Source organism: Miscanthus floridulus, chromosome 8, assembly GCF_019320115.1.
Source record: "Miscanthus floridulus cultivar M001 chromosome 8, ASM1932011v1, whole genome shotgun sequence".
NCBI classification, from domain to species: domain Eukaryota; kingdom Viridiplantae; phylum Streptophyta; class Magnoliopsida; order Poales; family Poaceae; genus Miscanthus; species Miscanthus floridulus.
This window is the reverse complement of record NC_089587.1, coordinates 23,481,279-23,610,249: the sequence shown is the minus strand read 5'-3', so window position 1 is coordinate 23,610,249 and position 128,971 is coordinate 23,481,279. Positions and strand designations below refer to the sequence as shown.

Sequence of the window (128,971 nt, the reverse complement as noted above, 5' to 3'; positions counted from 1 at the left end):
TTAGGGCAAGTTGATATTTTGATAAGACAACCAAGGTTGATACTCAGTTTGCTACCAACAAGAGAGTCTGCCAAAAGTTTTGGAAGATATTGTCAGAATTTTGGCATTAAAGCAATTGCATGCAAAATCTTTTAATTTTGTACATATTTTGTTTTGGTAAAAATTGACTTTGCAACCAAAAAGACACATTTCAAATTTCTATATCTATACCTAATAATAAAGAGGCAAAATTCCAGCCTATTTTTTTCATCCATCCATTTTTTGTCCATCTCCCTTTAACTACTGGACAATAGAGAGTTTCTTCCGTCCGGACTTATATATATAACCGGTGCTTATACATAGAATAACTCTTGTCTAGCGTGATACGGAGTCCAATTCTAATATATACACAATCTTAAAGTAATATATATCTATCTACCCTACTAATTCATCAATTTTTTCTTTGCTAAACCCACCCAAAAAAAATGTCCCCCCCGCTAAGAAAGCCCCTATCCATCCACCCAGAAAAGTGTACCCAGAAATTCAACACCTTTAAAATAAACAATCCAGATTTAGTCCAAGTCTTCTCTCTCCTTACTCACTTAAATCCAACGGTTAGCATCCAGTGTGTCAACCTCCTCATCCCCCTCATCTCCCACACCCGCGTCAAGCCCCCGCACGCCCACGCTTAGAAGCGCACGGTTCGATCCCTCACGTTGCCTTTTTTCCGTCTAGAGCAACAACGGAAGAAAAAAGAGAGAATTCCCTGTGTGTCATTATAAAAGATCGCAATTCCCTATGTCCCTGAAAAAGTTCAGCAATCTTCAGCGCTACTGCTCCAACTTTTCCATGCCCTCTATGCCACTTCCGTTAGTTTGGCCCCTAACGCCGTCAAACTGTGGATGTGAAAAGACGAAAATAACCTTAAGTCTAAATATGTCATTAATTTTTTTCAGCATCTTAACGACTTCAAATAAAAAACTCAAAACTAGAAAGTTGTAGATCTCGTCGAGATCTATAATTTTTATATAAAAATTATTTTCATTTAATTTTGCAAAAAAAATATGATTTGATATGATTAATATATCTTAGAAAAATTATATTATTTTTTATGGAATTAAATGAAAATAATTTTTATATGAAAATTATAGATCTCGACGAGATCTACAACTTTCTAGTTTTGAGTTTTTTCATTTGAAGTCGTTAAGATGCTCAAAAAAATTAATGACATATTTAGACCTGAGGGTATTTTTATCTTTTCATACCTGCAGTTTGACGGCGTTAGAGCCCAAACTGACGGAAGTGGCATGGAGGGCACAAAAAAGTTAGAGCAGTGGCGCTGAAGACCGCTGAACTTTTCCAAGAACACCCAGGGGCATTGCGATCTTTTATAATGGCAGGCAGGGAATTCCCCCGAGAAAAAACATCACGCGCCGCCGCTCCTGGTTCCCGACACGGCTAGGTGTAAGTGCAATCAAGCTCTATTATGGGTTTTGGCATTGATGACCACCAGATTAGAGGACTAATGAGATTTATCGAGATGACAAGCAGAGAATCAAAAAATGAGGATGACGTACAGGTTGTAGGTGTCCTAATTACAAAAGGTGGCCAGACCTAGCTCAAAGGAAGTTTAAATTCTTTTATGTTTTGAAATTGAGTTTAAGGAAAGCCGTACTATTAAGAGGGATTTTAGGACAGTTGGTCAACTGTTGAACCAGATGCTCAAATTCATAGATTTACATCCTCTCATCTAGTCAAAACAGCCAGCTAAATTTTATATCATCTTACCTGTTTTAGCTAGGGCGACAGTGCTGCCCTGTTAAGAGCGGTAGTGTCGCCCTTAACTGACCATTAGGCTCGAGGGGTATTTATACCCTTAAAGCTCGACCCACAACAGTCATCTTCTTCACTTAGTCATTCTGCTCAAAACAAGACAGAACCAAAGCTTAATTCTCTCCTCCATTGTTGCTCCACCATTCCTTAAGCAAATCCTTGATTCCAACCATCAAAACTTGAGAGAAAATGCAGCAAAACTTGATTGGAGAGCAGATCCACTGATTCCCAAAGTCTAAGAGTATTTGGTTCACATTTAGCCGACGATTCTAGGGTTTGTTACTCTTGGAGCTTGCTCCTAGCCGGCTAGGCATCGCCCTTGCGCTTGCTAACTCGTGTGGCAGCCTTGGGAAGTTTGTAACCTCATTTAAAAGCTAAGAAATCACCTCTCACCTCAAAAGTTCACTCTCTTGATTTGAGAACGAGGGTAAGGCAAGCCTTTATGGCAAGCCCAAGCCTTTTGTGGCTTCCTCAACAACATGGACCTAGGCAAACCTTTATGGTGAGCTGAACCACGGGATAAATCTTGTGTCTTACGTGTTTCATCTTGTTTACTTGCTGTTTTAGCTCATTGCTAGCTGTTATTAGGGTTTAGTTGCTTGATCCACTCTTGTGTGGAGTTTCTGTGGTATTCAATCTTCGAACTGGATCTTGTCTTTCTATTATAGGAGTAAGCAGCTAGTGGGGTTAGGTTTATCTCTGTAAAATCTCAACTGTATTAGATTTATATTCGTAGATCGGCAGTGCCACCCTATAAGGCCGGTAGTGCCGCCCTCTGTTCTAACAGAGTTTTGAGTTGAATTTTTACAGGCCTATTCATCCCCCTCTAGGCCTTCTTTAACTTCCTATAGATCCTACAAGTGATATCAGAGCGAGGTTGCTTCATATATGCTTCATCGCGTGAAGTATGGAAGAAGGAGGAGATTCGAGGACCGTTCGCGATGTAGACGCAAGTGGTGTGCATGTCAAGGATGTCGACAGCAGCAGCGAGCTGTCCATGTCGACAGCAAGTGACGCCACCATCAAAGAAGCCAAGACCATCGATGTCAAAAGAAGAAAGGCAAGAAAAGAAAGAAAAGTCACCAAAATCGCAGCAAGAGAAGCTAGAGAAAAGAAGAAGGAAGAGCAGCGGCTCAAGGAAAAGAAGAAGAGAAAAGAAGCTAGAAGAATCGCAAGAGAGGCAAGAGCCAAGAGAAGAGCAGCAAGAGCTCAAGAGAAAGATAAGAATGAGTATGATGCATCATCTAGTGAGCTCTCTAGTAGCTCGGATGATGGAGATGATGATATGTCATACCATGCTTCAAAAGATAGCAAGAAGGTGAAGAGCAAGGACAAGAAGAAGGATAGCGATGACAAGGGCAGCAACAACAACAAGAAGAAATATATCACCGTATCCTTTAATTACTCTTATTTGTCTAACCATAATAAAAGGTCCTTTATCAATGTACCCGTGGGCAAGTTGCCTCATTTTGATGGGATAAACTTTGCCAAGTGGAAACACTTGATGAGCGTCTATCTTGTAGGTCTTCACCATGGTCTTTGGGAGATTGTAGTGAATGGATTGCAACCACTAGAAGATCCTAAAGCACGAACAAATGAGGAGCTAGCTGCTGTCCATCTCAATGGCCAAGCCACAAGTATTCTTCTTAGTGCCTTGGATAGAAATGAGTACAACCGAGTGATGAATGTCAATGTTGTAAAACAGATTTGGAACACTTTGCATCTAGCACATAAAGGTGTTGATAAAGTGAGAAAAGCAAAGATTGATTTGTTGATGGCTAAACTCAATAGGTTCGTGATTATTGATGGAGAGGGGCCACAAGAGATGTTTGATAGATTGATGATCTTGGTGGGCAAGATTAGAGGCTATGGATGTGATGAGCTTGATGATCACAAAGTGGTGAAGGTTATGTTGGAAGCCTACTCACCAAGAAATAAGACCATAGTTACCTTGATTAGAGATAAGAAGAAGTTTGAGCACTTCACACCTAATGATGTGCTTGGAAGATTGTTGACATTTGACATACAAAGAGAAGAAGCCAATGAGAGGAGAAGACTTGGTGAGTTGCAAGCCAAGCTAGAAGGCATGAAAATCAAGAAAGTAGCTCTCAAGGCAAATAAATCAAGCAATCAAGGCACCTCCAACAAGGCAAAGGGCAGCAAGCAAGCATCAACAAGTCAACCCAAGGAAATCAAGCCAACTCCACAAAATGATGATCCAAGTTCATCCTCAAGTGAAGATGAAGATGATGGGGCTGATTACATGAAGATTGATGACATGGCTTTGTTCATGAAGAACTATCATAAGGGGCTGAAAAAGAATGGGTATAAAATAGTGCAAAGAAGGTTTCCAAACAAGAAAAAGAGAACTTGCTGCAATTGTGGCAGCATGGAGCACTTCATTGCTAAGTGTCCCTATGACAAGAAAGAAAACAAATACAAGAGGGACAACAATGAAGGCAATCATGAACACAAAACAAGATACAAGCAAATGGGAGAGGCACACATTGGGCATGAGTGGGACTCAACTAAGGAGTCAAGTGAAGAACATGTGAAGGTTGCAACCGTGGCCATTCAAAAGCCATCCTCTACACCAAGTCTCTTCAACAACATGTCCGATGATGATGACCACCGCTCCACTCACGTTTGTCTTATGGCAAAGGATGAGAAGGTAAAATGAAGAACCAAATCTCCTCCACCTCCTAGTGACATCTCTAGTAGTGAACTTAGTGATTCTAGTAATGATGATACTAGTGATGTTGAGAAATATGCTAAATTAACTAAAAAGTTAGATCCTAAGACCAAGCTCTTCATCATAAATCTAATGGAGGAATTAGAAAGTATCAAAGCCGAGCTAGTCGATAGAGATGAATATCTTGAGGAAACTGAAAAGATGTATGTTGGCTGCAAGGAAGCTTTTGAGTTAGAGAGAAGTGAGGTGAACTCTTTGAACAAGGCCTTGGCCGAAGAATAAAGAGAACATGCTCTCACAAAGAAGACAAATATTGCACTCAATGATAAGTATTGTGTCTTAGTTGAAAAGCACAACAAACTTGAGAAGCAATATAATCTTCTATGCGAGAGCACCCCACTCCCCTCTAACACAAATAACACTTCTATTCCCTCCACTAGCCAAGGATGTGGAAAATGCTATAATCTTGACTTAAATGTTTATTCCACTAACCTTGCAAACTTAGAGGTTATGAAAAAGGAGATTTCTAGGCTCAATGCTATGTTAGGAAAAAGGTGCATGAAAGGCAAGAAACCTGCTGGTGGCAAAGTTGAAAAACTAAAGAGGCCACAATACAAAGGTGAAAGAAATCCACGCATCAAAGATGGGCTTGGGCACACTCATGGAGGTAAAACCAATGGGAGAAAGGTAATCAATGGATATGAGTGTGTTCAGTTCATGAGCAAAGGGCAGGAAGGTATAGATAGGTCTGCACAGATGGTGTCACAAGGTTAGCCCAGAGCAGCACCGCAGCCTATGGGCGACAGTGCCGCTGTGAAGGGCGGCAGTGCCACCCCCCACAGAAAAGGGAGGACCACCTTCTCCTCCTCTACTCATGTCAAGCCCAAGAAGAAGGTGTTTCATCCTGAGTAGGGTGTCCAGAAACCAAAGAAATCTATCTGGATCACTCCAAATAGATATGCTTATCAACCAAAGGCAAAAGCACCTCAACAATGTTTGAATTCTAACTTTGTTTTGCTGCACAACAGCAAGGGAGAAGTGTTTGCCAAGTTTGTTGGCAATGGTCGAAATGTTTATCATAATGCTTTCATTTGGGTTTCTAAAGTTCTTGTGACTAACATGCAAGACCCCAAGAATATTTGGGGACCTAAAACTAGGAACTAAACTTGTGTTGTAGGCATACTCCTCCGGTGGGTCAAGTTGGGTGCTTGACAGCGGCTGTACAAATCATATGACCGAAGAAAAGAGTATGTTCTCATCATACTCCCCAACTACAAATTCAGATGAGAATATCATATTTGGTGACAATTCAAAAGGGAGTGTGATTAGACTTGGTAAAGTAGCTATTACACTTGATCATTCAATTACAAATGTCTTATATGTTGATTCCTTGAAGTACAATCTGTTGTCCGTTTCTCAATTATGTGAGATGGGCTACAATTGTCTCTTCATGGATAAGGGTGTGGAAGTCTCTAAGAGGGAGAATTCCTCTATTGTCTTTACGGGTCGCCTCAAGAACAAGCTTTACCTAGTTGATTTCAACAAAAGTAAAGCTAAGCTTGAAACCTATTTAGTGGCAAAATCTAGCATGTGTTGGCTATGGCATCGTCGACTAGCTCATGTTGGGATGAGAAACTTGGCCAAACTCCTAAAAGACAACTACATCCTTGGACTAACCAATATTCAGTTTGAGAAAGACAGGATTTGTAGTGCTTGCCAAGCTGGAAAGCAAGTAGGTGTACCTCACCCACCAAAGAGCATCATGACCACCACACAACCATTGGAGTTGATTCACATGGATCTCTTTGGACCGGTCGTCTACCTAAGCATCGGGGGTAACAAATATGGTCTAGTTATTGTTGATAGTTATTCCCGTTTCACTTGGGTGTTCTTTGTTTATGATAAGTCCCAGATGCAAGAGAAAGTCAAGATATTTATGAGAAGGGCACAAAGGGAGTTCAGTCTTCCTATCAAAAAGATAAGAAGTGACAATGGGACCGAATTAAAGAACACTCTAGTTGAAGAGTTTTTTGATGATGAGGGCATTAAGCATGAGTTTTCAACTCCTTACACCTCTCAACAAAATAGTGTAGTAAAGAGGAAAAACCGTACACTTCTTGATATGGCAAGGACAATGCTAGATGAGTACAAGACGTCGGGCCTCTTTTGGAGTGACGCCATCAACACCGCTTGCCATTCCATCAACCGCCTCTACTTACACAAGAAACTCAAGAAGACTTCATATGAGCTTCTAACCGGTAACAAACCAAAGGTGTCATACTTTAGAGTGTTTGGATGCAAGTGCTTTATACTTAACAAAAGACCCAAAACCTCTACATTCACACCTAAAGTTGATGAAGATATTCGTCTTGGTTATGGATCAAATGAGCATGCCTATCGTGTCTTCAACAAAACCATGGGTAGAGTTGAAGTCACGATAGATGTGACATTTGATGAATCTAATGGCTCTCAAATGGAGCAAGTTGATTCAAGTATTGTAGGAAAGGAGGATCCACCATATGAAGCAATCAAGCAAATTGCTATAGGCGACATTAGGCCACAAGAAGATCGAGCCACTAATGATGAGGATCCCCAGAATGTTGCTACACAAATTTCCGCTGACGTACTCCATCGACAAGGGCAGCACTCACCTACTGAAAATCAATAGGGCGCCAGTGCCGCTCCTAAGGGCGACAGTGCCACCCCATCCACCTCAACAGTAGCTACTTCAACTCCTACTCCACCACTTCAAGGGCTCAACTTGGAGCCTATCCTTGAACAAGAAGAGGCTGAGGGTCTAGAAGAAGAACAAGGAGGTGTTGAGCATCCAAGGCTACATCAAACTATACAACAGAATCACCCTGTTGACAACATCCTTAGGAGCATTCGAAAGGGGGTAACGACTCATTCATATTTAGCAAATTTTTATCAATATTACTCATTTGTTTCCTCTTTGGAACCTCTCAAGGTAGAACAAGCACTTGGAGATCCGGATTGGGTCATGGCCATGCAAGAAGAGCTCAACAACTTCGAGAGAAATCAAGTGTGGAACTTGGTGGAAAGGCCCAATACCAATGTCATTGGTACCAAATGGGTCTTCCGCAACAAGCAAGATGAAAATGGCGTGGTGACAAGGAACAAGGCAAGATTGGTGGCCCAAGGCTTCACTCAAGTAGAGAGCTTGGACTTTGAAGAAATATATGCACCGGTGGCAAGACTTGAAGCAATTCGAATGCCTCTAGCCTTTGCTGCCCATCATGACTTCAAGCTGTACCAAATGGATGTTAAGAGTATATTCCTCAACGGCCCAATACAAGAGTTGGTATATGTGGAGCAGCCATTGGGGTTTGAAGATCCCAAGTTCCCCAACCATGTCTATAAACTCCAAAAGGCGCTCTATGGGCTTAAGCAAGCACCAAGAGCATAGTATGAATGCCTTAAGAAATTCTTACTCAAACAAGGTTTTGAAATAGGCAAAGCTGATCCTACACTCTTTACTCACAAAGTTGAAAATGATATATTTGTGTGCCAAATATATGTCGATGACATAATATTTGTTAGTACTAACCATGTGTATTGTGATGAGTTTAGTAGGATCATGACTAAGAGATTTGAGATGTCCATGATGGGTGAGCTGAAGTTCTTCCTTGGATTTCAAATTAAGCAAATGAAGGGACATTCATTAGCCAAACCAAGTACACCCATGATATGCTTAAAAAGTTAGACATGGTGAATGCTAAGCCTATCAAAACTTCCATGCCAACCAATGGACATCTTGATCTAAATGAAGAAGGGAAAGCTGTGGACATCAAGGTATATCGCTCTATGATCGGCTCTCTACTTTACTTATGTGTATCTAGGCTGGACATAATGCTTAGTTTGTGTATGTGTGCTAGATTTCAAGCCAACCCAAAAGAGTGCCATTTAGTGGCTGTTAAAAGAATCTTGAGATATTTAGTACACACTCCTAACCTTGGCTTGTGGTATCCTAAGGGCTCCAAGTTCAATCTACTTGGCTATTCGGATTCCAATTATGCCGGTTGCAAGGTAGATGGAAAAAACACTTCGGGGACATGTCAATTCCTTGGACGGTCCCTAGTGTCTTGGAGTTCAAAGAAGCAAAATTGTGTAGCCCTCTCCACCGCCGAGGCCGAGTATGTTGCAGTCGGTGCATGTTGTGCTCAACTACTTTGGATGAGGCAAACCCTTCGTGATTTCGGATCTCAATTCACCAAAATCCCACTCTTGTGTGACAATGAAAGTGCCATAAAGCTTGTAAACAATCCTGTAAGCCACTCAAGAACCAAACATATAGACATCCGACATCACTTCTTAAGAGACCACGAAATCAAAGGAGGTATCAAAATTCATCATGTGAGCACCGAAAAACAACTAGCCGATATTTTCACTAAGCCTCTTGATGAGTCAAGGTTTTGTGCGCGTAGTGAGCTAAATATACTTGATTCTCGTAACATGGTTTGAAATATGGCACACCTCTGTTTGACAACCTAGCGACATAGGAAAATGATTTAAAAAGATGCTATATTATGTTTCAAAACCATTTCAAAAGGCCAACTAAGTGTCATGACCATTGTCTGTATTATTGATTGCTTACTGGTCATGATATTTAGAGAATATATATCCATATCTGAGGTGAAGAAGGTCATAGAGTTTTAGCATAATCCCTGCAAAATTGGCAGGGCGGCAGTGCCGCTCTTAATGACCGGCAGTGCCGCAATCTAAAAACTGGGCTGTTTTCTGCCAATTTTGGCTGGGTTGTGGGGCCCATTTTCTTCTATATATTTCTTTCTCTGGCCCCCGACTCAACTCTTCCCTTCACTCCCAGCCAACGCCGATGCCCGTGCTCCTCTTCTTCTCTCTTAAGCATGTGCTGCCGCCATTCCTTGTGGCCTGCCACCCTAGCAGTGCCACCCCTGCAGCCAGCCAAGTCTCTTCATCGCTGGTCCCTGCAGGAAGCTCTTGGTCGAGCCCCTTCTCCTCTTTTCCCTCCACTCCAACATTTTGGAAGCAAGGTGAAACCCTAACCCCATTCGATCTATGCAATGTGAAGCTTTTAGTCATGGATTCCTATTTCTAGGGAGAGTATGAAGGGTTTAGAAAGGTTTTTGATGGTTGAATCGGATTGATTTTGAATTTCACCGATTGGATAATTTTGGGGAGAGCGGCAATGCCACCCATGGGACCATTAATGGCACCTCTAGCAGATTCTAACTGCTATACTCAATCTCATAAAATCAATGAAGTTTAGAATGGATCGGATTCATTTAACAAAATTGTTTCTAAAGTTTTTCATATTCAATCTTTCAAATCCATGGCTAGGGTTTCATATATTTTTCGTTTTGACTGTGATTATGAAATTGTGATGATGGCTAGACACTGTTGGAAGTAGGATTTAGCCAGAACGAGAAAGGTGAAAATGAACTAGTGAAGCAACTGAGGGCGGCTGTGCCGGCCTCAGGGGGCGGCAGTGCCTCCCTACTATGCTGATTCCAAATCCAGCAAAGCTTCCTGTGTCATTTTCAAAATTCTTTTTCTTGTTAAAACCTACTTGTAGTTGTCTCTAACTCATCATCTTTTATAGTTTCTTATCAAGTCTCATTTAATTGCATAGATGGGCTGAGGAAAAAGAAAAGTGATGACAACTAAGCAAAAGGTCAAGAGAGGCAGGGGACAGGCAACCTATATTCCTAGTGACAGAAATCTTGATGAAGACCTTGCTGAAGAAGAAAGAATTCAGAGGATTGGAATGCCCATTCATGTGTGGCCTGACTCTCCTCTGCACATTTCAGAGTTTAACAGGAGCTACATGAGAGATAACACTGATGTGTTCAACCTCAATCCTCCCCAAAACAGTGACAATCATAAGGTCATTGATTATTCTATGAGTTGGAAGAAGACTGGTGAAGCTAGAGAGATTGATCCTTACTCCTCTAATAGATCCAATGACATTGATTATAGATTTTGGAATGCTTTCCAATCTGATTTTTATGCCACAGCCATCCTATCCAAGTCAAAGGGCAAGATTAGCAAGATGTAGTATATTGATTTTGGTGACTTGGAGAGCAGAGATGATCATCAGTTTGCTACAGCCATCAAGACCTGTGACCGCTTTGAGATGACGGACATCATAAGTTTTAGGTATGATTAGAATAGGGAGATTCGTGCACGGTTTCATGCCACTTACTATTAGAATAGGGAAGTGGATGAGCTTTATTGGATGACTGATGGGCAATATTATCGCATTGATTTTGTCACCTTGTGTCGTATTCTTGGTTTTGGACACATCCATAGGGGATATGAGAGGATTCATAATGAGCGTCGTCTTGAGCCAATGGAAGTAAGCTTCATGTCGGAGGATCAAAATCTTGCAGTTCCTGATTGGTCAAGGACCAAGCTCAAGAGCTTCTATTACATCATGAACAATCTTTTTAGGATCACTCTTAACCCCAAAGACAATACAACAGATTTGAATGGCTATATCACTAATGTGTTGTCTAGGTTTCCCAGCTGTGAAAAGTTTAATGTTCCAAGATTTATTTGGGTTGAGTTAGCATATGCCTTGGATGATGGGAGGAGATATTTGCCTTATGCTCCTTACCTCATGTTTATGATTGAGAGAGTGACTGGCATGTGGTTCCCTAAGGATTATGAGCACACTGTTTACAAGATCAAAAAGACCCATGGTGGCTTAGGGGGACTTAGCTTAGCTACTCAGCACACTAGTTCTGGAGGACTTGGAGATAGTGGGGCAGCAGGCTTTTACTCTTCTGGAGCTACACATAGAGATATTCCTAAGCTGTCTAGGGCTAGGGAACAAAAGAAGAAGTCAAAGTGGGGGAAGATGAGTGCATAGATGAAGGCAATCTTTACTCATTGTGCATATGCTTCATAGACTGTTTATGAGGATAGAATGGAGAACAGGGAAGTTGTGAGGTATGCTAGGGAGATGGCAGGGCTACCACCACTTCCACTAGTGCAGTCACCATCTTAGTTTCCTAACTTGCCTCGCCTTTCTTCTTCTGATGAGGAGCAGGATCAGCCACATGAGCATCATGGTGAATAGCTAGATGATCATCAGTATGGGCACTCATATGAGCCATTCAGTCAGTACTATGGGTATTCACAAGGGAAACATTTTGAGGAGCCCCCAAGGCAGCAGGACCTTGGTGTAGAGATTCACCCTATAGAGGTCGATCCACAGGTTTAGGCAGCTTTGTTTCGCACATATTCCAGGAGACCGCGTCCTTTGACAGATGAGCCAGGGCCTTCTACGTTAGCTGGGGCTACACCTCCGTGATGATCAGCATGCTTCACTTCACACACCCACATCACCGGACGTGCCCGCGTTGACTCCGACAGTGATGAGTGACTTTTCTTTTTTTTCTTCTCTTTTTGGTACTTGATGCCAAAGGGGGAGAAAAATTAGAGGGGTCAACAGTTTTTCGACGCCTTGTGTTATCTGCTACTGCACCTTATGTTTAGATCCGATGAGAGTAGTTGTTAGGTTGTGAGTTTGAGAGTCGCTCAAAACTCTATTTTATGGAATATGCTACTTTGTGACTTTATTTGCTTCGGATATGGACATGTATTCATGGTTACTGTTTTAGTTTATCATATTCTGAGTTTAGATTGTTTTATATTCATATGATCTGCTATAGGAATCTATTTACTACCTGACTGATATAGTCAGGACAGTAGTGCCGCCCTGTGCTGTATCAGCCAGAGTCTTGTGTGCTTGAACTGATATGACCTCTCATATGCATCACTTTTATTCCTGTGACACTTTATTCAGCACCCCACAGCAGGCATGGATGTAGGGGAAGGTTCCCATCACACCTAAAATGTGAATCATGGTCTTTCATGCCAAAAATCTCAGTTTAGATTTCATATCATTTGTAAGCTCTAATTGGGTTGTCATCAATTACCAAAAAGGAGAGATTGTAAGTGCAATCAAGCTCCATTGTGGGTTTTGGCATTGATGACCACCAAATTAGAGGACTAATGAGATTTATCGAGATGACAAGCAGAGAATCAAAAAATGAGGATGACGTACAGGTTGTAGGTGTCCTAATTACAAAAGGTGGCCAGATCTAGCTCAAAGGAAGTTTACATTCTTTTATGTTTTAAAATTGAGTTTAGGGAAAGCCATAATATTAAGAGGGATTTTAAAATAGTTGGTCAACTGTTGAACCAGATACTCAAATTCATAGATTTACATCCTCTCATCTAGTCAAAACAGCCAGCCAAATTTCATATCATCTTACCTATTTTGGCTAGGGCGACAGTGCCGCCCTGTTAAGAGCGATAGTGCCGCCCTTAACCGACCGTTGGGCTCAATGGGTATTTATACCCTTCAGGCCTAGCCCACAACGGTCATCTTCTTCACTCAGTCATTCTACTCGAAACAAGACAGAACCAAAGCTCACTTCTCTCCTCCATTGTTGCTCCACCATCCCTCAAGCAAATCCTTGATTCCAACCATCAAAACTTGAGAGAAAAGGCAGCAAAACTCGATTAGAGAGCAGATCCACTGATTCCCAAAGTCTAAGAGCATTTGGTTCACGTTTGGCCAGCGGTTCTAGGGTTTGTTACTCTTGGAGCTTGCTCCTAGCCAGCTAGGCATCGCCCTTGCGCTTGCTAACTCGTGTGGCAGCCTTGGAAGGTTTGTAACCTCATTCAAAAGCTAAGAAATCACCTCTCACCTCAAGAGTTCACTCTCTTGATTTGAGAACGAGGGTAAGGCAAGCCTTTGTGGCAAGCCCAAGCCTTTTGTGGCTTCCTCAACAACGTGGACCTAGGCAAACCTTTGTGGTGCGCTGAACCATGGGATAAATCTTGTGTCTTGCATGTTTCATCTTGTTTACTTGCTGTTTTAGCTCATTGCTAGCTGTTGTTAGGGTTTAGTTGCTTGATCCACTCTTGTGTGGAGTTTCTGTGATATTCAGTCTTTGAACTGGATCTTGTCTTTCTATTGCAGGAGTAAGCCGCTAGTGGGGTTAGGTTTATCTTTGTAAAATCTCAACTGTATTAGATTTATATTCGTAGATCGGCAGTGCCGCCCTCTGTTCTAACAGAGTTTTGAGTTAAAATTTTACAGGCCTATTCACCCTCCCTCTAGGCCTTCTTTAACTTCCTGTAGATCCTACACTAGGGTTTCTCGGCCACCGCCATGCAGGATCCAACCACTGATGGCATAGGCATGGACGCGATGGTGATGCGGAAGGGAAGCGGTGGCATGGTGCTCATTTCTCTCTCTTCTCTCCCCTAAATTTCTCCCTCTGCCTCTCTATCCTCAGATGTCTCTCTATCGTCAGAAGATGTGGATCGGACCTTCTCCGATGCCCTCGCGGGCGTCGATGCCGCGAGCGCACTCGCCATGTCGCTCTCCTATGAGGAGGCACTACGCCTCTCATCCAACTCCAGTAGTGATGGGGGCACGCTCTTAGACCTCGGCCTCGATGGGCTCATCGTCTTCGTCAACAAGAACCCTACGTCGTCATGTCCGCTAGGGAAGCGACCGCTGCTCCTCACGTAGATTCTCGGTGGCGGCGGTGGTGGCTCCAAGCCCTATGCCATCGTTTCGCCAGGGAGGCCTACCATGACTGCTTGAGGAGCCTGACGCACAACTCATCATCATCTCAATTCTCAGGCCGCTCAAGGATGCACGGGAAGCCAAAACGCCTGATCTCAAGAAGGCCAAGAAGAAGCGGTTGCCATGCCATACAACACGGAGGACAAGAACGGATTCTTGAAAAAGCTGACACTAAGGTTCAAGGAGCCAGAGGACACCACACTGATCATCTTGACAAGTGAGAACCTCAAATCCTGGTTAATCGCTGCAATGTGCTTGGTCGTTCTGTGTAGATACTTCTAATTGTTCCCCAGTTGGATTCATTAACTCCTTATCACAATTTAATGAACCAATTTTGCTGCATTTCATTCAAAACAACATGCCAAGGAATAGCTATTGTGTTAAATCCTCAGTGTTGTCACTTCTGATTAGTCTATGGTGTTAAATCCTCAGCGTTGTCCATTATAGAATTTGCATATACACGGTTCCAAACCATCTGCATGCATTAAATGTAAGACTGCATGGTATGAACTCTGTAATATATTTGGAATTTGTTTATTTCCGACTCTTATATGGGATGCCATGAGAAAACACCCCAATAGATTATAAGCAATGCTCAAAATTATTTCTAATGCATTTTTAACAATTTTGTGCAGCAGATTTGTGGACCAAGCTATGACCACACTGTCACCCACTGTTTTATATAAATTTATTGAGCTTTGGTTTTTTTCTCATAATATCTGTAATTTTGTAGGCACAGGCACAAAGTAGAGATTATTACAGACTGATAGGTTACCAGGAAGAAAAAGGATAACTCGAGAGCACTAAAAGTTATCTAACATGGGGCAGTTCGGCTGGCAAGAAAACCAGCCAGGTTTCACTGTGCATGGCTAGTTTTCACTGTTCACTCTCTCACAAATTCCTTCTAATTCATCTAGATTCATCCAAATTCCTCCCAACGAATAGGGCCATAGGTCGTTGCATATGTCAAACTGTATGGGGCAATGATTCAGGTGTGTGCACTTCTTTTCTTGTTGTGTGCTTGTTCTATACCTTCATCTATCTGAATTCATGAATTTTCATAAGATATAAGCCTCTATGCAGTAGACTGGCCTATTGCAGTAGGAGTGTAGGACAGAAAGGTGACTCTCCCTAACTTCATTTACAGACAAAAATCAAAGATGTACGTCATCCTCAATTCTCTACCAGCTACTACAGCCACTGCCTGTTCCCTTCACACTTTCCTCATGGTAGGAATCTGCTTCAAGACCTCCTGTTTGTGTGCCATGTGGTTAGTTGGGGTTCTTATGCTCTTCCAGATTGCTGGTTTTGTACTTCATAGGAAATATGGATCACAATTCATGAAAATCCTGGATGTAATAATATCACGGTGCTTTTTACCAGCTTTGAAAGAACAAGGCAACAAGATGCAAGCTGAGGCTGTCAACACAGAATTATCTAAACGACAAAATCTACCTCGAGGAACCAGAAGGGTAGTACCCTAATCTGTTAGTACGACAAAATCTGATAGTCTACTTTTATTGACTATGTTGTCTATCTCTAATCGTTAGCAAATATGCATATTTCCTTAGTTTTTTTCCTTGATGGTAATAGTTGCAGTCCTTGAATTTGATTATTTCAGAGTATATATATCCTGCAAAGATACTGAAACTCAACTTTTGTGAGAGGAAGGAGAACGCTTGGAAAGATTCAGGCTCAGATGAAATTTCTGTAGTGTTTCCTGGTGTTATTTGATGACACTGACCTTCAGGTATGTGTGAAACCCTCAACTCTATCTCTATGTAACAAACAGTCAATTTGGTGCTCAGTCACCAGCAGTGTCCATGTCTTTAGTTCAAGTTCAATGATAATAACTGATTTCTTGGTTGCTTACAGAGCATTCTTAAGAAAACATTTTAAGATGTAAAATTAAGCCTATGGAAATATAAGTTTGAAGAGCAAGATGCTGGAGATGAGGAAACCTTTTGAAGCATACGATATACCCTTCCAGATTTGGAATGTGAGCAAGTTTGCAGCAGAAAACTAGCTATAATAGCTTCTATTCAAATTTGAATTGCAATTAATTCATACTAATGTTGTTCTAGATGTGGGCATTGGAAAGTTAGTGGATGATGTTGCATAGAACACCAAGATATGAGACTTATTTCGGCTATAGATACCACAATGTTAATGTCATTTGTTTGTAAATTTTTGTTTCTTGCGTTAGTTCATTTATTTTTAGTTTTATGATTTATTTTTTTCTAGATGTCACCGTGGCGTGAGCACAGACAATATACTAGTGAATAGCTAGAAATCCTAATCCAAATATATCTCTCCGATCCTAAATCTGAATAGGAAGTTTAGTCGAAATAGAAAAGAAATAATAATCTATGTCTGGCATCAAATCAAATTTTCGTCCAGCCGATAAACAGTATTTTATCCGTGTTCTTTTTTAGTTTCCGTCTCCGTTTCTTCTCTTTCTTTTCCATCGTTCGGATGTGTTTCATAATCCGTACTTCGTACGCCCCGTCTCAAGGATGTGGCAAAGTGCTGCCCCAGTTGTGCCCTGTCTACGCCCCGTCTCTTTTCCATCATTTTTTATTTTTTCTCTTCTAATATGTAACTCTGTTTTTCTTATAAAAAGATAAAATAAAAAATAAACATAGTATTATGAGTCTTTCGAACTTCAACCTATACGCAACAAGGAATATTAGTATCACTATAAGTTATCAATGAAATTTTGATTAAGAATAAATTATTATTATAACATAAATCAGTTGATGGTCTAACTAATCAAACTGTAAATTAAAATCTTTGAGCCGTTTGTCATTCAATCTAATTAAATTAAATGTTTTTCTAAGTTATCCGCATATATCAGTGCAAATCTCCAAGTTGTTCAACTCTTGACAAGGGCTGACATGTGAAAATCGAGAGAGGTCTGGGTCATACTTCGTACCCATCAATAGAGAGACCAAATCTTAACACGAGGACGACTAACCCCTTACCGACTTTAATAAAATATTAAAATCACATATTTTTGTGGATCTTCAAAAGAAGTCATGGAACTTAATATCTAACTTTGTCAACACCTCAATAGTATGAAAACTAAAGTTACGATATAATTACGAGTAAATATATGTTTATGCCTTACAACAAAAAATTGTATCAAGGTTATATTTTAATTCAATATATAATTAATAAGACATTGTCATATTATTGCTAATATTTACTTATATTGAATGTTATGGTCATCATAAATAAAGTACAACTTTTAAATTTTAAGAAAGGATAAAAAATAAATAGATACGTCGTTGATTCCATTAACAAGCTTGTTCGTTTGTGATTGGTGCAACAACCACTGACAACATCAAAAGTAGCACCTGTTGCAGCCGCTGCAGCTATGCAGCAAGCTAAAGCGAACAAGTCGAGGATCTGACATTTCTTTTTTGTCTCCCGTTGCAACGCACCAGTATATTTGCTAGTTAACATAAAATGTTGAATTATTTTGTCAGAAACGTTGAGTTATGTTTTGTATATAGATCGTTGAAGCAAGTTTAAAACAATGTTAAGGCATGTATAGATGTAAAAAAATATAATCTAGCAACATGATTAGCTAAGAATAAAAAAACAGAACATAAAAAGGGCTATAATAATCGGGATAGATGGTCAAATCGGATGTGCAATACTCTCTCCATCTTAAAATTTAAGAGACTATATTTTATTATAAACCAAGCTATCATAAATTTAACTAAATTCATGTAGAAGGGTAATAACATCTACCGTACCAAAGAGGTATATTATGAAAATATATTCCTAACAATTTATTTAATGATGCTCATTTGATATCTTAAAATTATTGTTATCTAATTTGGTCATACTTCATACATATTGTATGACTTAGATAAAACTTAAATCACTTAATTTTATTTTCAAGATGGAGAGAGAGAGAGTATATAAGAGCAACTCCAAGAGCTTCTTTATATCATTTTATATTGATAGAAGTAGAGATTTTGGTGTACAAATCTCTTTCAACAAATTTTTCAGCTAGATCTCCAAATATTCCATTCTTTATTCATGTTTTCTCACTCGTCAAAGATAAAGAGCGATCTCCAGAATGCCGAATAAGATATAGAGAATTTGTTGTAGGATGGAGAGAAAGAAAATGATTTTTATTAGAAGAATGACCCATCAAATCAGGATTTAGAAAGTAGATTTAAGAAAGACGGTTGAAGATGCTCTAACCAAACCATCTTCAGAAAATAAAAACAGGGATCGATGACCAACCTAGGTAGAAGATAAAAAACATGGTAATTGGCATTAGAAGTATTGTCGGTGCAGAAATTGACCAACTAGTAAATATTTGTAGTTTTGTTGTACGTTGTGATCGGAGGTGGCCTAGCGCTCAATAACACAGGATTTATACTGGTTCGGGCAACGTGCCCTACGTCCAGTTGGGGTCGGTCGGTGACTTTATTCCTGAGCCTAGACGCTCAAAGTCTGTAGTGGGGGTACAAACGAGAAGGAGGAAGAAGGGGGGATACAAGAGGTTCGGCTGGCTCTGACCAGAAGGGTCGCGGTCAGAACTAGGTGGTCCTACGGTTGGGAGTGTTGATGTCGATCTAGTGAGTCTAAGCTTGAAGAAGTCAATCTCCCCCTAGTTGGAGGGAGCGCATCCCCTTTTATAGACGAAGGGGATGGCTTTTATAGGTAAGAGGGAGAGAGTACAGATATTTCTAAGCCTTGCTGCCTACGGTGATGAAAACTGGATAATGGTTGAAGCCCTCAATACTGTCGATGTTGCTGTAGGATGTCAGATGTGCACGGAGGGTTGAGCTATCTTCTTTAGGAAGGATGGACGCCGGTACCTGCAAATACTTTTGGATGCCTTTGTGGCATGTGAGGAGCCACGCTATGTTCACCCGGTATGGCAAATCCTAGAGCCCATACCGCGATTGATGTCCAGAGACACGTGGAGGGCTTACCATATGGGAGGTTCTAGCGGTCCCTACAATACTTTGTGTCAGGGTGGCTATAGAGCACTGTTTCATGCAGGGTATGGTCCCTGGTATAGTGATTTTGACTTGTGAGCCATGCCTTGCCTTTCTCCGCACGCCTTCTGGTTCTTTCTGAGCGGGCGTCCCCGGTCGGATGGTCCCCAGTCGGCTCTGGCGTGCCAGTCGAAAAATAGCGATGAGTAGGGTTTTTCTATGAACCTCGGTCAGAGACACGGGGTCAAGGTCAGAGGGGTCCTCAGGTCAGGCTTTCCGAGCGGAGGCCGTGTGAAGGCGGCCGGGGCCTAAAGCTAATGCTTCGATCAGAGAGGCCATTCGGAGTCGGCATGAGCCTGAGGTGCTCCGATCTGTTGAGTTCAGACTCTTGGGCTGGTCTAGAAGAAAAAAGGCCATCCTTCTAGGTCGAGCCTTGGCGTGGAAGCCGGTCCCCGAGGGACCCCGGGTTTATGAACCCGACAGGAGCCCCTGAGCCCTCGGGCGATTCGGACAGAATCGTCTAGGGATTTTTGTCTTGCCGGTGGGTGCGCGCGAGCGCACCCGCGGGTGTAGCCCCCAAGCCCCAGATGGTTCGGGCTAAACCGGCTAGGGGTGTTGTCTCAGCAGGTGTGTATGCGTGTTTTTAGTTTCGAGACAGAATTTTGTTTAACCATGGCGTCATTGTGCAGCCGAGGTGTTTTTAAGCGCGGGGATTGGATTGAGACATAACTTAATGATCCCGGTGTCGGTGCGCATCGAGGTTCGGATGAGGAAGTTTTTAGTTTTGAAACAAGCCCTGGCGTCAGTGCGCGTCATGAACGGAAATAACTTAGTTTTGGATGCAACAGAGTTCGATCTTTGGTGTCGGTGCGCGTCGTGGGATCGGATAAGGTGGAGTCGCAAGTAGCCCTATGTGTCAGTGCTTGCCGTGGACTGAGAGAGTTAGTTTAGTTAGTTCAGGAAGCCGTTACACAAGTTTAGGAGTCACGGTCCTAGGAGCCGTAGCTGGATGTCGCCGATCCTGTTGACATGAGTTCAGGAGTCGCGGTCCCAAGAGCCATAGCCGGATGTCGCCTATCCCATCGATGTGAGTTCAGGAGTCGTGTTCCCAAGAGCCATAGCTGGATGTTGCCTATCCCGTCGATGCGAGTTCAGAGTCGCGGTCCCATGAGCCGTAGTCGGATGTCGCCTATCCCGTCGACACAAGTTTGGAGTCGTGGTCCCATGGCATTTAAGCCCCCAAGCCTTATCGGGCCTTCGTGGGGGTTGTGAGTTGTTTTGCGCTACCCCATATGGTTCCTCACAACCGAAGGGGCTGAGTTTTGTTGCCTATCCCAATCGCTCAGGCTCGAAGACTAGCTCGGTGTGCTCGCTAATGGGTGTGATCGAGTGGAATCCAGGTCCGTTGTTCGTGATGGGGTCGGCATAGCCCTCTTGTGGCATTCCACTACTCCTTTACCTGCAACCGGTAGATGCCTAGGTCGTTCCGCAGAGTGACCCGAGTGGCCTAACAGCCTCCCCTCGATGGGGATTCTGTGGGTCTGTCGAGAGGTTCAGGATTGAACAAGAAGGTTGAGATGACTTGGTTTGCCAAACCGGGCGAAGGCCGCATGGTGCTCATCTATGGTTTTCTCCCCTAGCTCTGTTTGGTTGCTCATGTCGAATGAGGCAAGCCACCACTTCATGGCGCAACACGGAGCGTTCTGGTGCATTTCGCTGCACGTGCGATGCTTAGTTCCCGAGCCCCTAGGCGATTCATGCCCTAACCGTCCGGGGGATTCAGGCATATGGAATGAAATGCGCGTATGGATGTATGAATGTTTTTAAATTGAAATAGAGGGACTTTGATAGTGTTTTACCTTGAAGACTAGAGAGATGGGGTTCGTTGGGCTCCAGTCGGAGACGTCCGTCCGGGACCTACGCTTGTCAATAGTGGGTTAGTCCTCGTGTGAACAGTTTGTATTAATGAACATATGCTTACCTTGATGACCTGAGAGACGAGGTTCGGAGAGCTTCAGTCGAAAATGTCCGACCGGGACCCATGCTTATCATTCGAGACGGAGTCGACATGGCCCGCATGGGGTGCCCCTTCGCTTCCTACCTGTATCTCAGGTGCTTATCCTGAGTGAATCGATTGACTCAGGAGGCCGGTTGATCTATCCTGGGTGAATTGATCGACTTAGGAAGGTCTGGTTGTCTCTTCTGGCATTCAAGTGAAGTTGTCGAGTGGCCATGGTAGTTTTAAATTTGTGGGGGAAGCCCCCGTATAAAACGTTCGTGTACTTAACAGCTATAGTGGTATTTTGTTTTCTATGATAGAGTTATTTCATTCGGGGAAGCTTGTTCCCTTCTGTTCCTTAGTTTTTCCTTAGCATAATTTTGTTTTAAATTTCTTTCTATCTCATACCTGCTCGTTTGTTCCGTAGGTCGCAACTTTGTGAGCCTGGGGCATGGCCTGCGAGGCTCAGCCGGTCATAGCTGTAGGAAAAGGCGGGTGCGATCAGTCGGAATGTTCTAAAGCAAAGTTATGTAAGGTAAAACAAAGGAACAAACTACCCCCTTGTTAGGGTAGGAAGGAATTTCTCCATATAATAGTAAACAAAATAGAGAGGTAGTACTCAATATTTGTATATTTATGGAGCCCCCAAGCGACCCGGGTTGAAAGTGTTCGGGCGGGGGCGCTCTTACAGGAGCATGTGCTTTAACCGAAGGTGTTTAGACCGATTCTAAGGGAAAAAAATGACGTAGCTGTTCAATGTTCCAAGTGTTGTTGAGAACATTGCCGTTGTTGTCCTCTAGTCGGTAGGTGCCCGGTCGGATTACCTCGGTTACCGTATAGGGTCCTTCCCTAGGTAAAGAGAGCTTGTGTTTTTTCTTCATCGATTGGGTCCTTCGTAGCACGAGATCACCAACTTCGAGAATCCTTCCTCTGATCTTCCTTTCATGGTACCTGTGGAGGGTTTGTTGATAGCGGGCAGAGCGAATGATGGTTGTCTCGCAGGCCTCTTTGAGCAGGTCGACTGTGTCTTGTTGAGCCACCGTGGCTTGGTCGCGATCGAAAGCTTTTACTCTCGGTGCGCCGTGGTCGAAGTCGGAGGGCAACACAGCTTCCGCTCCGTAGGCCAGGAAGAAAGGTGTGAATCTCGTGGATCGGTTTGGGGTCATTCTTAGGCTCTAGAGGATTGTTGGGACCTCTAGAACCCACCGCTCGGCGTGTTTGTTGAGTCGGTCGAAGATGCGCGTCTTGAGTCCTTGGAGGATGATGTCGTTGGCGCGTTCGACCTGACCATTAGTTCGTGGATGTCTGACCGAAGCCCAATCGATTTTGATGCCGTATCCATTGCTGAAGTCTTGGAACTTCTTCCCGGTGAAGTTAGTCCTATGGTCAGTGATAATACAGTTAGGAACGCCGAATCGATAGATGATGTCGAGGAAGAATTTGACCGCCTCTTCCGAGCAGAGATTGGTGATGGGCTTGGCCTCTATCCATTTGGTAAACTTGTCGACTGCTATGAGTAGGTGGGTAAAACCGCCTGGACCTTTCTTGAGAGGTCCCACCATGTCGAGGCCTCAGACCATGAATGGCCAGGTGATTGGGATGGTTTGGAGCTCTTGCGCTGGTAAATGGGTTTGTCGACGTAGAACTGACATCCTTCGCACCTATGGACGACCTCCTCTGCATCTTGTAGTGCGGTGGGCTAGTAAAACCCTTGGTGAAAGGTTTTTCTGACCAGGGACCTTGGGGCCGCATGATGCCTGTAGATCCCAGAATGGACCTCGAGGAGGATCTGTTTTCCTCGGCTGGCGGGAACGCACTTCATGAGTACTCCTAACGGACTTTGTTTGTAGAGTTCATTACCAAGCACAATGTAGGTCTTGGCACGTCGAGTGATTCGTCGAGCTTCGGTTCTTTTAGGTGGGAGAACCTCCTCGAGGAGGTAGGCGAGTAGTGGTACCCGCCAATCAGTTTGATCGAGTACCAATACGGCGACGTTCGCGGGTGACGTCATTATAGAGGTACTAGGGTCAGATCCCCCGAGCACTGACTGGCCATCGGGGTGTGTCTGGGTCAGACCTTCCAGGATGCGGGCGGATGGCTCATGGACGTCGTTGACGAAGACTTCGCCTAGGGACGGATCTTGCCTGTTGGCCAGTTTTGCGAGGAAATTAGCGGTGGCGTTGTCCCTTCGAGGGATGTGATGTAGTTTGATTCCCTAGAATTTGTCCTCGAGCTTGCGTACCTCTTGGTAGTATGCTGACATGAGGGGACTTTTGCAGGAGGACTCCTTCATGACTTGATCAACGACTAGTTTCAAGTCACCACGGACGTAGAGTCACGTAGCACCAAGCTCGATGGCGATGCGTAGTCCGCTGATATGGGCCTCATATTCCATGGCATTGTTTGAAGCTAGAAAGTGGAGGCAGATGGCGTAGCAGAGCCTACTCCTGTCTAGGGAAATCAGAACCACTCTAGCCCCCGAGCCGGGTGCCATTATGGATCCGTCGAAGTACATTGTCCAGTACTCGTGGGAGACATCCTGGGTCGGTAGCTGGACCTCCATCCATTCGATGACAAAATCCATGAGAGTCTGAGACTTAATTGCAGTGCAGGGGGTATACCTAATGTCATGGCCCATGAGTTCAAGGGCCCACTTAGAGATTCATCCTGTGGCATCACGGTTGCGGATAATGTCTCCGAGCAGGTATGAAGTGATGACTATGACTTTGTGGTTGGTGAAGTAGTGTAGGAGCTTCCTAGTCGCCATTAGTATGGCGTATAGGAGTTTCTGCACCTGGGGGTACCAGACCTTGGGGTCGGTAAGCACTTCTCCAACGAAGTATATGGGTCGCTGCACTTTGAGCTGGTGTCCTGGTTCCTCCCTCTCTACGACCAGGGCGACGCTCACCACATGGTTACTTGCCGCGACGTAGAGGAGGAGGGGTTCTCCCTGCTTGGGAGCAACAAGGATTGGGGCTGACGTTAGGGATGTTTTGAGGCTTTCGAGAGCCTACTGGGCTTCCTCAGTCCAGACAAAGATGTCCGTCCTTTTGAGGAGTTTGTAGAGCGGCATCCCCTGTTCGCCGAGCCAGGAGATGAAGCGGCTTAAGGCAGACAGGCAACCGGTGAGTCTCTGCATGCCCTTGATGTTGTGTATGGGGCCCATGTTGGAGATGGTCGTGATCTTTTTGGGGTTGGCTTCGATGCCACGCTCGAATACAATGTATCCAAGCAGTTTCCCCTTTGGAACTCCGAAAACACACTTTTCGGGATTCAGCTTGATGTTGAACCTTTGGAGGTTTATGAACATCGTGGCTAAGTTTGTGATTAGGTCGCAAGCTTGAGCCGTTTTGACCACTATGTCATCAACATAGATGGCGATTGTTGGTTTTGGCCGCTTGGCTTGATCGGGCTGGTCGAGCGGGTCGATTTGGTCAGTGAAGCATTGTTGCATGCACCTTTGATAGGTGGCGCCAGCATTCTTCAGGCCAAAAGGCATGGTTACATAGCAGTACAAACCATACGGGGTGATGAATGAGGTTGCGAGCTGATCAGACTCTTTCATCATGATATGGGGATAGCCGGAGTAGGCATCCAGAAAGGAGAGGATTTCAAAATCCGAGGTGGAGTCAATTATCTGGTCTATACGTGGTAATGGGAAATGATCTTTCGGGCACGCTTTGTTAAGTCCAGTATAATCGACGCACATTCTCCACTTCTTGATCTTTTTTCTGACCAAGATGGGATTGGCAAGCCAGTCGGAATGGAAGACCTTTCTAATGAACTCGGCTGCCAGGAGTTTGGCGATTTCCTCGCCTATGGCCCTACGCCTTTCATCGTCGAAGCAACACAGGCATTGTTTGGCAGGTTTAGAGCCTGAGGTAAGACGTAGTGCGTGCTCAGTGACCTCCCGGGGTATCCCTGGCTATGCGAAGACATCACGGTTGTCGCACAAGAAGTCGATGAGCTCGCTTTCCTATTTGGCCGAAAGCTAGGTTCTGACCCGCACTGTCTTGGTTGGGTTGGTGGGATCGATTTCCACCACCTTGGTTTCTTCGAGCGAATGGAAGGCCGACGAGAAAGTTGGTTGGTTATAGTCCGGGGCTGCCGGGACCGATGACTCCCCGAGCCATGGGAGTTTGGACGAGTTGGCAACCACAGTGGCGAGCTCGTAGTGTTCGTGGTCACACGTGAGGGCGTGTGAGAATGCGCTGCTCACAGTGATGACGCCATTTGGTCCTGGCATCTTCAGCTTGAGGTAGGTGTAGTTGGGGATTGCCATGAATCTTGTGTAGCATGGCCACCCCAAGATGGCGTGGTAGGACCCTAGAAAGTCCACCACCTCAAAGGTGAGAACCTTCGAGCGGAAGTTGGTTCAGCTACCGAACATAATGGGCAGATCGATCTGCCCGAGCGGGTTTGCCTGCACTCCTAGGATTACCCCGTGGAAGGGGGAGCCCGCTGGGCGAAGTTCCGATCGGGGGATGCGCATGGCATCGAGGGTGTCGATGTATAGGATGTTGAGGCCGCTGCCGTCGTCCATCAGCACCCTCGTAAGCCGCTTCTTGTAGACGATGGGGTCGATGATGAGCGGATAGCATCCTGGTCTTGCGATGTGGGAGGGATGGTCCCTCTGATCATAGGTGATTGGAGACTCCGGCCAGCTGAGGAAGGAGGGGACGACCATTTCAGCGGCGCATGCCTCCCTATAGCGTACCTTATGCTAGCATTTGGAAAAGATGGTGTCGGACCCACCGAAGATCATGATGCACTCCTCAGGTTTAGGGAAACAGTCTCTATCCTTGCCTGCCATGCCACCCCTCTTGACTGTCGGCTCCTTACCGTCCCCCTCCTTTGGCGCGTCGGCCTATCGGAGGAAACATTTAAGGAGCTCGCACTCCTTGTAGATGTGTTTGACAGGATAGGCGTGATTGGGGCACAGACCATCCATGAGTTTGTTGAAGTGGTCAGGTAGTCCCTGTTGGGGCTGCCTGGGTGCGCGTTCAGCTACGGTGATCAACGCAGTGTCGTCTGACCGGCATCGATCCTTCCTAGTCTTCTTGCCCCTCTGAGTGGAGGGGCCTTCGTCTGGATCCGTACGCTTGGGCTTGCCTTTGTCTCGGCCTCCGCTGAAGACTGCTCCGACCGCCTCCTCGCCAGAGGCATGGTTGGTGGCAACGTCAAGCAAATCGCGGGTGGTGCAGGGTTTTAGGCAGCTAAGCTTGTGGATCAGGGACTTGTAGTTTGTCCCAGAGAGGAAAGCACTGATGACATCTGTGTCGATGACATCAGGGAGGGAGTTACAATGTTGGGAAAACCTGTGGATGTAATCTCATAGGGATTCGCTAGGCTCCTGCTGGCAGCTCTTGAGGTCCTAGGAGTTTCCCAGGCGGACGTACGTCCCCTAGAAATTCCCGACGAAGACCCTCTTGAGGTCTGCCCAGTCACGGATGCTGTCATGTGGAAGAAATTCGAGCCATGCCCGAACATGTTCCCCCACGCAAATGGGAAGATATTGGATGATGAAAAAGTCATCATCCACCCCTTTGGCTCGACAGGCGAGCCGGAAGTCTTCGAGCCAGATGCCTGGGTTCATCTCCTCGGTGTATTTGGTGATGTTGGTGGGAGGCCGGAAACGCTGTGGAAACGGTGCTCTCCGAATGCGCCGGCTGAAGGCCCGTGGCCCCGGGCCCTCAGGGCTGGGGCTCCGGTTATCTGGCCGGCGATCGCGCCTAGGGCGTGTTTCACTGCTTCCCTCGATGGTTCGGCCAAGGTCCGTGTCGTTTGCTACCGTATGGCAGACGTTGTCGCCGTGTCGGGCCCGACGACGGTTGCCAGCGATGCTACGAGCGTCCTGGTGTGGTTGGTGTGGAGCTAGTGCCTGGTTGGACCATGGTGCGGCTGCCGCTCCCCGAGCCGAGCCTGCCGGCTACGACGGCGAGCGAACGGATCGATCCGGCTAGTGCATCCCTGCCCCCCGGTGGGGAGAGAGGGCACGTGTCGGAGTCATGGTGCGGAGCTTTCTGCCTGTTGGATGGCGGTGGCCTCTACTAGAACCTGGAGGTTCTGGTAGACTGCCCGCTCCTGAGGGTCGATGGGCTCGGGAACACCGCGGAGAAGCATTGCTGCAGCAACGATATTCTGGCCGGCCCGAGCGAATTGTGGGACATCGTTCCCCTCGCTCACGATGTCGTGTTGAACCTAATGAATGCTACCTCGGGCGCCACCCGCCAGGCTAGGCGTGTGGGGTGCAACGTGATGTACCGACGGCACCGGTGTAGGCGGCGGCTGACTCTGCCATCGTTGTCATAATTCCTCAGCGTGTGCTTGCGCAGACGCGAGGGCTCCCGCACGCTGGTCCGGAGGGGTGTGAGTTTGCACAGACTCCGTAACCACCGGTGGTTGTCGCGAAGCGTCCGCCATAGCGCACTCCCAGGATGGACAATGGCGGGGTGCCACGTCACCGATGCTTGAACCGTCGCTCTCGCCATCACCATCTGGGAGTTCGTGGGAAATGGCAGGAACAAAGCCCGCCATTCCCACGAACTCGGACGTGAGGGGGGATGGTGCCAGCATCCTTTGGAGCCCCCGAGCGTAGGCGTCGGTGGAGGATGCAAGGCCATAGGGGAACCGATCGTATGGCGCTTGTGGCGTGGGCGGTACATTTTCTCTGAGTGGCTGGTGAGAGATAGTAAAATAAGAGCGAGTAGTATGCATATTACTTACAGCGAGGTTTGAGCAGAGAGTTTGCTCGGAATGAAACGCAGATGACGCGCCGTCGAAGTCGCGCGTCCCGGAGTCGATGGTGGACGTCCCTCCGATGGGTGCTAGGTCGCGAGCCTCCTCACGGAGGTGGAGTACGCCGAGCCAGTCGGCAACGAAGTCTAGGCTCCCAAAGCGGAAGGCCTGGGATGGCTCGAAGACGGGTGGAGCCCGTATCCCGGTGGGTGACAATGCAGGGAACTCCAGCGAGCCGAAGTGAATCGTATCGCCCGAGCCCACCACGACAGGGGTGGTGGAAAAATGGGCCATCCGATTACCAAAAAAGTGTTGAACGTACAACGTGCTCCCCACGGACGGCGCCAACTATCGGTGCAGAAAGTGACCAACTAGTAAATATTTGTAGTTTTGCTGTACGTTGTGATCGGAGGTGGCCTAGCGCTCAATGACACAGGATTTATACTGGTTCGGGCAACGTGCCCTATGTCCAGTTGGGGTCGGTCGGTGACTTTATTCCTGAGCCCAGACGCTCGAAGTCTGTAGTGAGGGTACAAACGAGGAGGAAGAAGGGGGGATACAAGAGGTTCGACTGGCTCCGACCGAAAGGGTCGCGGTCGGAACTGGGTGATCCTACGGTTGGGAGTGTTGATGTCGATCTAGTGAGTCTGAGCTTGAAGAAGTCGATTTCTCGTGGTTGGAGGGAGCGCATCCCATTTTATAGACGAAGGGGATGGCTTTTATAGGTGAGAGGGAGAGAGTACAGATATTTCTAAGCCTTGCTGCCTACGGTGATGAAAACTGGATAATGGTTGAAGCCCTCAATACTGTCGATGTCGCTGTAGGATGTCAGATGTGCATGGGGGGTTGAGCTATCTTCTTCAGGAAGGATAGACGCCGGTACCTGCAAATATTTCTGGATGTCTTTGTGGCATGTGAGGAGCCGCGCTATGTTCACCCGGTATGGCAAATCCTGGAGCCCATACCGCGATCGATGTCCAGAGACACGTGGAGGGCTTACCATATGGGAGGTTCTAGCGGCCCCTACAATACTTTGTGTCAGGATGGCTGCAGAGCACTGTTTCGTGCAGGGTATGGTCCCTGGTACAGTGATTTTGACTTGTGAGACATGCTTTGTCTTTCTCCGCACGCCTTCTGGTTCTTTCCGAGCGGGCGTCCCCGGTCGGATGGTCCCCAGTCGGCTCTGGCGCGCCAGTCGAAGAATAGCGATGAGCAGGGTTTTTCTATGAACCCCGGTCGGAGACACGGGGGCGAGGTCGGAGGGGGTCCTCGGGTCAGGCTTTCCGAGTGGAGGCCGTGTGAAGGCGGCCGGGGCCTGAAGCCAGTGCTCCGATCGGAGAGGCCATTCGGAGTCGGCATGAGCCTGAGGTGCTCCGATCTGTTGAGTTCAGACTCTTGGGCCGGTCCAGAAGAAAAAAAAGGCCGTCCTTCTGGACCGAGCCTTGACGTGGAAGCCGGTCCCCGAGGGACCCTGAGTTTATGAACCCGATAAGTATAGATTTGTCTCACTCCCACCCCAAAAGAACAAAATAGCTCTTGTTCATTCAAACGCCCAGCATCCTGAGTTCCTGACCGGCGATCTCCAAGAAGCTTCTCACTTTGCGTGGTGGTGGATGCTCCCCGGCCCCTCCGTACTTCTGTTGACATCCCATATTTGCTTGCAAGGATCACGAAAGCATTCCCATCCGAGCCACACATCCACAACCACAATGATCGGGACCTCCTGACTCAGCAAAATTTGTCAGCATCAATAATGAAACGGCGGTGAAGAATATTGTGCGAGCGAGAGTAGGCTAGCACTGTTATTTGACCTAGTTAGTTAGCTGACCGGACCCAATAAACATCATTACACGTGTTGTCATCCAGCGGTTCAGGTTGGGCTGGTAGCTAGACATTTTGTCACGGCCCCTCAGATGTTAAAACTGAAAATGTTCCTCGTCTATTCGTAAAAAAAAGTATAATTTTGGAGGTGTGTGCAGCAGTGCAGCACAATGGGTGACACCAAAACCTGTCACGCTCGTAGGATAGGTGCGTGAATAGGACACCACGAGCTTCATTATTTTTGGACCACTGCTTCTTCGTTCTACGGCATCCAGATCAGATGAACGGGACTTGGCTCCACCAAAACCGCATAGTACTTATCGTTGATACTTGATGTACCAGCAGATGATAGTGGCCGCCTCCGTTTTTATTTGGATCCTTTTGAAACACAGAAATTTACAGAAATTCATATAGAAATTTAATAAAAAAAATCAGTTCAATTTTATAGAAAAATACAATAACAGAGAAAAACTTATATAGACTTTGCGTATTAGTGTTGTCAAATTTGTGTGATATACTCCTAACGTATATCTCAAATAAATGGGACGTGCTCTATCCCAAAAGATACTATTCTAGAATTTAAATCAAATAATTTTTTTTAGCCTGACCAAATTTATATAAAATTATATTAAACATTTATATCTCTAAATAGGTTTATTGTAGAAATATATTATATGATTGGGTATCATAGATGTTAGCAGTAGTATGTAGATTTAATTAAATTTGATTTCTGAAAAAATGGTAATCTATATTTCTTTTCTATGGAGGGAATACTTAAACTATGGCGGGTACACCGTTTCCTTTTCTTTTTTTTTTTTATGATGAAAATGACGGCGGGCCGGGCCATACCGTATAGCAGCAAACATCCCATGCCGTCGGCAGCCACCAGTTTTGTCTGCAACCAATTTGTCAACGGCGAACCGACGACACGAAAGACGACACTACCCCAGTAACCCACACGTCTAGGTGGAACGTGCAATGGCTATAGACTGCTCTAGCTGATCTAATCGCTCTAAAACTTCATTATCATTAAAACAACGCGAATTTGCTCTAGTTTTACCGTTGACCAAGAGCAAAAAAATCGCGTTGACTTGTGAACAGTTAAGGGCAAAATCGTAAAGTTAAAAAACGAGGACAAAATCACAATTACACATCAAAATAAGGACAAGAACATAAGAGCCCCTAAAACAAAAGTAGGGTATGACGATACAAGACATGATAAAATATAATAACAGGTGGGCTTGGTTCAATTAGGATGATGTAGTGTAACGAGTTCTAGACCTCAAACTAAATTAAACTACTCTAGTCCGGCTAACACTACTTTTTAATGGAAAAATTCCACATATCATCCCAAGCCGAACCGGAACAAAACGTGTCCATTTTTTCTCTTTATGCACTCATCCATAATTAGCAGACATGCATGAATGCACGTATTGACCCTTCCTTGGAACTTCGTTGCAGTGCATGCACGTTGGATCCCAAAACCAAATTGGTTCAGCCTTAATTGATATGACTAGGCCTTTTGACTAGGCCTTTTGAATATCTGGATCATCACGCACTCATTTTGGTCGAATGCGTCGTATCATTGTTGAAGTGCAGAACATTAAGCAAGCATCGATAATCAATAATTCAAGATATATAGAGAAAAAATAAGATAGTTGATGGCACCTCTTGCTAAAAAGGCAAGGCAGGTAAATATCCCGTGCATGTATTTTCTCCTGCTAGACACTGCTACGAAACTTCAACCGGGATAGCATGATCTCCATTTCTACGACCTGTTTGTGATGCGATGGAGGTTCAAATTTTCAAACAGAAAAAAAAAAACAAATCGTGTGTGTACAGTATTTAGCAGCAAGAGCAATATGTATTCATCAACAAATAGTACTAGGGATAGAAGTAGTAATTTGGGTATTTGTCCAAACCTCGCAGGCCCCACAATGCAGCTAGCAGAAGTAGCGCAGCTAATCAGGCTGACTAGCATTGCCCCTCTTTACAATTTTCTCGTTGACTTATTTCAGGATCTCCTGCTCCGCCTTCCATCACGCCTGAATACGATATTTTAATAGTGTATTACTTATATATATATAAATATATATTTTCTAGTTAATGATATTAATTTGGTGTCATAAATTTCATTGCTATTTTTAAATTTAAAATTTTGACTTAAAATGATGAGTACAAGTCTAGCGGAGGGAGTACAATCTTCACCACAAATGATGAGTTGAATTATAATAGACAACACATGTGTGGCATGCTCTGCCATTTGATTATTGGGACTCCAGCCAATAAAGGAGGTTCAACATGACCTCGGGTCAACAACTTCGCTCTCAAGGAATTTCAACTCATCCATTTTAATATTTTGCTCACACGAAAGAGAGAGAATAGAAAGAGTCATTTTTCGGTTGGGCTAAAAAACAAAGTACGAAGTTATTATTGAGGTCCATTGTGTGGTGTGTGTGGGGAGGGGGGGAAATGATGTGGGGTCTATGATGAAATATTTAGAGTTTAGATTATGATAAAGAAAAGCTATTATTGGGGTCCATTGTGTGTGGGTGAGGGGAAAAAATGATGTGGGATCTATGATGAAATATTAGAGTTAGATTATTAAAGAGTTTGTCTTATATTTGAAGTAGTATTTAAGCGATAAAATATGAGCTTTGGTAGCTGAAGCCTCGGAGATGCCCTCGGTTCGGTCTCAGCAGGCCAGGCCCTCGACTCTGACCGCTGCTCAATCAAGTGGTAATCTAGCCCTGTTGCCTTTGGAGTTTTCTATATTTGTCCATGGGCCCACATGACGCGACTTTGGCGATTCGCCACGTGACACGTCTCTCGCTCACTCGCTCGCTGGATAAATTATTCGCCCGCGCAGCACGCACGCATATACACATCCAGTTCCAGCTCACGCCACGCCTCGCTTTCACCCAGTCCCAGTCAGTCACAGCGCACACCTCCCCTCCCAAGCCCAACCTGCTCTGAGGTCGCAGCTCGGCTCAGCACAGCCAGTGCGCCATGGCCGGCCGCGAGGCAGGCGACTGCGGCGGCGAGGGAGACGGAGAGGAGCCGGCCCGTGAGCTCCCCGACGACATCACGGACGAGATCCTGCTCCGCCTGCCGTCGCGCTCCGCGCTGGCGCGCGCCGCGGCGGCGAGCTGCGCCTTCCGCGCGCGCGTCTCCTCCCCGCGCTTCCTCCGCCGCCACCGCTCGCTGCACCGGGACCCCGGCTCGCTCCTCGGGGTCTTCACCTTCCCCCTCGTCCCCGACGGTGCGCACGGCGGCGGCAGCACGGGCTTCCACCCCGCCGAGCCGCCGCACCCGGCGGCGTCCGCCGCCAGCGCCGTCGCCGCCGCGGCCGACTTCTCCTTCGGGTTCCTCCCGGCCGCAGCGGCGGACCCCTCCGCCGCGGCTGGGTCTGAGGCGACCGCGACGGCCGAGTGGATGGTCCGGGACTACCGCGACGGCCGCTTCCTCCTCGACCGCATGCCGTCGGCCACCGGGAGCACCGTCTTCACCGAGCTCGCCGTCTGCGACCCGCTGTCCCGCCGCTACGTCCTGCTCCCGCCCATCCCGGACGACCTCGCCGACACCGTCCACAGCGTGCTCACCGTCTTCGGCGGCCGCCGCGCGTGCGAGCCCTTCTTCGCGCCCGCCGACGCCGAGACCGCCTGCAGCGCGGACGACGCCGACGCCGACCCGCCTCTCACCGTGTTCTGGACGGCCCGCTCCCCGAGGAAGATGATCGCCTTCGCCTTCTCGTCGCGCGACGGCCGGTGGCGCGCGCTCGAGTCGCCGCACTGCTTCGTCTGGCGCAGGCACCGCTCCCCGTTCAGCTGCCCCATCAGCGCCGTCTGGAACCGCCGCCACTACGCGCACGGTCGCTTCTACTGGGTGGACTGCCTCACCAGCCGCTGGCTCGTGCTCGACGCGCGCACCATGGAGCTCTCCCTCGAGGTCATCCCGTCGCCGGCCGGCTACTGGGAGGAGCACGTCGCCGTCGTGGAGGCCCCGGACGGGAAGCTGGGCGTCTTCGCGCACGGCTTCCACCACCCCGGCGGCAAAGCCAATCTGCACTACTATACGATCGTGCACGACACGGAAGCCGGCGGCAGCGACGCGCGGCGGTGGCAGCTGGAGAAGACGATCCCGCTGCCGTGGCCGTCGGACCACCGCCCTTTCTGCCTCCGGGGCACGGGCAACGGGTGCCTCATCATTGAAGTCTGCGAGGAAAAACCAGTATTCATGACGAGCCACCGCGTCAGGGACGCTGAGCTCTTCAAGATCGACGTCAAGAGTTTCCAGCTCCAGAAGATCTGCCGGGCACGGTGCGCCGGCAGTGCTGCCGGCGAGTGCTGCTGGCCATACTTCGGCTTCCCGCCATCGCTGTCGTTGCCCACTGTGTGAGCACTGAACAGCATGATGTTAATGAAACAAAATTATCTTCAACTTTAGAGCGAGCCTTCAGTTTGTATGGTCTACATGTATAAGCAACACTTGTACTCGTCCAGTTTGTTTACAAATGCAACGCATACATACAGATACAGTTTACAAGTACAAAGCAAACAACAACCTCAACATTTTTCAACTGTATAAACCCCACAAAGCAGTAGACCAATGCCCAAAGGCATAGATTATAGTAGAGCCACGTCACTTGATCTTGATGTTTATTGATTTCAATGGTACCATAGCAATGAGCAAGTACAGCATTGCCGGTTGCTTTCAATGGTACCATAGCAATGAGCAAGTACAACATTGCACCTTCTACACAAAAGATGGCAGCTTGTATGAGGCAAAAGGAACCAACTGCTGTACAGCCTAGATAATCCATAGATCATGCCAGGTGCTCCTAGCTTGCTCTATGTTTTGATATCTTCCACTGCATGTTTGTCGTTCTCTTTGTTCTCTTAAAGGATTGCTCAAGGTCAGCTGAGGACCATCCAGTGAGACCAGAAGATCGCCCACGGCTTGCAGAGGATGATCCTGCGCCACGGAAAGATGGCCCAGGGTCCGCCGAGGATGGTTCAGCCAGACAAGAACGGATACCATACGATGCTGCAGTCGAGCTCACCATACCTGTCACAGCAGGTGCAAAGCTCTCCACAAACATGCCACAAGATATCAAAGTCTCACCAGGTGGCATGTTGATGTATGAAACTGTACCATCCTGAAGATCTACACAGAGGAGTCTCTTCTGGTTGCCAAAGAACATCTTAGTCTTGAGCTGGAAAAATGGGCTTATGCCCACAGGCATCCGAGGAACGATAGTCTGCAAGTGGATCCAGTCTTGACTAGTCAAGTTTGCCACCCAAATATCTGACACTATATTGTTAGATCCATCAGAATGTGTTGACAACAAACGAAGCTTTCCTTCCCCTTCAAATAGTTCCAAATTATGGTTTTTTACAGCATCTGGGATGGCAATTTTTGAGAAACTCTCATCTGTCAGGTTGAGTGTCAGGATTTCTCGACACAAATGGGAGGAAGCCTCGTTAAGAAGTAGCCAATACATGCCATCGTTAACAATGACTGCCTTTGTTGCCTTTAGGAGCTCTGCAGATTCATGTATTGTCCTCCATGTCCTCCATGACAGTGCACCAATAGTGCATATTTCAAATGTCAAGAACCGCACTCGGTGACGGATAGAGACCACCTTGTACTCTTTTGTGGAGGGCACAAATCCAACAAAATATTCAGAGTAAAGAGACTGTAACTTGAGTACTGAATCTGGGAGCCTAAAATGCTTCCTTGTTGTGGGATTCAAGACCTCAGCATCGCCTTTTATATCATAGGCACACACCAAGCCATTGCAGGGGCCTGACATGTTAAACCTACTTGAGAATACAAGCTCCACGCTTCTGAAATTCATTGTGGCAGGATCAAATGTGTACATGTGGACTAGGCCATGATCAAGCGAGGTGAAACAAGCAATGGACTGGTGGAAGCGGCAAGAATTATTCAGGTGACGGTCCACAAAACTAGGTTCTTCAACACAGTCTTGCCAGAACTTGCACACACTGCGGGACTTGATAACATCCCTGCCAGGAAGAAAAGCAAGGATAATCCCTTGGGCGTCTTGAGGAATGAATATTTGAGTTTCCGTTGCTTCATTCTGCTTATCAAGATCATCATTGTTACAGTCCATGCCAAGGATGCAATCTACAATTCTGTCCAAGGTAAAGGTTTGGTCAGTAATCACTATGCAACAAAAAAAAAGCAAGACAGGGCTTGCTGATACAAAATTGTACTGAGATAAAAATATGCCCTTTAGTGTCCAACATAAAAGTTTCCACTAGAGCAATTAACATCATAAGGGTTTGATACTGCTATGTGAATCCATTCGTAAATGGCTGAAAGTAAACGTAGAACACAGATACAGAATCAAATGCGCACCAGCATGTTCTAACTAACATCAAAACCATTATGGATGCACCACTTTGATGAAGTAATAAAGAGTTTTAAACTTCTTCCAGAAATGAATATTGAAGAGCATCTCCAGCAGCTCACCAATAATTCATCCCAATAGGATGGTCTTGATGGTCACCGATACTGCTTTTTTGGAATATTGGGGGAGATGCTCCAGCAGATCACCAATATTCTTCCCCAATACATAGGACCCACATGTCAGATTACAATTTTTTATTTTCTTTCCTCTTTCTCTCCAGCAGGGTGTTTCTTCCCCGCCGCTCCCCACCCCGCTAGCACTTTCCCCGCCCCTCACGCTGCTCTCGGCCGCCGCCCTCCTCCTCCGCTTCGCCGCCACGTCCCGGGGATCCCCGCTCTCCTCCACCCGGCCCTCCTCGCACTCTCTATCCTCCTCTGGCTTGTGGCCCTCTGCATCCTCCCCTCCCTGGGCCACCTCATCCTCGCGGACTCCGCTGGCTCCCTGCTCGCCCGAGCCCTGCACCCGCCCTATCTCCGTCGCCGGCAGACGAGGTGTCGAGGTGGAGGCGTCCTCATTACCAGCAGCGGCGCGGGCAAGGAACAAGTGTTCAGATCCACGAGCCAGCCACATGCACACAATACCGGCGCACACACTTGTCCAAACCCCTACGGCGGCAGTGGTTGCTGAGTAGCTTGGAGGACGGCAACCATGGCGGTCTGGTGTGTGCAGTGTGCAGGGAACAAGAAAAGTGACAGTTATCATGGGGTCCACAGTATTGGGGGGGATGCAACTCCCCCTCTATTTGAGGTGAGCTGTTGGAGCAATGAAATCAACTCATCTCCCCCAATATGACAGGTTTGTGGGGATGAGGGATTGTATTGGGGAGCTGCTGGAGATGCTCTGTACTACAGATGCAAGGCTCTATGAATCACAATAAGATGAGACCCCCAGCCCCCCTACAAAAAAAGGATCATTCATAGAGGAAAACAGTACTGGGCTATCGTGATAGAGATTAAATGATTATGTATCAAAATCAATTAACCTTATTGGTGGAAATAGTAAAAGGTGCACAAGCATATCAAATTCACAAGTTCTAAAAAAAAGGAACATATACGACACTCAAAGCATGGTATGCAACCAACATGCTTTGCCCTCCCTCCCTACCATTTACAATGCACTATTGACCACTCGCATGTTAGATATTAAACCCATCCAACCTTATCTTCAATTTCAGATCACTGGACTACATCAAGGACAAATCAGCATTTTTTTTACACTAAACACCTGTTATTTTAGCTTCCATCAGGTATGCTAGTGTCCATCTCTCAGTGCAGCTTTATTTCACTGTCCATTTCTACTCCAACTTCAAGTTAGCGATGCGATCCCTATATCTGCATAGAAGCAGGAAAGTCCTATGCAAGTTTTCTCCCAACAAAAAAGACTGCAGGGATAACCTTTGCTTCACAAGCTGGTAATAGAGGTTCAAGACTAAGATCAGTTCCATCATCAGGATAACATCTATGCATTTCCAATTCCATTGAGAGATAATTCCTATTCCCCATGATATATGCAGCCACCGGATCTAAACTGTTTACCAACAGATGTAGATTCAACCAGTGGTCTGGCTAAAATGGTGCCAATCATAAAAGGAACAGCACATACAACAAATGGCACAGAGATCTGCCACTTTGTGCTGACAACCGAACTCCATTTCGCATGATATGTCAACATGATCTCGGAGCATCTCCACGGTGAAAAGCAGGGGCGGACCCAGTAAAGGACATGGGTGTACATATATTTTGCAAAGCAATCGAAGTTAGTAGCCGTAATACATGCATATACACTTGTAACTAGATCAGATCCGAATACAAATACTAAGTTAGGGTTTGAGTGGTGCACCGTTTTCGCGCGACAGGAAGGGAAGAGCGAGGGGAGGGCGTACCAGGTGGTGCTCTTCGCCGGCGAAGGGGCCGGAGAAGACCTGGGCACCTGGCCTAGGCGGCAGCGACGGCCGCCCAGGCGTCGCCACGGCCCACGAGAGAGAGCGAGCGAGCGAGCGAGGGAGAACGCTGGGGCGGTGATGGACGAAGAAGGGGAAAAAAAAAGGGTTGCCGCATACAGGCAGAGGCAGCTCGGCCGTGTAGGGCCGGCCTGTGTAACCCTAAAATTTACATCATTTTAAAATAGATGAAAATAAGTTATTTATGTATTTTATGAGCATTTAAATTTAGAAAAATAAAAACCTTTGTTAAAATTAAAAATCAAATATAAGGTCTAGCTTTATGTTTGTGCATACATGCTGATATATTTTTTTATGCTTGGTTTGCTCAAAATTGCAAAGGAATTTGAATTTGAATTTAATTGAATTTGAAAATGTGTTTAAGAAAATAAAAAGGAAATTCTTTCTCTTTTTCTCCCTCTCCGGGGCATATGGCCCAGCTCGGCCTTTTCTTCTCGTCGCAGGCCCAGCTTCACTTTCCTCTCCCGCAGGCCAGCCGGCTCGCTCCTGCTTTCCCCGCTTCCCCGCAGCGGCCCAGCTCCTTCCATGCGCTTCCGCTTGGGCCGGCCTAGCAAGCAGCCACGTCGCTCGCGCCGCTCCTTTCTTCCGCGCGTCTCGCTAACGGGTGGGCTCACTCTGTCAGACGCGTCGTCTTCCTCACGTGTCCGCGCCGGACTCCGCTGAGACCCCGCGCCGCCCCCGACTCCGCCCGTGTGCGTGCGTCCCCACGTCTCCTCGGCCTTAAATACTGACTCCCTGCACCGCGCCGCCTTCGTCCACTCCACGCCACAGTTTTCCGCCATGGTGAGTTCGCCATCGCTTTCTCTGTCTTCCGGTGTCCTCGCTTCGTGCTGTCGTGACCCATAGGCTGATATCTAGTTACGCCGGCGAGCTTCCCGTCTTCGGCCATGGCGCCGCCGCCAGCTCGTCGTCGGTTCGCTCTCTCTCTGGTCTATTCTCAGTCGTCCATCATCGATCCAACGGCCGATATTCACCAGTACCGTTTCGGCCGGTAGTTTTGCAAAAGAACCCCGCACGTTTGTAGATTCGAACCCGCGGTCCAAAGCGTATTCCTAGAATATGTTTTCTCTTCCAAAAAGCGTAGTTTTCGTCTACAGAATAGTTTTCTCTTTCAGAAAGCGTAGATTCTCTCTCTTTGATTCAAAATACGTTTTCTTCTTTTAAAAATGTAGTTTCTTCGGTTTGATACAAAGTACGCTTTCATCTATTTACAGTTTTGTCACTAGTTTTATTTAGGCCATAAAATCTTCGTTTTAACTCCGATTTGATCCGTTCAAGTTGCGTTAGATTCGTAATTGCGTAATCTACATGTTTAAACTACTGTTAAGTATGTTTTCAACTTTTTAAATTTGAGGTTAGATTTAATTTAGTATTTTATTAAAGGAAATCTTATTTAATTTAATTCATAAATTCTTTGTTTTAGCTCTGATTTTTGTGATCTTCGCGTCTGTGTGTTCGTAGTGAAACGTAGATTCATTTTATAAACTTTTCATCTTGATTTTATGCTGTTGGTGTACTGTTCTAATCTATAGTCTTTGTTTGCTATGCATGACTGCTCTGGATGCTTGTATGTTGCTGTGATTATTGAGTATAGATGGTGAGCAATTCGTTGGTGATCAAGAGTACTACTTTGACGAACAGGATCAATAGAAACACTTTGATCAAGGCAAGTATAGCATGGGATCATCCTTATTACCTATTCACTTTAATAATCAATCCATGTTTGCATGTGCCACCTTGATAAGGATTTTCTAGAATTGTACTTATGCCTTGACTCCTATGGGATATGCATTGGGTAGCTTTGCTAGTGCTCAACTAAACCATGATCTTATAATTTGACTAATGGTATATGTAATAAACATTAAAACATGACTTTTATCAACTTGGAAAAGGGGCTGTAGTGTTTAGCTACTTTCTAAATGCTTCAGATTCCTCTCCCTAAGGATTTATCTGTAAGTTATCATCCGGGATTTATAGTACAATTGTAAGGGCCACATGGCTCTAGCTTTAGTTAAGTATGAGGACCTTTTCTAACTTGTTAGTGGTTACCTTTATGGCGCAAGAGGGGCTTGCCGAGATGGGTATATGACAGCCTCTACTCTTATATGTATAGCCGTGAAGGAATTGTGCCATTCGACAGGGGTTCCTATATCTGCTTACCAATTGGAAACCTAGTGACCCTAACTTGTTAGATGAACCTTTGAAAGGATTCATAGTGTACCTTGTCTGCTCACCTTAGAAGTGTTTTGGGAGTTATAAACCCGGACATATATGTATCACAACTTATAGTGAAAGTGCACAACCTCTGCAGAGTGTAAAACTGTTACAACAACTGTGCTCACGGTCACGAGCGGCCTTGGAACCCTTATGAAATAGATGATCACTATTAAGTAATTGTTTTTGTTATATATTACTCATGTTTACATTGATCATGTGTTTTACTTTGAGATTAAAACAACTTGTTGTTACTCTTATGCTAAAACTATGACAACTAAAAGCTAAATGTTGTTAAACCTATGTCAAGCCTTTTGAGCCTCATGAACCCCATGTTACACTTGTTGAGTACGACATGTACTTACGCTTGTTTATTTTCATTATTTGGATAAAAACCCCGGATGGGTAACATATTGCAATGGTAACGACGACTTTCCTGAGGATTACTAGACTTGTGGTCAACCAGTTAATGTCTCTGTGCTATGGAGCTTCTGCGAGAGAGTTATCTTTATACTTCCGCTGTATTCATGTGAAGACTATGTCATATTATTCGTGATGTTATAAACACTTGTGATGATACTATCTATAATTTATCGGCTATATGTGTGTGACTGATCTCTGAACGCACACAAGATTATGCATCCCATTTTATTCTTAAAATCGGATGTGACAGCCTGGCACGTAGAAAGATTGTACCATTACAGCTTCCAGGTGCTAGATATATTCCCTAAAAATACTCCAGGTGCTAGATTTGGAATTTGGACGGTGAAGTAAATCAAAGACTTACGTTTCACAGTTTTATTCAGTTTCACGTGTCTACGGGGCCTGTTTGGCCTACGCCTAAGCGCGCCGAGCCATAGCAGGGGCGGCGCCAAGGCTGCGGCGACAATTTTCCTCGCCACACTTTTTGCAGGGTGTGGTGTTGAAAATGTACTACGGCCCTGTGCTCATGTCGTGGCATGCCGCAAGTCCGGCACCCAACCAAACGGCTGCCGAAACTGTGGCGTGCAATGTGCGGCACAATGCGACCGTGAACCAAATGTGCCCTACATATTTAAATGTTGGTATTATAAAATGAAATATTTTCGTTGAAGTTTCACTCAATTGTCTAACTTGTGAGGAAGAAAAATGTTCTCAATGGAGTTTTAATCAATTTTCGATGCGCCGAGTGCACGCTGCCCATCTCATCTCTCTTTTTCATAATTTATGTGCCATGCCATCATTTTTGCTAGTATGTCACCTCATTAAATATAAACAAAACTAGCATAATATCATTTTATAGCCGATTGTCCTATCTGTTTTATGGGCTATCCTATCTATTCTCTACAACAACAATAATAACTAACTAGACTAGGTGAATTCCCCGCGCGCCGAGTAATGATATTTCATATGAAATACAAAATGACTGACACTATGAGTTTACGTAGTTCAATATATTAATTGAAAATCTGGAATGACCGACTTCATATAAAATTCTACAAATAGTAGTATTTAAAACACATAAGTAAACCCAGCTTAGCAGGGTTCAGGGTTGCAAAGTCGGCCTAGTCGGTTTTGACAGCGTGACAAACTACAGAGCCAAACCCAGCTTAGCCGGGTGCCCATACCAACTTAACTATTTATGTCCGAGCTTATAGGTTGGCTAAGTTTTCCCCATTATGTCCCGTGTTCTCCTAAAGACCCGCCGTTTGGCTATTTATTCAGGTAAACTGTCAATTAAACGAGATGAATGACGGACTAAATGGAAACAACATATCATAGTGTACCATTTATATGGCGTTTAAATGATATGATTAGACGAACAATAGTTTAATTTCACGAGCATATTTACTACTACTTTTAAAGAGTTACATTCCTAGAGGTCATAACTACAAGTAGAAAGATTTTTTTAAAATAAAATAACATGAAAAATATTCATGGAAGTCATAACTACAAGGGGTAAAAATTGGTAACTAAAATCAAATAAGAATATTACTGGACCATATGGAAAAAACTTAAAAGAAAAGTCATGACTACAAGGAGATAAAAATTTGACGAGAGTGGGATTTGAACCCACGCCCTTTCGGACCAGAACCTTAATCTGGCGCCTTAGACCAACTCGGCCATCTCGTCGAGTTGGTAAGGCTGTTCACATGTCTTCCTTTATTAAATAAATCGTTATCCGTTTTCATCGGCTGGGCCGACGCCCATTATCCAGTTGCTCGACCTAGACGCTGCAACAATGGAGTCTGCGTCGCTCACGTCACTCGCCAATCTATTCCCGTGCGCTTCCTCGTCTCCAATGTAATGCCGAACGCCATCTCCTCCACAGTCAAGACGAGAAAAAAAAATGTGTCCAGTTTTTATAATTTCAGTGCTCTCTTGGCCCCGTCCGGGAGTTCTTTGAATCAGATGCAGGTGTCCGTCGCCGTCGGAACCGAAGAAGATCCCGCCGGCACGCCGCAGTAAGGCTTCGTCCCTGAAGGCAACCTGTGCGCTCTCTAGGCGGAGGGCAGTTTCAGAGCTGGCGGTTCTTGGTGCTGTGGCCCTCTCCATGCCGGCGCAAGCAGCAATGTCAGAGCCTGATATTATCAGGTAACGCGGAACGAGTCGTCGCAGCTATACAGATCTTTCCAGTGGTCACGCAATCTGATCTCTTGATTCCGTTTTGAAGTTTTCAGGTACCGGAAGCTGGACAGCGGAGTCATACTCGAAGGTACTGTACTGGTAGCAGTGAGTTGCTGTCAGTCGCACAGTGTTTCAGTTATGTTTCTGATTGCTCATGGACGAACTGCGCTTCTTGATCTGAAGATGTCGTCGATGGGGAGGGGCCTGAGGCACGGGATGGCGATCTGGTGCAGTTCAACTACGTCTGCCGCCGCGCAAACGGTTATTTCGTGCATAGGTGTGTGGAATTCTAATGCCAGAGTTGTTCAGTACATACACTGAAAACGTGTAGCAGTTTCAGTTAGATCGAGTCCAGTTATCTGGTGGCCTCACCGCGTGTTCCCTGTCTGCTGCAAATCAGCACGGTGGACCAGTTCAGCGGTGAGAGCAAGCCGGTGACACTTGCACTTGGCGGAGAAGAGGTTACAAGCTTCACTCCTGAAAATTTTCCCCCACATTCTTCAGGAGTGTAGATACCCTCTAGGTGCACTCAGCTGCAGTTTCTAGTTCTGTGAGTTCGTTTGTTGTGATGTCTAGCTTATGTGCTGTTCAGATGATTCGAGGCTTGAAAGACGTCCTAATTGGGATGAAGGCCGGAGGTAATTTGGATACCAGCTTAGTTCCAGTTGCAGGCAGCATACTAAATTAATTGTTCAGTTTTTTTCCTTAAAATGATGTGAATCTTGATGGTTGACACTGTGGTTTTAGGACTGCCATTTTATTCTAACCTTTTTCATGACTTGTTGTGCACTGTGCAGGCAAGAGGAGGGCTCTGATTCCTCCTGAAGTAGGCTACATCAGTGAGACATTGAAGCCCATACCAGAAGAGGTGCACGATCTCGATGCTGTACTCTTTTATCTAGATTTGATTTGAAGGAACATTAGTACATTACCTGTAAAATGTAGATTTTGCACAATTCTGATGGTTTCTACAGCTGACTTACGATTGCTCTTCGGCTTGTTTTTGGTTCAACTTGTAGTTTGGACCGCGGCGAAGTCTGCTGTCTCATGCCAAGGAGCCACTGGTGTTTGAGGTTCAGCTGCTGAAGATCCTGTGATTCTGCATTTTGCCATCATCATCATCGTCGTCGTCATCTTCCTTGGTCAATGCTAACGGTGCTCCAAGGGAATCACCGAGTTCATTGTAAACATAAATGTTCTCCCTTTAAATTCGAAATCAGTAAATTCAATCAGTGAAATAGTCAAGCAGCAGCCATCCTGCTTTTGTCAAAATATCGTTAACTTCAGACTCAGAACGGTTCTCTCTGAAATGGAGAAGCGGGTCAAAGTTTCTGAATGGTTCTGCACTGAAACGGATACGCGACTCAGAATTTCTTCATGACCATTTGCAAATATGCCATTCACGAACTGCACGTCACTGTTCATGCTTGCAGTTTTTTCCCCTTGTGCAACTCAAAAGAGCGCTTCGAACTCGTAAACCCAAAAGTTTGAAGGAAAAAAGGTGATTTTGAATTGCATTGCTATTTGTATGCGAGATTTTTACTGTTTGCTCTCTGTATCGATCGTGCAATAAGCGGTGTAGTACAGGCAGTAGGAGGGGAAGACCGACTTGCAGAGCAGCACTGGCAATTCCAGTCGGCCGCCGCCGCCGTCAGCGTCAGCGGGAGCTGTCAAAGTGGCGGCTTGGAGGCCGACGAGCCCTCTCACTGGCGAGCCAGAGACAGCGATGCCGCGCACCGTCACGTGCGGAGGGAGGAGGCTGCCGGCCGTGGCGGCTACATACGGAGTAGTCGCCATTGGCGAACCACGAGGACTCGGCGTGGCTGGCGGCCAGCACCCGGCGCCACAGCCTGTGGTCCGGGCGGGACCTCAGCAGCACGCCCACGGCCTTGGCGCCGATGAAGGAGCAGCGCAGGCGCAGCCTCCTGGCGATGGCCTGGCCCTCCGCCGCCAGCCGCGGGTCCGCCTCGGCGTCATCCGCGCCGCCGAACGCGTGCGCCTTGAAGAAGAACCAGTACTCCTCCGGTGGCAGCGGCCGCAGGATGATTGGCTCCGTCGTGCCGAGGTCCACGACGTGCTTGTCGCTGCCAGTCACGATGATCCTGCTCCCTGTCCGGCCGCGCCGCAGGGCCGGCATGATGGCGTCTATGACTTGCTTCTTGCGCGGGTCGACGTTGTCGAACACGGCCAAGAACCTCTCGCCGCGCAGCTTCCGCTCGAGGAGCCTCAGCTGCTCGCCGGAGCCGCCGAGGCTGGTGCCTGCCGTGCTGGCGACACTGAACAGAGAGCGCAGAAGCTGCACGGCCTCGCTGGGTACCGTGAGGCTCATGCAGTGGAAGTCCAGCAGCATGATGAGCGAGAAGTGGCGGCGCACCGCGAGCTCGTCGCAGACGTGCTGCACGAGGGTCGTCTTCCCCAGGCCGGCGCGCCCGATTACTGGAATAACGCCTAGCTCGCCGCCAGCGTCTTCGTCGTGCAGCAAGAAGTCCATGACACGGCGCCTCTCGAGGTGCCTGCCGAACACCTGGCAGTCGGCGTAGATGTTCGTGGCCAGCGGCCGGTGCAGCGCCGGCGGGCAGCACTGCAGCAGCATGATGAACTCGGCAAGATCGCTGGACACGCTCTCCATGTCGGCGAGGACGCCGTCGACCTCGCCACCGCCGCCGCCACCACGGAACAGCGTCCTCCTTGCCGCGATGCGCACGCGCTTGGCGGCGTTGAACGAGCTTGGCGAAAACAAAGACCGGCGCGCCTCGCCCCCGGCATGGCTGTCGTCCTCATCCGTTACCTCGACCGCCTTGCCCCCGGACGCATCGAGGAAGTAGCGCCCTCGGTGCGCGGCGCCAACGAGCTCCGAAAGCCGCGGTCAGAAGCTTCGTCTTGCTCTGGTACTCGTTTAAAAAATGACACGCCGAGACCTCGCCGCCTCTGCCGGCTAGCGCCCAACTGCCGCCGCCTAGACTCGCAAGGCAGATGCTGAGATGCCTAGCTCACCGTCTAGGCGCAAGATGCCACCCGACCGTGTCCGCCTACCACCTGGCCGTTTTTTTTAAGAATTGTTCGAGATCATCAAACTGGTACCAATCAACGCCAGAAAGAATTTTCTTAAATACGCTACTGGGTTATCTCAACTCTGAGCGTCTGATTTTGACTTATGATACCAATCAACCCGACAGCATTCCAGTTTTCAACTCTTTATTCAAAGATCGCCGGCTTAGCCATTAGAAGTGTCCACGGACACCTTGGTAAGACCATTACCATCACTGTTGATGACGAAGGCCTGCTTGTTTTTTCAGGAACCTATTGTTTGTTGTATAAGTTTTTTTTAACGAATAACAATACAAACAACCATACATGTACGCAGACAGGCACACTAAGGGCCTCTTTGGCACGGCTTATACCGGCTTTGGCTTCATCTATTTTGCGCAAATCGAGACACTGTTGCGTGAAGTCGTTTTGTAAGCCGGGGTTAAAATGAACTAGAAGCTGGGAAAAGTCAGTTTTTCTGGCTTCACCGGCTTTGGCTTCACCGGTGAAGCCGTTTTGGATGAGCCGTGCCAAAGGGGCTTAACCCTTACGAATGCACTCTCACTCTAGTCCTATAACACCCTTATGAATGCACTCTCACATTCTACTCCTATAAACACATCTACCATGCCAATGATCGAACCAATAGATCTTGAAATTGATGAAGCCATAATTGTCTCATCATCAACAGGCACGTCGCCAAACACTCAAAAAACAACAATGTCAAATTTCGACAATGCAATGAAGCACTTCTATTTTTTTTTCTTCTAATAAAAATTACGGCAAAGCTTTTGTCGTCCTTTTAAAAAAAATCAACAATTTGACTCCAACATTACTGGTGCTTGACAAAAACTGCAACTTTTCAACTATTTTGGCCCTCAATTCAATTTCATCTAGAAAGAAGTCAATTTAAATCTTGCCAATGTCAAATTTGAAATGCTGAATTTTGGCTTTAAGTGAAATTTGTCAATGCCAATGTAAGCCACATAAAAATACAAGCTAAATTGGGTTTGGCTGCATGGTTGAAGTGAGTGTCCACTTGCTATTAGTTCCTTTTTGGCAAAAGTGAGCACTTTATTAACTCAGTGGCAAGCTTCATTGCATTGTTTCAAGAATGCTACCTAGATAAAATTCAATTTAAATGCATGGCTTCATTCTATTGTTTCATAGATATTTAATTTCATGACCCATTTAGAGTTGGAAACCAAGATAATATTTTTTAATCTATATGAAACTAAATTCTTTTCAGTTTTCTTTAAAATGTCATCATGTTATAAAAATGCTTATGCTATGTGACAACCTATTAAATGCGGATGAACTCAAATGATACTCCAACTGATACTGGCCTTATTATAATTGGAATTAAAGAGATGACATGCACGTAGGTGCTTGCCCCAACCAAACTGCTGAAAGAATAAAGCTAATTCATTTTCTACTTGATTACACCATCTTTTAGCTTGGACGAAACACTGGGCCCTTTCCTCAGCAATGACTAGAGCTAGGACTTGGGCCGTGCCATTTGAGGGTGGGTCATGGCACGGTCTTTTGGCATGACCTGAAGCACGGGGCCGTGCCGGCATGAAACGAACACGAGGGCCGTGCCGTGCCCAAGATCTCGGCACGGCGAGCTACATGACCCGGCCCACATCTTGGGCCGTGCTTGAGCCGGCACGGCACGTAGACACTTCTACAACTATACAATGCAATTTTCTAGCATTTACTATACTACATCTTATCTAATTCTTGAATAGATTATGAAAATAATTAAACTTTCATTACACACAAGATAGTATATTCAGTAGCCGGTTACAAAATAAGTTATTCCGTAGCCACCCCCATTTACGATAATTTTATATACTAATTTATGATAATGTCAATACATATTTACGATAGTTGGGTTACTATAACACATGGGGATATTTACCATAATGTTATAGTAAACCACTTAGTAAGGGATTACTATACTCTCGTAAATTAACATAGTAATTATCATAACTCAAAGTGGCTACAAAATAAATTATTTTGTAGCCTACAGGGTATATATATATATATATTTCATACCACGAGTGAAAAAAGAAAACTAGCAAAGATATTTTGAGAGCCGTGCTTGGGTTGGCATGGCCCGAAGACATGCCGGTGTGCCACTGCTTGGGCCAAAGAAAGATTCACCGTGCCATATCGGCACGGCCCGACGTACCTCCCGTGCCTAGAGGGCATGATCTGAAACGGCACGAAGCACGAGAGGGCCGTGCCAGCATGGCACAGCCCAAGTCCCACCTCTAGCAATGACAAGGCCAATCTCTGGAGTCCTACTTTGGCCATTAAAATTAAAATTAACGTAGATATCTTTAACCATCAAAATATGGAAGCCAGATAATTTTAGTCTTTAGCTAGTTTCCAAAGGTGATTTTTCCTCCATACATATTTTTCTTGTATCTTGTACTAAGATAAATCTTGTCTAATCTCTAAGCATTCATAATGAATTCATTTAAATTAAAAAAAGAAATTGATACCAAAAGTTTTCCAAAAATACAATCTATCCATTGTTGTAACATCCTTGGTGTTACGAGCTTGCTTAGCACCACGATTGAGGTCCGAGAGGAATTAGCCTAACAAGTTTTCGAGTTTTAAATTTATAACACACATGAAATGATAAGCGAATTCTATGTGACTTACTTTTGTGGACTCAAATAAATGCCCAAGTTAACTTACTTAGTGCGTAAAAGTGCTAATGAAAATCCTAACGAGAAAAATGGGATAAGTCGTTTTAATTGTTTGGCATGAAAAATAATTTATATAAATAAAAATAAAATATAACTTGTGTAGTACTTAAGTAAAGATGATGAGCAAGTGGTATAGCTGAAAATGCAACTTTAATTTTTGAAAATAAATGTTGTTAACTAGTGTTCTTGAGAGCTCAAAAATTGAATCTGAAACTAAAAATCAGCCTTTTCGTTGAATCGACAAGAATTGGAACTTATGTTTAAAATGCTATTTTGACGAATTATATTGAGCAAAATAGTAAAATAGTGCTTAAGTATTTTATTCCTATGGTTTAGTATAAAGTATGGGCTATTGCATGTAGTATTTCTTGGTTGAAGTTACTAAGGTATAGACCTCTTAAAAATTATGGCAACAAGTGTTCATGGATGTTAAGTCCAAATTGAACCCTTGTCTTTTCTAAGTCGGAAAAGAGTGTTGGACAATGTTATTTTGGCATTTGAATTCTAACAGAATTTCTTAAACACTAGTTTCATGTTTTGGTACGGTTGGTTGCCTCTAAGCGAGAACTTAGACATGCGGTTGTAGTGGTGTTGGGCGACACATTGTTCTCTTAAAATTTCTCAAACTTTCTTAGAACGTGCTATGACCATGTTGTTGACGCTCTGTTCGTGAACCAGCACTCCAGCGACGAACCTAAGTTGACATCCTTTTATCTCCCTCTTTAGTTGCTCTCGGGTCATGACGATTGCTCCGCTAGCTAGCTGGTAGTGTTGACTTTAGTTTAGTAGGAATGGTTGAACTTCAGTTGACATGATCGACACCCTTTGCTTCGCATTAAAATGCGTGCACGTCACCATTTGCAGTTGTTCGGCCTAGGTCTACAGTCACCACGCGAGTACGCTGCTGCTGCCTGGCCATTCCTGGCTGTGGCCGTTGCCCCGTTGGCCGGCCTCGTCGGCTGTCGGCCGCACGCCAGGCTGTGCCAGCCACGGTCGCCTTCCATAGGGCTAGGCTGAGCTACGGTGCTGCTGCGCGGCTGCCGTGTGGGCACTGCTGGCAAGGCCGTGCACGGGGCCAAGCCGACGCCGCGGCGGTCGCCGTCTGGCCATCGTGGCTCTTGTCTCGTCGCTCAATTCACCTACCCGCCGAGTCACTGCCTGCCTCGGCTGTCTCATAGCGCTGCTATCTCGCCACCACTGCCCTGCCGCCCACACGCCGTTGTCGCCTTGGCGTGCTATGCCTGGCGCTCTTGCTTGTCCCATTTCTGTCGTTATCCCCTCACTAACCGACGCGCCTCTATTACCGTCTCCATGATCATATCCCCATGTGGCTGTGCCCTCGTCATGTCTTGGCCGATCCGCGTTAAGTCGAGGCCGCAGGCCACGACGTTGCAGCAGTAGCGCACCATCCCCTTCTAAATCCCTAGCTCGGGCTCCCAGTTCAATTCCTCATACCGTGAGTAGTATAGGAAGTTAATTAGGCACCCCATCCTCCTCAAGCCCGGCCGAGCACTGCCGATCAACAAATTGATGTTTTGCTCACCACCGGCCGATTTGGGGGTAAGGCTCAAGGGGTTGGTAGCGGTTCAATTGCTCGTATCCTCGAACTCGTCTTTACTCTCTTTATCCGGTGCTTGCACTATTTTAGCCAGGGAACTCATCGGCGACGTGGTGACACATCGGTGACGGGCTCGGAGCACCGCCGCGCGGTGCGGGCACACGTGGCTAGGGTTCTCCTGACCTTCCCCTTCTCAACTAGTTGTGCGGATGGCCTCGTGGTAAGCCCTTTATGCTCCCTCACAATCTCTATCATCTCGTTAGCTCTTAGACTCGTCGGAACAGTCGCACTGCCACCGCGGATAGTCGCTCGCCGCTGTAGCTCGCGCTAGTGCGTCTCTGAGCCCTAACCGCCATCCATTCTCGCATGTTTAGTCATAGATGGTGGTCGGTCTCTTACTTCTATTGTAGTGAGTCTGGTTTGCCCGGCGTAACCGCCTTAGGCCTTCGGCCGCCGCGCCTGTGCGTGCGGGGATCCTATTGATCTCCCCATGGTAAAGGTGAAAATATCCGAGGGTTTGGCTGCAAGATTGCTAACGGTAGGAATAATGCACATAGTAGTCATATTAATCTCTGAAAGCCTAGGGGCTTTTCTGCAAAGCCGCCGCCGCGCGCGGGTCTCCCAGCCTTGGGCCATGTTGGGCCATCGCGACCTCCGTGAGGCCGTGCCCGTGCTGGGTTGCCGGGCCGAATTGATTGCCGCCGGCCCTTTTCCTTTTCTAAGTATTTTTTAAAATAGTTTCTAAGGCAAACTTGTAAATTCAAAATAAATTTGTGTACTTGACCAAAAATTGTGAAACCAATTTTGTTCGGTTCCTAAAATTATGATCTACCTATTAGTGTATTTTGTTCTCATAGTTTCATGGAAATTTCAAGAGTAATCTAATTAATTGGAAGCACTTAATATTGTTAAAATATCAACTTGTAGTAATTATTATGAGGAATTGGTAGTAGTGTTGGCTCTAGAATTTTTACAGAAAATTCCTAACATGTTTAGATGTTCACTGTAATTTTTGTAGCTCCATAATAATTAATTTGCTAGGGTAGCTAAATAAGCCCTAGTTCGAATATATATATTTAATCGATAAAATGCCAAAACATCTTAGGATTGTAGAACTAAAATTTTTTCTAGAAATAAAGCCTTACTTGATGATGTGGATACAAAGCCTAATGCGTTAGTCATTAGAGCTAGCTTGTTAGCTTACGGAGCGTAATCGTATTTTTAGAGTTACGGTTGCCGTTAGTTAATTACGTTTTCTACGTTGCGTCTACGTATATCATAATAGGGACAACGATGGACCGTGGAGTCGACTGGAAAATATGGAGCCTTGGTGATCGTGTCACCCCAATTGAATGCTAATCCTTGGTTATATCTTGCCCAGACAAGCTCCGGTGCATAACCTCTAATATTCTGCACTTTATTTCATGTTGTGCATTAAGTTTTGAGGAGTTAAATGAAACCCACTTGAATATACATATATCCTTATCCCATGAGTCTTACTAGTAAGATAGGATCATGTAGATTGCTATGGTATAGGATCCGGTAGAAGTCGACTGATTACCTGTCACTCGCGAGAGATAGGAAAAGATGTTATTGTTACTATTATCGGGTTATTATCACATGAAATATATATGGTAATAATTGGAGATCGAGCGGAATTGTACTTTGAATCTAGATTCGGTTAGGCAATAGAGCGAGACTCGGATTGTACTTATTCCGCCTATGTCGATTGAGGACTATCTGTTGCTGTGGATGGTAGTCAAATCACAGACTTATTATCCTCAGCACATACTTGCTTATGGGAGCAGAAAGACTTGTTACTCTCTTGTCATAGGTTCTGGCTCTTTCTAGACTAACTTTTAGGGGTGGGTATTAGGTGGAGGTCTAAGCATGATACTGAGACTGTGTCTCAGTTGTTGGGGTCTTGGAGTCCAAGTTTGGACGGGACCTGGACCCTTTGACAGGAGTGAGACGAGTTGGTTCCGTTTGTGCCTGGGGTACAAGCAGAGCATGTGTTTCGGGGTACCCAGCTGGGATACATTGAATCACGAATCGCCATTTCTTCGAGACGGTACTGACTTGGCTATGGTCTAGCATCGTAGTAAGAACTAGAATATGAAAGATGGTAAAATAGTTCTGATTGTTTACCACCTGCTTGAAAATTGCATAGGGACTTACATAGAATGGTTAGTTAATGAACTAATGATGACTGCTAATAAAATTAAATATAAGGATGCATGGTTAATAATGATTCCTGTAGATGCAATAACCCACAAGTCAGATAGCCTTGCATATCATTGGAGACTTTTATTTTCTCATGTCGGATAAGTCTTGCTGAGTACAATCGAGTACTTAGGGTTTGATTCCCCCTATTGCAGGTGACCAGAGGATACATAGAGCTGACTCTTGTGTGTGAAAACATTCTGGTGGGCTCAGAAAGGATTCTTTTCGCGCTACGATCATAGTGTTTATTTATAACCCTTGCTAAAGGTTTTTATAAGAAAAGATATAAAAATCTGCTAGCATCTCTTGTATATACATGTCCACTATGTTAATACTTCACCATATCATTAAATTAATCTTTGTTTCCCCTATAACTCTAATCATATGTTTATTTCCCGCTGCAGGATAAAACTTGTGAACTTGAAATGTATAAAATTGTTTACATGTAAACTGTTTTAATCCCGTTGTTGCATTCAACTTGTTTAAGTACCCTGATGTTGTAATAAAGTGATGTAAGAAATGACTAAGAATGTTGTAAGCTTTATTCTCTCATTTATGATCCGAATGGGAAAATGTGGATTTTCGAGTTCTCCCTTGGGGTGTGCTCGATGGAACGATACGATTTAATGCACTCTCTTGGGTACTTAGTGTCTAATAGAAGATAAATACTCTTGGGAGGGCATTAGATTAGGCGGTTCTGCCACAATTGTAGCTCTATTTAGGCACCGTTCGGTTGATAGGGAATGATGCCCTGGAATGATTCCTACTAGGAATGATAGACTAATTTCTATAAACTTTGATGAGGTGGAACAAATCCTGGGCAGGAATCTTGTTAACCGAACGAGCCCTTAGAGTTATTTGAATGGTTATTCATTTACCTTACTATTTTGTGTTATATTAGGCCAGTAAACCGACCAAAAGGAGCCAATAGACTTCGTGTACATGGAAGATCTCGAAGGCAACACAAACCAGTCACAAAAAAGGCAACACAAACCTTGCATATGCCATGTTCTAAAGATCTTCTCTAAGCTGTCTACTGCTTTGCTTTACTTTGATCACTAGACTAAGTAACTAGGTTTCAAACAAGGCAGTGGCTCAAACATCATGTGATCAACAAAAAGTAAAGTGCTAAATAATATTATAAATAAATAATGGTCACAACTACAAACATTTAAACACTAGAAATAGGAACAAAGAAGACACAAATACCTCCAAATATAGCACCAATATCAGTAAAGCGGTTGGTACAACCAACACTTACAATACTTTGCGAGGACACCATTGACCCCGCATACAACAACAGCTTTACATGGCATCCGAACAGGCCCATAAATTATATTCTTGGAAACATTTGGCACTAGTTTTTGTACTCTTGTGATTTAAAATGGATTTTTATGAGTTTTCAGAGATTAAACCACATTTTTTTTTGAAAAATACATAGAGGCAAACCACCTTTGGTCATTGGCTAAAGGGCTAAATTTGTTCGGTTTCCATAGTTTGTCAATAAAATATAGTTTCTAAGTTTGATGCCAAAATCAGATTTTGGCAATAGATTCAAAACTAAAAACTGCATTTCTTCCTTATTTTAATAATACTACATAGGCTAAAGACCGGGCTCTACCACTAATTAACCTAAAATAACATTGACTATAAAACATGCTATGTGAGGATGGGAGCATCGCGTAGATGGGCCATGTGGCGGACAATGGTTGGCTGAGGTGGTGTGTGAGAAACCAATTATAGATTCAAAGCTTTATTAAACATATTAATCTTTTATACAACTCTGATTTACTTTATAACCATTTGAACCATTGTGTTACTTTGAATTAATTCAGTAAAATGGAATCAACATGCATACAATTTTTATTTTCTAAAATTTATCCTTTATATCTTCCATAAAAGAATTATTTAATGGAATAAGTTTATAATGAAGCCGAAGATGTAACATTTCTCTCATGAAACCAAAAAAGTTCATATTATGGAATATATCACATATACATTTCTAGAATATTTCTTAGTAAAAATATGAAACATTTTTCATGAAAAGTTGTAACTTGGATAGGGGCCATTTTTAAAAGCGTTGGGTGTGTACGATCGAACAAAGTGACGATTCAACTGATAACGAAAAATGTCGAAATAAATAAATATATGACCTCCAGTCAAATCAATATGAGTTTCAAACATGCAAATGACTTGTTTCCTTCCTACTAGTAGTTGGTTTGTTTGAAACTTAATACTCGTACTTCCATACATTGATGAATGATAACTCGAACTAACCACAAAGATTTATTACAAGAAAAAGAGAAACATATAATACAAAATAAAAAAAACGGAATGTGCCTGTACGTCCGGACGTTAGCCTTCATCCGGATGCCCACGTCTGCTTCGCCTTGTGCACAAGCTGTTGCGCCTGCTCGTGCCTTCCGCGTCTGCCCGCCCGTCCCGCGCCTGCTGCTGCGCCTACCGGATGTCCGCGACTCCGTGCACTCGTTGGCCGAGCCTACCCCTACGCTTACTCGACTCAGTGCGCTCGTGGGCCGAGCTCGAACTACGACCGGAGATGGAGGGAAGAGAAGGGAGAGGAGAGGAGTGGGTGAGGCACGCCGTGCGAGGAAGGGGCGAGGTAGGAGGCGAAGACCTGCGACAGGACACCGTCCGCCAGCCACCGGGGCCAATGCAGCATATGCAACACCCGATCTACTTTTAAAACATCCAGATGAAACATCTGCAACATACATATGAAGGAGAAAATTGCATTTTTAACAGCCCAAACAACGTGCTTCATAAAATTAGCGTCCCAAACGCCGTTCGTAAAAATAGCAGCCAAAACATTTGTCTCTGGTAGTTTTGCGAAGCACGTTGTTTGGGCTGTTAAAAATACAATTCTCTCTACATGAAGGCAGATGAAACACTTGGAATATGCGATTGAAACATGCCTGTATAGCTATTTGCAACATATACAACACCAAGATCTACTTTCGAAACATTCAGATAAAACATTTGCAACATATGTCTGAAACACTTAAAACACTTGAAACATAGGCTTGCAACATGCGTATTTTATCATTGCAACATATTTAACATCCAGATCTACTTTTGCAATATTTTAGATGAAAAACTTGGGAAAACACCGAAAACAATTGAAAACATACGCATGCAACATGCGTATATTGTCATTGTAATATATGCAACATCTCATATATACTTTTACAATATTTAGATCAAACACTTAAAACACAGTGCACCGACGGCCATGACCTACTTGGTGAAGAATTGCTGTAGACAACAAGCTTGGGGCATGGAGACGTCGGCCCAGCACCTCCACTTCAAGACGTCAGCCCGTCGGGCCTCTTGCGATTATTCCCGCCTGCTTGCTGCCCAGGCTCGCTCCTGTCGGCAAGGCTTCTCCTCTAGTGCCGCCGCGGCTCGGCTGCAGTCGTCCAGCCCCGTCCGCTCGCTGGAGATGGGGCGCGGCCAGCGATGGGTGCGCGCGCGGCAGGGGCAGAGTGGTACGGCGCGTATGCACAGTGATGCTGCGACAATGACGTGAGTAGGGAGTGGGACAGACGACCTGTGCAAGCATTTCCGATAAAGAAAACGGGCTTGTTCTTTCTCACGAGTGCAGAGTGCTCCTATCCGTAGGCCCGTTGCTTCCTCGGTGGGCCTACTGGGCTGACAGACCCACTGCCGTTTACCTCTCTCGCTCTCTCGTTCACCTCCCAGGCTCCCAGGCTCCCACTGCCGTTTACCTCTCTCGCTCTCTCGTGGCTTCCTGGCGGCGGCTGGGCGAGCGGCGCCGCCCTCTTCGTCGGGCGCTTCACCGGCGACGAGCATCCATCTGGTACGCCCTTCCCGTATCTTCCCTCCCCCCGCTGTGCGAAACCGAGTACCCCAAACCCTAAACCTTAAGCCATGTGTATCCCGGATCTGACGCAGTTATATACATGTGTATTATATACACAGAAACTTAGTTTTTTGCAAAAATATTTATCGGTTGCACATATGTCCACCGATGTCCTGTACTGGATCCTCCCGTGCTCTTGAATAGATGACCTTGAGCAGTTCGCTGTATCTGTTGCTCTCGCTGCATATCGCTGTGCTCCCGTGCAGAATACAGAAAGTTAGAAACTAGGAGATTGGGAAAAGAATGGGAAAATTTTGATACGAAATAGATACATTTCTGGCACAAGTTATTATGCTTTGTATTGGTTTAAATGAAATACCTTAAAAAACTTGTAAAATGGCGACTCCAATCCCGAACGCCACCTAGCAGCGCTGGATTTGTGACTATCTGCAGCTGATCCCATTTAAACTATTATGTTTATACATGCATATATATGTGTGCTTCAAGATGTTTATGGATTCAGGGTGCACTCTGAAAGTTTTTGTTCAAGTCTCATTTAGTATTGATTCTTGTTTGTTATGGTGCAGGTGGAGAATATTGCACTCACATAACTGATATTAGGATGAGTCTCTGTACAATAGCTTGACGACTATGTCTTTCAAAATCATCCTCTGGGAGTCGCCTTTCGGTAATTTGCGCTCATCTATACAGCACTGAGGCTGCAAAGGACACGGGTGCTAAGAAGTACAAGTACCCTGATGTATACGACCCATATGGGCCTATGCCGCCACCGTCAGACAAAGTTGTGGATCTAGCTGACCGCATTGCTGCCCTTCCTCCTGAGGCGATCAAACAGATTGCCCCAGCCCTTCTCTTCAGACTGAACCAAGAGCCGCCACAGGCGATATCTGGCCAGGGTTTCAGTTTTGGTGCTCAGGGTGGTTCTGGGGCCGGTACTGGGAAGGCTGAGGAGAAGAAAGCTGAGAAGACAGTCTTCGATGTCAAGTTGGAGAAATTCGATGCTGCTGCAAAGATCAAGATTATCAAGGAGATCAGAACATTTACGGATTTGGGGCTCAAGGAGGCAAAGGAACTAGTGGAGAAGGCCCCAGTCATTCTGAAGCAATCGCTCACAAAGGAGGAAGCGGAAGCAATCATAGGGAAGATAAAGGCAGCTGGCGGTGTCGCTGTGATGGAGTGAACGAAGGATGATCATCTAGATGCAACACACCTTTTTTTTATTTCCTATTTTTGTTGCCATGATCAGGCATTTGAGATTGCACATTGCAGTGCTTTTATGCCGGTGGAGGAAATATTTAAGCTATGATTGGTAACCAAGGCGAGATGGAAACTAGAAGTTTAGTTGCTATGATATGATGATAGTCATGTCTTCTTCTAGAATAAGCAGTTCTTTGGGCTCTACACAACTTTTCTGGTGGAGTGAATGAATGTGGCCATCAGAGCCAATGCCATGAATTTGGTGCTCTTGTTGTATCTGCTATGACTTAAAAACACTTCGCAGTTGTTGCTTAGATACCCTGATATCTTCTCTATGTCAGTTACATTGCAGTGTAAAAAAAGTTCTAGTGTTGTATTACATCTGGTGTGCTTGGATTGAATTTCCAGTGTCAGAAACTTCGATTCACTTGAAGTGTTCCTTGTTACAAATTTGTAAAGCTGGATAAAATGTCATCCATATCAACAGATAAGTCGATATGATTGCCTTACCCTTCAGATTTCACCCCTATCCTATATGTCACCGCCTCATTCCGTCCTCCATGCCTGGAGGAAGAAACAGAAGTCAGTCCCTTCACCCTGGATGCCATTCCCTCCGCTGTCCTCTTGGATTTCCGGCGGCGCGCCGGTCTTGAAGACGAAGACCGCCTGCGTGCCCGGGCCAGCGAAGAGCCAGTCGTGCACGTCCCAGATGACCTGCACCGGCGCCTGGTCGACGAGCAGCGTCTCGTTGCCCCGGAACTTCCACTGCAGGCTCTTGACGTGCAGCAGCACGAAGCCGTCCACCGTGATCCACATCTCGGGATCCCTGCTGGAGCCCGCGGCGGCGAGCGCGTACTCGATGACGATCTCGTGCTCCTTGCTCCTCCTGGCGTCGAGCCGCGCGCGCGCCGCGAAGCTGCGGCGACCGAAGACGCTCTCCCGGCGGCACACCAGCACGGCGTCCTCCAGCGACGGCCGGGCCTTGGTCCGCTTGTACGCGTCCTTCTTGCAGTCGCCGAGCAGGAGGACGACCTCGTCGTTGCTGACCAGCGCAACATAGTAGCCGCCGGCGGGCTCCGGGCTGCTGCCCGCCCCCGCGAACTTGGCCGAGCGCAGGTCCCAGAACATGTCGACGCGGTCGCCGCCGCCCACGTCCAGCGCCTTGCCGCCCTTCTTGCTCCAGAACGGCCACGGCTTCAGCTCCACCTTGTGGGTGACCGGCCCGTCGCTCTCGCCGGCGCCGGGCCGGTCGATGGAGATGGTGAAGGACTGGTTGATGAGGCTCTTGCTCCAGACGGCGGTGACGAGGCGCGCGGCGCCGTTGATCTTGGCGAGGAACACCGACACCGTGGAGCACTGCGCCGCGGCGGCCACCGACGACGGCGCCCTGCCGGTGGCGGAGTCGTCGCAGGACGTCGCGGCATTGGTGGTGCACCCGACGCGCTCCTCCATCTTGCTGTAAGGCTCGCAGGATTTGGATCGCTTGTGCATGATCAACAAAAATCAACCACCCGAATCGCTACGGATTTAATAATAGGAATGAGATCAACCGCATTGGCATGCGGCGTTCGACCCACGTTCGTCGTCGCGTTCGTCAAGCATGTTGGGAGATAGGATCAAGAACTAGGCTCCTCCATGCTCGCTCGTCATGGGCTGCATGCGTGGGCACGAACAGCATCAATGAATGGGCAATTAGAAAAACAATAAAAGAAAGAAAGAACATGAAATGAATCTACAATCCAAGAAAAGAAAAATGGCTGGACAATTCGACGTGGTGAACATACATTCATGTCCTTTTGCAATCGATTGTGGTGGAGAGTATCTTTTCCAGAACGAGAAAATTCCTGTTTGGGCGCGAGAAAAAAGGTTGACGGAAAGGAAGAAATGACCCGGAAGACAGAACAAGACGGGCACCTCAAATTAGATGTATTTTTTTTTTTCTTGATATAATTTCTACATTTTACAGGTGGGACGATCTTGCCCACTGACTGGACTAGCTCCAATTACGTGCTGCCTAGCTTGTTAGTCGGCTGCTACTATTTATAGCCAGCAGTAGTTTGTAGAGATTTCGAGTTTCGAGGCTTTAGCAAAGAAACATACACGTCATGGTAGCCACATTCTTTTTTTAATCATATACGGTTGCCACATTCACTAAAAAAAATACGGTGATACATGGCGGTTCACTGGTGACCTTATAAGAGATTATCATATAATTCTGTCATCTGTGACGGTTCATTCCAGAGGTAATACCGTCATGTACCGACATAATTCTTGTAGTGATTAGCGTATAATCCTATCGGTGTTTCGGATCATCGGCTAATAAATTTGTATCTGCGCGTTTAGCCCGGATGGTGTGCCCGGAAGACACAAGCACTACTACAGGAATGGTTTTTAGAGCGGCTGGTGAGACTTTGTAGATACGGCTCAGCCGTCTCTACCATACCGTCTCTACAAATCATGCATTTATAGGGGCGGTTCCTAAACCGCCTTTACAAATTGATTTGTAGAGGCGGCTGGTGTTATCAGCCGCCCCTATAATACCTGTTTGTACCGTATATTTTTTGCAAAAAAAATTCAAATTTACAATTCAAATTTGACCAAAACATATATATATATATATATAATTTAAATCTGACCACAAGCATATATAATTCAAATCTGACCAGAACATATATAATTCAAATCTGACCATAAGCATAAGAGCATTATATAAACTACCATTACAAGTCTAATTCACAAGAATATATACAATCCATCATTAAATAGACATAATTCACAAATCTAATTTGTTCCACAAGTCCAAACCGTCCCACAAGATAAGACCAATGTCAAATTCCATACGCATTGTTATCAACGGCCTAGAGCTAGCATTTCAGTCTCACGAAGGTGTTGGTACCGAGAATTTCTACCTAAGTCAAAATCTCGGTTATGGCAGGTGCCTTTGACGTGTATAATCTGGTCCAATATAAAGTTACAAAGGTCGCTGACGAGCTTTAAGAGTTGATCATCCTTGTATGGGTCTCTTTTCATTTCTTTCTCTTCTTTTCACTATAAGAGAACAAGTTTTGGTTTAGTATTTCAGATCATGTGCGAAGTTTTTATACTACGGGTGAAGAGGTTCAAACTTACCCTTAAGGGGTGTCTTCTGTAGGCACCAGTGTTACTTATCATAGAACATACATAGTATTCATAATGTACACTTCCAGGCTTTTGCTTGGGGCTCTATGTGTTTTGCATATGAAAATATTAAGTAATGCTTTTGACAACTATGTAATGGAGTATTAAAGTAAGTTACACTTACCGCACATAGTATTTTTATAGCCAGCCTTTCCTTCTTTACTGGATCATGCCTTCCGTGATATTCATTGACATAGAACCTAAATGCCCTGTTCGAATTATTTTAGCAAATGAAACTTGTTAGTATCCAAAAGTGAACGTTATAAGTATGTATACAAACATATAAGCTAATGCGGATTGTCGATATGTATACGTCTTGAGAATCGATATGAAGTCTTTGTATGTCACCGGGTCCCTATCTATTGAATCAAAGACACATGCCATGCTCCTCCCGACATCGACGCCTATACAAATCCAGTGGTTGTTGCATGAATTTAATCATAGAACTAGATAAACTCTTTTGTATCGAATAAAATATATCGAACAAAGCTTTAAGTATAGAGTTGAACTTACTCAAAGTTGTATGGTAACCATATAGTAGAGTGTTGTTGGAGATTTTTAAAAGTCAGGGCAATGTATGCCAAAACCTTAAGGGACTCTTGCCTTAGTTTCTTCGCATGGATGTCCTCTTTTTTCCGAAGGGTCTTTCTAGCAGCTAGCTCTTTGACATCCAGTTTCCACTGTCTAGGGTAATTAAAATTTGTTTGTGCTTGCTCCTCATATGTTGGCTGTTCATTATGCTCGGGGCATCGGGCTGCACTGTTTGGTGTCCGTGACATTATTTCGCGTTTTGTTATAATAGATGCAAAAAATTGTGCTTTAGGTATGCGAGAAGGTATAAAAAATTAAAAAGGTCTATAAACCAAAGTAGTCCTATAAAACAACAATATATAAAAAATGAGTAGTAGCAGTAGTAGAGGCTTCAAAAACATGTCAATCATCATTTAATCATAAACTTGGAGCATCAAAACATCATAACAAAGAAGAGAGGATAATGTAATGTAGGGACGGCTGGTAATGATACCAAGTTTCTCACAAGTTCTTGATCATCACCTCTTCATATTAAAGATAATTTCTAGAGTTGGACAATTTCATCATTAGCCAAAGAGAGGAGAGAAGAGTTGGACAAAAATAGTCAAAATGCTGCCTACCTAAAAAAGAGCAACTGTTGACAAACATAGAAGTAGTAGGAGAGGAGAGAAGAGTAGTAGAAGTAGTAGGACTAGGCCAAACAAATTAGCTGCTGCATGCTAAAAAACAGTAGCTTTGGTCTCATTATTAGCAGAAAATCGATGAACTAGTGACCATATATATTACTGACCATATAACAGACTAGTACAAGTAGGCCAAAAAAGCAGCAGTGTACTAGTATAAACAAAAGCAGCAGTGTAGTAGAATGCACATAAAATGACATTTCAAATTTACAGTTGCAGTTGCAGTTCCCTCATAATACATGCATATGAACATTGAACACTGAAAGCACAAATATATAATGATCGATTGATGAGCCTTTAATTTGCTTTCCCTTTAATTTATAGGGTGAAAAAAAAAACAATGAGAATTGGTTTCCGAGTGTCGATACTATTAACAATATAAAATAAGAATGTTATATTGATGTTGTAACATCATTCCATTACATGTTTCCTACAGTTAGTACATGTCATGCAGAAGTCAAATATAAAAGATACTAAGCTCTAAAATATCCTATTGTTTAAAAAATATTATTTTGCTTTGAATTTCCAAGCGATAAAGTGCCAAAGAGAGATGAAACCATGCAAGTACAAAATTTTCAATTTATATTTTTCTACACCACAAAATTTTCTGCAAAACACATCAATGGTAGCACATATTTATTCTAATTTGGGTGTAAGCTACTCAATTTACATATTTTCTGCATCACAACGACTCCCAAATTCCTTCGTTGAAAATTTAGTAGCAGACATGCTAAAAGGGTATAAAAAAACTACAATACTAACACGAGTGCCCTTGGTGCTTTCAAGAAAATAAATAGCAATATGTCAAAGAAAACTTTGTTCTACTCAAGAGTTCATCTGTGTGTCGAGACAAAAATAAACAAAAATAGCCAGTGCACCAAAGCTAAACCAGGGGGGCAAACTTTTTTTAACTAATCCCACAACATTTTGGATGCCTCAAAGTGTGCTACTCCAGACAATGACAGTCCTAGTGCATATTTTGCAGCCCAACACAATGTCCCATCATTCTTGCAATTGCTAAAATAAGGGTGATTAGGCATCTATTCTTGTCTTGTGTATCTTAGCATCTTCTTTCCCGGACACATGCTACTTATTGTATTGGCTTTGGCTTAGCTTATCATGATCAGTACTATAACACTAACTGCTGCTGTATCTCTATGGACCATTTGATCTTTGGATATGAGATCTCAAGGAAAGTAGTAGCTAAGCTACCCCAATGCGATAGCAACAGTTCAGTGAGGTAACATGGCACTGTACTTTCCTATTTCACATTCACAGTACATGCTTGAGTTACACCATGACATTATAAAGTTATCTAGGGTACCTTTTTCAGCCACAATAGCAATAAATCAATAAAAACCAGTCCAAACAAATATTATTCATGGCGCATTCCTAAATATTAAACATAGCTTTCTTTGTTTTAAGTGTTTTATCCACATGTAGATAAATAGCATATGCAGGCACAGGTGCATAAGTAGCAACAAGTCATCCAGAAGCATACCACACAATTAGCATCAGCAAGCACAATAAGAATTCAAAATATTCTATCTTTTATCTCTGTACAGCACACAATTGAGAAATGCAGGGCCGGGGAATGGAGAAGGGGTTGGGCTTATCTACAGAAGACGACAGCGATGCGTGGGGGCCGGTAGCCAGAGAAGAGGTCGGAGAGGAGGCGCCATCAGTGGCGGGGACGACTACCAGAGCACATGGCCAGGCGCGCAAGGGCCGGCGAGGTTAAAGAGGAGGCACCGCCGGTGGCAGGGACGACTACCAAAGCGCATGGTCGGACGCGCAAGGGCTAGCAAGGACGGAGGTCGAGGTCCAAAATGGACGGGGCGATGGCAGCCACGCGGCTGTGTGAGCTTTCGTGCAAACCCTAGCCATCGTGGTGGCTGGCCTGGGGAAAGGCGGCGTTTGGCGGACGAAGCGTGGTGGGCGACGAAGGCAGTCATAGGAGGACGGCGGAGGTGAGAGGAAGTGGTGCTAGGGCACGGAGATGGTGGCGGCGGGGGGGGGGGGGGGGGGGGTATTCAGTCGCCTGACGGCGTCTGCAACAAAGAAGAGCGCCCAGACTTAGCCAAATTTTGGCCTCCAAGTGCGCCCTATATTTATACTGGGGACTATTTGTAGGGGCGGTTGGAGAGTGAGCCGCCCCTACAAATATTTTTCAATTTATTTTTATTACTTGTTCTATATATTTATTTTTCTTTATATATAACTGTATATATTTGTTTTTTGATTATTCTATATATATAAATGTATCTATATATACATTTTTTATATAGAAAATATATAATTCTATATTTTGTTCTTTACAAAAAGAATATTTTTAAAAATTAAAAATTTGAAATTTAAAACAACTAAAACAATTTCATCTCCACCAAATGATCTTAAATGAGAATTTTGTAAACATCAAAGTTGTAGAACTCATCAAGATGTACAACTTATATTTTGGTCATCTTTTTATTTGACCAAATTTGAATGGTTCAAATTTTGAATTTCAATAAATGTCAACTTCAAATAAGATTTTGAAACCTTCAATGATTTCAAATAAGAAAGTCATGAACATAAAAGTTGTTGAACACATCACTATCTACAATTTTTATTTTGGTCATCTTTTCATTTGATAAAATTGGAACAATTCAAATTTGGAATTTCAATAAATGGCAACTTCAAACAAGATTTTAAAACCTTAAATGATTTCAACTACAAAAGTCGTGAACATAAAAGTTGTTGAACTCATCATTATCTACAACTTTTATTTTGGTCACTTTTTTATTTGACAAAGTATTAGTAAACATTATTCACAAATTCACATATCACTCATAGTTTCATGAACTATACGAGAAACATATTGATTTGTGAACAATGTTTACTATCACTTTGTCAGATAAAGAAATAACTAAAATAAAAGTTGTAGATCTTGATGAGTTATACATCTCTGGTATTCATCACTTTTTTAGCTAAAATCATTTGGTATTTCAACATTGAAAGGTCCTAATGGCTAGAGGGGGGTGAATAGCCTAATAAAAATTTCTACAACACCACTTAACTAAATGGTTAGACAATTATGAGGCGAAGCGAGTGTTGCGCTAGCCTCCTCAAAATGCAAGCCACCTACCACAATTCTAGTTTAGATAGTGTCAATTCACACAAGAGCAATGACACTACCCTATGTTAGTGTGCTCTCAAAGGCTAACTAAAGAGCCACACCAACCAAGCATGCAAGCTCTCACAACTAGCTACACTAAAGAGCTTGTCAACTAGTTTGCGGTAAAGTAAAGAGAGTGATTAAAAGGGTTATACCGCCGTGTAGATGAATGAACCAATCAATCACGAAGATGAATAACAATGATGACCAATCACCTCGGAATCAATGATGAAGACAATGATTTTTTACCGAGGTTCACTTGCTTGCCGGCAAGCTAGTCCTCGTTGTGGCGATTCACTCACTTGGAGGTTCACGCGCTAATTGGCTTCACACGCCAAACCCTCAATAGGGTGCCGCACAACCAACACAAGATGAGGATCACACAAGCCACGAGCAATCCACTAGAGTACCTTTTGGCGCTCCGCCGGGGAAAGGTCAAGAACCCCTCACAATCACCACGATCGGAGCCGGAGACAATCACCACCTCCGCTCGACGATCCTCGCTGCTCCAAGCCGTCTAGGTGGCGGCAACCACCAAGAGTAACAAGAGAAATCCGCAGCAAAACACGAACACCAAGTGCCTCTAGATGCAATCACTCAAGCAATGCACTTGGATCACTCCCAATCTCACTATGATGATGAATCAATGATGTAGATGAGTGGGAGTCCTTTGGCTAGGCTCACAAGGTTGCTATGTCAATGAAAAATGTGCAAGAGCTGTCCCTTGAGCCGGCCATGGGGCTATAAATAGAGCCCCCATCAAATAGAGCCGTTATACCCCTTCATTGGGCAAAACGCGTTCTGACCGACGCTGGCATCTTTGCGACCAACTCGTTTTCACTTCTAACTTCTTCACCCTTGCTCCAATGAGCCAATCACCAAGAATTTTGCATCCGGCGCAATAGAAAATAGACATTTCATTTTTTCAAAAGCGCCGAATCCCGCCTCGCAAGCTCGGCGGGAGGGAGAGAGGGACCCAAACCCATCTCAACCCTGCACACACCTTGTGCACAAGTGTTAGCATATATTCACAAATATTTTCAAGGATGTTAGCACTCCACTAGACCCTAAATGCATATGCAATGAGTTAGAGCATCTAGTGGCACTTTGATAACCGCATTCCGATACGAGTTTCACCCCTCTTAATAGTACGGCTATCAAACCTAAATGTGATCACACTCTCTAAGTGTCTTGATCACCAAAACAAAATAGCTCCTATGGTTTATACCTTTGCCTTGAGCTTTTTGTTTTTCTCTTTCTTCTCTTCAAGTTTAAGCCCTTGATCATCTCCATGCTATCACCATTGTCATGCTATGATCTTCATTAGCTTCTTCTACTTGAAGTGTGCTACCTATGTCATGATCACTTGATAAACTAGGTTAGCACTTAGGGTTTCATCAATTCACCAAAACCAAACTAGAGCTTTCAAACATCCTGTTAGAACTTGTCATTTTTTTAAATTTGAAAATTTGAATTGCTTAAACTTTGTCAAACGAAAACAATGACCAAATCAACACAGTAACTTGATAGGGCATGATTTTAGAAAATTTTAGGAACAAAATTATCACATTTGGAGTTAGTATGAGGGACAAACACTAGTTACAAATTTACCCAGAGATTAAAAAGAAAAAACATAACTGTTCATGATGATCAATGATGAACAAGTGTGATTTCTCTTTTTAATCTGTGGCTGAAACTTGTAACTTGTTTTTCTTCCTTATACTAACTCCAAATGTGATGGGTTTTTTCTAAAATTTTCTAAAATCATGCTCTATCATTTTAGTCTGGTCATCTATCTTTGTCACTAATTTTAGACAATTCAAATTTTGAATTTTAGAAAATAACAACTTCAAACCTGATTTTTAACCACTAAATGATTTCAGCTATAAAGGTGATGAATATAAAAGTTGTATAACTCGTCAAGATCTCCAACTTTTATTTTGGTCATTTCTTCATTTCATAAAGTGTTAAGTGCTTGTTTTAAGTGTTTCAATAATAGTCCGAACATGTTGCATTAGTAATAAGTGCATGTTTCAAGTGTTTACGTGTTACAACTGTTTTAGTAGTAATAGAGTGGATGTTGCAATAGGTTCATCTAGATGTTGCAAAGGATAGTCTCACACACATATATAAATGTAGTCTCACATACATACATAAATATATAGTCTCATACACATACATAAATATATAGTCTCACACGCATGCATAAATGAAGTCTTAGAAACACACACACTTACACTAACACTCCACGTTCAACAACTAGCTAGCCCGCTGTAACGACTTTTCCCTTAACACCTTTTCATTCCCATGGCAATATGTCTTTGGGTAGGTTCTTTTCAATAACACTGATCTTCTTAGGAAAGTCTGTGAATAACAATATCTCATCGTAGTTATTATAAGCTTTAATATGGCAGAACCGCCCGAAATAGCGTACTTACGGAGGCGCCCGTCTTCCACCAGACACTAAGCACCCCGAAAGCAACTACAGCGAATGGTGTTCGTCGGGCACACCCCAAGAGAGAACCCGAAAGATCCACATTTTTCCCAAGGATCTAATAATAAGAACGAGTTACAACATAAGTCAATTTCATACATTAGAGTTTCTTAGAAAGTACATTATCACAATAACAGATATAGAGTACGAAATGATAAATAGCAGAATATTAAAAGATAACATCTAGCGATAAGATAACGAGGATTTCGTCTGAGCCCACCAGAAGGATCCTCCACACAAGGTACTCCTCAAGCATCACCTGCAACAGGGGTAAATAAACCCTGAGTACATAATATAATCATAAGACTTATCTGACTAGTAGGAATACTTTTCTGACTCCAAGGGATATGCTAGGCTTTATGGTTGCTGGTTCTCTTTTAGCAAAAGCAATACTAATAGTGAGTCCTTATTGATACATTATTATCATCAGCCGTATTAAGTTTTCATCTAGTCAATCTATATAAGCACATGTTCTACTTTCAAGCAAGAGTTGAGCAATCGATGTTGTTCCTTCTCCTTTTTCACTTCCAGTTCTTACTACGATACTAAACCACAGACAAGCCATACCGGATAGCCCGATGATTCATGAATCAATATACCCAGCTAGGTGCCCCGAAGACACACGCCCCGCTTGTACCCCAGGCACAAGCAGGACTAACCCACCACTCTCCTGTCCCGAGTGTCTAGGTCCCCGTCCAAACTTGGACTCCAAGCCCCCGCCCCTGAGTCCTAGACTCAGTGCGGTGCAAGAACCTCCACCACCTCCTCTTCCCATTAGTCGGTCCAGAAAGAGCTGGATCCGTGACAAGAGAGCAGCAAGCCTTTCCTGCGCCCATACCCAAGTATGTGCTCGGGACAATAATCTATGACTTGCCTAGAGTCATATGCAATGACTGGTCCTTAATCGACACAGACAGAGAAAAAGTGTAACCGGGCTATGCACTGTTGGCCACAGGACACAACCCCTCACACCCACCAGTACCAAATCCATATCCCTGCCCGGTCACCATTTTCCTTTTCATTATTTCATCATGATATCATAGTTTAATCACCTATTTGCGAGTAACGGCAGGTTACTCACGCTACCGACATCCTGAGCATATCAACTACTCGACCTGAACTAGTAGGACTCATGGGTAGATATACTTATGCATGTAGTTTCCATAAAATGCCTGTAACATAAATGCATATCATATAAATATATTCAGTGATCATTTAAAAATATGGGTTATGCACCGGGGCTTACCTTGGGCAGGTGCCGGGTCAGAAAGGTCAGTACCAATGGGCTCCTAGGCTCCCTCCTATGCGAAGAGCTCCTCCTCGTACTCCTCGATCACCTCGTCGTACTCTGGCTCATAGATGGGTACGAAGTCTACCTATTCGTGATCTACATGAAATGATGATGCAATGATTAACACTACGGCAACAACAACTCTAAATTCAAAAGTACATCTATTACACTACTAAGTGAGATCTACCCACTAAAGGCTAAGCTACGTATTGTCACCACCAACAAATATTAAACATGGCATCCATTCTTAAAGCAATTACCAATGCTCCTATCCGAACACTAATTTACACTATATGCGGTAAAGCAAAGGTAATAGCCACTCTATCTAACAATTCGTTCTAAGGCTACAAAATTTACCGCAAGCCCATAATATCCTAGTGAACATACTGTAAAATTTCTAAAGCTAAAACTATTACCAATTTGCCACAAGAATTTCTACAAACATTAATCTACATAATGCTAAGTTTTCTAATTAGAATTTATGAGCCTATAATCATAACAGCTAACTGTGAACTAACTACACTAACAGATAGATGGTATTTTTGCGAACCTAACAAAATTAGTTTCACTATTTTTGGACAACCACGCAATTTACTATGATTTATCGAAGTTGGATTCATAACAAAAATAAATAAGCATTTCTATCCTCTGGAAAAAATAAGAAAACCGAATTCTCTACTTCGGCCCACATCGCGCGGCTCGGCCCAGCGCACCATCCCGCCCGCGCGCGACAGCAGGCCACCGCGCGGCCCACGCGGAGGCGCGGCCCAAACGGCCAACGGCCCGTGATGGGGGAGAGCCTGCGCGCGTCGGCAATTATGCATGGGCACCCCCGAAGTCCTAGATAATTTTTGTGAGTGCTAGGGCACTATTTCCTCAGTCTAGGATTTTACAGCTGGACCCTCCCTTTTCTACTTCTTTACCACGACTAAGTCCCTGGCCCTAGGGCACGCACTAGCATGACGGCGCGGACACAGGACGACCACGCCGACAACACCCGAGTCCCCAAGACCTAACTAAGGGGCCGATGAGTACCTCCAAGGTAGCACACGGTGTCTAAAAGTGGTTCGGCGAGTAGGGGCATCGTCCCAGAATCCCTCCCCGGCGGTGAGCCTAGACCTGCAATGGCAGAGGCATTCCCGTAAGCCATAGCAATAATGGAACAACCAAACAGCTAATGAGCTCGAGTAACCACCCACGAAGACCCTTGCGGTGGTGGTCTGGCCAGAGGAAGCCCAAGTAGTGCTGGCCGCGTGCGCACCGATGAGGTGACAGCGCCCGGCGATGGCACGACCATGGCGGTGGTGGCTGGCCTGCTGTGAAGCTATGGCTAAGGTACGCGGGGTGCTCAGGAGGGTACAGCAAAGCTATGGGTGCACTGAATTGCTATGCGGTGCACGGAGTGGTTGGCTTACTGTCGGGGAGTGCCAGTGTGGTCTTATGGACCTGGTGGTGCAGGATTACGAAATTGCGGCCCTATGCAATGGCATACACAACAAGGTGGGGACGAGACGTGGCCAGACACCTAACGAAGCTGAGCCTAAGCCGAATTGGAGTCTACTACTATGATCACGGCAAATTGAGAAGAATCATCCTGGCGGCCAAGGAGACAGCGGAGACAAGGGACCATGGAGTGGCTTGGCTCAGACCTACTGTGGATGTCAACGCAATTACCAGCATGTATGTCTAAGGGGGAGCAGCAGGTCGTGGCTCCATGTGCCAGTCAGCATGGCGCGGTAGCAAGCCGATGAGGCAATGACCTGGCAACGAAGCGGGCAGCGTCCGACAAGGAACACAGCGTGATTGTGATGCCGAGGCAACGGCGGGGCAGGTGATCTATCCGTGCGCGTGCAACCAAGGCGGGTCAAAGGGAGCAGTAGCGGTGTGGCGATGATGGCATGTAGCATGGACCCGGCACGCTCTCGGCCAAGGCAATGCAGAGCAGGGCATGGCATGGCGGTGCATGGTCGGGGTACTGGCACAGCGCGTTAGCCGATGAGGTGACCCACGTGCTCATGAGGACAGCAAGCATCCAAGGCCATAGCACAGGGCCTGCTCGTGTTGTGACATGGCGGCATGAGCAGCCACGGAATCCCTAGCCGATGGCAGGGTAGCAGCGTGGCCGAGGCTGGTAGCAGAGGCAGACGGACCTGGCATGCAATGCTAGAGCCATGCGTGTGCCCGGTGGGACGGTGGAACGCGGTGCGCGCACGAACGCGGCCGGCACGATAGAGCGCTGGCAATGCCAGTAGCATGCCAGGCCAGCGGTGACCGCGCCCAGTGTCAACTCCAATGATGCGCACGCTTTTTAAAGCAAGCAGAAAACTTGTACATGATGCTCCAAAAGCCAAACTAACTATTCGATGCACAAGAGGGTACGTTGGGCTATCTAATGGAGCCAATATATCATACCACATCCTAAGCCGATCGCTCTACAACCATCGCCCAAGGTGGCTTCGTTGACCTAGTTGTAAATCTTCGCGAAACAATGTCGCTCCAAACGATTTCACGTCGAATCCCCATTTCGGCCTATGAACCCACTATCCAACTATCCTTGCCCACGACTAGCTAATCATCGTCATTCACAAAACGTTCTATAGCACTTGGATTTTGACAACCATTCGATCAGAATACTAAATAGTATTATATGAAACATAACCACGGACTCGTGTTTTGCATGACTGTTTCAAGAACCAAACTTTGATTTATAATTCATGCTATACACACATGCACATACTTATGATGCTCGTGAAATGTTTTAGCAAAGCATTACAATGTAACACCAGGGTGTTACATTCAACATCGTCCACGCCATCAACTCCGATAATGTGTTGTTTCTCGGAGGCAACTACGTGCTTTATCTTCTTCTTCGAGGGAGGTTACTTTGTAGGTCAGGCATATAGAAAACTTGTGCGACACGTAAAGCGAGCACCCAAGGGTCATCTTGGTAGCCTAGATTCTTAAGGTCTAGGACTCTCAATCTGATCTCATTTAGTTGGTGTTGTTTGATCCAGCGGCATCAAAATAGGGTCACCGTTATATCCCTTCCATAGTCAAGTTCCCATATCTCTTCAATGATACCAAAGTATTGGATCTTTCGCCCGATTCCATCGAGAGCTTCTATTTGAACACTGCTGTTTTGGTTCACATATTTACTATCCTTTACGTGGGTATAGTACGTGTACCCATTGATGTCATAAGTTTTCTAAGATGCCACTTGTCTTGATGACCCCTCCGCCAACCTACTAATAGCAATAGAGTCTATGGTTTCTCTAGGCGTTATGTTTTGGTCCTTCAACCATGTAGTTAGTCGTTGCTTGTGGTGTTTCATGACCCAATCATTAGAATGACCATTTCTCTTCGCCATAATGATAGCCAAGTGTTCATCAATGTATGGTTGCATTAGTTATGTACTCTGCAAGACACTGTAATGCGCATGACTCACTTCTTTGTAATCATGGTCGATAAACACTTTTCTACCACTGGTGCCCTTCCTAGCTAGCCTACCCTTGTGACAAGAATTGGGTTTACCAATCTCTTTCTGTACTTGTAGGTACTCTTGACAGCACTCAATGACTTCTTCAGTACAATAATCCTCTATCATAGTGCCCTCTGGGTATGCTCAATTATGCACGTATTAGCTTAGAACCAACATGAACCGTTAGTAGGACCACATTTCATGCAAGTAGCAAGGGCCCAATGTCTATATCTGATGAACCATGTGAATCATGAGATGTGGCATTATATCAAAAAAAAGCAGGAGGTAAACACATCTCTAGGTGGTTTTGTGTCTCCACCACAAATTCATGTAGGTCACTCAGCCCTTTCTTGCCAATCGTCTTCTATGATATCTTCGAAAAGAAGTAGCACATGCGGGTGATGGCCATTGTCAAGAACTCTGGCTTTATAGCCCTGATTGTAATAGATAGAAACACTATCAGCATCACATGACAGTCATGAGCCTTGCAGTGTGTATTTGACAAGTCCTTCATCGACACTAACTTTTTCACATTCGCTGAAAACCCAGTTGAGACTTTGACCCCCCTCAGGAAAGTGCATATAGCCCTCTTCTCTTCTGGTGTTAGGTTGAAGCACGCCATGGGTAGAGTGTATTTTCCATTAGCCTCAGGTACCGGGTAAAGTTGTGGCATCATGTTTAGCTGCACCAAGTCTTTCCATGATTTTAGACCATCCTTTGACTTGCCTGTGTCCATCAAGGTAGTAATGAGACTCTCAAAGACATTCTTCTATACGTGCATAGCATCAATGGCATTGGGGACCTCCAAGTCTGGCCAATAAGGCAGATACTGAAAGAAGATCAATTGTTTCTTGAAAAGTATGCCTTCGACAAGAGGTGTGCTTCTATCTTTGTTTGTCCCATCTAGATTCTTCTTTCCATAGATGACGTGTATGTTTTTCACCATTCTGTTATGACGTCTCTTTGGAGGGGGTTCAATCTCTGGGGTGTTGTCATAAAATCTAAAAAAACAATTTGTTGTGGTACTTGTGACTTGTCTTTATCAAGCAAACTAAGCATCCCATCTTCCCTTTGATCTGTCTAGATAAAGCAAACAGCATGGGGTAATCATTGGTAATAACAAATATTATTGCTCTACATATGAAGTCCTTCTTTTAGAACGCATTGTACATCGGCTCCCCATGCCTCCATAGCCTCTCTATTTCTTGCATCAAAAGCTCGAGGAACACGTCTATATCAATGCCTGGTTGTTTAGGGCTAGAAATAAGAATAGTAAGGAGAAGGTACTTTCTCTTCTATCACAACCATGTTGGGATATTGTACATGGTCAAGATCACTAGCCAAGTGCTATGGTCGCTCATCCTCTCATTAAAGGGATTCATTCCATCGGTGCTCAAGCCAAACCGTACATTCCTTGGGTCATCGTTGAATTCTTTGTGCTTCTCATCGATCCTTTGCCACTGACTACAATCAGTCGGGTGTGCAATCTTATCATCATCCACCTTGCACTCATCATCCCACCATGTCATGAGTGCGACTTCTTTAGGGTTTAGGAAGATACGTCTCAAGTGGTTGGTCACTAGCAGGTAACACATTACCAAGGTAGGAATTCTTCTCTGCTTTGCCTCGTTGCCTGATGGAGTGTCCTCTAGAGGTTGAGATTCTTGTACCACCTTTTTTGTGCCCTTCTTATTCCTCTTTTTCCCTATGGAGGCTTCATCCCCACTGTAAAGGTCATTGTTCTTGTATCGGCTGACCCCACACCAGGGACATTTATCCAATGACTTTAACGTTTTGCCACGAAAAGGGATACAGTGGTTGGGGTATGTATGGATTTTTTTTCAACCCCCATTGTCAATGGACTTATGACCTTCTTCACTTGGTATGTGTTGGTGGGAATTGAGTTTGGTTGTGATAGCACCCATGATAGGAGACGTAATAGATCATTGAAACTACAGTCTGACCAGCCGTACTTGGCCTTCAGGATAATTAGCTCAAGCACAAAACGTAGCAATATCCAATGTGTCGGACAACCCTTTTCAACACCATACACAGTCTCCTTCGATGCTTTTGTCACCCTTTCCAAATTTTTTAGACATTTTGGGCTCTTTTGTAAAATCTCTGGTCCAAAGACCTGAATCATTTCCTCCAAATTATCAAAATCATCTTCATCACCAACACGTGCTCCCATCATTATTGGCACCACCTTTGTCGTTACCATCCCAACCATCAGCATCACCACCTTATTCATTGCCAAACTCAGGATCCATTTCATCAAGCTCTTCTGAGTATTGGGACAGATATTCTAGGGTTTCGGCGGCATGTTCTTCATCATCGTCGTCATTACCAACAACCGTTGTTTCACTATAATGAATCCATACTGTGTAGTCCTCAATAAATCCTCGCACAATCAAATGTTCTCTGATGATACTCATATCTATCCATGCCATAAGCTTCTTGCAATCTTTGCAGCGATAAATAATTATATCCTTATTCTCTGTCAACATCGCTGCATGCTTCTCTACGGCTTCAATAAATTTGTCCACCTCTTCACGAAAACTTGCCTTAAACCTTAACGAACCATACATCCAAGACTTCATGTACTCCATCTTTTAAAACACAACAATCAAAGAAAATACATTAAAGGACTACTAATTCAGATATATATATATATATAAAGGAATCAAATTAATAATTAATTACTTGACAATAATTCTATATACTTCAGATATATAAATATAAATATAAATATAAAATAAAATTACATGAAGCATATCAAACACACACCATGGTAGATGGTAATTAACTAATGGCCTATTTATCAATAAACAATTAAAAATATATATTTATTAATTAAAATAAATAATTTCAAAGACAACAATTTACAACAATTAATATTTTACCCACTACCTTTCATGCAAACCCTATTCCAATTTTATGAAACATAAATTTACAAAATTAAAATTTAAAAAACCCTAGATCTAGATCTAAATCTACATGTACATGAAACATACATGAAACTAGGGTGTAATCTCAACTAAAATCAAGCAAGATCGACTAATAAATGGTGTAATATCATTTATCTAACTAATTTACACTAATAGCTTTAAAACTAGAGTCTAATTTGCTTCATACAAAGCTCAAGCACTGTAGAAGAGAGAGAAAAGCAAAACTCTAATTACGATTACTAACCAACCATTAAAACTTCAAATAAAGGCTTGGAATAGCATTTTCTTACCTTATACAACCTCTTCGCCAAAGTATTTGAGATCAAAACCTCCCCCCCCATAGTAGAGCAATTTTTGGGAGGAGCGCAAGGCCTCCCAACCTTTTTTGCTCGGGTTGGAGAGAGTGGCCCAAGGTGGAAGAAGGTGGCTGCTATATATACAATTGGCATTTGTAGGGGCGGCTGGTGATTCAGTCGCCCCTACAAATGGACATAGCAGGGGTGGTTGGTAATAGCCACCCCTACATACCAGCCACCCATATAAATCAACGCATTTGTAGGGGCGGCTCATATTACCAGCCGCTCTTACTGTGCCAATTGTAGGGGCGGCTGCTGTGCTGGAGCTCGAGCACACCACTATAGGGGCTGCTCCAATGCCAGCCGCCCTTAAAAAATCCCCATTGCTACAAACTATTTTTCACATAGTAAAGGATTTATATTGGTTCGGGCGGAATGTCCCTACATCCAGTGTGCTGCTCCTCATGTTACCGGCACTTAGTTTGTAGTAGGGGTTATAAACGGGCGAGAGAGGGAGCAGATCCCAAGTCTCTAGTGGAAGGGTTGAAGAGTGTTAAGAGTTTGTTTAGCCACGTGCTCCTCGTTTCTTCTTGGGGCGTCCCGCTTCCCCTTTTATAGGTGAAGGGGAAGGCGTAGGTTATAGAGAGAAAGAAGAAGAAAAGCGGGAGAGAAGAAGGCCCCCAGGGCCACCGAGTCCTTCTTCTCCTTCATGCGGGTCCTGCCAATGTTGTAGATGGTGATGGGGATGGATCCACGTTGGGCTCCTATTCACCATTGATGCCATGCCCCAACGTCATCAGCTGGCCATGGCATCCCATCCTGTCTCGATGGACGATGTGGTGAACCGATGTGTCTATCAGCGGCCATACAGAGAGTAGGTAGCATAGTGACCATGCACCCATTACTATTGGCGATGTGAACCCTCGGGCATGGCCTAACATGGCCATGGGTCATGTTGAGATGCGTGAGCCACCAAGCCTCCATTTTGTCCGTTGGTAGTGCCTCATGGAGGAGGTAGTCGAGGTAAGGCGACCTCCAGTCGGCTAGAGGGTCGGGCTCTACCGCTAGATCTTTGTCAAGCTCCTTGACTTCAGGGTCGGAAGGAGCCAACGGTCGGTTAGCCCCTGAGCCTAGGGTAGGCGGCTTATCACTAGTCTGTTCTAGCTCCTCATAGTGTACCAAGGGCTTGTACAGATTGTTAGCAAAGATGCCCATCGACACCGGTTCTTGATCGGACTCCATCTTTGCCAGCGCGTCAGCTGCTTCATTGATCCGCCTCAGAATGTGATTGAGCTCAGGACCATCAAACTTATCCTCCAGCTAGTGGACTTCTTGGTAATACACAGCTATCTTGGCATTGTGGTAGTTTGACTCCTTCATGACTTGGTCGATGACCAGCTGGGAGTCACCCTGGACATCAAGCCATCGGATGCCCAATTCAACAGCGATGCGTAGGCCATTGATGAGTGCCTCATATTCAGCCACATTGTTGGAGGTAGGGAAATGGATGCGAACCATGTACCTCATGCATACCCTGAGGGGCAAAACAAAGACCAGCCCCACACCGGCACCTTTCTTCATCAGTGATCCATCAAAGTACATCATCCAGTGCTCTTGGTCAATGACTACGGGTGGCATTTGTATCTTGGTCCATTCTACGATGAAATCGGTCAGCCCTTGGGACTTGATGGCCATCTAAGGGCATATGAAATGCCCTGACCCATTAGCTTGAGTGCCCACTTCGTGATTCTTCCTATGGCATCCCAGTTTTGGACCACCTCGCTGAGAGGGAAGGACATCACGACCATCACCAGGTGTGACTCAAAGTAGTGATGCAACTTCCTCTTGGTGATCAGGACGTTGTACAGGAGTTTCTGGATTTGGGGGTAGCGAGTCTTAGAATCGGACAAGTACTCGCTAACAAAGTACATGGGATGTTGTACTTTGAGGGTGTGTCCCTCTTCTTCCCACTCTACCATCAGGGTGGCGCTGACCACTTGTGTGGTGGCCGCAATGTAGAGTAGGAGCAGTTCCCCATCGGTCGAGGGAACCAGGATCGGGCCCTTCATCAGGAGCTGCTTGACCTTATCAAGCACCTCCTGGGCCCTGGGCATCCACTCAAAATGGTTGGCTTTCTTCAGAAGCCAATAGAGGGGGAGACCTCGTTCGTCGAGGCGAGAGATAAAGTAGCTGAGAGCGGCGAGGCACCTTGTAACTCACCGTACCCCCTTTATGTTCTAAATTTGGCCCATCCTCATGATGGCCGAGATCTTCTCTAGGTTGGCTTCGATGCCATGCTCGGAGACGATAAAACCCAGCAGCATATCCCTTGGGACCTCAAAAATACATTTCTCGGGGTTGAGTTTGATGTCGTTTGCTTGGAGTTTCGTGAAGGTCTGCTCTAGGTCGGCTATGAGCTGGCCAGCCCATTTGGAATTGACCACGACATCGTCCACATAGGCCTCAACGGTTTGCCCGATGAGGTCCCCAAAACACTTGAGCATACAATGCTGATACGTAGCCCCCATGTTTTTTAGACTGAACAACATTGTGTCATAGCAGAATGACCCGAACGGGGTGATGAAAGACGTCGCGGGCTGGTCGGACTCTTTCATCGTGATTTGATGGTACCCGAAGTATGCATCAAGGAAGCAAAGGGTTTCACACCCTGAGGTCAAGTTGACTACCTGTTCTATGCGCGGCAAAGGAAATGGATCCTTTGGACATGCTTTATTGAGACCCGTGTAGTCAACACACATTCTATATTTCCCACTCTTTTTTCTTACAAGAACAGGATTGGCTAACCACTTAGGGCGATACACCTCCTTGATCAATACTGCCACCAAAAGCTTTGCAATCTCCTCACTGATGGACCTATGTTTCTCCTCATCGAAGCAACGCAGGTGCTGCTTCACCAGCTTGGAGCATGGCCTGATTTTTAAGGCATGCTTGGCGACTTCTCTTGGAATGCTTGGTATGTCCGAGGTTCTCCACGCAAAGATGTCTCTATTGGCAAGGAAGAAGTCGACGAGCGTGCTTTCCAATTTGGAGGAAAGCGTGGTGTTGATGCACACAACTTTGCCCTCAGAGCTACTAGGGTCTATGAGGACCTTCGTGGCGCCTTCCATGGGCTCAAAAGACCCAGCCGACCGCTTGGGGTCGAGCGCTTCTTCGACAATCTCCTCCCTAATGGTCGTGAGCTCTTTGGAGGTCACAAACGCCGTGGCGTGTTCACAGCACTTGACCTCAAACTCGTAGGCGCGCTAGAAGGAGGTGCTGACGGTGATGACCCCACGTGGACCCGGCATCTTCAACTTCAGATAGGTGTAGTTGGGGACAACGATGAACTTCACATAGCATGGACGTCCTAGGATGGCGTGGTAGGTCCCATGGAACCTAACCACCTCAAAGGTATGGGTCTCCATCCTGTAATTGGTCGGATTTCTAAAGGTGATAGGCAGATCAATCTGCTCGAGTGGCACGGCTTGCTTTCTAGGCACGATGTCATGGAAAAGGCACCCTGGTTGGCTGAATTCACGACCGGTCAATGCCCATGGAGTTGAGCATCTCAGCGTACATGATGTTGAGTCCACAACCTCCATCCATCAACACCTTGGTGAGCCACTTCGTGCCAACGATCGGGTCGACCACGAGCGGGTATCTTCCCAGCTACAGGATGCTTTCTGGATGATCGGTCTGATCAAAGGTGATGGCAGACTCCAACCATCAGAGAAAGGAAGGTGTGGCCGGCTCGGCTGTATAGATCTTACGGTGTGCAAGCTTCTAGCGACGCTTGGAGTCATAGGATGCCAACCCTCTGAAGATCATGAGGTAGCCATTCGATGTTGGAAAGTCGTCGTCCTTCCCCTTGGCATCTTCTGTCGCTGGCTTGGGCTCCTTCCTTTGCTCCCCCTTGTTGGAGCCACCGGACAGGAACCGCTTCATGAGGGCGCAGTCTTTGTATAGGTGCTTGACAGAGAAGGCATGGTTTAGGCATAGCCCTTCCAGCAGCTTCTTGAAGTGGTCTAGGTACCCTCGGTGGGCTACTAACCCCCCTTGCGGTCGGCAGCGACCATGAGCGAGCCCTTGCGCCGCTTCTTCTTCTTCTTATTAGGGCGGTTGGAGGCGCCTTCACTGCATCCTCGTCCTGCTTCACCTAGCCCTTGGGGCGGTCGAAAATCACTCCAACCGCCTACTCGCTGAGGCATGTCTGGTGGTGATATCGAGGAGCTCCTTGGTTGTTCATGGGCCCTTGCATCCAAGCTTGTTAACTAGGGACTCGCAGGTGGTCCTAGATAGGAAGGCTCCTATAACATCGGCGTCGACGACGTCAGGCAGCTCATTGCACTGCCGGGAGAAGCACCGGATGTACTCACGAAGAGTTTCCTTGGACTTCTATTAACATTTTTTGAGATCCCATAGGTTCTTAGGACGCGCATAGGTGCCCTAGAAGTTTCCTACAAAAACCACCTTTAAGTCCGCCTAACTTTGAATCCGGTTGAGCGAAAGGTGCTCCAACCATGTTTGCGCTGAATCGGCCAGGAACACTAGAAGGTTGCGCATAGTGAAACTATCACTATTCGCTCCACCGGCTTGGTAAGCAAGCTGGTAATCCTCGAGCCATAGTCTGGGGTTCATCTCCCTAGAGTATTTTGAGATGTTGGTCAGCGGTCGGTACCGCGGTGGGAAGGTGATGTTGAGGATGTGTTGGTCGAAGGCCTAAGGCCCCGATAGGTAGGGGCTCCGGCTCCGGTCCTCGCCGCTATCATAGCATCTACCACGATGAGGGTGGTAGCCGTGGCCAACTTCCTCTCTCTCGTTGCTTCGTCCATGCCTAGGGCATCCAGGGTGTTTCGTGCATCACGGTGGAGGCTGAGACGCTCATGCACCAGGGCCATGGTGCGCCCCCCGCCGCCATGTGGCACCTAGTGGATAGACACATCCCTAACATGTCATGCTGAGGGCGCACGCTGATTGGCATCAAGCTCACGTCACCGAGACAGTGAGCTCTTCGCCTGCTGCACCGCCACGCACTCAAGCAGCGTGCGGATCTCTTGATGGGTCTGATGATCCTTGGGTGTTGTGGGTTCTGAAAGCCCTCAGAGCAAGGCCATCGTGGCAGCGATGTTCTGGCTTATTGGGGCAAAGTGTGGGAGGGCTCCATCGTCTTTGATGATCCTCCAGTTCACATCGCAAGCCATGGCACGTGCACGCCCACCATCTCCACGGCCCTCGATCTCTTGCTCAAGCTCCGCGTGCTCCTGCTCCAACTAGAGTCACGCATCCTTGAGGTCCCTATGCTGCGCCCTCAGCTACTCCACTCGTAGGGGAGGTGGGGCCCCTGCATCTCCCTCGACCTCATCGTCAAGGTTGTTTGGTGGGGTAGCCCCTCACTCGTGGATGCTTTCGACATGTCCCTCCGGGGTACCTACCATAAAACATTCTCATGAGGGGTGATGTCTCCCCCTACTAGAGTTAGAGTCAGAGGGTGACTCTGAATCTCCCGTGAGAAGGTCATGGAAAGATTATGTGATGTATTCGGTCATCCCCATGAACTCATCATTCATAGGGGATGGGTGCATGCATTGTGCCACGAGGTGGCCAACGGTCCCATAGCATTGTGTAGACCGAACGAGAACACTATCGGGGCACTCCGAATGAGGTATTCTAGGGAGAGTGGTTCCCCTTCGGCAAGCTGCATCATGATGTTGGTGAACGAGAAGGTGAGGCAGTGTAGGTCCTCCCAGGATGGTCGGGGTCTCAAGAAGGCATCGAGCTGGTGCTCTAGCCTCCTGTAATTAAAGCCGAGGAGCTGGTTGCTCCTAGGGGCATGAGCCTCCAGCGTGTGCAGCTGTAGCTCCTCAAGCGCCTTGATGATTGTGTTAAGGTCGGCGGAGTGGAGAGGCTGGATGGCGGCACAGACCTATGCCAACTCTCCCTCCATCGTGATGATGAAATCTAGGTTCCCGAAGCGCACGTGTGTGCCCAGGATCCAACTGACGCCATGACTAGCCATCCGAGGCCTGATGTGGATGTCGAGACACACAAAAGGCCCCTTCCTAGCGTGCCAACTATCGGTGTTTCGGATCACCGGCTAGTAAATTTGTATCTACGCGTCTGGCCCGGATGATGTGCTCGGAGGACACAAGAGTTTATACTATTTTGGATGGAATGTCCCTACGTCTAGTGTGTTGCTGCTCATATTACTGGCACTTAGTTTGTAGTAGGGGTTACAAATAGGTGAGAGAGGGATCGGATCCTAGGTCTCTAGTGGAAGGGTTGAAGAGTGCTGAGAGTTTGTTTAGCCGTGTGCTCCTCTTTTCTTCTTGGGGCGCCCTGCTTCCCCTTTTATAGGTGATGGGGAAGGCACAGGTTACATAGAGAAAGAAGGAGAAAAGCGAGGGAGAAAAAGGCCTCCAGGGCCACCGGGTCCTTCTTCTCCTTTATGCGGGTCTCATCGATGTTGTAGATGGTGACGGGGATGGCTCCACGTCAGGCCCCTATTCACCACTGGTGCCATGCCCCAGCGTCATCAGCTGGTCGTGGTGTCCCATCCCGTCTCGGCGGACGGCGTGGTGAACCGACGTGCCTGTCAGTGACCGTACGGGGAGTAGGCAGCACAATGACCACGCCCCATCACTGTTGGCGATGTGAACCCTCGGGCATGGCCTGACGTGGCCATGGGTCATGTCGAGACATGCCCACTTCCCTTCCAGTGTCAGAAGTTTGACCACGGGGGCATACCCTCAGACCCATAGTGGTTGGAGGCGGTATGGGTCCCCATCGGGTGAGACGGAGCCCACGCCCTAGGGGTCGGGCGAGACGGAGCTCGTGCCCTCAGGGTCAGGCAAGACGGCTCCCGTACCCTTGGGGTCGGGTGACATGGGCCCCATGCCCTCAGGGTCGGGCGAGGCAAAGCCCATGCCCTCAGGGTCGGATGAGATGGCTCCCATACCCTCGGGGTTGGGCGACACGGGGCTCGTGCCCTCAGGGTCGAGCGAGACAGAGACCGTCCCTTCGGGGTCGATCGAGACTGAAGTACGTCCTTGATTATCTAGGCGAGTCGTCGTCCGTGGTCCTCATATCCCTTCTTTGGGTATGCCTAATACCGATACCCGACAAATCCCTCCTGTCAGAAACAAGCGTTAACGATCCCGCTCCACGGTCGCTAGGGTGTGATTGGTTGGGTGGATTAGGCTTAATCTGGCTTGTGATGCAGATTTGAGATGTTTGGTTGGTTGAGGAACGGTTTGGATCTGACTTGGGAGATGCAGGAGGTGCCCATCGGCCAGGCTCCGGAGAAATGAGATTGAAATCCGTTAAGTTTATTGGCTGTATGACCAACATGGCGCCATGTTAGAGCTTGAACTGTGCAGAATGAGAGAGTGGGGATGTGGGGCAAGAGGCAACCAATCAACTTCTCTCATGGGCTGAGCTACATGCAAGTAGACAACCAATCAAGTGCTTTCGTATCCATCAAGCATGGATGGTTGATGTTGGCCTGGTTGACTGGTTCTAGCCATGCTAGGTTGGAACACGAAACCAATCATGCCCTAGGTCGTGCTATGGCATATCTGTGGCCTTCTCGAACGTGATCCAATGACATCGTGTGGATAGAAGTGGAATAGTCATTCCATCGATGAACGCAAGACTAATAAGAGTATAGGGCAGTGAAATGGGTGAGGATGATGTGGTGGTGGTCAGATTTAAGAGGAGGTCATGCAATGGGTTAAGGTTCAGGCTGCGGGGGCAATGTTGGGATAGGAGAGACCTAAAAGGTGAGGCGATGGGGATTGAAATGGAAGTTTAGGGTTTTGGGATTGTGGAGCGAGAACATAAATCGGTGCCTTCCATGAACTTGGTAGATATAGGATCCGAGTACATCCATCTGTGAATAGCATTACGGGTACGATATAGACCCTACTAATATATATGCCATTAAATTTAATGAAAAATGTCCCTTAAGAATCTAACTGTCAATTTAATGAAATTTTATACTAAAATGTATGGCATCAAAATGACTATTCAATGTAATGAAAAATGTCTTCTAGAACAAGTAAATTAAATGAGTGGCAATATACCAACCTTAAAGTAATAATGTTGGTGATATGCTATCTTCACAATTTGGGAGCCTTGTTGGATAATTCTTTATAAAATTATGCTCTACGATGAAGAAATTAAATTATAGACGCTCTCCATCACGTTCATCTCAATATATTGGAAATAGTGTAAGCTAAGAATTAAATTAGATGCTATACTAACCCTAAAGTAAGTTGTTTTGATGTGCAATCTTCAAAATTTAGGAGCCTCCATAATCAGTTGGTTGCAGGAAACCCTCTAAAAGGAAGAAATATGCTTTCAATCACATTTAGCCAAAGCAATAAGCTAGAATTTAAAGGGTTGATAGTTACCAACTTTAAAACAAGAAGTGATGTGTATCCTTCTAGATTTGGGAGTCTCCATGAACATATTGGTGGAAATTGGCCCCAACAATGGTGAAATAAAGGTGCGGGTTAGAGGTAAAAAGGTGGAGGGAATGACGACTAAAAGGAGGGGAAGGGGTTTTTACTAGCCATTTTCACCTCCGGTTCAATCCTCAAACCGGTGGTGAAAACAATTTTCTCTACCGGTTGGTGAGTAGGTGGCGCACATCAGACATCAAACTGATGGAGTGAAAACAATTTTCACGGAAGGTTTGATGTCCCAATATGCCCCGCTGGCTTTCGAACCGACAGTGAAAATCATCCGCCGGCAGCTAGCCCAGGCGATGAAGATAGTGAAGCAAGGCACAGCTAATCACCGGTGGAAGATTCCGCCGGCAGGGTGGCACAAATGCAATGTGGATGGAGCTATCTATGCAGATGTTGGCCAGGGACTGGACGCACTGACGATGGAGGCTCTTGCCTGCAGAGATGGCTCGCTAGCAGCCCGGGATCGAGGACTTTCAGAGATCATATCTGGAGCCGATCCTGGGGGAGATTAGAGAGCTTAGCTTTAACTTTAATGAATTTATCTTATTGTATGCCAACCGGTCTTGTAACCGAGTAGCCCATTTGTTAGCTAAAGCAAGTCACAAGTGTCATCAGGTTGGGTGAGTGGCATGTAGCCCCAACTTGCATTGATCACTTGTTGACAGAAGATTGTAATCCTGCATCTCCTGAATGAATGAATGAACCGAGGGAGTCTGATTCGAAAAAAAAAACGAACAGGGATCATCTTTGGTTTTGGTCAAACTAGGTGAAAATTGCAAAGAACAAAATTCCCGGTGAAACCATTTGAACTTATATATGTCTATGAGTAATTACCAATATACATGATATTAATTTTAATATTACAACTGATATGCATCATCTAAACTATTTAGAAGTTATCTCTATTACTAATAAAATTATACTAATTTTAGTATAACTAATAATATATAAAGGTAAGTCTGGATTAATTTTAATATGTTCAATCATGAAATACTTTTAGTTTATTTATATATTGATGACATTATTTTTATATAATTTAATTGATTTATTGACAAATATTTTGATGTATTGAAAATACTAACTTTATATATTTTTATATTTTTAATTACTTAAGTATTTATTAATAAACATGTTATTTCTAATGAGTTGTCTATTTACATTTGTTCTATACTCATATGTAAATGGCCACGTGCTTTGATTTTGTTCTACGCACTAAAACTACTGAGATCAAGCAAGTAGGTATCTAAATGTGAATCCGAACGCGAAGTATCTGTTTTGCATGCACATCCGGTAATATCTGTATTCATATTCAATCTCAAATTAAAAATTGGTAAATAGTGCTACATGAAATCCATACTTATTCGGCTATTCCATCTAAATCCACCCCTACCGTCTGTCTTCTGTGCCGGGCTTTGGCTGTGGTGTGCACTTGTGCAGTCAGCAGTGCACTAGTGCAGTGCTTTTGCCTGGCCGGGGTCGTCCGTCTACAGCGGGTGCAACGTGAGATCACGAGGCGAAGAGCCGCGCACCAACATTCCATTCTCATGCTCGTTCCAACATTCTCGACGGATGCCCGCGGCGGCGGGCGGCGCGGCGACCGCAGCGCATGCAGGTACGGTAAGAATGGCTTCATTCCACCCCCAGCCGCGCGCAGCTCCGATCACGTTCAGATGATTGCATTTGGTCAGCTGTTGGACTAGTCTTTTGTCGTCTGCACTTTAACTCTGTGGGCAAAACACACGCGCCAATTATTATCGCATTGGTGAGATTATCGCATCTATTTGTGAGACCCAGTTACACGAGCGCACACATTCATCCTACCTTATAAGCACCTCCGATAAATTTTGAGATTGACGAAGTCACCACAGACGTCTCATTTTCGAGGAGCACGTCGCTTACTATTAAAAAAATAACATCAAGTCAGGACCTAAGCCTGGATGAGCACGTTTTACCCTAGAAATCCAACCAGCTCAGCTACGCTCGGTTAGCGTGATTATTGCGTCTAGCTGGCACGTAAAGCCAAAGCTTCTCGAGAGTTGAGTGAGGGCGACCTGCCCAATGCCGGCGCTGACCGCCGGCCGCACGTACGCCGCAGTCGTCGTGGTCGAGATACCTTTGGCCGTTTGGCGTACTACGTGTTTTCAATTCAAAGAGACAAAGATTACCGCCAAACTGGTAATCTTTTCTCAACAGCTCTTGAATCATAATGCTGACATTTTCGGGAAGCCTGCAGAAGATGAACGGAGACCGACAGCTAAAGCTAGTATCTAGCTAGCGTTCTCACCTCACCGGTCACCACCGGTACGGTGTCGCGAAAGGAACGGCTCTGACAATCCTCCCTCGCCGCCGAACGTTTCTTTGTCTCGCGCGGTGCAGTTCCTTCGCTGATAGCGGCAGCGGCGGCGCGGCATCAATGCTCGCTTGCTTGGTCGTCACTCGTCAATGTACGCGTCCCTGTCGTCAAGTCAAAGTGCGGCGGCGGCCACGGCGGCGCAGTTTTACATAGCGCCAGATCTGACTGACACCGCCGGCGCCCATGATCTACTCCTATACTATGTGCTGGTGGCCTGGGACCCACGCGGCCACGCCGGTACCGGGAGTGGCCGGGAAACGGGAATTGGAGCCGCACCATGCCACCATCACACTGGTCACATCCATTCGTGCGCGCAGGCTCTTGTTTTCCTACACTTTTATTTAGGGTGCGTTTAGATCCAAAAAATTTTTGGATTTTGGCTCACTGTAGCATTTCGTTTGTATTTGGTAATTAGTGTCTAATTATGGACTAATTAGGTTCAAAAGTTTCGTCTCGCGATTTCTCGACCAACTGTGTAATTAGTTTTTTTTTTCGTCTACATTTAGTACTCCATGCATGTGCCGCAAGATTCGATGTGACAGTTACTATGCAAAATTTTTTGGCAACTGAACGGGGCCTTAATCTGGTTGGGTTCGCACGTGCGTCAAGCCGTCAATCAAGTATATTATATAGTTTTGTGGTAGACTAATTTCAGTCGGTTTCATGAGAGTTTCATAAATATTAAATAAGATATAACAATTTAGCAAATATGTTGATATGACATAATATTAATAAAGAGAGATAATCAAAGTCTCATACGAGTAAAATGAGTTTCGTAGGGATAAAAGTAGTCTACATTGTTCTCAACGCATGGAGTTTTCAAAACTGAGACGTCACTAGGATTGGTGTGAGGAAAGTCTCAATGACTCAATGGGGTTTTATGGGAGTATCACGGGCATTAAATTAGTTGGTGTGGCATAGTATGTTATTGATGAAGAGAGAGATTATAAAAGTTTCATGAGATGAATTGCAATTCTCACCAAAGATAGCATGATTAGGAGGAGATGGTCTGGAAGCCCTACTTGCTACTTCTGTAAAGAAAATGAGAATGTACAGCATCATCTTTTTCAATGCAGCACTGCAAAAGCTGTCTGGGCTGTTGTAGCTCATGCTATTGGTGCAAAGAACATTCCTAAATCCCTTAATCAATGCTGGAATTGGTGTGAACTTTGGCTCCCTGCTGGCAGACTTTTTCATACTTTGGGCATTGCAGCTATATGCTGGGTCATTTGGAAAACGCGAAACTCTATCTATTTTGAAGGTAAATCTATGACCAATCCTGCTACGACTGTGTGCTATGCATGTTCGCTTATGAGTTACTGGGCAGGTCTTTTAATGGAGGCTAACAGAGATGCTCTGGTGGCGGGTGTGAACACAATGCTGGCGATAGCGGTGAAACTGATGACCAAGAAAAAGGCGAAGCAAGGGCAGCTCCTGCTGAAGGATGGACAGAATGATGACCAAGACAGGTGAAGCCTGCCTGATGCATATTGATCTGAGAGTGGTTATGGCTCTGTTGATACTTCTGTGATCTCTAGCAAACTACTTTTGTTGCCTGATAGGGTCTTTAGTTGTTAAGGCTCTTTTCTTCTTTATGTTGAACCTTTCAATCTCCTCTGTATATCGTCTCATGCAGACGAATGTGTTCGAGCAGCTATGTTGCCTCGTCTTAACGCTATTAGCTTTTTCTCGGTAAAACTCTCGAATGTTGTATTTCCGTTTATTTCAATGGGAATGGGGAGGTTCCTCGTGTAAAAATAAAATAAAATGAATTTTATGAAGATGAAACTTGTGTACATTGTTTTCAACATATGAGATTCTTGGAAACAATGACATTCAACGTCATTTGGCCAGTCAGCATGTTTAACGTACATAAAACTCATTGAGATTGGTCTTAGAGTCTAGCTTATTCGGTTGGCTGGTTCGTATCGTTGCTGGTTCGTGAAAAAATACTACTGACTAGTTTCCAACTAAAAATTTACAATCGTTTACGATAAGCCACAGCCAAACGAAGAGGTCGTTGGCCCCTATGCCCGAGCGGACAACCTCCCCTCATCGGTCCCAAGCGCACGTCACCTCCATCATTGTCTGTCCATCCTCCGCCTATCCAATCGAGAATCGACATTCTCGCGAGCCTTTCGTCTCCATCTCCTGCCACTAAATCGCCACCGTCCACTGCACTCTAACTCCTCTTCTTTACAAAAATAAAAATTGACACATCTGGTGCCGATTCGTTTAGAAAAATAATACTATATTACTTCACTCATCTATATACTCCCTCTTTTCCTAAAAAAAAATCTATATACTCTCCGTTTCAAACTGTAAGCCATTTTTGACCGACTTACAATTTAGAATGGAGAGAGTATATTATTGTAGTTATTTGCCTTCTTTTTATTTTACGTTGGAAATCAGTGTGCCTACCAGTAATAAATTCTAGTTAACTTCTATTGTCTATTTCAGGATTTATGTATCCGTGAATCCATTATGCTACAATGTAACTTTTTAAGACCAAGGAATGAACACGACCTCAACGACTGCATCAACCAAACATGCACAAAAACCGATTGATTTATTAATATGACAAAATGATTTTTATTTTTATTTTTTAGTTTCGCTTTCTGATGCTTTTGGTGCTAGGCTACAAGCTACCATTCTTCATATACGAGTACACAATTACAAAGTGAGTATTCAGATGTGGATGTTCTTACATCCCTGTAGATATGCACGGCCGCTAGTCTAGATATGGATGGACGTTCTCAATAACATCGAACACCTTACAATTTAAAATTTCAAAGTCTTATTACTTTAGTCTCGCTAGAAGTTTAATTATAAACTCGACCACATCATAAATTGTGAAGATAGTGTACTCCTATAGCACCGGCGCCACATTTGTGGCTAACTATTCTTTCTTTCTTTTTATGCGATGAGGCTAACACAATTCTTTAGTGGTAGGCAATGTCAACAAGGGACTGATGGTAGGATTGCGTGCATGCATATGTTTATAAGGGGTGAGTATATGTTTGTTCTTTTTATACGAGTGCCTGTTGAAGTATAAATGAATTGTTCACCTCTCTTCATCAGCAAGCTTTTGGGTTCAAATTGGTTGGTGCATGCATATCAAAGTCAGAGGTCTCAACTTCAAATTCTGGTAGGCATAATCAAATAAAACAATTATTCCATGCTCCTATTCCACGCCAGAGACGCTTTTGGGTTGAACTGATTGGTGCAGACAATTTAATAGTATCGGGTTGAACCGGTTGGTGCATGCAACTTAATAGTGTCCATGTCTATAATGTTTTGGGAACTGGTTGGTGCATCCAACTCAATAGTAGTGGTGCATGCAACTCAATAGTGTCCATGTCTATAATGTTTTGGGTTGAACTGGTTGGTGCATCCTACTCAATAGTATCCATATCTATGCTGGATTTGTGAAAATAAAAATGAATTGCTCACTTCTCGACTTAATAGTGTCGGTTGAACCGATTGGTGCACGTAACTCAATAGTGTCTGTGTCTATAATGTTTTGGGTTGAACTGGTGGGTGCATGCGACTCAATATTGTTCATATCTATGCTGGATTTCTGAAAATAAAAATGAAATGCTCACATCTCGCCATCATCTCAGCTTATTAAGCTTTTGAGTTGAATTGGTTTGAGCAAGCAACTTAATATAGTAGGGTTGAATTGGTTGGTGCATGCAACTCAATAGTGTCCATGTCTATACGATTTTGGGTTGAGCTGGTTGGTGCATGCAACTCAATAGTGTCCATATATATACTATATTCTAAAAAGAAAAATGAATTGCTCACCTCTCCTATCAACTTAAGCTTTTGGGTTAAACTGGTTGGCGCCTGCAACTCTATAGTGTCCATGTCTATGCGGTATTTCTGAAAAGAAAAAGAAACAGTTCGCCACGAGACAAGAAAGTGCCTGAGCCGACCCATAATTTAATTAGTTGTGAATTAAGCTGAAACGTACAATGTAATGGCCAGTCCCGTGCAAGACCAGATTAGTGTACATTATTTCTTATTCAGTCAGCTGGGACATTATAACACTATACACAGTATTGTATAATTGTTGATCCGATCCCTTCTTACCAGTTTCAGTTGATAACAAATATGAATTGACATTGCGAGGCAAACGAGGTGGGTAATTGAAATGACTCTGCGCTGGGATTGGAACTTCGAAAGGGACGGTTGAACTGCATGAGAGACGCCGACGCATACCCTGTAGTCATTGGCATCGTTAGCTAGCCAGCTCCATCGGAGGCGAAAAGACAGGTCAGAATTGCTCCGTCAGTGACTGGAGCCAGGTGTTTCCACCTCCTAAACTTTAGCCGTTATTTCATCGGATGTTTAGACACATGCATGAAGTATTAAATATAGGCTATTTACGAAACTAAATGCATAGATTGAGACTGTTTTACGAGACGAATTTTTAAAGCCTAATTAGTCCATGATTTGACAATGTGGTGCTATAGTAAACATATGCTAATAAAGGATTAATCAGGTATGTCTTCACACGTATGTTGTAAATGTTGTATCTGAATATTTCAAAACTAGATCAGGTGTACATCTCCCTCCTCGCCTTCTCCTACCTCGCCTCGCCTCCCGACGCCGGTTGGGCATCCGCTGCCCTCCTGTCCCTCTTTTCGATGATGGTGACGGTCGGGGTGGCGCAGGCTCTTAAAAAGGTGCCAGAAAACGGACTGCAGTTGCAGGCGTTCGGATGCCCCTTATGTCTGGACGTCCCAACGCTAGCGAGCCCGTAAAATATAAATGCGATGGAGAATATTTGCATCCATGCAAGAGAGATCGTCCTACTAGCATGCTTCATGGTTGTCAGGACAGCTCGCCTCGTACGCAAACGCGCGGCCTCATGAATAACCATACGCAAACTTGGATCGAGTAGATGTGGATGGGATCGATTATTGCTTTCATACGCTGCTATCATGCCGTGTCATGGATTGCATGAAGATTCTGTCCGACTAACATGTGGCTTGGATAAGGCTACTACGGAATAAATTGAATGGGCTCCATGAATGAATTGAAGAAGCATAATTTGACCATTATTCTTCACTCTACAAAAAAAAATACATTCCATGCGTGTGAGAGAGACAGAAAACCAACGGTTGTGACACTATAAATATACTCCCTCCATCTAAAATTAAATCAACTTTTAGAGTTGTCCTAAGTCAGAGGAAAAAAAATAAGCACCACAATATTTATGACACCAAATTAGTACCATTATATACATCATAAAATATATTTTTATAATATACTTATTTGGTGCCATGGATGTTATTACCCTTTCATATAAAGTTGGACAAAATTTAGGATACTTCTCTTCTGAACGCAAAAACTTAGGATAGTTTGACATAGTGTGATTCAAGGAATTGATTTATTTTGAGACAGATGTAGTATTAATTTGATAAAAAGAACTGTTCATGGCATTAATTTAAGGGCTCGAATTTTTATCTTAATTTATAACTTGATGAATACTCAAATCTTGAGGTTGAAATATTTTGACCAATGCGATATTATCGAAAGCTTCTTCTGGTCAACTTCTAATATTTATTTATTTACTAGTTTTGTAACTATCATCTTGATGCCCAGTCGGTATTATATTGGAACATTTCCCAGGCTCTATTGTTAATCTAAATCATATCTTGATGTGAAGTGAACCAACCGCCAATGAACTATTTTAACGATTTGCTATATTTTTTCTCGATCACATAAAAGGTTTGCGTGCCTTTGTATTAAGATAAAGAAATTAAAACAGTTTGATACAACACGCTTTAGTGTCGCCCTAGGACTCAGAATAATTTTATATGGACGCTCAGAACCTCCCTAGTGTACTGAAAGTTATATTGTTACATTGGATACTGATCAACCCGAATTGCGGTGCCGGCTAGGAGACTTATGCCTGGACACTGCTGTTCGGCGACGGCGTCGCTTGCGCGCACCCACATCGACGTCAAGTGGGAACAACTCACGAAGCGCCTGCATATTGCCGGGGTCACCACTGAAGATTTCTTCATACGCCTTCATGGCTGACGTGGACGGAGAGGACATCTCACTGGTTAGACCTAGGCGCTTCAAAGAGAAGGTGTTCACATCGCTTGGACGTCAGGATATGAGACATGCTCTGCGCCGCTATCCACCTGCTCCTCTTGGGGAGCGGACGGTGCACGTCCGCTGTGGGTTGCATCATCACCGGGCAGCTCTAGGAGTAGCGGTTGCCTCACCTTTGTGACTCGCTCGATGAAGCGCTTGAGGCGTCTGTTGGTGGAGGTCATATGAGGGGATGAAGTACGGTTGACGGTGTCCATGGAAGCCAGGACTGTTGTGTGTCCTGGGGTGGCAGCCCCGACCAGCGCAAGGTCAGGGCGCGCCTCGGAATTCACGAGGCCGGGTTGTCCCCCATGGCGGCGTGACCTGTGGTGGCCCCTGCGTAGGCGACAACGGAGGTGAGTCCATCGTCCTCTGGGTAGTCTTCGCCGAACGGTTGTCCACCAGCGATGCATCCCCTCATGGCGGCGTGACCTGTGATGGCCCTGCACAGGCGACAACGGAGGCGAGTCCGTAGTCCACTGGATCGTCTTCGCCGAAGAACGGTTGTACACCAACGATTTGCTACATTGCACCCAACAAAAAGTAATACGAATACTACTACTTTATTCGGACGGAGAGAGCGAGGGAATGTCCATTAGACGACAATGAACAAATTCTATTGTACAAATAATTGCGGAGTAGACTACCAGCCTGTTCGCTTGTCATCCAGCCAACAGTATTTTTTTCTTACAATAAACCAGCATCAGTCGGACTTATCAGCCCAGAAACCGGCCAACGAACAGGCCGTATGTGATCAAATAGATTTATTGTTACTTTCTCGCGTGGTGTCATTGAACCCAAAGATAATGTCATTGAACCCAAAGATTATGGACACTATTATTTAATTTTAGAAAACTCCAGCCTGTGAGCCTGTCACACATCAAGTTGGAGTGCAGTTTTGGTAACAGAATTTTAATAAGTTTATATTTTTTCCCCTTGTTGAAAGTTGACAACGTTATAGGGACAGGGAGAGACCAGCTCACATAGACATGGGCTATGCGGGGCGAGTACAACCGAGAACACCATCAAGATTAATAAAAATTTTCATAAGCCTTAATAGCGTTTTCATTTAAAAGATTTAATATTTTTTTATTTGTCTTGTTAGCAGACCCGACATGTAGAGCTAAATTTCCTACTTTTTAAAATATACTATCCATGAGACAAGCCAATAATGCTTTTTAAGATAAGGAATATATCTTTATTGCGCCCTTTGCGTAAAGTATACATCAGTATACATGTTGTCACGTCGTATGTGCCTGATTTTGGATGCTGTCTATACCACGCTATATTAATAATAGTACCTCCTTTGGCCATAAATACTTGTCATTTTCGTAATATCCGGTTAAACATATAAAGGTCTAATTGTCAATAACTTTCAAAAAAATTTAGTCTGGAAAAATAACACACACAAATATGTGGGTTGCTAGATTGGTCTTAGAATATACTACTTCTGTGATCTCATTAAATTTATTAATACATTCTAGGACAAAATAGTGTTCAAATCATGCATTTAATGTTATTAAGAAACGTCCCAGTTTGAGTACTCTGTCAAAAAAAAATGCAACTATGAGTTATGTGTTTATTAAAGTGATTCATGTTTGACCAAGTTTCTAGTGAATGATATTCATATTTATGGCTCCAAGTTAATTTATTATAAAAATACATTTCATAACTAAAATATTGATACTTATTTGATATCATAAATGCTAATACTTTTTTATTTATAATTGATCAAACTTCAGATACTAAATATAACATTGTGCTAGAGTTTCATTCTTCCTTGGACGCAGAGTAGTAATTAACGCTAAAGACGTAGCCTCGTTTAGATTAAAGATGTCAACGGGGCCCCGTTTCCTGATTTCCCGCGGGGAATTCACCTATTAGAGGACGGGGATGGAGAGAACTCTTCCCTACGAGGAGTTAAATGGGCCAAATCATATCTCCGTCGGGCATCACGGGGGCGGGGATGGTATGCAGCCCCCTATCCCCGCTCCCCACGGGGACCGACTGCACGCTGAAGGTCCACGAAGGCCCAATACCTATACATGTATATATAAAAGGAACTTTGACCTAACCCTCGTTCCTCAGCCTCCAGAACTCGCTGGCCTACTCCTGCCGCCGCCACCAGCCACTCCCGTCCCAACTCGCCCCTGCCCGCAAGCCTCCACAGCTTCGCTCGTTCTCCTACCGCTCACTCCTTGCAGATCCAGCACTGGCAGATCCACGCGAGACGACGAGGGGCGGGCTGCTCCACTCGTTCAGTACCTCCTCGCACGGGAGGCTAGCACAGTCGCACAAGCGACCAGACACCCTCGTGGCCATGCGTGCAAGGGAGGTGAGAGCAGGCAGCCAGGCACCCACGAGCACACCGTTCTAGTGTCAGTCCCATTCGCCATTGCTTCGCTTAACTCGGTGCGTCCTGTCGTGCACTTTTTATTTTCGTTTGAATGGTGGATTGGAATATTATGAATGAGAGTTAAGGTTAGGAGGAAAATTATGTTTGAGAACTATGGGCTATGGTTTGGAGGAAGATATTAGTTTGATTTTATCAATGTTAAGGTTAATTATTTAGTTAGAAGTATGTTTACCATGTATATTTTTGTTGCTATAAGTGTTGGTTATATTATTTGAGTTGCAATACAAATGATTATATTTTACATTAATTTACGTTGTTTTGATTGATGTTTAATTTGAACCATTTTATTAGATAGAAGACATGTTTCGGGAGCAGTTATGACGAAAACGGGGTCATCCTAGAGAATTGTACCCCGACGAGTGTAGCATAGATGCCCCTGTCCCTAATTGTGGTTGTGGTCGTCCGGCCGACGTGTTTCAATTGAGACATCCAGACACAGCGGCTCGATGCTTCTACACATGCAGTCGTTTTAATGTAAGTAATTATTTTTGTATATTTTTTCTTCATTTGTATTACTATGTTACTAATATTTTGTTGGAATTTTGTTATGTAGGCCTATAAGAGATGCTTTTTCTTTCAGTTGATCGATGGTGCAGACAAGTTTGACCCCAGGTACCTTCTTTTCGACGATTGGTGGAGAGGGTGACATCCATGAGAGCACTTTGAGCGGTGGGTTCCACCTCCCCCTAACCTCCCTCCAATGACGACTAAGGAGAAGCACTTAGCCGCAGTTAGATGACTCGATGAACCTTCTCTGTGCAATTGCGGAGATTGAGCTGTGATAAACCCTAAGAATACGTTGGAGTTTGTGTGTCCAAACAAACATGAAGTAAGTGCAAAATGTATGTGTTGAAATGTTGAGCTATATGTGTTCATGTACTAATGTCACCTTATTTGGGTGTTTTCAATGGCGAAGTATCGTTTCAAGGAGTGGTTGTATGGTCCTAAGAACCAATGGCCGGAAGAACCGTCAAAGGCAAAGCAAAAGAAGAAAGAAAGGGTAATTTACAAAGCATCTCCAGTCAAGTACGAATATGGTGTTAAATCCAACTACGGTCTAGTCCCTTCGGAGCTTGGAATAGGCCATTATTGTGGCCATATGGTTGACTATGATGAGGTTGGTTATTTTTGTGGTAAACATGAAATCGTATTTTGTTTCATTTGCTAATGCATATATGATATAATTTTTCATTTGAACAGAGCACTAGGAAATGCAGGTGGGAATGTTATGATGGTCAAGCTAAGTTCTTGGATGAACTGAAGGGGAAGCAAGTAATTACACGAAACAGGGGATATGGACCTGACTACGTCAACCTATTCGTTAAACATCACAAAGACAAGATGCGTGAGTTTGCTAGACAGCGCGGTATTTGTAACCCGATCGATGTTGGGTTTGACAAATGGGGATTGGAGAGACGGATGACATTTGAGGAGGAGAGGGCAAGGAAGGAGGCAAAGGAGGAGACAAGAGTACAGATGCAGGTCTTGAACTAGCATGTTGTTGCATTATATGCTAGTGAGTGTTTGAAAGCCTTTTTTCGTTGCTTGATTTTAAATGTAATATAATCGCTTTGCTAACTGATTGCATTTTATACATGAAGGGATTGGATGCAGCGAGGAACATGCTGTAGAGGTGGCTCGTGCAAGGTATGAGGAAAAGAAGTTAGATTAGCATAGAACGTCAGCTGGTTGCACCGTTGAATCACCAATTGTGTTGTCTGATGAGGGGGACGAGGATGAGGACGACGCTGCCAGACTGAGCGAGCTCATCGCTCTAGCAAAGGCGGGCTTACAGGCGGAGGAGGCTAAGGACGACACTGGTAGAATGAGCGAGCTCATCGCTCTAGCAGAGGCGGGCTTGCAGGTGAAGGAGGCTAAGGATGACACTGGCAGACTGAGCGAGCTCATCGCTCTAGCAGAGGCGGGCTTGCAGGCGGAGGATGAAGACAACACGTTCTTCACTCAGGCCGCAGACGCCGTAGATAAAGCGGAGGCCGCTTACTACAGGTGAAAGGAAGATCAGGGTAATGTAGGTGACCCTATCCACAGCAACAAGGTTGTGATAGAGGATTGGTACTCGAACGACGAGTTGCTTTTCTGACTGAGGGTTTTTGAACTGCGCCGTGTATCAGAACTTTCATTGTGTTGTCTTGTTTTCCATTTGAACTATTGATGTATTGTACCCATGTATCATGTACTCAGATTACCCATGGTCGATCTTAAGTGATCCCATCCGTTTGTCACCCTCCGACCTATCTATTTGTCGCTCTCCAAGTTTTTTTAATAATAGCGAATGCGTTGAGAATTTCTAAAATAAACAAAATCGACGCACCAACCCTAAGCCTAGGTTCTATCTGTGTCCAGATACTATCGTGCCATAGCCCATGGGGCAGCAATGACGCGCCAAGCCCCATGGCGTGGCAGTACCTGGACATAGACAGAAGCTGACCAGCCTCAATTGCAACTGAACGGGAGCTGTTGTCGGTGCTATAAACAACTACAAGAGCTGCCATGACCTTGCGCAAGCTAAAACGAATATGAAGCAAATAAATGGAGTCCGTGTGCAAGTTGACAAGTTGCAAGTTTCGGACGACAATATTCGTTCGACATAAGTTTGATATAACCAACTAAGTCCTAGGAGTGAAAGGATCCCTCAGACGCCTCTTGGAAACCTTGTCACCGTACTCCACTTCAAGAAGGGGGTACATCTAGTGCGGCGTGGGAGGGGCCATCCTGTTACAAATTGATAAACAAAGGGTTAGAGTATTCAAATTAACAATATTCAAATTAACATTATATAGCATTGCAAAATTTGAAATACTTGGTTTGCAATACGAACACAATACGAAAGCACCTGTTGCCCTCGTCTTCTATGCATGCTAGCCTTGTGACTAGGGACTTTGCAAACAGAGCAAAGATTCCAGCCATGGGTCTCGTTGAAGTCTCCCTCTCCGTACATGTCTTTGTTGTACCCTCTCATAGCATCCATGTCCCCCTTGAGTCGCTTCTTCTTCCTCCTACCCTTCCCTACCTTCATTAGATCCAGATGCGGCATGTAGTCATAACCATTATAAGGTGGCCACTGTGTCGGGTCAAGGTATGGCTCGAAGCTCATCTCCCAAATACTAATTGTGTTCGAACGAAGATACAAGGGTGACATATATGGCAGATCCTCATAGTTATACCCACGAACCCTGCAGACCATGATCATATGAGAGCAAGGGGCATGCATGATCTGAGGGACGTTGCAACTGCACTCTACCTTTTCAAGATCAACTCGGTAGTTTCATCCACCATAACGTTAGCCGTCCAAGCTTGTGCCACCCTTGTCCTGTACACTAAAGATATGGCGGTGGGGTCCATATGGCTCGGCGATGTGCTGCTTGGCCAATTCCTCGACCTCCTTCAAATGTTCTGCTCTGGTCTTTTCAAAATGCCCCTACTCAGCTATATTCCTCTGCGCAAGTTCCCACCTCTTGATAAAATATTCGTTGCACTTATGAAAGGAGAACTCAACAATTCCAGACACAAGCAATGATCGAACTCCAGTGAATACATGGTTGAAGGATTTTGAGGAGTTAGTGGTCATGATGCCATACCTAAACCCCCCTCATCATATGCTAACGCCCACTGAGCCTTCTGTTCCATCTATGCCTCTAACCAGGCCTTTTCCGCTTCATTTACCATCTTGTCTAGTTCTCTCTTTGTCTCCTTGAACTGGTGCTCTGTACGTACACAACATAGAGCCTTTACCTTGTCACATACCTCCTGCTTCGTCTGACACCGCTAGAAATTAGTGGCAAAGTGTCTCATGCACCATCTATGCACTAGAGGCAGGAACCTATCTATATGCTCAGCTGCAGCATTAAGAAGTCATGCGTGACGGTCCGAGATCAAACATATAGTCCAAGATGGGTCTAGCACTTGTACACGTAGAAGTCGCATGAACCATAACCACGATTCATTGTTCTCTCCCTCTGCCAAAGCAAATGCCATGGGTACTATCTGGACCTTAGAATCAACAGCAGTAGCCATCATTAAGGTGCCCCTGTACTTTCCTGTTAGGAAAGTGCCATCAACAAGTACGACTAGCCGACAAAACTGGAATACATGTTCTGTTTGCGCGAACACACGATACAGGACATGCCTCACCAGGTCTCGAAAACACATTCCTCCAGTGTCCACAAACCATTTCAAGCCAGGGTTGTAGTAATGCATTGCACATAAGATGCGAGGCACCCTGTTGTACGCTTCCTCCCAACTACCCCATCGAATCACCAGGGCAATTTGCTTAGCACGCCAAGCCTTTCCGTAGTTCATATCGTACTTAACAAATTCAGATATGGACTGTTGTAAAGAAGACATCGAAATATCATTATTGTCATCAACGAGCCCCAATATACGATGGGCAAGGTAACGTTTAGTGAACTGCTGATGATTTTTCCTTCCTCCTATTTGTTAGGCAAGTGTGGGGTTTGACAACTTTACTTATCCTCCACTTGCCATCACTCTGTCTCTTTCGTGCATTTAACCTCCACATACAACCATTTTTGCATATCACGTGGTACCTCAACTCCTGGTCCGAATGAGTGATACTGTACGGCCTATGGTGATACATAGCATAGTCCTAAAGGAAGAGCTTCATCTCTGACATTGTATTGAATATCATCCCCTTCCTAAGGGTTTCTTTCTCATGGTCATACAATGATTTCCTACACATTTAGAGACTGGTGTCACAAACTGCCATATCCATCATGCTGACATCCCTATAGATCGGAACGCCCCTGAAAGGTATGTTCATCGACCTTAGTTGCTCAAGCTCAGTCGTTATGTAAGGTGGTGGTGGAACATACTACTGCGCTTCGCTAATTCTGGCCCAAGAATCATAGGGGGTATCATCTGATGCCAAATCTATGACTAGTCTACCCTGAGCCTAGATACCATGCAAAACCTCAGTTGATACTAGTAATGGCATAGTATGAATCGGTACTAGCATGGCATCAACCGGTGTTGGCATAGCATCTGTACCACCTTGGTCATCATCAGAATCATCTGAATCACTGCTAACTACATCACCGATCTTGTCCTCCTCTTCCTGCTCCTCCTCGTTCCGTTCAAACTCGTTCACATCGAAGTCATTGCTTATACAGCCTACTGCAGTTGAATGAAATTGCTCCTGCGTCAACTGACCGTCCAAATCCATGTTACCCTGAGTTGTTTCCCTTTTGATCTCTAATTCTTGTTCATTGCCTCCAACACCGTTAATGGACGGGCCGTCCTGAACACCCTGCATCATGTACCCATTCTCCACCACCACCTCAGCCATGGGCACATTGGAACCTTGGAGCACCTAGTGTAGCGGGACCAGTGAGCAGGGGCACGCAAGGGCATGAGGACATAGTGTGCCCTAGTCTTTTTAGTATCAAACCTCCCCTTTAGTGTGAAATCACCGCCAAACTTTGCATTCAAACGGACACAAAGGTCGTTGAAGTTAGGAGGTTCATCAAACCATTACAATTCTTCTTCCATATCCTCAAACATACCATCTTCTCTCCTAACACTTCCTCCGTATAAAACTCTAACACAATAATCCATCTACAAAAGCATTTCAAGAAACTTCATCAATTCATAAAAATCGTCATACGTAATGTCCATAGTAATATTAATACCTATTCTAACTATAACTATACTAACTAATCTAATATTAACATCTCTACAAGGCTAACTACAACAACTAATGTATAACTTGACTCAATAGGGGAGTACCTCACGACAACAGCGCTCATCCTCACGGTGGCGACAGTCGTGGGCGCTGCAGTGAGGGTGGTGACGGGTGCGGCGGTGGCTGGAGGCCGCGGCGGGCAACCGCCGTGCGTGGCTGGAGGGGGTGGCGCACCGACATGTGGGCGCGGCGGGCGGCGTGCGGCCACGATCGGCGGCAGGAGCGGCAGGCAGGCGCTGCCGACGGCAAGCGCGGTGGGCAGTGAGGCGGGCAGGCGCGGCGAGTAGGCGGCTGGATGCGGCAGGCGTGACATGTGGGACTGGGCCGCAGGCCTTTTATCCTGCTCTACCGCGCCACAGATCAGGGCGCGTCACTGTAGCGCCAAGATCGATGGCGCGGCAGCCCCTGCCACGTCAGCGGTCAGCATCGTCCGGTCTTCGCCATGTCATCCTTCCGCCGCGCCACCATGCATGGCGCGACACAGGCTTTTCGCCGCGCTATGGCAATAGGCGCGGCCAAAAGTGGTTTTGAAAAAAAATAGTGTTAGATTTAAAAATAGTTTACAAAATGTGTTAAAAATAAAAAAAATCCATGGGGACGGGGATGGGGAGAAACTTGCCCCCGATGACATTGATGGGGACGGGGACGGGGGAGGTTTTATCCCCATAGGGTCGGGGATGGGAGAGTTGTACCCGACGGGGAATTCCCCATTGACATCACGAGTTTAGATCAGCAAAAAACTTTGTAGTTCCTAAAAAGTCAGCTGGTAGTTGGTAAATCAACGAGTTTGGCTAAAAAAGTTGAGTGCATATTTTGTTGGGTTCCTCCAACAGTTGCCAAAACCTCACACCTAAAATGTACTAGAAGACAATTTTTATATCAGGAATCTCGAATTTTTATAAATCACACTAACCATTTTTTATGCTTTCTTTCTCTCTTGTACATTTGCATTGGAAACTCTGTCCTTCTCCTTATTCATCTCCACGTCATTCCGTATAATTATTGCCCGACTGATATGCACATATATTTCCGCGTGGTTGGGTTGATTTTTCCAAGTGCAGAAAGATTAGAAGTTGAAATGGAGAGTCGTTGTAGAGCATTTTTAGTCTTGCAAAAGAAATCATGATTGGGAGTGGGTTTTGAAAACTTTTGGAGATGCTCTAAGCTGAAATAACCGAAGGAAGCCCGTTAATAGAGTTTTTTTAAGCTAGGTGGTTGAATAGTTCAAAAGTAAACTATAAGAGACACATCTCCAACGATATAAGCTAGCACTAACTTTAAGCTGACAAACGTGAAGGAGAGGCGGAGAGCAACAACCACTAGGCATACCGTGTCATGAGAGAGAGAGAGAGAGTGAAATGTGCAAGACTATCTCTCGGCTCCACGCTGGCCTCTTCTTTTTTGCATTATTCAGCGAGTAAGAATTTGACTAGGGCCTCTTTGGCAGGGCTCTGGCGGCTCCGGCTCTGACCTGTCGGCCGCCCAGCGGCCGACACTCGGTTACTGTTCACCGGAGCCGTTTTTCTCTCCCCTCCTTTCCTCTCTCACTGACACAACCAGAGCCAGAGAAACTCGTTTTTCTGGCTCCGCGGCTCCGGCTCCTGTAGACACCTGTTGGCACCCTGCTACAGTGCAGGCGCCGGAGCCCTGCTAAAGAGACCTCAGCTAGCTCTAAGTGAGACCACTGGAGACGCCCTAAGCTAGGCTACTGGATTGGTTAGAGCTTTTTTAGCTGCTAGAACTTTGTTTTAGTCAATCCAAACATAGTCTAAAGTGTATAACCTTACTACTCTGCCCGTGAAAAGAAAGCGTCGATTTTTATGATACCAAATACATGTGGTTAGATCCATCGTGGAATATACCTAATTGGTATCACAAATATTGACCTTCTTTATGAGGATAAAACCATTATTATTCTCTAACAACCTTGTAGATACCCATCACACGAATCAAGAAAAAGAAAATATCCTTCAATGCGTATCTACACCCTACAATCATATCATAGAGATTACACCTACGCCAACCTGTACCACATCATCTCTCTGTAATCTTGAACACTGCCACGATCATGCCCGGTATACAATGTAATGCATTTGGCCATCTGCAGCCTGTTCGTTTGGCGTTTATCGTAAACGATTGTAAATTTTCAGTCGGAACAATATTTTTCTCTCACACAAACCAGCCAGCAGTACTTCTTCACGAACCAGCGACGATACGAACCAGCCATCTAAACAGGCTGCTAATCTGCACACGTATCAGGGTTCGCAGAGCTACAGAAGGAAGGCATTTAAACGGGCGCGCAAAGCCTCCGGGATATCCACGTACGCACGCACGCGCGGTATGTAACGAACTGTCACCAGATCGGCGGAGGGATCAAATCAAACCACTTTTGCGCCATTCACGTCCCGGCGGCGCCGGGCAGAGGATCCACCCACGTCGAGTCGTCGCCAGAACAGCCTCCACCCCCGCGCTTCCCGCGCGCACACGCGCATATATAAAGATCCTACCCCCGCGCGCATCTTACTCGTCCACTACACCACCGCCCAAACCCCCGTGGACATGGCCGCCGCCGCCGCAAGAACCTTGACGATGGCGCCCGTCGTTGTCGTCGTCATCGCTGCCCTCGTCCTCTGCTCGCTCTCGCTCTCCACTGCAGCCGGCGAGGTGACGTCGTACGTGGTGTACCTCGGCCAGCACGCGCACGGCGCGGCGCTCGGCACGCACGGCGCCGAGGAGCTGCAGGCGCTGGAGCGCGGCGCCGCCGAGGCGCACTACGACCTCCTCGCCGGCGTCTTTGGCGGAGAGTACGGACGCGCCGCGATCGCTACGATTTCTTTTTCTTTTTATATGATTGATTGATGAGACGCGCAACGCAATGCCTTGCAATGCAGCAAGGAGAAGGCGCGGGAGGCGATCTTCTACTCGTACACCAAGCACATCAACGGCTTCGCCGCCAACCTCGACGCCGCCGCCGCCGCCGAGATCGCCAGTGAGCCTGCTTCTTCTTCTTTCTTCCCTCTTCCGGCGACGGTCACACTGACTAATCTAATTATTTTTTCCGGCGAATTGATCTCTTTCGACTACTGATTCTTGTCCCGTTTCTTTCTTTCTTATCCTCTGACCAGGGCAACCCGGCGTGATCTCCGTGTTCCCCAACCGGGGCCGCAAGCTGCACACGACCCGGTCATGGCAGTTCCTCGGCCTCGCCGGGCCCGGCGGCGTCCCCCGCGGCGCGGTGTGGCGGAAGGCCAAGTTCGGCGCCGACACCATCATCGGCAACTTCGACACAGGTGAGCTAGCGCTACCTACCTGCGCCGATCGATCCCTCCGCCATTGCCGCCGTATACCCCGTCGCTTCGGTGTTCTCCGTAGCCATCGTTTTCGAGGCAGCAGTTGGCGATAAGATGCTGTAGTACCAGCCGATGCTATCGATTCGCCCATAAACATCGTCATCATCATCATCCTCGTCTGCCTCTGCGCCCGCCAAACAACAACGCCTTTCTTTATTAACCTAACTACTAATTCACCAAACAGGAAGACGTACGCTCTCTCCTTAATCCTTCACAAAGGAAAACACACGCGCGTACGCGGGCTCTTTTTTACGCCTTTCTGCTGCATACTATATATATGTCAATTCTTTCCAGTTTGATTGATCATGATATATACAGTTGACTTGATTTTCACTCAAAAGTATGTAGTGGTATAATACTGTAGTGCTGCCAAAAAGAGGTTTTAATCTTTTTGTTTGCTGCTGGGGGTAATAGTTCCAAATTATAAGATGTTTTCACTTTTCTAGATTTATAGTTTTTGCTATACATCTAGATATAAATTATGGCTAGATACACGGTAAAACTATGTATTTAGAAAAATGCCAGAATGGAGGGAGTATTTGTGTTCTTTGGAAACTGAACTTCAGAAATTTTGATAGAGCATAGTCAAAGGGTGGTTGAACGGCATTATATTTTCAATAACAGTTGCGTATTAATAGAAAGTGGTTGAGAAACTGACCAAAAATCGGAGTCAATCGTCGTCGACTGGTACGATGAGCATGCAGTACAGGAAAAATTCAACCTGCCCAGTATTTCTACCAACATGTCCAGTTCAATGGGCCCGCATCTAGAAGACCAACGATTGTAGCATCTCTATCCATTTGATTTAGCACCTAAACTTTTGTATATTTATCTCATACTATGCAAACTGAGATGCGCATGTCCCTTCTTCTGATTAATTAAGAGCCATGGAACAACACATCCACAGTGGCCTTTTCTGAAAAACACATCCACAGTGTTTTTGCTGTTGACTTTGCCCATCAATCAAGTAGCAAATCGACAGGCCCAGTTCATCAGTAAAAAAGGCACAGGACCATTCAATGATCCGGCCGGCAGGGTGATGTGTGCATTCCTCCTAACTTTCTCTGCATGCTCTTTGTTCTGTGGACCTTTATTAGGCACTGCTGGTGAACTCATTAGATTCAGATGCAGCCAAGACCTTGGTGGACATCTAAAGAGTGTTCTGCATGCCTGTGTTCAAAATACCTGAATTTTCTTCTCACTTTGACTTGAATTACATATATATCCGGATGTCGTTTTTATATCATGTGATATATCCATGTGGAATTTGGCATGCTTTGTTGTCTCACAGTATGTGTGCTTTTGTGATACAAAGGTGTGTGGCCGGAATCTGAGAGCTTTAGGGATGATGGTCTGGGGCCAGTCCCATCCCACTGGAAAGGAGCCTGCGACAAAGGCCAAGATGATAAATTCCATTGCAACAGGTAATTATAAGGCATAGTTAGTGGCATATGTATTTACTGCAATTCCGCACGTTCGTGAAAAAAAAAACCCTTTACTGCTTTGACTGCGAAATAAGTAGCTTTTGGATTTTTGTTTGACAAACCTTTAAAACTCTGACCATGAATATCTTCAAAAACATAATAGATTGAAGATTGATGTCACTCGATTCACCATGAAAAGTACTCTCATAATTCTATTTCACTTTTCATTAAAGTCTTATACATATTATTAGTCATAAAACATTACATTGGGGACATGCAAGTCCAACTTTTTATTATCTTTCAAGAAGTCTTGAGTGTTGTTTAGAAACTCTGCTCCGATCCGATTCTTGGAGCATATCCAGCGTATGCGATGCCAAAAGGTTGAGTTGCTTGGTTTGGTATGGTGTAGCACTACGAGTATTGATGAGGTTGATTGAGTTGAATTGAGAGTTGAGACCACCACATTGCACGCATGGCTGTGAGTGTGAGACCACCACCAGTGGATGCCTTAGATCAAGCGGCACTGATCATCATGGGCATCCATCCATGCATCATGATTGAGCTTGATCCCACTCAACAGTGCTACGACGTCGATTGGTGGCGTGTCTCAACTGTAGATTTTAGAGACCTTTCAAAGATTCTCAGCTTGAAAAATAGAAGGAAACCAGTATTGTCCTGAAATAAAATGGAGTAGGCTCAATCAAGTTTCTTTTTTGTTTTCCAAATGTAAAAGATTTATTCATGAGTATTCTAGAAACCAGAAAAGTTATACTGGAATGAATACTGAATATCTGAAGTTAACCTAATTGCTCTGCATATACTGAGCAGACAAAACATTCACATTCTTGTTGCTCAAATTTTCCCTTGGTATCCGTAATACTTTACTTTAAAGAGAAACCTATAAATGGGGAGGCAATGCCAGCATCGTCATCAACCACTGTACTACATACAGGGATATTTCGTTTCAAAAAAAAAAAAAATACAGGGATATCATGTGAACTTTAGAGAAGATGGGGTTGGATTTTATTCTCATCCTTCTTTGCTTTTTTCTGGATACTGAATTGCTTTTATCTGATTCATCATTTGCATTGTCCTCATTTTGAAGAATTAAACTTACTCCCTGTTCACTGACACATATTGTAGTTTTACTACTAAGTTCTCAGAAACTGGCAGATCTGAACGTAGTCAATTTCTAGTGTCACTTTAAATGAATAGTGCGTTCTCACTTCCAGAGTGGACAGGGCATTTCAGTGCCTGCCATTCCCGATACATCTTTCGCAAAAACAATTGCTATCAGCCCATGACCAGTAGCAAGACAAGATCTAACCGAAGCAAAAACAATACCACTAGTTAAAACTTGGTTAACTCTGCAAAATGTCCTTCGTTTTACTGTATGTAACCCCAAAAGTTTATGAGTTGGAAGTTTTTCATACGCCCATAATGCTGAATTTGGATAGAAAGCTATTTTTTGTGAACTATTATCTTGTTTAGATAGATCGAGTTCTTCATGTCCTGATCACCGCCTTTTGATCGCTTTTGTTTCCGTCCGGCGTGCTTCTGCGTAAAGGAAGCTGATCGGCGCGCGCTACTTCAACAAGGGCTACGCGGCGGCGGCGGGCGCGCTGAACGCATCGACGAACACCCCGCGCGACCCGGACGGGCACGGCACGCACACGCTGTCCACGGCGGGCGGCTCGCCGGTGCCCGGCGCGTCGGTGTTCGGGTTCGGCAACGGCACGGCGTCGGGCGGGTCCCCGCGCGCGCGCGTGGCGGCCTACCGCGTGTGCTACCCGCCCGTGAACGGCAGCGAGTGCTTCGACGCGGACATCCTGGCGGCGTTCGACGCGGCCATCCACGACGGAGTGCACGTGCTGTCGCTCTCCCTGGGCGGCGACCCCTCCGACTACTTCGACGACGGCATCGCCATCGGGTCCTTCCACGCCGTCCGCCGCGGCATCGCCGTCGTCTGCTCCGCCGGCAACTCGGGCCCCGGCCTCGGCACCGTCTCCAACCTCGCGCCGTGGCTCTTCACCTCGGGCGCCAGCACCATGGACCGCGAGTTCCCGTCGTACATCGTCTACGACCGCACAAAAAAGGCCAAGGCATGCAACCCCTCTTCAAAATCTCCTCTCGCTAGACCACCGCACAGCGGCCTCACAAAGATCAAGGCACGCACGCACGCCTCACCCCTCTTCAATTATTTCGTTCGTAGTTTTGCTTACCCATCGATGGATCGTTCATGCAGGGGCAGAGCCTGTCGATCACGACGCTGCCGGAGAAGACCTCGTACCCGTTGATCGATTCGGTTGAGGCTGCAGCTGCCAATGCAACCACTAAGGACGCGTACGTGACTGACAGTCTCCAAATGATCACCATTCACCAGTGATGATACTTTTGCTGATGTTTATTACTGATAAAAATGATATAATTGTGATGATTAATGGCGTGCAGGCAGCTGTGCATGATTGGGGCGCTGGACCCGGCGAAGGCCAAGGGCAAGATCGTGGTGTGCCTGCGCGGGATCAACCCCCGGGTGGCCAAGGGAGAGGCGGTGAAGGAGGCCGGCGGCGTCGGGATGGTGCTCGCCAACGACGTCACCACCGGCAACGAGATCATCGCCGACGCGCACGTGCTCCCGGCCACGCACATCAAGTACCGCGACGGCCTGCTCCTCTACAACTACATTAACTCCACCAAGTAAGCAGCCGTTTCATTCCTGCCGCTCAAAGTTTCTTTCTTGTGACGGAGGAGGCATTTACACTGTTGCTGCTGTCATGTTAACCTGCCAGGAATCCGACTGGCTTCATCACTAAGCCGGCGACTGTCCTTGGCACGAAGCCGGCGCCGTTCATGGCCGCCTTCTCGTCGCAGGGTCCCAACACCATCACCCCAGAGATCCTCAAGGTTCATGGCTTTCTGACTGAACGATCCATGGCTCTCCTGCGGCGGCGGACGGCTTGACGTTTTTCATGCATGTGTTGCAGCCCGACATCACGGCGCCCGGAGTGAGCGTGATCGCCGCGTGGACGCGCGCCAACTCGCCGACGGACCTCGCCTTCGACCCGCGGCGCGTGGCCTTCAACTCGGAGTCCGGCACGTCCATGTCGTGCCCGCACGTCTCCGGAGTCGTCGGCCTCCTCCGCACGCTCCACCCGGAATGGAGCCCCGCCGCCATCAAGTCGGCCATCATGACCACAGGTAAGCCGCCGCGCCGCGCCGCGCCGATCGCCATTACTTTGGTTGGACGCTGACGGCCGTTTCGCATGAACGCAGCGATTGAGGTGGACAACAAGGGAGAGCTCATTCTGAACTCGTCGTCCCGGTTGTCGAGCCCCTTCGGCTACGGCGCCGGCCACATCTACCCCACCCGCGCCCTGAATCCGGGCCTCGTCTACGACCTCGGCGACAAGGACTACCTCGACTTCCTCTGCGCGCTCAAGTACAACGCCACGGTGATGGCCATGTTCAACGGCGCGCCCTACACGTGCCCCAGCGGCGAACCGCCCCACCGCATCACGGACCTCAACTACCCGTCCATCACCGTCGTCAACGTCACGTCCGTGGGCGCCACGGCGCGGCGCAGGGTCAAGAACGTCAGCAAGCCCAGCACGTACAGGGCCATCGTGGTCGAACCCGCCGGCGTTTCCGTGCTGGTGACCCCCTCGGTGCTCAAGTTCAGCGCCAAGGGGGAGGAGAAGGGGTTCGAGGTGCAGTTCAAGGTGAAGGACGCCGCGCTCGCCAAGGGCTACTCGTTCGGAGCGCTCGTCTGGACCAACGGGAGGCAGTTCGTGAGGAGTCCTCTTGTGGTCAAGGCGGCTTGATTAGTTGAGCTCATGGTGTAGGGTTTTAGGAAGGGAAGCAGGTGTAGAGAGGATGCATTAGTTTGATGATTTGTTAAAACTGAGGCTGGGAACTTGGCCTCTGATTGAATAAATCTTATATAATTATTATATATATAAGCAAGTTTGTTTCTACTTTCTGTAACAAAAACCTAATCTGTGTAGAACTCAAGAAATTTGCTAATACTGAACTGTCGCTGTTTTACAAACTAGTAAAACCCTTCTGGACTCAGAAAAGGTACACATCCAACCTAATGTCAATATTTTATAAGTTTCTCAGAACTTTAAACAGACAAATCAACTTTTGAGTAAAACTTTCCACTTTTTAACCCAACTTTTGGAGTCAGAAAGGGATACATCCAATTTAATTTAATTTTTTTATAAGTTTCTCAGAATTTCAAACATTAAGTTAGACAAATCAAACTTTTGACTTTGAATTTTAAGCTTTCCACTTTGTAACCCAACTAGTGAAACTTCTCAGTACTGTACATTATCTCCAGTCATCATTCAAAATTGATGGCCACATAGTCATCATTCAAAATTGATGACCACAGTAGATGTGGTTTAAAATGGATCGGCACAGTAGATGTGAATTGTCTTCTTTCTTTCCTTCCTTTTTTTTTTTTTGCTAGTTCTTTCTCACTTAAAAAGCCCCAAACCATAAGAGAAGAAATCTTCACAGTTTTCCATAAGAGGAGAAATCTTCACAGTTTTGTCTGCATTCACGTGTCTATCAGTCTATGTATCAGGTACAGAAAACAAGTGTTTGTTCTTAGAAACAAGAGAAAAAAAAATGAAGCATCTCTAAAAGTAAGCCCTTTAACTGGCCAAACAGTGTCCTAGTTCTTTAATCACTTTCACATCAAATATTCAACCCTGGAAAGGGTTCAGCAAACAGAAAGCCAGAAACGGCTGCTCTCACGAGTCTAACCACCAAACAAGAAAGCAGCAGCTTGCTCCTCATTCCCGTTGAACAGCTTGAGCGCCTGTATTACAGATGACCTGTCAAAACCAAGCTCCACAAGCTTCGTGACTTTCGCTTCAAAATCTCCTCCCTGCTAAGAAGAGTTTCAGAGACAATTAGGATAAAAGGTAATTCATTAAGACACAAATGTGACCATCATAAATACGATATAGAAAGGTGTTTTTTAACTTCACCTGTGGAGGGTTTGCAACTGGAGCTCCTGCGAGTAAAATGAATGAGTGGTTTTGAAGTTAGTTCACGGTTACTGGTTTTAAATTAGTGCACAGCCATCAGAAGATTACAAGTGCATGGAACATATAGAAGCAATAATAATAGTGAAAAAAAGCAGTAACCTGAAGGAGCGGTTGGTTGTGGCACATTGGGAGTACCCTGACGCGCCCTTGATGATTCCTTAATTATTCAAAGCAAATAAGGATATACCAATGGTAAATACCATAGTTAAAGAAAAAATAAAGTTGCATCATGCAATGGTCGAGTTTGCTTACTCCAGTTGCTTGGCCGAGAGACGCTAACTTAGACAATTTCTCTTCATCATGTATGTGTGCAGGGATGTCTTTCTCTGAAGATACAATGATAGATTGATTGGTGAATTCAATTACAAACTCAATATGTGAATAGCCAGATCAATGTACGAAACTTAAAGAATATATATATCTAACATTCTAGCCTTCTCAAGAACTACAGCTAGAAGAAACTGTAAACAGGTGGCCAATAATAATCCGCTGACCTTGTAAGAAGGGCACTGAAACCTCACCACCTCCCACTCTGAGAACATTGTCCTTTAGGTCAATCATGCACTGCATAGGACCATGAAAAAGCATGAGGCACAATCATGTCAGATGCATTGACCTGGTCCAAAAATTACCCATGCAATTACCTGATGTTTTCGTAGCATATCGAGCCCGAATAGGAATTCCATATTCGGGGCATCCAATACGGTGAAAGAACAATGATAGAATTGATGCCCAATCTGCCAAATCAGAGCTGTTAGTCAATGCATATATTGAACTAAATTGTATGATAATGTATCAAGAATTTCATAAACATTGAAGCTAAAGTATGTTTATTCCAAGGAGTTTTCACATGGCTTCTACAAAATATGGGAGTTTGTCTTTCTTCAACCATTAGTAAGAAAAATTTTAATTTATTTTTTCTTCTCGTGAGATGGATTTGGTAACAAAAAACTTCAAATTGCATATATACTGCAGCCATTCTCAAATGAAATTTTGTAAAACCAGTGATACCTTTATTGGGGCTACATGTATTCTTCCCAGTATCTCTGATTGACCAACTCCAACAGCAACCCCTCGGAACCGCTGATCAAGAAGCCTCAGCAACCTGCACAATGCATTACAGTATGTGATGTATCTTACATACTCCAAGCTGAATATTTCAGTTTACTGTAAATATAGAATGATTACTTTTTATTATTCAAACTGTAAAGTTTGCCTACTCCTTTCACCCCAAATAAATCAACTTGTAGAGTTGTCCTAAGTCAAACTATTTTAAGTTTGACCAAATTTATAGAAAAGTGCACCAATATTTATGACACCAAATTAGTATCACTAGATACATCATGAAATATATTTTCACAATGTACTTATTTGGTGTCACATACCCTTTCCTATGAAGTTGGTCAAACATAAGATAGTTTGGCTAAGGGCGATTCTAGGAATTGATTTATTTTGGGACGGAGGGAGTACTTGATAAACTTTGATTGCTACCTAATATTACTGTTCTCTATGCTGAAAATCACAAAAATCATGGTGCTGCAAATATAAAACCTAAACAGCTAAACAACTAAATTATAATCATACCCACAACGTTCAGCGCAACTTTTTGATATGATAGTCGATTGCGCCCCGCTGTCAACAAAAGCCTGCAGATGAAAGAAGAGTTAAGAAAACCTAACCAAAACAATCAGCAGGAAGCAATCAAATATTGTGTAAACCGCAATTATTGATATATCCTAGTAATACAGGTTCATAAAGAGAAGACCTATAACAAGCAAAAGTAAATATCATGATTAACGTTTTATATTTTGATACACAATCCTATCAGTTACATGGACACCAAATTCAATAGAAGTAACCAGCAAAGTATATGCTAGTTTTCTTATATTTAAAATCTCATACAAAAACAATGTTCTAAGAACAGTGGGACTCAACTGATTACAGGCAAATATATGTATGAAACAGTTTAATACCTTCAAAGGTACACCATTGACCTCCATATCCACATATAGCATTACCTGTCACAACAACAAAAAATGTCAATGATTAATAAATACTACAAATAATAAAACATTTGAGTAGGACTGTAGGAGAATACTCTTTCAGGAGAATTGACAAAATAAGAGGAAGATCCTGAGAGTAAAACACACCACTCGGGCAAATGATTCAGGATTGTGCTCTAATGCAGCCTCCCAATTTTCATCTATGCCTTTCTGAAATATTGAAAGATTAACAACAATATCAAATATTTGATCGAAGAGGAAGATAAAATAAATTACGGGCAAGATTTGAGACAGAATAAAACTTTTTGCATGCTCAAAACAGTATATATAAAACAAAATCCTGTGATACCAATTCATGAATCTAGCAGAAGATGCATGATGAAAGCTGCTTTTCCTGTAAGAACCTTCCTGCGCTACATCCCATTAGCATGCAGATTTGTTGTTTGTTTTTTATTTTTTAGTGTATGTTCAAGACTCCTTAACACAGTAGATGTTCATGTAGTGATGTCCATCATATGTCATTTTACCAGTGATATATGAAAGAAAAGAAATGTTGCCATAAGCAACATTTGCTATCCTGAGAAAAGTAATGCCTACCTGCCGGATTGCAGCTTCAATTTTCTTCTGAGCTTCGACATCAAAAGGATCAGCATACAATAAAGCCTGCAAAAAAAAAAGGCAAATGTATTAGCTATGTGACCACACTATCATTTAACAAGTTGGCAATGCAACAGAGTGGACATGAAAAAAACAAGCCACAAAACATTGATACGTTTCTTATAGAACTTGCAAATATGTTTTCAATGAAGTAATATAGGAAGCAGCAAGGTGATACTTTTTAAAAAGAAAATGCATGTAGTGATTCAACGAATTTTCATGTGAACCAGTGAAGATTAAAATCACAAGTGATCTATACTACTCTGTATGAAGTCAATGCATGAAAAATCAGCAATCCCATATTTCATTTGACATGATCTCTTGCTGAGCAAATAAAACTCAACAGAGAGATTCTCACAAGCTCTTCTTCTTGTTTACGTTTCAGTTCCGTTTTCTGTTGGTGGCGGGACCGCAGGATATTCTGTAGCTCATTGGTGTCATCTCCAAGAATAGCTTGTGCTAGTTGAGGATCATTCTGCAAATCAAGGAAACATTGTTCTAGAAGAGCATGTTGTTGGCAACTAACACGAATAAATGAGGCCACAAGAAAAGTTTACCTGAAGGAGCTGTGCCATAAGACGTGAATCACCTCGAATATGTTGTTGAAAAGCTTGAGGGTTCACAGCAGTCCCATCAGAAGGATTTATCCTTAAATTATCCTGAGATGACCTGAGAGTTTCAGCCAAAACAATTAATTAGGCGGAAATTGGTGCTTTAGTGGTACCTTGATTCTCAAGATTAGTAGTTAAACTAAGAAAAGGTCCTGTATGTCTTTCGATATGGTGCTAATTCAAAGTTTTGAACAAGATAAGCTATCGCATCTCTTTTAATATGATGCCAATAAATCAAAATAAAGCATTGGTACTTTGGCGGCATCTGATTCTTAAGGATTAGTTAAGAGGAATAAAAGCAAATGTATCTTTTTGATAAAAGACAGATTCTAAGTTTTGATCAAGATGTACTGAAGGCAAACTAACAGCTAAAGAAAGACAAACCATCTGGACACCAAAACGGAAAAGAAATAATTTAGTTGTAACAATCTAAACCCTTTTATTGTGCAAGAAACTAATAGACAACTTTACGTAATGTAACACCTGGTATGGCCAGAACGCATTACATCAATGATGAGCAACGTGACAGGAATTGTGTTCAGTTTCTCAAGAACATCTCATATAAAAGGCACAGCTATACGTAGCACATGTCAATTTATCTCCTTTATATACACTAGGAAGGGCAGCAAGAGCACCTTTCACTGGTGGGAATCATCATGACAAGGTCGCCATCCCGGACCCCAATGGCGCTGAGCTTCTCCGCGTTCTGTATTTCCTTCCCATTGAAGTGAAGCAGCTGCTGCTGCAACGGTACTCGAGTCTGGCCGCACGCACACACAGACAGCCAAAACCAGCAATGTGAGATCAAAGCAGTAGCAGCAAAGCTTCAGAGAGGAAGCTCAATTGAGAGTTTGAGATCCCAGGCCCCGCTCACCTCCACCTCGAGAAGCGCCTTGAGATTTTCCACCTGCAAGCACGTAGGACTCACGATTTAGCCAAAAGATTGAAGCTTTTGCATCGCAGCTCACTGTAGCTCTACGACGCGGAATTCAACGCGAGGAAGGGGATCGGACGGACGGATAACTCGGTACCCAGGCCACCACCACCAGAATTAGCAAGGAAAAGATCCCACCAAGCACGAGAAATCACGCTATATAATGATCCAATTGCGAATCAGCTAGGTTAAAGCGCGCCTTACTCCCTCCCAATTCCAGACTCCCAGCTCTCATCGCGGATTCATCACCAAAATCAGCGAAACAGAGCAGCCTTATCTAACCAGTATATATATAGATTGAGATGGAGACTGAGATGGATGGAGGTGCCGGCGGGCTTACGGATTCGTCGGGGTCGACGTCGAGGGTGAGGATCTGCTCGTCGCCGGTCATCACCGTGACCTTCATCTCGCCGCCGCCGGTTGGAATCGAACTCGCGGTGACCGGTGAGAGAGAGAGAGAGGAGGTCGGGGGCTGCGGGCGAGGCGGGCTGAGTCGAGGTGGAGTCCACGGTGTCAGGAATTTAGGCATTTTTATTATTAATTTAATCTAGAAATATAACATCACTATGTTTGTGACAGTATATATATATATATATATATATATATATATATATATATATATATATATATATATATATATATATATATATATATATATATATATATATATATATATATATATATATATATATATATATGTGCATGTGTATATTTTTTATGAATGCTACAGCATGCATAGATGATATACTGATTGATACAGTAAGAATACAAAATATAATAATCATAGAGATTAGACTGTATCCAGCGGAGGGTCCTATGCCGAGGACATCGGAGGCTCCATTCGCACTAGACATAGTGTGTTGTTTGAAGTCACGGACCATACTCAATGCAGGAAGATGTTCACAGTACAGTCCCACGAACGGATCACCAGGAAGAAGACGCCTTAACATTCCAAGAAGAGGACGGACCCAAGAGCAATCTCCAGGAAGAAGATGAGCGAGCAGTCGCGGATCGCTCTCCAAAAACCTAATCATCGCTCACTCCATGCAGGATTCTCAGGCGGACGAGGGTTCTGGAGGCACCTGCTCTCCTGCTCCTCCGTGCGCGCAGAGGTACAGGACAGGGAAGTCAGAAGGCTCCTCCATGCGTGCAGATGTACGAGACGGGAAAGTCAGAAGGCTGCTGATCTGTGGTTCTCTTGGGAGTGGTTACGGAAGACATGATATATGGCTGCTGACGGGGAAGAGAAGACGAAGACAGCGGAGAATCCCAGTAGACGGAAAGAGAAGACGAAGGCAGTGGAGAATCCCAGGAGACGAGAAGCGGAAGGGATAGGAGAATCCCAGGAGACGGAAAGAGAAAACGAAGGCAACGGAGAATCCCAGGAGACGAACGAGAAGCGAAAGAGACAGTCAGTTCGCCTCCACCATCAAGGAGCGAAACTCCCATAATAGACGGAAAGCGGAAGAGATGGTAACTGACGCAGTCAGTTCGCCTCCACCATCAAGGAGCGAAACTCCCGTAATAATATGGATTTAAGTGGCAAAAGACTGGCCACGCCCGTGGCCGGCCCGTCCGGCGACGGCGCGCGCGCGTGGTATGCCTTTATCCTTTTCTCAGCTTCTTAATTTAGATGAATAATTTCTAACCATATAAGCTGAGTCAGCGTTCAGTCAAAATCCCATATGATATTAAACCATACAACACTTAATGTTACGCATCATAGAGTTTTATTTAATTATTAAATATTATATGGGCGAAGCCCATATTACATCCAACACGTGTCAATCAGTTTTGGGCTTTGGTTGCTTGACCGCTCCAGGGGTTTGCTTGGAGAGTTGGCAAAAATCCGGAACATCAATTATCCGAGTGACTCGGTACGGGACTTGTATAGAAATCCCAAAGACGGTTAATTTTCCCTCGTACGAGTCGGAATTGGAGAAAAAATCCCAAGTTTATATACAGCCCCCCTCTCAAGTCCCAACACGGCAACACGGGCACCATATAGTCAGTCAATCACTCAAACCAACGAAAGGGCCAAAAGCGTCTTCTTGGTGTTCGTTGGGTTTTTTCTTGCGAGAAAAAACCGAACTCGCACGGTGTTTTATAAAAAATAAAATAAAAGAAAAAGAAAACGAGTCACTGCCCACTCCAAAGCGGCCGACCGGGCCCATGACCCATCGAGCCGTTTCTATTTTTTACCACTAGCACCATCTTCTGTGGCCCATCCATCCAATTCTCTTGCCCCAGTGTGCCTACAGACTTAGTATCTGTTTGGATTGCGGGATGAAGTGGGATATCCCGGGTTCGACCTAGATGGTGCGCTGTTTGGTTGAGGAGCTAGGTGGGATTGGGTTGGACCAGGGACCGAATATTCCCTCAGATGCGGGTTCCCTTGGTCCATTCAAATTGGGCGGACCATCTCGACCCAGATGAACGGCGTTGTTCGTCGTCTCCTTCTCCCTCCCTTCGTCGCGAGCGCCGGTGGTTCCGTTTCTCCGGATGTGGGCGAGCAGCGACGTCGGGCTCTGGAAGCCGGTGCTGTCGCTTGTGCGGGCGAGCTCGCGCGAGCTTGGGGCGCTGGCGCTAGACGAGGCAGGGCCGCCATGGCCGCTGAGGCGGGTGTCGGCGGGGCCTACGCGGGGAGGCAGGGCCGCCAGGCCACCGGGGCGGGGCGGGGCTGTGCGGAGAGGAGGGGTCTCCATGGCTATCGGGGCGGGGCCTCTATGGCCGCAGGGGCGGGGTGGGGTTGCACGGGGAGACGGGGCCTCCATGGCCGCCGAGGCCTGCGCGGGGAAGGGTCGAGGCGGGGCGGGGCGGGGAGGCGGCGACCGAGGGGGTGAGGGCGGGGCTGGGAGGTGACGGCCATGGCGATGTCGGGCTGGGAGGTGACGGGCGAGCAGAGCAAGAAGATGAGGGGAAAAAGAAAATAAGGAGGATGACAGGCGGGTCCCACTAATGGTACTGTTAACGGTATCAAAATGGCGTCCATTTCATCCCTATTGAACCTTGCAACCAAACACAGAACTGGATTCATCCCAACCCCTTAACAAAACACGAGATGGGTTCATCCCAACCTAGAAAACTAGGTTGGACCCAACCCATTCCACTTGGTCCCTAAACCAAACACACGGTTAGAGGGACGAGGGGAACGAACACCTGCCGCCGGTCGCCGCCGATGGGGAAGCGAGCTGCTGCAACTTGCCAGCACCCCCAGGTCTCGCAGCGGCCGCGGAGAAGGAAGAAGACGCCCAACGATGCGGCAGCGGCATCAGGCCTTAGCTCCTGCACCTGCTATAGTGCCACATCCCAAGTCGAGCGACGGCCGAGCAGCAGGGAAGAACCCAAACACTGCACGGAGGCTTCTTCGTTCCTGCGCTACCGCCACCGCCACCGCACAGGCTCGTCTTCGTCGCCATGCCCTCTCCGTGTCCTGGGGCGGCAAGCGGTCACAGATATGGCGGGGGCACCCGACTAAGGAGGAGATTATTGGGATTTAGTCCCACATCGTGTAGCGATGTTGGAGGAGCATAACATATAAGAGTACAACATATAAGACGGAAGAAACCATCACCTATTAGGCTAGTCTTTTGGATTGAGTAAGGCCCAAAGACCTTATATGTTATAGCTCCGGTGGACCTAGGACCTATGGGAGCGTAGCCTCCACGAGTTGGGCCGGCTATAAGCCAGCTCCAAGATCGTGAACTCGGTGGTCACCACCGGTTCCAACATCGTACCGTTAGGTCTGGCCCCATCCTGGGATTGTGAACTCGGTGGTCACCACCGGTTCCAACAGCGTACCGGCCCCACCCTGGGCTCTAGGTGGAGGGACTAGGCGGGTCTCGACGAGGGCCCAACCGGCCTAATCGCCGACCACGTCCTCGCCAATGACTACGAGGAGCTCGCGACTGCCGCCGCCCCGCACCACCGGTTCCTCAACAACCACACCAGCCAGTGCGTGCAGGTGGACGTTCTGGAGCTCCATGACCACGGCGTGCTCCGAGCCACCGCAGCCAGTCCCCTTGTCCTGCATTGCAAGACTAACAAGGTTGTCCACCTGCTGAACCCGCTGACGCGCCAGACGATCGAGCTCCCGCCGACCACGGGCTTCCTGGAGTACTCGGGTGCATCGGCGAGTGCATGCCGTCCTGTGCTGGCCTCCTGGATCACCTCACGGTCTACCTGTACTTCTACAATAGACATGCCAGGACAATGGCCATTGCCCGGCCCGGCGACAACCGCTGGGTGCTGCTCAACACCGGGCCAGACACTGGTAGAGAATAGAGCTTTACTCCTGATGGGGAACCCCCTCTAGTTCCGGTTCCCCACTCGGAAGCAAGCATCTGGGACTAAAGGACCTTTAGTCCCGGTGGGTAACACCAATCGGGACTAAAGATGCCTCCTGACATACCACGATGGTCGGCACCTTTAGTCCCGGTTGGTAATACGAACCGGGACTAAAGGTTTTTTCTTTTTTCTTTTCTTTTCATTTTTTTGTTTTCTTTTCAAAATAGGTTTTCGAAGTCGTATTGTACGATGCTAATTATACATTTATACGTGCGTATAGTATGTTTCGGTTCAAGCACAATGAACGTATTAAATCACACAATTCAAGCATAGAAATATAAATATATATATATATATATATATATATATATATATATATATATATATATATATGCATGCATGCATTATATATATATTTACATGCATGCATGCATATGTGTATTTTACATTATATTATTTCATGTGCATATATTACAAAAAGATTGCATTACAGTTGTTGTGATATAACAAGTTTTCTCTCATCCTCTAGCTTGGCTTCCATGGCAGTGTTGGGTCGAAGTAGAACTCGCCCTTGGAATCGATGACCTGCTCATTAAAAAATCCGGCTATAGACTCTTGAATTGCTTTGATTTGGTCTTGCCGTATGACCTTTTCCTCCAACCATCGAGTCTATAGGTTTGAATTAAAGGAAAATAAATTAATATATGTATATATATATATATATATAAAGACATAGTAACACAATCAATAATAATAATTAAATGAATATATAGTGTATTTTTAACGTACTTTTAGTCTCTCTATAAGAGTTTTTTGGGAGACCACCTTTATAAACTTGCAAACATAGTAACCACAGTAGTTGTTCCCCTGTTCCTGCCTCAGACACCACTTTACGAGAAAAAGATTTGTCATCCAATCTGCTGATCCGGTGAAAGCTATATGTTTAATTAATAAAGATGATGCGATTTAGGGGACTTACTTTCAAAGGGATTATATTCAGTGGCGCTTTGCATTTTCCCATGTGTTGCTTCTCAATAAAGGTTTTCCAAACACTGTCCAATAAAAAATTTGCCACGTCAACAGATATAGTTAATCATCATGTTTGTGTGTATATATAGTTGCTAGAGATACCGAAATTACCTCTAGATAATATCTATCATATCTTGGTAGTCTTGTTGTGGTTTTCTCATCGAGTCATAGATTATCAAGTGACTTTTCACTAGATCGATGTCCATCAATATCCAGTGATTGTTGTATGTGTTTATAGGATATAACGCATAACACTCATTAATTAACTAGAATCAATATATGAGCCATTAAGGATGATCGACATTATTAACACTCACTTGAAGTTGTAGGGAAAGAGTATATCCTTTTTGTGGCGTTGGTTCACTAAGAAGTTCATGAGGTTACTCTTTGACTCAGACTTCCAATTAGTCTTTGGAGTAACTGGGTCTTTGAATACTATATGGGGATCAACAAAACCAATTTCATTACAGCCTTCCTTTCTGAGCTCTGTCATTGTAAATCTGCATATATATAGTACTTGTTAGGATAATTTATATGCATATACACACATATGATGAGTTTAATAATAAATCGAAAGAATTATTATTTACAGGCAATAGCTGCTAATGATAACTTTGTCCAGAGAGGTCAGATGGCATAGTTGATGAAATTCTGCAAAGTCAACATACATAACATCATCGCCATGGAACCAATGTTCGTCTCTAATTCTGACACCAACGCAGAAGTCTCCACCGGTAGACGCCTGCATGTACCACTTGTTTAGCAGGTACATTTACGTCCCCAGATCAGATAAGGCTTGAGGGTTGTATAGACTCTGGCCTAGTACAAATTTTTTCTTCCAAATATCAACCTCCGCCGCACTCTCAATGTTTCCATTACCAAACATCTGGTAAAGGTTGAGACCAGGCTCATCAATAAATTCACCAAGGTGATCCAAATCGATATCCGGAGGTATGTTTGCCTGATGCATTAATCATAAATTCGAACCATATTCATTACCAACAACTAGCGGGGGGACTGATTGGTGTGCTTGTTGTCCGAGTTGGGCAACTCCTTTCCCTGCCCGCTTCTTTTTCTGTGCCGCCTCAATTGACTTGGTGAGAGTGCGGTCATAGTCCGATAACGTTGATTTGGACGGCTTACGAGATTCCCGCTGTTGTTGCTGGTAAGAAGCCACCCTTTTTCTTAGAATATCTGGAGCTATGAAGAAGTACGGTTTCTCCGGGTTTCTCCTTGCTTCTTGATTCTTTTTAAGTTTGTCATAGAATCTAGACATATCTTTTTTATATGCATCAGTTCCTTCTTCCTTCTCTTTAGATATTATTTTAGGAATAACCCTTGGTTTCACGGTGGCTTTCTTTGCCGGCGGGGACTGGTTCTTCGTTTGCGGGGCTGGCCTCTTACTAGGCTTCTTGGTAGGTGGGGCGGGGGGGCGTTGGAGACCTCCTTGGAGGTGGCGGCTATGGCGTTGGAGACCTCCTTGGAGATGGTGTGGATGCAGCCTCGCCTTCCAACACAATGTCATCGTACAGAGCACTATGATGATCTGGCGATTGAACAATTGGATTTAGGTTGGGGGAGGATCTGCTACAAAAAAAGAATGACATATTATTATGAGCAGATTATTAATTATTTAAGCCAATATAAATTAATGATGTAGTGTTTTCATCCGCACGTACCTATGGTGAGGTAGTTCAGGAGGAGGTGGAGCCGACATCCCAGGAATGATGATGTAGCGCTTGTGCCATAGAATGAATGTCTTCTCTGCTTCTCCTAGAGTTTTCTCGCCATCACCTCCAGGAATGTCAAGTGGCAAATCACTAAAACCTTTTTCAGCTTTATCTACCGAGATGGTAGCATATTCTTCTTGGATTATATTCCCATGAATCCTTGGTGTCTTGGTTCGGTCGATAGGATTAACAAGACCGATAGCCACCTTGATTGTGGAATTCCCCTTCGGAATGTGTAGCTCATACGATGTACAAGGTTCAGTGACGTCATCCACAGGGAAGCGTAGTCCTATGTCCCCTTGATTTGGTATCTCCATGGAAGTGCAGTTGCTTTTCAACTGAACAGATTGGCTAATATTGATTCCTGGCTCTGATGCCTGCTTGCTTGCACTCACTGCTATTTGCACTTGCCTTCTGATTTCCTCCTGCATTCTCGCTTCAAGGTTTTTTTTCCCGCTCCTATGCTTCACGCACCGCTTCCTCCAACCTCTGGAGCCGTTGTGCCTCTTCTTCCTTCTTTCTCTGGCGGCTTCTGTAGGAAGGTCTGTCCTGAGGGAATCCATGCTCCCACGAGACACTTTCTTTGCCTCTAGTTCGGCCAGCATGTTCAATAGTCTCGATGGCGTATGTCAGCTCATCCTTCTCTCTGTTGGGCCTGAATGCACCACTAGCAGTAGCTCTCTGAGCATAAAACAATCTTTCTGCTGCTTCTTGTAGTCTTGCGCCATAAACGCACTTCCCTGTCTCCTGGTCCAGTGTTCCCCCATGAGCGAAAAACCAATTCTTTGCACGTTCTCCCCACTCAAGTGATTCTGGTGTGATACCCTTGGCAAGAAGGTCTGCTTCCATTTTGTTCCACTTCTTAATGGCAGTCGGGTAGCCACCTGATCCTAAGTTATGGTGGTATGTCTTCTGTTGGGTATTATGTTAGTTCTTTATCACCCGACTCACATCCTCTTCCGAAGTCTTGTACTATACAAACTCATCCCAATAGGGCCTCTACTTTGAGATCGGGCCTAGGACAGTAAAATCTGGTGCTATGTTCTTCTTGACATACGTCGTGTATAGGTGTTTCTTCCAAGTCTAAAACTGGGTGGCCATCTTCTTCATTGCCCAATCCCTAACTCGCTCCTTCAATTCATCACCATCTATTATATCATCATAACCATCTGTTTGGAGCGTGAAATGTACCAAGACATCTTTCCAAATTAACGTCTTGTCACGATCGGAGACAAAACTAATATGAGGAGCATTGGTCTTCTTCTTCCATTCACGGGTACTGATCGGGAGCCGGTCCTGTACAAGGTAACCACAGTGGTGCACGAATTTCATTTTATTCGCCCCCCCGGTTCTCCTATATCCACATTGAATTCCGAGATGATGAAGCGGCCCTCTAATGGCTTTTTGGGACCTCGAACATTTTTACTCTTCGTTGTAGTTGTTGATGTTGATCCAGAGGGCTACAAAACATAAAATTATTTTTAATGTCATGAGCACACATAAGACATATGATAATATATATAGCTAATAATAAAAAAATATACTTGGCCAATATGTTGTTGCTCATTTTGTTCAAGAGCTAAGTATTGACTCCCATCATCTGTATCCTCTTGCACGTTATTTTTAGCACCATCATCGCCGGCAACTTGAGTGCCAGTGTTGATCAAATTCATCATCAACTCCTCCTCATCCATGTTTCTTGGGTCGGCCATCTAGCTTCAAAAAACAAAACCAATATATAGTACGTCAAATCTTTGCTTACATGCGTAAAATCTTCCGCCGTATAAACCCTAAACCCTAAACGAGTAGGTTTTGACGGGTGAAGGTTGGTTTGTATTATAAGAAGAATCAGGAAGCGAGTAGGTTTTGGCAGCGATCCCGCCTGAAACAAAAGGGGGCGTTGCTACGCATTAGGTTTTATTAAATGGAAAATAGCGAGCCTCACCTGAAAGAAAGGGGGCATTGTTGCGCGTCAAGTTTCTAAGAACAATAAATGATGAGCATTGCCTAAAAGAAAAGGGGGCGTTGCTGCAAACCAAAGTGACAACAAAATCACACTGCATCCTGACTTGTCGAGTAAACAGCTCCAAATAATGTTTACAATGATTGGAACCCTCGAAGAAGTTCACAACAACACGCCAAATTTACAACAAAACCACTTCAAGCACACTCTTCATAGACTGAGCTATATCCTTCATAGACTCAGCTATATCATCCACAACCACCTGTAAACTAACCTTCACCCACCAAAAATGATCGAACAAGGGCGGCGTAACCCTAAACCCTAGGGCGAATGAGGGCGGCGGTGCTCCGCCGTATAAACCCTAAACCCTAGGGCGAACGAGGGCGGCGGTGCTCCACCGTATAAACCCTAGGGCGAACGAGGGCAGCGGTGCTCCGCCGTATACATAGAAATGCATGGCGCTTATACATAGAAACGCATGGCGCTTATAGATGGCGCGTATACACTAGAATTTTTTTTGATCTGTTCCTTTGGCGCTTTCTTTCTTATAATAGTTAGCGCGACAGAGAATAATGCCCATCTGAACACCATGTGCGACGTGCCATGAAAATTAGCTAAGTATACGTTTGGGTTTGTGATCGATACACACATTTGTTGACGTACGTACGTATGCAAGTGACAACCAACAATGTTTCGCTACTGTATCAAAGCATGCACGTAGGAATAAAAGAAAACGTGAACAACATGTACGTACGGTTACCATGATCGTTGCCTAAAACATATGTACGTAGTGTTTCATGCATGGAGATCGATGGAATAGGATCGGAGCAAGCACAGCTAGCGTACCTCGGGCAGTCGGCGGTGTGGCCGCGCGTCTGGCCGGGGCGAGGGTATTGGACGGCGGTGTGGCAACGCGTCTGGCCGGGGCGAGGGTACCAACACGGTGTGGCCGCGCGCGCGCGTCTGGCCGAGAGTACCGGCGGTGTGGCGGGCGCCTTGTGTCTGGCCGGGGCGGCTGGCGCCGTGAGGTCGTCAGCGCATGGGGTGGCGTGGGGACCGCGGACGCGCGCGAGGCGATGGCGACGACCGACGTCGGGCGAGGTGGCGGCGCGACGTCCTCGGTGTGGCGGGCCGAGTGGCGTGGGCGCAGGGGGAGAGGAATCGGCAAAGAACGCAAGGAAGAAGATGGCACTGGTATATATATGCCATATCCCTTTACTCCCGGTGCCATCCCCCCACCGGGCATAAAGGTTTACCTTTACTCCCAGTTGGTAATAAGCACCGAGAGTAAAGGTTGGCTTCCAACCCGAGAGTAAATGTGGGCTGCAGTTTCGTTTCCCGCGTGTTTTAAGCAATAGTCTTGTTAAATACAATAGAAAATGCAATAGTTTTTGTTAAATACATAGTAAATTAAATAAAAGGCATAAAATTATTTTGTTAAAAATATGGATTTTCTTTTTCTTTATTGCACATAGGAAAAATCTATGACCTAACTTTTTTTATTTTTTGTTACAATTATAAAACATAATGTAACTAATATTTATTATTTCGTTAATGCAAAAATGTAGTGTTTAATTAAAATTATTAAAACTATTGGTTTTGGACAGGAAATTTGTTTTCACATCATTTTAACGTTAATATTTTAATTTTTCATCACTCAATATCCTAATTTACCTTTTTGAGAGAGAAATCCCACCAAATCAAACATTGATTTAATTTGAAACATGACATAATAAACATCTGAATTCACAATTATTACATAATATCTCAAACACACACTACATTAAATCACTATATCATCAAGTGGGCACAACAGTGAACTTTTTCTTTACATATGTCCCTTGGTTATGATCGCGTCGTAACCATGGAGTGTCCTCATCATTTACCAAGATGCTAGGGTCTTTGTTCACTTTGAATGGTGGAATTCGGTCATCCTTTTCATAATCTTCTGACATGTCTGACTTGTCCTCAATTCCCACGATGACTCTTTTTCCTAAAAAAACTATGTGGCGCTTTGGCTCTTTGGTTGAGTCATTATCGTTTTTCCCTCTTTTTGGTTTGGTAGACATATCATTGACATAGAACACCTAATTCACATCCTTGGCAAGGATGAATGGTTCGTCTTTGTACCCAATATTACTAAGGTCTACTGTTGTTATTCTATACTCGTTGTCTACTGTTATCTCGCCTCCGGTCACCTTGACCCATTGGCACTTGAATAATGGGATCTTCAAAGTAGGTGCATATTCTAGTTCTCATATTTCATCTATACGTCCATAATATATCTGCTTATTCCCATTCGGGTCTGTGGCATCTATGCGGACACCACTGTTTTGGTTGGTACTCCTTTTATCTTGGGCTACTGTATAGAGTATATTCCTATTTATCTCGTACCCTTTGTATGTGACGATATGCCATGATGGTTGCATAGCCAATAAATACAGTTGCTCATGGATGCTCTCATCACCTTGACATTTTTTTCACAACCAACCGCCGAAAGTTTCCATATGCTTACGCGTAATCCAAGCTTTAGTCTTCCCTGGAAACTCGGATCGTAAGAGATCCTTGTGTGTCTCAATATACGGATCTACCAAAGAGGAGTTCTGTAGAACTATATAGTGTGCTTTATTGAAATAATCATCATCCATACCAATATATGTTTTCCTCCCTAGTGTCCCCTTTCCGCTTAGTCTCCCCTCATATCTCGATTCAGGAACACCAATTGAGTCAAGGTTGGGAATAAAGTCAACACAGAACTTAATGACCTCTTCTGTTCCATAGCCCTTGGCGATGCTTCCTTCTAGGCGAGCACGGTTGTGAACATATTTCTTTAGGACTCCCATGAATCTCTCTAACAGGAACATGTTGTGTAGAAACACAGGACCAAGAATGAAAATTTCCTTGACTAGGTGAACTAGGAGGTGTGTCATGATATCAAAGAAGGAAGGAGGGAACACCAACTCAAAGTTGATGAGACATTGAACCACATCATTCTGTAGTTTAGCTAGATCAGTTGGATCAATTACCTTTTGAGAAATTACATTGAGGAATGCACATAGCTTCACGGTGGCTAGACATACATTTAGAGGTAGAATTCCTCTTAATACAACTGGAAGTAATTGCGCCATGAGAACATGATAGTCATGGGACTTTAAGTTACAGAATTTCTTCTCTGGCACATTTATAATACCTTTTATATTTAAGGAGAATCCAGATGGTACCTTGATGTTGTTTAAGCATTCAAACATGATTTCCTTCTCCTCTTTGCTTAGAGTGTAGCTGGCAGGATGTAAGTAATGGCGTCCATCATCTGTCTTCTCTGGATGCAGGTTGTCTCTTTCTCTCAAACAACGCAGGTCCTGTCGTGCTTCAAATGTGTCCTTAGACTTTCCATACACATCCATGAAGCCTAGCAGGTTCACACAAAGATTCTTCGTCAGGTGCATCATGTCGATCGAGCTACAGACCTCTAGGACTTGCCAATAGGGTAGGTCCCAAAATATGGACTTCTTCTTCCACATGGGTGCGTGACCATTAGCGTCGTTCGGAATAGGTTTGCTGCCATGTCCTTTTCCAAAGATGATTTTCACATCATTGACCATATCAAGTACATCCTCACCGGTTCAGTTGCGAGGCTTGGTCAGGTGGTCTGCCTTTCCTTTAAAATGCTTGCCTTTCTTTCTTATGGGGTGATTTGCAGGAAGAAATTGACGATGGCCAAGGTACATGACCTTTCGACATTTTTTCAAGAATACACCTCTAATATCACCGAAGCAGTGTGTGCATGCAATATATCCCTTGTTTGACTGTCCTGAAAGATTACTTAAAGCAAGCCAATCATTAATTGTTACGAACAACAATGCTCGCAGATCAAAGTGTTCCTGTTTGTACTCATCCCACACACGTACACCTTCTTTATTCCATAAAATGAGAAGTTCGTCAATAAGTGGTCTTAGGTACACATCAATGTCATTGCCAGGTTGCTTCGGGCCTTGGATGAGCACAGGCATCATAATGAACTTTCGCTTCATGCATAACCAAGGAGGAATATTGTAGATACTTAGAGTAATAGGCCAAGTGCTATGACTACTGTTCTGCTCTCCAAAAGGTTTGATACCATCTGTACTTAAAGCAAACCTTAAGTTTCTTGCGTCATTTGCAAACTCTGGGAATTCTCTGTCGATTGCTCTCCACTGGGACCCATCAGCAGGGTGTCTCAACATATTGTCTACCTTATGGTCTTCTTTGTGCCATCGCAACAATTTTGCATGTTCTTTGTTTCTGAACAGATGTTTCAAGTGTGGTATTATAGGAGCATACCACATTGAAAGCATCTAGGCCCATAAGTGGATTTCGGTGATTAATGTCAATACAAGATTACTATGACTAACGTGTGTTTTGCAGAGGCAATTAAGTTAGGTCATGGCAATGGAGATCGATTGGGCAATCGAGGTTGTCATGCCCCTACGATGGAAATCGTTTCGGTTTTCAAAGGATGGACAACAAGGTTAAGGATAACTAGTTCTAAGTGTCAATTGAAGTTGGAGAGACACTTAGAGTAGTTTAGGACTTTGTTTTTTCCTTTGGCCGTACTATTAAGGGGGGTATGAACGGGTAGCTTGACCTAGTTGAGTCTAGTGAGTTAGGTGTGGTGCACACTTGTTAAAACTAGCTCTAGGTAGCTCCTATGAATGCCTAAGATCCTTTGGAGCAAACTTCATTCACATATGATCGAGAGTTGGAAGTGAATGGAGGGTCAAATACTGACCGGACGCTGGCTCCGGTGCGACCGGACGCTGGCTGCAGGGTCCGGTCAGTTCATTTGATCGTGAAGAACAAGTCTGGTGTGACCGGACGCTGGAAGGTCATGTGACCGGACGCTGAGGGCCAGTGTCCGGTCGACTCTAGTAAGGGTCTAGACTTGAGAAAGTGTGACCGGACACGTCCGGTCAGTGGTGACCGGACCCTGAGTATCCAGCGTCCGGTCATTTAGAGTAAGCATCCAAGAGTGACCGAACGCGTCCGGTCAGTACTGACTGGACCCTGATAGCGTCCGGTCATCACTTGAAAACTGTTCACGGGTTGAACTGACCGGAGCGTCCGATCAAAACGATCGGAGCGTCCGGTCACCCCGTAGAAGCTCATAACGGTTCGTTTTTTAGGCTACCTTATAAATAGATGCTCCACTCATGAGTGGAGTCACTTTTGCTCATTCCAACAGCTGAGAAACACATTTGTGAGTGCCAAGAAGAGCAAGGTCCTAGTGAGGTGTTTGTGATTTGAGAATCCAAGAGTGAAACCTCATTAGTGAATCAAGAGTAGATAAGTGTGCATCCATCTTCTTATTAG

General features: G+C 45.2%; 7 protein-coding genes, 2 long non-coding RNA genes, 1 other non-coding gene and 2 pseudogenes across 14 annotated transcripts; 6 read left to right on the top strand and 6 right to left on the bottom strand.

Moving 5' to 3' along the window:
• The first annotated feature begins 15,065 nt into the window (after nt 1–15,065).
• Nucleotides 15,066–15,612, top strand: LOC136471351 (uncharacterized). The gene is made up of 3 exons (XR_010761998.1): nt 15,066–15,109; nt 15,265–15,387; nt 15,501–15,612. It is a non-coding gene; the product is annotated as an uncharacterized lncRNA (long non-coding RNA).
• A 13-nt stretch (nt 15,613–15,625) lies between these two features.
• LOC136471350 (uncharacterized) lies at nt 15,626–16,281 on the top strand. The gene is made up of 2 exons (XR_010761997.1): nt 15,626–15,867; nt 15,993–16,281. It is a non-coding gene; the product is annotated as an uncharacterized lncRNA (long non-coding RNA).
• An 8,793-nt stretch (nt 16,282–25,074) lies between these two features.
• Nucleotides 25,075–25,770, bottom strand: LOC136468702 (uncharacterized). Its single transcript, XM_066467178.1, has 2 exons — nt 25,525–25,770; nt 25,075–25,440 (listed from the first exon to the last, which is right to left on the bottom strand). Exons 1-2 carry the CDS (start codon nt 25,768–25,770, stop codon nt 25,075–25,077), a joined length of 612 nt encoding a protein of 203 aa, XP_066323275.1.
• Nucleotides 25,771–32,488: 6,718 nt separating this feature from the next.
• LOC136475980 (uncharacterized) lies at nt 32,489–34,137 on the top strand. The gene has a single exon (XM_066473634.1). The coding sequence runs from the start codon at nt 32,652–32,654 to the stop codon at nt 34,038–34,040; it is 1,389 nt and encodes a 462-aa protein (XP_066329731.1). The 5' UTR covers nt 32,489–32,651; the 3' UTR covers nt 34,041–34,137.
• Nucleotides 34,121–38,115, bottom strand: LOC136475981 (putative F-box protein At1g32420). Of its 2 annotated transcripts, none has more exons than XM_066473635.1 (2): nt 37,961–38,115; nt 34,121–35,800 (listed from the first exon to the last, which is right to left on the bottom strand). In XM_066473635.1, exon 2 carries the CDS (start codon nt 35,776–35,778, stop codon nt 34,483–34,485), a length of 1,296 nt encoding a protein of 431 aa, XP_066329732.1. In that variant the 5' UTR covers nt 35,779–35,800; nt 37,961–38,115; the 3' UTR covers nt 34,121–34,482. The 2 variants fall into 2 exon arrangements, with proteins under 2 accessions (XP_066329732.1, XP_066329733.1); XM_066473636.1 differs by lacking the exon at nt 37,961–38,115 and adding an exon at nt 36,141–37,938.
• A 4,168-nt stretch (nt 38,116–42,283) lies between these two features.
• Nucleotides 42,284–42,364, bottom strand: TRNAL-AAG (transfer RNA leucine (anticodon AAG)). Its single transcript has one exon. It is a non-coding gene; the product is annotated as a tRNA-Leu (tRNA).
• Nucleotides 42,365–42,471: 107 nt separating this feature from the next.
• LOC136471349 (peptidyl-prolyl cis-trans isomerase FKBP16-1, chloroplastic) lies at nt 42,472–44,171 on the top strand. Of its 2 annotated transcripts, none has more exons than XM_066469078.1 (8): nt 42,472–42,535; nt 42,644–42,826; nt 42,913–42,947; nt 43,043–43,136; nt 43,260–43,320; nt 43,452–43,497; nt 43,657–43,727; nt 43,879–44,171. In XM_066469078.1, the coding sequence occupies exons 1-8, from the start codon at nt 42,474–42,476 to the stop codon at nt 43,954–43,956; spliced, it is 630 nt and encodes a 209-aa protein (XP_066325175.1). In that variant the 5' UTR covers nt 42,472–42,473; the 3' UTR covers nt 43,957–44,171. The 2 variants fall into 2 exon arrangements, with proteins under 2 accessions (XP_066325175.1, XP_066325176.1); XM_066469079.1 differs by having other exon boundaries at nt 42,475–42,535; nt 42,650–42,826.
• Nucleotides 44,172–44,398: 227 nt separating this feature from the next.
• LOC136468701 (disease resistance protein RGA2-like) lies at nt 44,399–50,018 on the bottom strand (annotated as a pseudogene).
• Nucleotides 50,019–56,856: 6,838 nt separating this feature from the next.
• LOC136471348 (uncharacterized) lies at nt 56,857–57,788 on the top strand (annotated as a pseudogene).
• Nucleotides 57,789–57,985: 197 nt separating this feature from the next.
• On the bottom strand, nt 57,986–59,365 carry LOC136471347 (uncharacterized). Its single transcript, XM_066469076.1, has 2 exons — nt 59,237–59,365; nt 57,986–59,105 (listed from the first exon to the last, which is right to left on the bottom strand). Exon 2 carries the CDS (start codon nt 58,941–58,943, stop codon nt 57,999–58,001), a length of 945 nt encoding a protein of 314 aa, XP_066325173.1. The 5' UTR covers nt 58,944–59,105; nt 59,237–59,365; the 3' UTR covers nt 57,986–57,998.
• A 43,600-nt stretch (nt 59,366–102,965) lies between these two features.
• On the top strand, nt 102,966–109,323 carry LOC136475982 (subtilisin-like protease SBT5.3). Of its 2 annotated transcripts, none has more exons than XM_066473638.1 (10): nt 102,966–103,381; nt 103,469–103,566; nt 103,703–103,867; nt 105,243–105,351; nt 106,919–107,519; nt 107,597–107,694; nt 107,803–108,048; nt 108,141–108,255; nt 108,336–108,549; nt 108,625–109,323. In XM_066473638.1, the coding sequence occupies exons 1-10, from the start codon at nt 103,137–103,139 to the stop codon at nt 109,170–109,172; spliced, it is 2,439 nt and encodes an 812-aa protein (XP_066329735.1). In that variant the 5' UTR covers nt 102,966–103,136; the 3' UTR covers nt 109,173–109,323. The 2 variants fall into 2 exon arrangements, with proteins under 2 accessions (XP_066329735.1, XP_066329734.1); XM_066473637.1 differs by having other exon boundaries at nt 103,056–103,381; nt 106,919–107,453.
• A 568-nt stretch (nt 109,324–109,891) lies between these two features.
• On the bottom strand, nt 109,892–115,122 carry LOC136471346 (protein DNA-DAMAGE INDUCIBLE 1-like). 2 transcript variants are annotated; one of them, XM_066469075.1, is made up of 16 exons: nt 114,954–115,121; nt 114,554–114,586; nt 114,315–114,439; nt 113,626–113,737; nt 113,427–113,543; nt 113,009–113,074; nt 112,559–112,621; nt 112,382–112,426; nt 111,993–112,054; nt 111,420–111,513; nt 111,053–111,145; nt 110,903–110,972; nt 110,661–110,734; nt 110,508–110,565; nt 110,349–110,374; nt 109,892–110,245 (listed from the first exon to the last, which is right to left on the bottom strand). In XM_066469075.1, exons 1-16 carry the CDS (start codon nt 115,017–115,019, stop codon nt 110,117–110,119), a joined length of 1,233 nt encoding a protein of 410 aa, XP_066325172.1. In that variant the 5' UTR covers nt 115,020–115,121; the 3' UTR covers nt 109,892–110,116. The 2 variants fall into 2 exon arrangements, 1 of the variants encoding a protein (XP_066325172.1); XR_010761996.1 differs by having other exon boundaries at nt 110,189–110,245; nt 110,349–110,419; nt 114,954–115,122.
• Nucleotides 115,123–128,971: the final 13,849 nt, after the last annotated feature.

What these genes read in the sequence shown, in the direction of transcription:
- LOC136468702 (XM_066467178.1), bottom strand. Translation starts at nt 25,770, where the DNA reads ATGGTCGTCCCCTCCTTCCTCAGCTGGCCGGAGTCTCCAATCACCTAT. An exon ending in CGGGCTCCCCCTTCCACGGG is followed by an intron (nt 25,441 to 25,524) that starts GTAATCCTAGGA and finishes TTCCGCTCGAAG; the next exon opens with GTTCTCACCTTTGAGGTGGT.
- LOC136475982 (XM_066473638.1), top strand. Translation starts at nt 103,137, where the DNA reads ATGGCCGCCGCCGCCGCAAGAACCTTGACGATGGCGCCCGTCGTTGTC. An exon ending in CATCGGCAACTTCGACACAG is followed by an intron (nt 103,868 to 105,242) that starts GTGAGCTAGCGC and finishes TGTGATACAAAG; the next exon opens with GTGTGTGGCCGGAATCTGAG. An exon ending in GTCGGCCATCATGACCACAG is followed by an intron (nt 108,550 to 108,624) that starts GTAAGCCGCCGC and finishes GCATGAACGCAG; the next exon opens with CGATTGAGGTGGACAACAAG.
- LOC136475981 (XM_066473635.1), bottom strand. Translation starts at nt 35,778, where the DNA reads ATGGACTGTAACAATGATGATCTTGATAAGCAGAATGAAGCAACGGAA.
- LOC136475980 (XM_066473634.1), top strand. Translation starts at nt 32,652, where the DNA reads ATGGCCGGCCGCGAGGCAGGCGACTGCGGCGGCGAGGGAGACGGAGAG.
- LOC136471349 (XM_066469078.1), top strand. Translation starts at nt 42,474, where the DNA reads ATGGAGTCTGCGTCGCTCACGTCACTCGCCAATCTATTCCCGTGCGCT. An exon ending in TGCGCTTCCTCGTCTCCAAT is followed by an intron (nt 42,536 to 42,643) that starts GTAATGCCGAAC and finishes TCTTTGAATCAG; the next exon opens with ATGCAGGTGTCCGTCGCCGT. An exon ending in AACGGTTATTTCGTGCATAG is followed by an intron (nt 43,137 to 43,259) that starts GTGTGTGGAATT and finishes GCTGCAAATCAG; the next exon opens with CACGGTGGACCAGTTCAGCG.
- LOC136471347 (XM_066469076.1), bottom strand. Translation starts at nt 58,943, where the DNA reads ATGCACAAGCGATCCAAATCCTGCGAGCCTTACAGCAAGATGGAGGAG.
- LOC136471346 (XM_066469075.1), bottom strand. Translation starts at nt 115,019, where the DNA reads ATGAAGGTCACGGTGATGACCGGCGACGAGCAGATCCTCACCCTCGAC. An exon ending in TCAATGGTGTACCTTTGAAG is followed by an intron (nt 112,055 to 112,381) that starts GTATTAAACTGT and finishes TTTCATCTGCAG; the next exon opens with GCTTTTGTTGACAGCGGGGC. An exon ending in TACATGTAGCCCCAATAAAG is followed by an intron (nt 111,146 to 111,419) that starts GTATCACTGGTT and finishes CTGATTTGGCAG; the next exon opens with ATTGGGCATCAATTCTATCA.